The sequence below is a fragment of the Cinclus cinclus genome, chromosome 14 (genome assembly GCF_963662255.1).
Source record: "Cinclus cinclus chromosome 14, bCinCin1.1, whole genome shotgun sequence".
Classification (NCBI taxonomy): domain Eukaryota; kingdom Metazoa; phylum Chordata; class Aves; order Passeriformes; family Cinclidae; genus Cinclus; species Cinclus cinclus.
The window spans coordinates 4,817,098-4,953,666 of NC_085059.1; the positions used below are offsets into that span (position 1 = coordinate 4,817,098).

Here is a 136,569-nt window from a genome sequence, read left to right on the forward strand (position 1 = left end):
AGGGAATGCCATCTCTGCGTTGTGTGTGTCACCATGTCACAACAGTGTGAGCACCCAGGAAATGCCACCCGTGTGTTTGTGGGTGTGTGTGATCTGTGTGTGTCACCATGTCACACCGATGTGACCCAGGCAGTGCCATCCATGTGTTTGTGTTTCTGTGTGTGTGTATCACCGTGTCACACCAGCGTGACCCAGGCAGTGCCACCCCTGTGTTTGTGTGTTCTTTGTGTGTCTCCGTGTCACACTGGTGCGACCCAGACAGTGCTACCCTTGTGTGTGTGCGTGTTTTGTCATGGAATTCCTGAGATCTCCCACGAGCTGTTGCTTTAACCTTGTTTCAGAGGTGGCTGAATTCCCTCTGCAGTGATGTGAGGTTTTTTTGGCCTTCACCCCAGAAATCCGGGAATTCTGCTCCACTCCTGTCCCAGGCCAGGGCTGTGCAATGAGCAGTGATCCTGCTCCGTGCCTGACCCTGCATGGATTCCCTTCCCACCCCCACTGGGCATCAGGGCTGGCAGGAGCCTCCTGCACTCAGGGAGAGCCCTGCCCAAATCCAGAGGGTTAGGCTGGAGGGCAGAGTGAGGAAAAGCCCCTTCCAGAGGGCTGGCAAAGCCACGGCCACCTGAGGGGTGGGGATGGGTGTGGGACAGCCCCAAAAGCTGCCCCTGCCTTGCCCCATGCACCCCCAGTGTTTGTGAGGGTTCTCCATTTGTGTTTTCTGACATGAGCTGAGGGCAGGGCAGATTCCCCTGGTGTGAGGGGCATCCCTGAGGCTGCCAGGGTGGAAGACACCACGTCTCATGTTTGGAGGCAGTACCAGACCCCAGAGAAGGTGAGGAAGAAACCCCGAGGCAGGTGGGGAAGCACCTGCATCTGTCAAATCCAGCTTTGGTGCCAGTCCCAAAGGTGCAGAGCAAAGTCACAAGGAGCTGGAGCACCCCATGCCCAGGGTGTCAGGGTGTTCTTGGTAGCTCTGCAGGGCCATCGAGGCCATGAGAGAGGGGACGTTCTCACAGACAGCATCCAGGCTCACCAAAATCACCCTGGGAGACAGGAAAGTTGAAGAATTTGAGAATTTGGTTTGGTGTTGGACTTGGCAGGGCTGGGTTAGTGGCTGGGTTCGATCTTAGAGGACTTTTCCAACCTAAACCATTCCATGATTTCCCACTGTGAGGCTCCCAGTCCATCCTGCAGCCTGACACTGGGCACAGCCAGACACCAGGGACAATGCTCCCAGCACTGATCCCATGCGCAGGGGTGGGGGCAACGCTGGGGACACTCCTGGAACCTCCCTGGTACCCCAGGGACACAGGGCACAGCAAAGAGGGCAGAGAGCAGTGCCACGCTCACTGCCTGGGGCTGTCTGGGTTTCCAGCTCTGTGTCCTGCAGTGAGCTCCATTTTCCCGTTGTGTTGATCTTGCTGCAGTTATCCCGTGCTGCTGGCCCTTTCAGCTTTCAGCTCCCAGCTGATCCCTGATTCCATAGCATGAGAGCAGGGAGCCATGGATGCAGCCGGGATGCTTGTCTGTGGGTACTGGTGATGCCTTGGGTTTTATCTTTTATATTTTTCAGAATCTCTGCTGCTTAGTGTGGAAATCTGAAACTTTATATTAGGTGTTGGGGAGCTCTCTTCACAGGGGAGTCAGACAAAACAATTCCTTCCCAGCTGGAGAATCAAGGACAACTGGTACCCAAAGAGCAGAAACAACAGCGAGGGAAAGGGGGCAAGGCAGGGGGCTGAGACTTCACAGCCTGGGGCTGTGCTTGGATAATGGACCCCAATATGGAGATGAACCAAAACTTATAAAAGTGTAAAACTCGTGACCAGGATCCACCTTGGATTTGATTTGGGTGTAGCCCCGGCCGGGCTCTTGCACTGCCCAAGGTGGATCCTTTCAATAAAAACTGATTTTATTCCTTTTGCTCTGCCTGGTCTCTGTTCCAGCTCAGCCTTTCCAGGTATCACAGGCACAACACTCCAAGAATGGGAGCTGTCCCTGCTTTGCACTGTGGCATCCATGTGCCCCCCTCCCCTCCCCGGAGGGCAGCAGCAGGGTCAGTGGGCTCTGTGGGATGTGCCATGGCTTATCCCATGGGATTGGCACAGTGGCACCGAGCTCAGCGCCCCAAGGAGCTGCAGGGAGGGGGCTGGGAGCACAGCACACTTCAAAGGGGAGTGGGCTGTAAATATTTCACCAGCCCCGTGCAGAGCCACGAGGTAGCAGTGATCAGAGCCCAGAGCAGGCAGGGATTGGGATCAAAACCCCGGCAGAACCCTGGCATCACCTGGGCAGCACACCTGGCTGCTGTCCCCTGGGAGGACTGCGCTGACCTGGGCACTGCCCATGCTCTCCCATCTGTCCAGGGATGGCACTCCCTGCCCGCAGCTGGGGACACCGAGGAGCTGCAGCCCCTGTCCCCAGCCCCAAGAGTGCCCACAGGTGGGCACAGGGCTCCTGCTTGAAGCTGTGCCCTGGCATGGCCAGGGGAGAGGCCCCTCCAGCTCCTCTTCCCCCCTTGCACCCCCACATCCCATCCCACTGGGCACAGACAGAACCCATCAGGAGTTGGGGGGCACAGGGGGGCATGGAGCCTGCTGTGCCCAAAAATGCAGCAATGCCACCTGGGGCACTGCTCCTGCCTCCAAATTCAATGGAATAATGAATTATTATGTAATAATGAATTATTATGGAATAATGCCGTTGTTTTGGCTTCCAGGAGGCTCTTGCTGGAAGCCCTGTGAAACACAGCCACTCCCTGGTGCCACCCTGTCCCCTGGCACGGACATGATGGCTGGCACCAGGAGATGGGCTCTGCCTCAGGACCTCAAGGACTGTCCCCCTGTGGGGTTCAGTGAGGACGGGGACTGTCCCCCAGTGCCCCAGAGCAGGGCAGAGGGACAGGGACAGAAGCATTCTGTGTGCCAGCAGCTTGCTCTGCCCGTCCCCACGCGGGGCTGGGGGGGTGGCACCAGGCACCCAGCGCTCACATTCCAGAACTCCCAGCAACAGCACCAAGGTCTGCTGTGCTGGGGGCTTTGTTTTCGGGGTTAGAGCAGCCCCTGGTATCCTACTGCCATCTCTGAGCTACAACATCCCCCTGGTGCCTTCTCGGGGTGACGGGTGGGGCAGGGGCTGCCCCGTATCCCAGAAAATTAGACTGGTCCCTTCCCAGGGTGATTGGTGTAAGAGGGGCTCCCCCAGTTCCCAGGAAATCGGGCTGGTCCCTTCCCAGGATGATGGGTGCAGGAGGGGCTCCCCCCGCGCCCTGCCCTTAAGCACAGGGAGGGGATGGTGCCTCTGGAGAATTCTCCCGTCCCCAGGGACCCGGAGCCGCAGGCAGGTTTCCCATCACCAGCGATGGGGTCCCGCACCCTTCCCCTCGCCCCGAACAGGTTTCGCTCGCCGGCGCAGCTGCCGCGTCCAGATGTTGTCGGTATTGAAGGAGGCAGGGCTGCTCAGCCCACAGCTGCTCCCTGCTTCGCTTGCAATTGCTTTGGAAATATTGTGTGTGCTCAGCTCTTTAGAGCTAATCTCCATCCTGCAGCCGCGCCTGTCGGAGCTGCCCACGCCAGCCCGGCTGCTGGGCAAGCTGGGCAAACTGGGCAAGCTGGGGAAAAAAGGGAGAGGGTCCCTACAGCAGCCCCTGAGTGGGGCAGAACCGGGGAGGGGCGATGCTGAGGAAGGGGGTGAGGGCTGGGTACCATCCCGGCGATTCCTCCGCGCTTGATTGGGGCCATTAATCAATCGTGCGCTCTCCGGCAGCCTGACAGAGCCCGCGAGCGTGAGCGTGTGAGCGATCCTCTCGCTCGGCACCATCCATCAGGCCCCTGGCAAGCTCCGCGCGACACCCCCTCCCTGATTTATCTGAGGCCAATGGAGTCATGAAAAACAGCTGGTAAATCCTTCCCCATCAGCCGGCTGATTATTAATGCAGCCAAGTGTGGTGGCAGCCAGCGAGTCGGAGAGAACGGGGCCGGTGAGAGGCAGCGGCTGCCCCCGGGGCTGGAACTCTCCCGGAGGATGCTGCCCATTCCCTGGCACCGTGGGAGTGGAGTCCTGCCTGTCCCCGGGCACCGGGCAGCGCTGCGGTGGCCGCAGAGGTGACCTCGGGCTCCTGCCTGCAGCAGCTCCCGGCTCAGGTGGGCAGGGAAGGCTCTGCCCAGGAATCGCCAGGATGGGGAGGGTCAGGACCCCGAATCGCCAGGATGGGAGGGGTCAGAATCCCGAATTGCCGGGCTGGGGGGGGCTCAGAACCCTAAATCTTCAGGATGGAGGGGAAGGACTCAGAACCCAAAATCGCTGGGCTGGGGGGGCCTCAGAACCCCCAGTTTGGTCAGGATAGGGAAGGCCAGAACCCTGAATCACCTGGCTGGAGAGGCTCAGAACCCCGAATTCCCAGGCTAGGGAGGGGCCCAGAACCCCCAGTTTGGCCAGGATGGGGAGGACAGTTCAGAACACCTGGAATAAAAACCTGGCTCAGAACCCCTGGGATATCCTGGGACAGCAGGGGATGAGAACCATCAGGATGTCTGGGGGGGGGGGGGGGTCAAAACCCTGGGATGTCCAGGCTGGAAGGGGTCAGGAGCCCCAGGATGCACAAGCTGGGTGACCTTAGGACCCCCGGGATGCCCAGGCTGGAGGAGGTCAGGACACCTAGGAGAGCCAGGCTGGGGGGCTCAAGACCCCCAGGAAGGGCAATCGTGCTGCTCCTGCTGCCCCATGGATGGAGACAGCCGACACAGAGGGACACCAGGACTTTCCCGGAGTGAGGGCAGGCTCAGGATATGGCTCTGGTGCAGGGGTGAGGAGATTGCCCAAAGGAAGGAGGGAGAAGCCTGCACCAGCACCATGGAGCAGGGCCCCAGCCTTGTCCTGGTGACTCTGGGGAGAAGCTGGGATGTCCCCAGTCCCTGCCACCCCTGCATCCCCTATGGAGCCGGCACAGTTTGGGAGCACTGGCAATGTGGCACCTCAAGATTCAGCACCCACACATCCCTGCATGCCCCCTGCACATCCCACCTGCCCTCCCAGCCCTACAAAAAATCATCCCCCCGGGGCAGATGAGCCCCTTGCTAGCTTTCCCAGCCCAGTCTCCCCCTCACACCCCACACTGGTGCCCAGAGTGCTCCTCATGCCCTGCCAGGCTGTGCCCTCTGCACTGACATAAATGAATCAGGGTAAAAAATCCTCTGAATCGTGTGAGTGGGCTGGAAGGAAGCTGGAAGCAGCATTTTCGTGGTTGTGTGCCGAGCAGGTGCAGCTGACAATTAGCTATCTCTTCCCAGCCTCTTCATTTAGTTCCTCAAGGTTATTTTGAAAATTGAATATTCAATTAATAAAAGAGTGGCTTTTGCAAGGCTCTCAGTGCTCCCTTCCCTGGGGCGAATGCACCCTCAGAGGCAGCTCAGGAGGGGAGGGAAGGGGGAAGAAGCTCATCCTCATCCTCCTCCTCATGGGCCCTACCCTTAACCCCCCTCACAGCCACGGTTGGAGCTCCCCAAGCCCCAGATTTGCAGGGAGAAGATGAAGCAGCAGAAGTTGTCGTGGTGAAAAGTAGGTGACGTTGAGTCACGTTCGAGCCTGTCACAGAACACGTCGTCCTCCTTCCCTGGTGTCCCCCCCCTTCAAAACCCAGCCTGGCCCCCCACCAGCGTCACCCCAGCCCACCCAGTCCCCCAAAGCCATGGGGAGGTGTGGGAGCGAAAGGGGGGCCGCTCCTCCCTTCCCTCCAGCTCATCCTCATCCCACCCTCCCCTGCTTTATTTTCTTTTCTGCCACTTAAATATCACACGATGATGAGCCAGGATTGCTGGGAGTGCTGCTGCTGCTGCTGCTCTGCAGGGTCCCCTGCCGTGCCCAGAGCGATGATCTCCCACACCATCAAACTCCTTCTCAGTCCAAATCCTCCGTGGGGTCAACAGCAGCCCCCTCACCCCACCCAGATGGAGCACACGACCCCTTTCGTGCGGCTCCTCTCCCCGGGGCTGCTCCTCCTGAGCAGGATCAGGGCAGACTCTGCTCCCAGATAAAGCCTGGAATCAGACCCTGTGTCTTGCTGGGGGCTTCAACTCAGAGTTTTGAGAGCTGAAGATGCTGTAGCCATCTCTGTGCTGTGGATGTGTCACCTCTGTGTCACCGTGCTGGGACAAAGACCCTCTGGCTACCAGGCTGGGGACAAGTCAGGGCTGTCCTCCTACAACGGGACTGTTGTCCTGATCCCACGGCATTCCTGGATTCTTTGATTTTCAATGAAGAGCCCAATGAAGACAGGCAGTGCCTTCTTTCTGTCCCCTGCATTCCTGGGCTCAGAAAATCAGCTCCAAAATCCCGCTGGAGAGGGGACAGTGAGCTCTGCCCCAGCTCTGGATGGGCCAGGGAGAAAATCGAGGGAGAGGAGCTGCAGCCCAGGGGCAGGAACAGGCAGAATTCCCCCTGGGAAGCAGCCACAGCAGAGTACCAAGGTGGCCAGAGCAGGTGGGGACACCTCTGTGTGTGATGGACGAGCGCTGGCTCACACCTCTGCTTCCTCAGCTCTTCGTGGAGCAGAGATGATAGCACAGGGCTGGGAGATTTATAATGGAATATCACTCTGGGTGATAGAACTGCTGCGTGAGCCCTTTGGGAGGGGGCAGCAGCAGCCCCAGGCCCCTCTGTGCTGCCCTACAGGTGTTGTCCCCAAGGTGCCCTCCAGTGACACCTGGGGACAGCTCCATGCTGACCGAGAGCTTCATCCCAGCACACAGCCCCCCTCCTCCACTCATCCCAGCTCACCGGAGAAGGAAAATTCCATCTGGGACACAGCTGCCAGCCCTGTCCTGTGCCTGCCCTCTGTTCCACCCCAAACCCTGAAGGGCCATCTATCCCATAAAGGATATTTTTGCTTGCCAGGGGTGCGTTACCTGGATCAGGGATGACATGGGCCATGGGGATGCTTCAAGCAGTGCTGGATCAGCATCCCAGCTCAAGGTTCATCCCAGAGCTTCTCTCCTCCCTCTCTCATGTCCCCCCTCCCCATTTCCCTTTTTCCAAAGCCTCGGTTACATCTTCCTTATTATCCTCCTCCCCGCGCTATCTGGGTCACCCTCCCCTGCCATTACCCCAGATAATTGTGAGCCGAGTGGAGGCCACGAGCAGCAATCTGGCAGCAGCACCTGGGAAACCACTGCCTCCACGGACATCTCCCTGCCTTCCTCACGCCCTCCTCTTCCTCAGCTTCCCACATCCCAGCTCTGGGGAAGCTGGCAGGGCTGCAGACAGGGAACAGGGATCGCCAGGCCAAATCCCCCCAAAAGGAGTTGGGGTCACGCTGCCCTGTACAGGGAGGGGTGTTTGCATTCCCAGAATCTCGGGTGATTTTGGGAATGCTCTGCTCCCGTTTCCAGAGAGCAAATTGCTGTGCCCAAAGGCTGGAGGCTCCCCGGGCTGCTCTCCTGGGGTCCTGCTCACTCACACGGGCGCAGACAGATTCCAGCCTCACCCAGAAAAGGAATTAAATGGCACCATCTGGCACTCAGGGAGCTCTTCCCCCTCCCACTGGTGGGGAGAGGGTAATCCAGGACGGGAACCAGGCCATGTTGCTGGAACAGGCACCAGCCCTGGCACTGGCCAGGAGGGGACACCCCCACAGTGGACAAGCTGGGCCTGAGGTTCCAGCAGGTCCCAGCATATCCCGAGAGGCAGAGCTGGACACAGCCCCTCCCTGCAGGGACCAGAAGAAGCTTTTTTTATCCATAATTATATCTCCCAAAGTGGCCCAGCCTCCTCCCAGAGCTGCTTTTAGCTCAGCTAAACCCACGTGCGAATTCAAGCTGTCTGGGACCCCAAATCCTGCTCACCCCCTCCTGCCCAGTTGGGATGCCCCAAATCCTGGGCAAAGCAGGTGGAACAACCTCATCCTAACCTCTGTGAGCAAGGGACGGGGAAAGGCACCAGGATTTTGGTCCCTCCTCTGGAGATTTCAAAGGAAAGGGGTTAAATCAAGGATGAGAGGAAAAACACCGAGACCTGGCTGGACCCCAAAATCCAGGGGATGGTAAATCCTGTGGGATGGGGCTCTCATCCCCTCTCTATGCTGGTGCTGTGTCCCAGATCCTGCTGTGACCTGGAGCTGCCTGGTTCCTCCTGCCTGCATTTCCCTGCCTGCATTTCCTTCCCTGCATTTCCCCCCCTGCCTTTCCCCTGCCTCCATTTCTCCTCCCTGCATTTCCTTCTCTTCCTGCATTTCCCTGCCTACATTTCCCCTCCCATATTTCCTTCCTTGTATTTCCCTGCCTGATTTCCCCTGCCTGCATTTCCTTCCCTGCATTTTCCCTGCCTGCATCTCCCCATCAGTCACGGATTTCAGGCCCCTGCTCCCCCCGATGCCATCAGGGTGGCTGCGGCTGCAGCCTCCGCAGGAATACGAACCCATCAATTAGGGAATAAGTGCCTCGCCTGTCCTTGTTAATCCCCTCCTCTCCGGGCTGTTCTTTATTATTTACGGTGAAGGTGCCCCGGGATGCGCTGTCGGAGGGACGCCTGACAGGCTCAATCTGTACCGTACAATTACATCCTCCTCCTCCTCCTCGCCAGCTGGGGAATCCCTTTCTGCGCTCCCACCACCCCGCTCTTTTCCACATCCACCCCGGGAACAGAGCCGGCGGTACCAGCCCCCCCTGACACCCCACCCCATCCCCACGGAAGCCCTGGGACACTCAGGGTGGGAGCCAGCCTGGATTGGGGAGCGGGTGGGGGGGGGGGGGGGTGGTCCGGGCGAGGCACCGCAGAGGCATTAACTGAGCCAGGATTAACATTCACCAGCGGAAAAAAAATAACTCCATCCGAGCTGCGTCTGTTCCGGGGGCCTCGTGTGCGGCACGAATGGAAGCGCAGCATCCCCTGGGAGCCCCCGGGATGTGTGTGCTGCAGCCGCGTCAGCTCTTTGCAAGGGCTGCTGATGCCTCGGCTAACGAGCTCCCCGCTGAACGTGTCCTACGCACACCTGAGGATGCAGCCGGCTGCTTTCACCTCCTCCCCGCTCTCCTCACGCCTTCTGCCCGCGTCTGTCGCTCGGCAGTGCCGTCACCCCGGCGCGGGGGCTGTGCGGGCATCGCTCGGGGAGGTGCGTGGCAAGGGCTGGGCAGTGCCCCCGAGCGCTGTGCTGGCACTCAGGGAGGCGCTCTGTGGTCAGGAGGTTGGCAGGTTGGTGCGTAAAAGGGTCAGGTGGGGTTTCTTTGGAGTTTGGAGCATCCTGGGGAGCTGCAGTGGGGCTGGGGGGGGTTCCTTACTGGATCCCCCACGGTTCCCCCAGGGATGCCAGGACAGCTCTGGCACAGATGGCAAAGACAGGGGTGCCCTCCTGCACCTGAGAGCAGCAGGTGAGTGCCCCAGAGCACACAGGGTCCAGCACACCCCTGTGCCGAGGATCAGCTGGATTCTGCACGCACCTACGTGCAGGTGTGGCTTCCCAACACATGGCTGTGTGCTGCTGTCTCTTGAGAGACACCCCAGGGAGCTGCTGCCATCCCACAGCTGGGCAAACCCTCGGGGTGCCACTGCCCTGATCCCCAGAGGGGCCATGGGATGTTTCTGGGGAAGTGTAAGGAGGGCTGGGCTCCATAATCTCCCTCTGGAGCTGCCCAGCCTGGTGGCACTCAGGGAAGGGTGGGTTGTTCCTCCCGGAGGACACGATGCCCTGGAGCACAGGTCAAGTGTGTGGGCAAAGGCTGCGGCTCCAGCTGCAGCGGGCAGCGTAATAACAGCCTGGGGATAAGAGGGATAAAGATATCCCCTGGTGCTGCCTCCCACTCTCCGCTCTGTGGGGAAGCAGTGCCTCGTCACCCCGGCCCAGCCACTTATTTTTAGGCTGTCACCTCCTTGCTCCTCTCAAGGGTGGCTTTTAAAAATAGCCAGTGCCTCAGAGCAGCTCCAGTGCCAGGCAGGAGCTCGATGTGTCCATGCCTGGCACGGCTGAGAGAGAGACCCTGCCCAGAGGGTGCCAAACCCCTGCTTGCTACTGTCCTCTTCCTCAGGGAGTGGACAGCAGGGACAAAGACTGATCCTGGTGTCCATCCCCCCCTTCATTATTGCTCATGTTTTAAGTCCTCATCTCAAGTAAGAACATTTGGTTAAATAGAGTGAACAAAGTAGGAAATCATTAGAAAGGGGGAAAAAAACCCCTATTATTTACATTGCACCTTCTGTTCCCAAGCCTCTCAAAGCCAGTACAAACTGAAATCCTCAGTGACAGGACTAAAAGATGAGAGACATGAAATGCAGCATCTTCTGTGATTTTGGGCGCAGCTTTCAGCCTGGATACCCTCCCACCTGAGGGATCCCATGCCCCAGCTCCTGTCCCAACCCCTTCCCCAGCTCTGATCCCAATCCTCTGGGACTCCCCAGATCCCATCCCTGTGCTCCAGCTCCTCACAGCCCTTGCTCTCCTGCAGCTCTGCACGGCCTGCAGCATCCTCAGCACCCCCTGATCTTCCCCATTCTCTTCTCCCGTGCATTTTGGCAGCCAGAGCTCCCCGAGTCCCCTCCTTGCCCAGCAGCACCTCCCTGGCACGGCTTTGCCCGGTGCCAGCTCTCGGTGGCCGTGAGCGCTGCCGAGTGGCGGCCGCGGTGCCATAATTAGCCAGGTACAGCAGGAACACACTTGCAGCCTGACAGCTCTTCTGGAGCCGAATGGGAGCCAATTAATCTAATTAAAGCAGCCGCTGGCTCGTTATCCCCACACAGTCCACGAGGCAGCACAGGCAGCCTCGTCCTCGCCGTGCCCCAGCCCATGAGCTGCTCGGGTGGGTGCACAGGGGTGGGCACGAGCAGGACTCGCCCCATCCGAGGCTCCGAGGTACCCAGGGCATTGCCCGGGGGGAATAAGGGGACGCAAAATGTGAGTGGGGTGACTCTGCCCCATGCCTCGGACACCCAGAGGTGCCAACACGTGGCTGGGTGCCGGCGGTACCCACCAGAAGCGGACGCAGGGCGATGTCCCCGGGGGTGGCACGGGGTTTGAGTGCCGTGGGGAGGTGATGCCAGCCGGGCCTGGCATCGTGCCACATCCCAGTGAGGCTGAGCAGGTCCTGCCGGGCGGCACGGCAGCATCCGGCAGGGTAATTACGAGGCAGGCCGAGGAGGAGGGCTGTCTGCACAGGTGTCTGTCAGCGGGGTGCTGGCACTCACACCGCCTAATTAGACACCCTGCCAGCCCTTAACGAGAACAAATGAGAGGCCAGCCAGTGCAGGGCTGGGCTGTGGAGTCCAGACCCCGTCCCACGTGCTGGTCCTGGCACGGTGCCCTCGGAGATTGGTGGCCGCTGTCATCGGGGCATGAGGGGCTGGTTACTGCAACTCAACCCTCTGTGCCAGGCAGATCTGGCATCAGGGCAGAGTTTGCCATGCCCTCCTGCAGCAGTTCCTGTGTCCAGACCCCAAATCCAGACCCCAAATGCAGCCTCGTTCCCAACCCCTTCCTCTTTCCAAGTCCTTTTGGGAGCTGATGCTCCATGTAATGCCAGGTCCTGCCCTGCCCAGCCCTCTTCCCCCATGACCCATCCATTGCAAGAGGGACCTGTCTGCCAGCTGGATCTGCTGAGCCTCCAGTTATCCTCTGACCAGCTCGAGAGCAGCCAGGGCACCACTGGGCATCTCAGGGCATGGGGATTGCCACCTCTGTGCCCTCACCCTGGCAGCTCCCACCCAGCTGAACGATGGCACCCAAAAGCACATGCTCAGGATCCCTGTGTGGCTTTTCCAAGTCTCCCTGTAATCCAAAGGCCATCAGAGCCTTGGCAGAGCACACAGAGCCTGGCAGGAGCACATCCCTGGGCACCGGCAGGCTCCTTGTGCCCAGAGAATGGGCCGGGAGGGACAGGGTGGCCAGGACAAGTTGGGAGCACCAGGAGTGCTCCAACAACCTCAGTGAGGCTGTAGGACAAGATCACAGGACACATGTGGCTCCTCGGAGGCTGCAGCAGGGCAGATCCAGCTGGGAACACGGTGCAGGACAGGATGAGGGATGAGGATGGTGCTGCTGGGAGAAAGCACCGGAGCCATCCCTGGTACCAGATTCCCTCTGCAAGTCCATCCCCAGAAGTGTTCAAGGACAGGCTGCACAGGGCTTGCAGCAACCTGGGATGGTGGAATGTGTCTCAGCCCATGGCAGAGGTGGAAAGAGATAACTCAGCAGCGCTCACGGCCACCGAGAGCTGGCACCGGGCAAAGCCGTGCCAGGGAGGTGCTGCTGGGCAAGGAGGGGACTCGGGGAGCTCTGGCTGCCAAAATGCACGGGAGAAGAGAATGGGGAAGATCAGGGGGTGCTGAGGATGCTGCAGGCCGTGCAGAGCTGCAGGAGAGCAAGGGCTGTGAGGAGCTGGAGCACAGGGATGGGATCTGGGGAGTCCCAGAGGATTGGGATCAGAGCTGGGGAAGGGGTTGGGACAGGAGCCAGAGCATGGGGTGTCCCAGGTGGGAGGGTACTGCATCCCCCCCCCCCCCGAGCTCCCTTCCCACTGTGACCCCAGGATTCCGTGACAGTGAGCACCAGGACATCACGGCTGGTACATGCCCAGGTTGGGAAGCAGGGAAGGGAGCCCAGGAGGGCGGGGGGCTGCAGGCCCCACGCAGCAGCCGGGCTCTGCAGCAGCCCTATAAATAAACACACCCACACACCGCGACACACGCCGGGATGCTGAGGGGAGGGGGGTGGCTCTGAGCAGATCCAGCTCGGGAATAACGGGACAAGAGCAGGCATGGGGAGATGATGTGAGGTATGGGGAAAAGGCAGCCAGGTGGAGGAGGAGGAGGAGGAGGAAGAAGCTCTCTGAGGAGCTGGCAGTGCTGGGCCTCTGCAGGGCACACACAGAGCTGAGGCAGCCCTGGAGTGCTCCAGCAGGAGAGTGTCTGAGGGGACAATGTGGCATTAGGGGACATGAACCACCCTGCTTGTCACTGAGCACACACACATGTGCTCTCCATTGCTCCATCCCTGTGTGCCAGCTCTCTGAATTCACCCCACACCCCCTGGTCCCAGCATGTCCCCGAAACCATAAGGACCTGTGTTCCCCCCACACATCCCTGTCTCTCTTGCTATTTCTGCCTGAGCACCTCTCCTTCCTTCCCACCATGGAAAATCACCCTCACATTGCCAGGGGGGCTGGCAAGCCCCATCCCAAGGGTCCTGCCTCCATCCATCCATCCTGCCTCATCCATCCCTCTTGCCTCCATCCATCCCTCTTGCCTCCATCCATCCCTCCTGCCTCCATCCATCCATCCTGTCCCCATCCCTCCATCCTGATGGCTCTGTGCCTCCCCAGCCCTGCTGCTGCCTGCAGGCTGCTGTCACACCGTGGCTTGGAGAGTTGTAAGGACAGGAGGGGACGTGCCATGTCGGAGGCCAGGACTGGCCCTCGGGATTTGCTGGAACTGGGTTTTTCTGCGGGGCCGGGCTCCCGTTGTGGGGTCTGAGCTCTTGATGGGCAGCTTGGGATCGATGGCTCAGCCCCCTCTGCTCCACCGGGGCTGCTCGCCGGCCTCCCAGCTGGCCCAGCTTGTCCACAGGAGGAGGTGGATATGGAGCAATGGATTTGCAGGAGTTTGGGGTGATGACAGGCTCCATCCAAACGCAGCCCTGCTGCTCCCCCATGGCTGTGCCGGGCATCCCGCGGCACCGGCAGCAGGGGAATGGGGTGGGGGCTGCCGGAGGCTGGGGTGCTGCAGCCAGGTGGGTCCCCTCCTGCGGGACACGGAGAGCTGGCAGCGCCAGCAGGGCAGAGGCGTGGGGCAGGCGGGGGTGCCACGCCTGAGCATCCCTCCCACCAGCCCTTTTGCAGGCATGACGGGCCCTGGCCTGCGGGGATGATGGAGCAGATGATGCTCTTGGTCTGAGGCGAAAGGCAGAGAAGAGTTGCCATGGAGACCGGCTATGTCATTTTAAGGAGGCACGGAGACATCCGCACCCGTCCCTCCCGGATGAACCCCAGCAGCGGGAGGCGACAGGGGTGGGGTGGGGGTGACCTGAGTCCCCTCATGTCCCAGAGGGGTCCCTGGTCCCCAGAGGTGTCACCTCACGTGAGAGCCAGCAGGCAGGGCTGCCTGCCCAGGGCGTGTCACGGGACCAGGCTCCCTCGGGGCCAACTGGGAGCAACTGGTGGCACTGGGACAGGGCGATGGTGCTGCCAGCCGGGCCACAGCAGGGGATGGGTTCAGAGGTCAAGACGTGTCCCCCTCAACTCTTCTGAGATGGCCCCATGAGCTGGGGAAGGGCTGTGAGTGCTGACCGAGGGGCTGGGGTAGGGTTCAGAGTGAATATCCAGGATCTGGGGATAATTTAAGATTTAGTTAAAATGAAGTTTTAAGTATTAACAGCCCCCCCCCCCCCCCCTTTCCTGCGACCGGTGGGAGCGGGAGCAGCTCGGCCTCTCAGCATCTGCAGGCAGCTCTGGAGCCTCTGCTGGAATTCCCTCCGCATTCCCCCGGAGGGAGGAATTACCCCGGGTGGGGTTGGATGGAGCAGCACTTCCAACAGCGAAAACCTGTCCCAAATAAAGAGGGAAACAGTGGATGCAGAATTCCCCCCGCGCACACACACACATACACACACACTCGCTGCATCCCCCAGGAGTGCTCTGGTCCTAGAGGGCACCCCCAGGGCCAGCGCTGGCTGCTCGTGGGGTGTTTGCTGTCTGTCCCTCCCCGTGGCCAGCTGTCCCCTGGCCCTCCGGGGGTCCCCCTACGCTGTGACCCCGCGGGCCAGGCAAGGACACGGCACAGGAGGAGATCAAACCTGAGCGCAGCAAACAGAAATGGGTGCGCTGCGGGGAGGGGTCGGGGTGGCACCGCTCCGGGAGAGGTGCTGGCACCGTGACAGTGCCAGGGTCGTGCAGACGGGTTGGAGACATGCCCTAGATCAAGGGGACAGGGACCCCGGGCGCGGTGTGAGGTGTGTGTGAGCTTCACTCCTGGGAGCCTGAACTCAGCGAGACAAGCTCAGACTCCAGCAGAAAGCGACGGCACCGAGCAGGAGTCAGGAACGGGGAGCCCGGGGATCCCTGGCTGGATCCAGGCGGGTGCCAGCTGCTGGACCCATCTCCCGAAAAGCTCCCGGAGCTCTTCCCCCTCGGCAGGGTCAGCTCCCGGCTGCCAGAGCCTGGCACGCCCGGCCGGGTGGGAACAGCTCCTCCTGCCATGGCTGCCAAGACTCCCACTCCCGAGACTGTACGACAGGAGAAAAGGGAACAGAAATTCACGTTTTCACATTTAGCTTTCCTTTGTACTCAGCTAATTAGCGCCTGAGTCTGGTGATGTCATTAAAGCAGCACTAAGTCTTTATTGGGGTAATTTAATTTTCCCTTTCATATCAGGATGATTTCCTTTGTTGGGGTAGGTGCTGGAGAGGGGGAAGGGCCCGTGCAGACAATTGCTATTGTCAGGATAAATAATTCCCCAGTGGATTGACAAGGGGGGAGGTGGGCTGGGGGGCTGGGAGCTGTCACTCAGCCGGGTGGCAGCAGGAGCCGGCCAGCCCTGCGGCCACTGGGTGCCTCGGGATGCCTCTCCCTGTGCCGGGTGGGCTCCCCAGCCAGCGAGGCACCTGCCTTGGCCCCTTTCCAGCCGCTGAAACCGCGGCGGCCTCAGCGACCGGGAGGTGGGTGGGTAAAGCTGGGGGTCTCCCATACAGCTCCCACCCTTCTCCCACCCCAACACCATCCCTGGCGCTGCTGGGAGGAGGGAATGGGTTTTGTTGGGATAAAGGAGCTTTCCTGAGTCCCCAGAGCGCAGGAGAACCCCTGGGACTGAGCGCAGGGGAGCAGGGAGCTCCCGGGGCTGGCAAAGAGCAGGAGGAGCCCCCGCAGGGATCTCCCACTTTGGGGGTGTCCCAAATATTATCCCTGCACTGGGAATGGCTGGAATTGGACTCAGCAAATAGTTCCTCTCTTCCAGCCCCTCTCCAGCCTCGGAATGTGATGCGGGGGTGCTCCAGCACTCAGTGCCACATCAAGCTGGGCACAAGGAGGGGCCCAGGGTGTGACACAACCGGTCTTGGGGGTCACTCAGCATTGCACCTCCCTGGGACACCTCCAAAATAGCTCCAGCTTCTTTCCTAACCTTGCCTTCCCCTCTCCAATGCCTCTCCTCAGCCCCTTGGCTCATGCTGCCCCGGGAGGAGTCCTAAACCTGGGTGAGAGGTGAAGGGGACATCACATGGGGTCAGAGCCCCGAGGAGCTGCTCTCTCAGTCCCCAGAGAGCATCACTGCAGCGGGTCCCATCTCATCCCTGACCCACCAGCCAGCGAGAAAACAAGGTGGCACATCCCTGGGAAGCAGCTGGGAGAGGAGAGGAGAGGAGAGGAGAGGAGAGGAGAGGAGAGGAGAGGAGAGGAGAGGAGAGGAGAGGAGAGGAGAGGAGAGGAGAGGAGAGGAGAGGAGAGGAGAGGAGAGGAGAGGAGAGGAGAGGAGAGGAGAGGAGAGGAGAGGAGAGGAGAGGAGAGGAGAGGAGAGGAGAGGAGAGGAGAGGAGAGGAGAGGAGAGGAGAGGGCTGATGGTGCCACCACTCACATCACAGTGTCCTCACCGAGCCTGGGGACAGCCCATGGCATGTCCGAGGGGACAGTGGTATGGGGCAGGCTGGTCCTGGGGCACAGCTGGTGTTCACAGGGGTGTCCCGGTCCAGCAGAGCATCACCGGGATGCAAGGGGGTGACAGGAGCGATCCCAAACCTTTAACTCATAGCGTTTTACACTACAGAGAGTTCCAAAGGAATTATCCCTCGTGGAAAATGGGAAAGGAGGAGAGAGCCACTACAAGGAGCCATTTTCCAGCCAGCCCAGAGTCCATCCCTGAAGGAACCGTGTCCTTACAGCCCCTTTAGAGCCCACCCTGCAGCTCCCACCTCCCCCGGAGCCCCCCGAGCGCTGCCACCAGCCCGAGTGCGGAGCAGGAGGAGGGGGAGCGGGGCTGCAGAGGGGAACGTCACACCCGAAACACAAACACGGCTCGCTGGTAATTAGCAACCGCTTCAAGAGGAATGATGAGCCGCCAGTGACAGGCGGGCGGGTTTCTATTAAAAGCTGCCACGTGTGATCCTTCTCCAAGCCTGCCGGCCCCTCCTTACCTGGCGCTGGGGAAATGAGATGCAAACCTGACATTAATGCAATGTTCAGGGTGAGCTTTAATTGCAGCCGGAGCTGTGGAGCCGGGGGATGGCGGCAGGGCCGGGGGCAGGGGATGGGCACCCTTGTCCCCCCGCCTCCGGCACGGGGCTGCCGGGAGCCTCGGGATGCTCTCATCTCCTCCCGACCTTCCCGGCGAGGTGCTCCGGAGTGAGCCCTCGGCACCCCGCGTGTCTCCACTCGCTGAAATGTTAAGGGCTTGTTTGCATCCAGAGGAAGGGAAGCGGGAGCGGAGCCCAAATTGCTCCTCCAGTCCTTCCGGAGACAGGGAATTGTCCTCGAGTGATTCCTCCACGTGCTCAGGCCCGACATGTCACTTTTCAGCCTCACACGGTGGTTTTACCCTGGTTTAAAGACCTTCCGGAGCCTCCCAGGCGTTAGAGAAGGAGCAGGGCAGAGTTTGGGAGCTGGCCCTGGGGCTGATGCACGGTGGTGGGGTGGGTCTTGGACCAGGAGGAGCCAGGACAGGCGGCACTGGGGCAGGATTTGCTCAGGACAGCAGCACCCAAGGTGAGATGTGGTGAGTTGGGAAGGTGGGGCTGAGGGTGGATCTGCTCAGCAATCCAGCAAGTGACAGGAGCCAGGAGAGTGTCCCACGTCCCGATTCAGGAGATTGGCTCTCCCAGTCCCATTCTGTGCAATGAAAATGAGGAACTGCTGTCGGACTGGGCAGAAGGGGACAATCAGCTGGAGGGGCCAAGGCCACCAGCTCTGGGGACCATCACTCTGAGGGCTGGAGAGCAGCTCCTACCCCGGCTCGAGGTGTGAGCAGTGGTGTCCACATCCCTCGCCAGCGTCTCAAGGTGAGGGCTCCCCTGTTTCACCATTGCTCACCCTCACACCTCAATCCCAACCAGAACTGCAGCTCCTTCCCAGGGACAGCTCTGAGCTCTGCTCTGGGACAGGGACAGCACTCAGGGAACGGCTGGAGCTGGGCCAGGGGTGTTGGGATGGAGAGCAGGGAAAGGTTCTTCCCTCAGCCAGAGGGTGCTGGGCACTGCCCAGACTCCCCAGGGAATGGGCACGGCCCGAGGCTGCCAGAGCTCCAGGAGTGTTTGGACAGCGCTCCAGGGATGCACACGGGGGAGTGGGGGGGGGGATTGCTGGGGGGGGGGTGGTTTGGGCAGGGCCAGGAGCTGGATCCATGATCCTGGCGGGTCCCTTCCAGCTCAGGATATCCCACGATTCCATGAAAAATCTTTTCAAACAGTAACCAGCCCGGAGCTGGTGGAACCCCAAAGCAGAGCAGGGCTGAACACGCTCCCATTGCTGAGTGACACCGAGGCCTGGCTTTAACAAGGGCTGGCTGTGCTGAGCAGGCTTGGCTTGGCCTCCTGCTGCCCTGGCTCTACTGAAGGAGCTGGATCTGCCTCATTTCAGCTCAGCTCCCAACCTTCTGGGAGTGACTCCTCAGAGCATTCTCGGGGCGTTTCGACCAGAGGCTCTGCCTGGATCTGGCACTGGGAGCAGTGCTGCCCAAAAAAACAAGAGCTTGGATGAGAGGCCCCTTCCACACAGGGGCCTCAGTCCTGGCTCAGTGGTCCTCAGGAGCTGAGAGCTGCTGGGATGCAGCTCAGGCAGAGGCAGTGTGGGATGTGAGGGCTCTCCCTGCTCCAGCTCTGTTGGGAGCAGCGGGGTCCTTGCAGGGGAGAGCTGTCCGAGGACATTGGTGACACTTTTTATACTCAGAGGGTGGGCAGGGCTGGCACAGGGTGCCCAGAGCAGCTGTGGCTGCCCCTGGATCCCTGGCAGTGCCCAAGGCCAGGCTGGAGCAGCGTGGGACAATTGGAGGTGTCCCTGCCATGGCAGGGGGTGGCACTGAATGGGCTTTAAGGTCTCTCCCAACCCAAACCATTCCATGATTCCCTGACACTGTGGCCGTCAGGAGGGAACATCAGCTCTCCCTGTGTCAGCCTGGACCTGCCTTGGGCTTTCTTGGTGTCTTCCAGAGTTGACAGGGTGCCCCAGAGTCACCCATGGGTGGTGACGCCTTCTTCCCTTGTGTGCAGCTCCCTGCTGTCACACAACCCTTTGGATGCTCTCACACCCTCCAGGCATCCACGTGTCCTTCCCTTCCATCCTGATCTTCAAGGGCTCTTTTATTTCATGACATGGCACAAGGGGCGGGTCCTGTGCCACAGGTTTGTCCAGGCTGTCCTGTCCCCACTCCTGTCCCCGCCTGTCCCCAGCCCACACACTTGGCAGTGTCACCTGGGTCTATGCCCTGCACACCAAGCCTGGCCTGGGTGATTTGTGTCTTCCAGACACTCGAGTCACTGTTTAAGGGCTCCTCTTCAGACTGCCAAGGTCCAGGCAGCTGCCACGCTTCTCCTCTCCTTAATGCATTGTCTGGCTCGTCTGTCATCCCTCGAGGGTGACAAACCCTCAGTCCAGGCAGCATTTCCGAGCCCTCCTCCTGCCTGGAGTCACTGCTCCCATCAAACAAAGGCTTGTTTCTGCAGGATGAAACCCTCCCGCTTGTTTTTCCACCTCCACCCTTCACCCTCAGCCCGGTTTTGTCACCAATTTTTAGTCCTGACCTGCTCCTGGACCGCGGCCACCCCACCACTGTTGCAGCTCTGCTGCAGCACAGGATGGTGCCATGGGAGCTGAACCAGTCCTGGAGACACCCATGGAGAATCCAGGAAGGTTGTCCCAGCTCAGGAGGTGACACCAGCAGCGTGGGAGTGACAGGGGAGAGTGAACTGGTGCTGGTGTGTCTGGAAGAGGCAAAGGGAACCGAGGGTGGACATAGGGGGGTCCTGACATGGATAAGAGGATGAGGGAGGTGGGGAGGGGTCCCCAGAAAGGAGCAGGGCCAGACGAGGGGGGCTCCCCCCAGCTCAGCAGAGGGACCCTCGAGTGCCTGCCAGCGAGGCAAGGCAGGGAAGGAGAGGGGAGGGGAGGAGAGATCTTTTCATCTAAAAGGTTACATTTGTCCTACTTCCTCCCATCTCCAGCAATTAACTTGAAGGGAGACATCACTGCTAATTGAGCAGTGAAGATCAGGAGCAACAATTACGCCTTTTGACAAGAGACAGCACAAGAGGGACTGCTCGGAGGCTGAGAATGGTAGGGAACGGTTTCTATGGCAATATAACTTTCCTCTCTTCCTCTCCAGCCATAGAAATGATAAAAATGTAGATTTCTCCCTGATTAATGATTTAATGAAAATAAAGAAAATTCTTATTAAAAAAAAAAAAAAGAAAAGAAAAGAAAAAGGGAAAAAAGGGAAAAGGAGGGGAGGAAAAAATCGATAGGACGCAATGTTTAGCACGAGCCTGCGGCTTCGGGCAGGATCGATGTCCTTCTCCAGGCTGGACCAGGGAAATCTATTCCAGCAACGTGCCGAGGGCTCGGAGCCGCCCTGCCATGTGGTAATTAGGCAGCGAGCTCACACGGGGAAACGTGAGGGCTGCATTCAGATCTCTGATCAAAGGAGATGCCCATCAAAGCGCTCCTCGCTCCGGCTTCTCCCGCAAACCTCGGTGCTCGCTCCGTGTCGCTCCTGCCTTCCCTCCTCCTGCCCGCAGCCCTCCCCGAATCCGCGCTTTTAATTGGAATTATTCTGCCCGGTGTCTGCGCTGCCAGCCTGGCACGCTGGGGAAGGATTCACCTGCTGGGGAGGCAGCCCTGAGGCGGTGGCAGGAGGTGACACTGCTGTCCCCAGCACCTCCCCCGCTGCCAGATCCGTGCATGGGGATGAGGCTGGGAATCCTCCTGGCCTTGGGGGTGTCCTGGTGCTGCTCCCAGCTCCACGGGCAGGGCTGGGTTAGCTCCTGAAGGCACCAGGAGGTCCGTGCCCATCCTCATCCATCAGCGGCAGCTGCTGCCTGCCAGGTTGTGCCGTGCCAGGCTGTGCCGTGCCAGGCTGTGCCCTGCTGTGCCAAGCAGGGCACGGAGGAGCGAGCGAAGCCTTTCCAAAGCTCTCTCTCCCCGTTGCCTTGCCAGACATCCTCTGCTTTGCATCCTCTGTGCTTTCCCGCTGAACCACTTTGGGGTTATTTTTCCTTTTTTTTTTTTTTTTTTTTTCTTGGATTTAGGATGCGGGGAGGTGGCTGGAGTGGGACTGGGGACATCCTGGGTGCCCACCCCGTGCCAGGCTGTTCCCTGCAGCTGCCCCATTCCCATCCCACTCAAGGATCCCGGGATGCACACATCCAGCCTTGCATCCATAGGGTCAGAGCATGGGCATTCCGAGGGATTTTTTTTCCCACCTCCTCAGTTCCTATTTTATTGCCAAACTGGAGCATAAAACACACATAAACAAATCTAACAGCGAGAAATGGGTTGCTATCAAATCAACAAATTAATCTAATTATAGGGCTGATTAAATCATATCAGATAAACCAGCGACTCCTTCCCGGCGCTCAGCAGCCGTGCAGAGCCACAGCCAGCCCTGCTCGGCTTTTTTGGGGTGTGGCATGAGCAGGGTGCAGTCCCCCGGGGCTGGGACCCCCCCAAAACCCTTCTTGCCCCCCTCTCTCGGGTGCTGCTGCTGCAAATCTGAATGACAAATGCGGCTGCAAAGCTCGCGATTCCTCGGGATTAAAGATGCAGCCCCAGCCCGAGAAATGTATGCGGGAGCCAGATTGCTTAAACCTAAGCCTGCTTTAGGTATTTGAGGAACAATTTGATCAGGGCTGTTTGCAGAGCTTTGCCGGGGCCCTTCCCACCTCTCCGTGCGCCTGCACATGCCAATGCCCACGTGGAATTCCTCTCTGCCAGTTCTGCTGGGGAGAAGAAGAGCCCTGGGTGAGAGGGAAAAAGGATTTTAGCCACCCAACAACACCCAGGGTAAGGGCTGGGATTGCAGCATTCACCCCACGAGGTTCCAGGCTCTGTAGAGCCTCCCTGGAGGGAATGTGTGGGGTTGTTCTCCACATCCTGAAGGTGCTGAAACATCAGCTCCTCTTCTCACCACACTCCAGATGGGAAGGTGGCTCTTTGCTGAGGATGTGGCAGCTCTCTGCAGGCTCCCACCGTGGTGAGGTAGGAAAATCCTCTTAAAATAAGGTGTTGGCTCTGGTCTCACCCATCTCTGGAGAGTGCCAGAGGTTTCACTGCCCCTGGCAAGTGGTTTCCAAGGCATCCCTTCCTCCCAGACACTCCCAGGGTTGTGTCAGCTCTGGATTCTCCTCCCCTTGCTCTTCTCTCAGCCAGGAACAGAGAACGTTGCAGGAACAGAGGTGTGGAGTAAGAATCTGTCTCCTAATGCAGACTCCAGGGTGCTGCCAAACACTGCACAAGATGAGGAGGTCGGGACTCCCAGCATGGAGCAGAACTCTTTGGGCTCTGGGGGTCCCACTTTGACCCCCAGCTTTGCAAGGGATGCTCCACTGGGATGCTCTTCTCCCCACACCCCTGTTCTGTCCATGCTGGGTGGCATTTGAGGGCCATGGGAAATGAGCCAAGGGCACAGGGACATGGCTGGAACTGGGCACATCCTGGGCTGCATCCCAAGAGGAGCAGTGGGTCAAGGGAAGGGATTGTCCCCCCTGCTCTGCCCTCAGGTGACCCCACCTGCAGAGCTGCCTCCAGGAAAGGTGTAGAGATGTTGGTCAGCCCAGAGGAGGCCACAGAGCTGTTCCAAGGGCTGGAGAACCTCTGATCTGGAGCCAGGCTGGGAGAGCTGGGGATGTTCACCTGGAGACGAGAAAGCTCCGTGGGGACATCAGAGCCCAAAGGGGCTCCAGAAGAGCTGGAGAGGGACTGGGAACAAAGGGATGGAGGGACAGGACACAGGGAATGGCTTCCCACTAGCAGATGGCATATGGGTCAGGAAGTGTTCCCTGGCAGGGTGGGCAGGGCTGGCACAGGGTGCCCAGAGCAGCTGTGGCTGCCCCTGGATCCCTGGCAGTGCCCAAGGCCAGGCTGGAGCAGCGTGGGACAGTGGCAGGTGTCCCTGCCATGGCAGAGCTCGCACTGGATGAGCTTTAAGAACCCTTCCCACCCAAACCATGCTGGGATTCCACACCCCTGCCATCACCCTGTGGTGCCACCTCTGCTGAGCTGGAGGAGAACATCCCCAGCAGCCTGAGGGGTGGGGTTATGCCATGGGAAGAGTAAGGACGGGCCCAGCTGGGCGGATCTGCAAACCCCCCTCCCATGCCCAAGGGCACTGAGAACCTCCCCCAGCTTCACCAGGGGACGCCAGCTCGGGTGTGGGGCACAACCAGTCACCCAAAATGTGCTCCCAGTGCCCTGCAGAGTTCCCAGAGCCCACCCCCACTGCTCTGGGGGGGTTCCACGCATCCCTCCCCATGCATGGCCACGTCCATGTGTGACCCACACGTGCGGGGCCGTGTGTGCCCAGGGGTGCCCACGTGAGGCTGGGGTGCACACGGCTGTGCAGGGGTGCCCGGGGGGGCTCTGCTGAGAGGAGCCATCTCCCAGCCCGTGCTGATGCAGTTCAGCAATCAGAATAACTTCGCTGATGAATATTTAAGCCGAGCGCTGAATATTTAAAGCGTTCAATTATTTTAATGGCTTCTAAGTGTGACAGCGGGAGGGGACAGGGGGATGGCTGGCCCCCGGGTCCGGCAGGGCGGGCGGGATGCTGGGGACAGCCGCTGCTCTGGGTGGGGTGGGGACGCTCGTGGTGTCCCCAGCAGGGTGGTGGCACGTGGTTGGGAAGTCCCTGGCTGTGGTGAAAGCCCCGCGGAGCTGGGGACAGCTGTGCCCTGCCACCCTGGCAGCCCGGGCTCTGGTCCAGTGCCCTAATTCCTGCAGGAGCGGCCCCGGTGCGTGCCGGCATCTCACAGTGCCGACCCCGTCGTCTCTGCCACCAGCTGGGTCTGTCCCCGTCCCTGTGCCACCACAGCAGCTGCGTGGCCCTGTGTGGGTGTCACCACCAACACTGGGACGTGCCAGCCCTGCAGACACCCCTGGGTGACGTGAGGCCACGTGGCAGCACGATTGGGATGTCCCAACCTCTGTCACCCCACGGTCCCTGCGAAGATGAGTCAGTGGTGACCGACAGTGACCAAGGGTGGAGCGCAGAGTGCCCACCAGGCCTGTCCCCAACCCCACAGCCAGGTGCCACCCCCAGGACCTGCCCCAGCCCCACGGCAGGGAGGGTGGCCTGGAGCACGGGAGCACTTTCCCCATGCGTGCTCCCGCAGCCATAAATATTCATATTCTTATCCTAATTTTCCATGTACTTTTCTGTCACATCCAATTTTATTTTAATTTCCCTTTATAAACCTTCCCAGCTAATGCACTCCCTGCTCCCATGATTACCCCAATCAGCGGCGCTTTAAACACAATCCCTGCAGGCAGCTCTTGTTGGGAGCGCCGGGATCACTGAGCATCCACGCCCGGCTCCTGCACACTCCGGGGTTAAGCAGAGCTCCTTTGCCACCCCGTGGTGGGCACGGGCTCCCCGCGGTGACCAGTCCCGGGATTTGTCCCTTCCCAGGGGCCGTGTCCTGTGGTGTGGGTTGTGGGAAGTTGGGATTTGCAGTGGACAAGGCTGTCCTGGTCACTGGGCTGTCCCTGGGTAGGTGGGTGGCATCTTGCTGGCATCACCCTGGCTGTGGGTGAGCCCCGGGTTCTGGATTGCTGTGAGAAGGGGAGCAGAGGTTGGGCAGGATCGCTGTGCAGGGGCTTGGCCCTGCTGGTCAGAGTGCCAGGGTGAGCCACGGTCATGCCAGAACTGTGCCATGGTTATTCCAGGAATGTTTCAGAACTGTGCCATGTCTATGCCAAAACTGTAATATGGTCATGCCAGGGCTGTGCCATAACTGTGTCAGGCCTGTGCCAGAACTGTGCTATGGTTATTCCAGGAATGTGCCATGGTTATTCCAGGAATGTGCCAGAACTCTGCCATAGTCATGCCAGAACTGTGCTATGGTTATTCCAGGAATGTGCCATGGTTATTCCAGGGCTGTGGTTATTTCATCCTGTGCCACCTGTCCCTGCTCCCAGCAGGCACCAGCACTCCCAAGCAGTGCCCACAGCTGGCACTGCATGGGCACAGGGGTTGTGTGCCCCCTTTGTCCCTCACTGGGACTCTGGGCCAGCCTGGGCGACACCAGGACATGTCCCCAGTGGGTCAGGATGTGTCCCAACAGGGTCAGGATGTGTCCCCCTAGGGTAGGACTCACTCCCAGCAAGTTTCCAGTTGAGCAGAACAAATCTCCAGTGAGTCAGGACATGTCCCCAGCCGGACAGGATGTGTCCCCAGCAGAGCAGGATGTGCCCCAACGAGGTAGGACATGTCCCCAGTGGGTTGGGACAGGTCTCCAGTGTGTCAGGACATATTGCTAATGACTCAGAATGTCCCCAGTGGGTCAGGACAAGGCAGAACTTGTCTCTGGTGCCTCAGGACCTGTCCCTGGTGTGTAACAATGTGTCCCCAGTGGGTCAGGACAGGGCAGAACCTGTCCCTGGTGTGTCACAACGTGTCCCCAGTGGGTCAGGACAGGGCAGAACCCGTCCCTGGTGTGTCACAATGTGTCCCCAGTGGGTCAGGTCATGTCCCTAGCAGGACAGGACACATCCCCAGCAGCACAGGCCATGTGTCCCTGCCCAGGGACAGCCCCAGGGTGGGATCACACCGGACACGGAGCCCCGCCGGCTCCAGAGACAGAGCACAGAGAGGCATTTGTTCCTCACCATCCTCGGGGATGGGAATGGACGAGGCTGCGGGAGTCTGGCCCAGTCTCCAGCTGGGGATTCTCCCAAAATCTCCCCTCGGCAGGGCCGGGGTGGCTGCCGTGCTCCTGCCAGCCGTGGGAAGTCACTCAGGCTCCGCTCGCTCACTTCTGAAGACCTCTTGATAAACATTTATAAACATTTGTAGTATTTTAAATTTCCCCTCAATAATTTATGAATAGTTATTTTATATACTTTAAAGAGGGTAATAATGTAAAATTTATAAGGCGGGAGCACTCAGAGTGGCAGCGCGGCGTCGCGGGGCTGGGAGCGGGAGGCGCAGCCTTCCCCGCCTCTCCCAGCCGAGCCTGATTGAAACTTTAAAGGCAGCGGCAGAGGGGTAAAACGGGACACGGAGGGGACACCGAGGGGACACGGAGGGGACACGTGAGCCCTGGGACGCGGGGACGGGTGGCGACCCCGAGGGTGGACATGAGAGAGGCGGCGGATGGAGAGGGATGGGATGTGGGGATGGAGGGATGAGCGGTGGGGAGAGGAGGGAGAAGGGATGAGGAGAAGGAGGGAGGGAGGAGGGATGTGTGCGAGGGAGCGATAACCGCGGCGGGAGCGAAGGATGGAGAGAGGAGGGATGGAGGGAGCAGCAGGGAGGGGCGAGAAGCAGCTGGGAGCCAGAGATAAAGAGGGAGGAGAAGGGAGACGGCAACGAGTGCGGGAAGGTGTCAGGAGACGAGTGGATGGATGGATGGATGGATGGATGGATGGGAGATGAGCAGGGAGCAGGGAATGTGGAGAAGTGTCCACAGGGCTGTGGGGAAAAGAGCCGGTGTGCCCAGCACGGCAAGGGTGAGGGGCCAAGCAAGGTTTGGGGTTCAGGGGTGCAGGACGGGCTGAGAAGCACCTGGAGCCACAAGGATGGGAAGAAGCACATTTGGGATCATGGCAGGCAGCTCCCCAGAGCGTGGCTAGGGATGCACGTGTGCCAGGCAGGAGGGATGGCAGGGGAGATCGGGGAGCTGGGTCTGGGCACACGGGGTGTGAGAGAGCACACGGGGGGTGCCTGAGAGGGGAGGGAGTCTGGGAGGTGAGGGGTGTGCAGGGCTGAGTGAGTGTGCAAGGCACGCAGGGCCAGAGGGGAGTTCACAGTGACTGTGAGCAGGGTGGGAATATTTGTACAGGGATGAGTGTGAGCAGTGGGATTTGCTCGTGTAGAGATGAGGGTGAGAAGTTGGATTTGCTCCTGCAGGGATGAGTGTGAGCAGTGCTCGTGCAGGGAGTGAGTGTTCACATGCTGAGTGTTCAGGGTGCAAGAGCACATGCAGAGCACCAGTGCAGCTGCATCTCCAGGCAAGGAGGTGCCTGTGTGTGGCACAAAGGTGCCACCCTGTGCCCCAATGTCCCCAGGGTCCCCACACCAAGGTATCAGCCGGGCACAGCCCATCACTGGCCCCCCAAGGGGGGGAAGGGGCACAGTCCCAAGCTGAGCTCCTAAGAACTATCCTGAACCCTCCCAGCACAGGGCCTGGCTCAAGGACAGACCCCCAACACCTGCCAAAATTCCCATCTGAAATGTCCAGGTGAAATCCAGATGGAGAGAGGGATTTGTCATGGTGTGATGCCATTTCTCAGGCTATAAATAGCACAGGTAAATGTTATTTTTGGGAGCTCCAGAGAGGGTGTCAGGGAGAAAGGAACACACAGGTGGGAACCTGCAGGACCAGCAGGATGTGACAGCATCCACGGGGAGTGAGATCACGGGAGGTGTGTGGGGTGAGAGTGTGGAAGGTGGGAGTGTCCTGAGCAAGGTGTGAGGGTATCCAGAGAGGGGTGAGTGCTCGTGCAAGGCGTGCAAGACAGGACTGTGCATGCAGGTGACAAAGCCCAGGAGGGAGAAGAGAGGATCTGTCCCCAGCTGGGACAGCGATGCCACCACCCTGGGGCACAAGTGGGGGCACACAGAGCACAAAGCGTGGAGCAAGGGGAGGAGGGGAAGGGGTATCCTGTGTGACCTGACCTGGAAAGGGGAAGATGCTGCAGCCCTGTCAGCACAGGGATGATTTCCTTCTTTGGATGATAATTCCCAGCGTTTGGGGCTGTCAGGTTCCCGGTTAGCAGCTCCCCCCTCCACGGAGCTGCTCCGTGTAGTTGACACGGCAATTGTTTTCTGAAGAGAACACGCGACTCTCTTCTTATGTATTCCCTTTCCCGGTGTTTGTATTTGCTTCAAAGTCTCCTCATCACCCTGTTTGGTGACAAAAACTCATGTCTGGAGATCAGGGTAATGTGTTGCTTTTCAAAGCTCGGGGAGGAGGGGGTTGGCAGACATGGGTTTGCTGCATTATTTACTCCCCTGCAGCACCCTGCCTCCCTGGCAGCCCCCTCCTCGGGGTGCTGGGACCCCCACGGTGACAGATGGGACACTTCCAGGTGCTCGGCACCCCAGTGTGTGCTCTGGCACGGCTGGGGGCCCCCAGGCACAGCAGCAGCCAGGAGGAGGGGAGTGCTGGGAACCAGGGGATGCCAGGGTGAGGAAGCTCCCCCCAGGTAGGATTTGGAGCTCTTGCACCCTCCCAGCTTCGGTGCCATTGCGTCACGTCGCGTGGCACAGGGATGAGGTGCCTTGCCCTGCACCCATGGTCACCTTGGCTGGTGGCCTGTCCCCTCCTGTGGGGACACTGAGCACACCCAGGGGTGGGCACTGCCAGGTGTGCTGGCACAGCCCCGCCTCTTCCCTGTGTTCGGTGCCACGAGCACAGGCAGTTCTCTATCTAATTGATCAATTAATTATCTCCAGCATTCAGCTGCATATTGGTTTTAGATGAAGGGAGAGGCTAACAAGCGGATTAGGCGTGTGAGTCTTCAAGGAAGACGTGGGAGGAAGGGAGAGAGATAGGAACAGGGAAACACGGGATGAGGACTGTGACTGGTGAAAAGGATGGGGCTGGGAGCTGGATCTGGCACCGTGGGCACAGCTGAAGTGATGCAGGAACTGAGCAGAGGATGCTCCAGAAACGGTGATGCTAAGGCAGAGGATGCTCCAGAAATGCTGATGCTGACACCAGAGAATGCTCCAAAAATGCTGACATGGGATTGAAGGGGACGCTCTAGAAGGGTAGGGCTGAGGCAGGAGGGTGCTCTGAAAATGCAGAGGCAGAGGATGCTCCAGAAATTATGATACTGAGACACAGGATGATCCAGAAATGATGGTACTAATCAGAGGATGATCCAGAACTTCCACGCCAAGGCAGGAGGATGGTCCAGGAACGGTGGGACTGAGGCAAGAGGATGATGCTGTGCCCCAGAATCACTCAAGGGTGCCCAGTGCCCACCGTGACCTGCAGCCCTGGCCAGGCTCAGCCCCCAACCCCCCACCCTGCCCAGGGTGGCTGGGGACAGGCAGGGGACACTCCCGAGCCCCTGCACCTCCTGGAACCCGCAGACTGCCGGGCTCAGGCAAACCCAGGCAGCTTCCCAGTGACGTTCAGGAGAAAGGATGGCATGAGAGTCACCCCCAGCCGGCCCGGAGCTCCCCCGACCGAGCCTGGCAGTGGCGTGTCCCCAGGGATGGCCCGAGGAGGTGGCCGCCGGTGTCATCCATCGGGTCCGCCAGCGGGGCTCATTAAAGAGACAAGTTGTCGCTCAGGCTGCAGCCAGCCCCGGGGGCACTCCGAGCGCCGCGGGGACCCCTGGCACGGGAGGGCAGAGCCTTTGCACCCCCTGGGGACAGAGTGGGGACAGCGGTGGGGACAGCGGGAGCGCTGCACGGCCTCACCCCGCCACCCCCAGGCTGGGGGGACGGGGCCAGGCAGAGCAAGGGGCAAGGGGAGAGAGGTGACAGCACAATCACAGTCCCTGCCTGTCACCCCAAGACCAGCGCCTCGTTCTTGGTGTCACGAACTTACCCCACGTGTCACACGGGAGGTGATGGCCCGGTAATGACCGCAGGGAAGGGACAATAGGGTGACTTTCCCCGCAGCCCATCCTGCTGCCACCTGCTCCTTGGAGCCCTGACAGCCACGCCACAGCCTCGGGACCCTCTGCAGCACGAACACCCCACGGCTCCGTGTCACACAAGCGCTCAGTGGTCACACACGGAGCGAGGTGTGCGCGTGTACACCTGGAATTCAGCCTGGATCCTAAAATCGTGGAATCCTGGAATGCTTTGGGTTGGAAAGGACCTCAGATGATCTCATTCCACCCCCTACCATGGGTAGGACACTTTCTGCCATTCCAGGTGGCTCGGAGTTCCATTCAAGCCTTCTGTGCTCACACCCACGTGTATTCTATGGGATGGGGACACAGGGGAAACACCTCCAGGGGCTCCAACACCCCTCATCTCCCGGGAATGCTCTGCCCTGGGAGCTGCATGGAGGCACTCAGCCCACCCTCCGCGCCCCCACAGCCACCACCTCCACCCAACACAGCCTCGGGGGCAGCGAGCGCCCGCAGGCTCCTGGATGCCAACGCATCCCAGGGGTTTTGCCAGCTGGGAATTCTGGCTTGTCCCAGCTGATCTGATACTGGCACGGACGCAGCCACGTCCATGAATCCAGAGCTGGGCACCCGTCGTGCCACACCGCACGGGAAGAGCGGGAAGGAGGCGAGACGGGCTGCGCTGGCGCTGCGGGTAGCACCGCCAATAAGGAGGAGGATGAGGAAGGGGACGATGCCAGGCGAGGCTGCGGTCACTTGGCCGGCTGTGACAAGCCTCTGTGACAACGCGGCTCGTGTCGCCTGCCGGCTCCCGAGGGCAGAGCGCATCTCCCTCGTTATCCGCGCTCGCCGCTCTCGGGCCGCCTGCCCGCAGCTTTTCCTCCTCCCCGCTGCGCCCGCCGCTTGTCTCCCCGTAATTAAAGATCCAACGACCTTTGCCGACTGCCTGAGACGCTGGAACAAATGAACGGTAAGCGCCAGATTACAGCCCGGCTCAGCAACCCCGCAAATCTCTTTAATGAGACATTTAGGCAGGGCCAGCGGGGTGCCCGGCTGCCGGGGTGGGCTGGCGAGGCGAGGCGGTGACAGTACCTCGGTCAGCCTGGCCATGGCCTGGGGACAGTGGCACCGAGGTGTCCTGCCAGGCCAGGATGCCTGGGGGCATCATCCCTGCAGGAATCCTGGCACTCAGTCCTTGTTGGAGGGGGCACCGAGGCTCCAGCTTCTCCCACATCCCCTCTGGCACTCACAAGGGATGTGGGAGCAACGCTGTGCTTGGCACCAGGACAAAGCTCCTACAGGGACACCGGGTCCCAGGGAGTGGGGACAGGATTGGTGATACTGGGACCAGGCTCCTGCAGGGACACAGAATTCTAGGGAGGGGGAAGAGATGTGACACTGAGATCAGGCTCCTGCAGGGACACATAGTCCCAGGGAGTGGGGACAGTACTGGTGACACTGGGACCAGGCACCTGCAAGGACACAGAGTCCCAGGGAGTGGGGAGAAGGGAGACTCTGGGACCAGGATCCTGCAGGGGCACGTTGTGGGGACAGAGCTAGTGACACTGGGACCAGGATCCTGGAGGGACACTGGCCATGCGCCTGAGGGACACACAGCAAGCCCAGCCCAGGGCTGCAGGGAGGTTGATCCCTCCCAAGTATAAAATCAAAAAGTGGAAAGGCCCGAATGACTGATGGGGCTGTGTGGCTGTGAATCAATGGGTGACACGGCACACGGTGTCACTGCTCATATTAGTGCCAAATTAAGCTGTTTACACCAAGTTTCCCCACACAAGGAGAAGCCAGGGCTGGCACAGGGAGCAGAAGATGGATGGTGGTGCTCAAAGTCCTGGAGGGGGAATTTTTCCTGCCCTGACAGATTGTTTGGAACAACACCACCTTCCTCTCCTCACCTGCAGCTTTGGAAGGTGGAGATGTGAGGGGACTGGGAAAGTGCCAGGACTCCATCCAAGCATGCTGAGCAGGGATTGGGGCTCATCCCCTGTCCCCTCCTTCTGTGACCAAAGTGTCCCCAAGGTCCTCTCTGACAGGGTGCAGGTGGATCAGGAAACACAGCCACATGCCATCTGGACTCTCACTGAGCTGACTTATCTGCACTGTCTCAGCATGTCCCTGCTCCAGGGGTTATTTCCAGAGTCCCTGCATGCCTCTGAACAGGGGGATTTATCCCTGGTGTCCCTGGGTGAGGCCATCCAGGGCCATTTATCCCTGGAGTCCCCAGCTGTCCTCATCCCTGCTGTACCTGGGTGTCCCTGCCTTGGGACATTGATATCTGGGGCCCCTGATCTCAGGGTTACTCTCCACATTCCTGTGCCAGCTCTTTATCTCCAGTGTCCATGGAATTCAGGGATTCTCTGCCCCATCCAGCTCACCATGCCCAGCCCTGCTCCATGACTCGAGTCCCTCCCCATGGCTGTGACATCTTCCCCATTCCAGCTGGCGAGTTGTTGGCCCAAGCACCCATTCCCAGCAAAATCAGAGAGAAGAGACCTAAAGGTTCAAGGAATTCAGGTCAAGCTCAGCCAGCACAGGAAGGAAAGCAGGGATGCCACTCAGCTGAGCAGCAACATTTTCCAACCTGGTGATTCCAACGTGGCTTTTTTCGAGCTGACCTTAATCTCTGGCTAGCACAGCCAGTGCCTGGCACCTCCTGGTGTCCCCAGCCCCGGGATGCTGGCATTTGGGACACGTGTGACAGCCAGGCAGAGCTCAGAGCTGAGGGTGTCAGTGTCAGCGCTGCTCCCTCCTCCCGGAGAGGGCAGCGGGCAGAGGCGGGGGCCGGCAGCATCCACCTCATGCCTTTTAATAAAACATGAATTAGGTGCCAACGCATATTAGATTCACTTCCCCGGTGACAGAAAATCAAAGGCTTCTCCCATCTTTTCTAGAGGCGCGTTCCTGATTGATCTGGAAGAAGCAGCTCAGTGCGAGGGAAGGAGTCTATACACACCGAAACAGCTCTTTAATTTCTTAATTTAATATCTGACACGTAAAGATTCTCATTAAGCCAGTCAATGAAGCCTGGAAATACAATTTTCGTGCAAACTGTCGCTATCATAACTTACACGAAACTTCAGATGGTGCCCTGTAAGCGATGTGATTAAAATCATTCATCTTCCCTGGCAGCCACCCGCTCCCGCACCCCCGGGTCGGCCCCCTCCCCGTGCCCACCCCGGGGGTGCCACCAGGGCGATGGGCACCCCCGATGGTGGCTGGGGTAGGAAGAGGTGAGGGAAGGATCCTGGGCAGCTCGCAGCAGGCACAGCCTCCACAGCGCATCCCCAAATCTTGGAATCCCCCCCAGTCGGGGCATGCGCAGGAGGGAGAGCTTCCCAAAGACGCTAATTAGGGAAATTAATTCCTATTGAGTCGCAGCTCTTCACTGCCTTAAAAGAAGGGGGGTGGGGGGGGGGGAATAAATAAAGAAGCTACTTAGTTCAGTGCTGATTAAATCTTAAATATTGAGACGTGGATTAGAGCTGAGATTGTTCCGTGGGAGATGACCCCACACCGGAGCCAGTGCCCACCTGGCATAGAGCAAGGGGGACGTTGGCACAGGGACACGAGTCCTTGTCCTCTTGCTCATTCCTCACATCCCCTCGTGCTGCCACAGGGCGGGGCCTGTGTTTACTGAGCCCCTTCCTCCTCCGTGGGGTGAGGAAGAGGATGGTGAAGCTGTGTGGGCACAGGGCAAAGCCTCACTGAGTCTCGAGGTGCCCTCAGGAACAACCATGAGAGGGATCCGGGCAGGGTCCCACCCTCAGCAGGGCTTGAGAGGGGATTCATCATTTCCTGCCTCTCACCCTTCATCCCCCTCCTCTGAACCAGCCCTGTGGAACATCTCAGCTCCAAGGAAACTCCAGGAACCTCCCAGCAGCCAGAAATGAGTTCAGGGCACCAGGCTGTAAAGGAAAAGCCACCTCAGGGACTCTGCAGAGGTTGGTGGCTCTGTGTCACTGCAGTGGGAGCAGGGAAGCGTTGCACAGAATCCCAGAATGATTCGGTTTGGGTTGGAAGGCACCTCAAAGTTAATCTTCCACTGGGCAGGGACACCTTCCACTGTCCCAGGCTGCTCCAGCCTGGCCTTGGACACTTCCAGGGATCCAGGGACAGCCGCAGCTGCTCTGGGCACCCTGTGCCGGGGCCTCCCCAGCCTCAGGAATTGCTGTGCCAGCAGCTGGTGTCCACCAGAGAGGAGCTGGTGATGGGATTGAAGAAAGTGACTCATGGACACCACGAGCTGTCCAGCTCTTGGGTCTCTGCCACCAGCCCAGTGCACCCCACAGGGGTGAGGCCTGTGGGTGTTTGGTGTCACACGCTGTCCCCCACCCCTGCACTGCCCTCCACATCCCAGCATTCCAGGTGGATTTCCCAGGTACCCCAGCCAAGGTCCAGCTGCCACGCCTGGAAACCAAAGGATGCTCCAGTGAGGTGGAGACTGGGAAGAGCCTCGAGCACTGGGATACCCCTTGTACCCTTGCCCATGGCACAGGATGAGGTGGCACTGGGACCACCTAAAGGATGCCAGAGGTCCGTGAAGCTCCAGGGAAGAGCGAGGTGGGTGAGTGGGCACCAGCAGGGTCACCCAGCTCTGCCACTTTGAGTGACTTTGCCTCCAACCCTTCACTAGAAGCCAAACCTACCCTGCACAACCAGCACCCAACTCACCCCAGCCGTGGATCCTGCACCCGAGGGGCACCTTGTGGGTGGCCCGAGGGCTCTGGAAGACTCGATGCCTGCTCATCCTGCTGCCAGAGCCGCTTTCCTTGTCTTTCTTCCTCGCGTTATCTGGAGCCGTCGGAGCTGGCAGCTCCTGCCAGCCTGACGTCGGCGCGGCTTGAAAGTGCGCGTGGCGTGTTTGATGTCAGGATTACCGCCTGGCTGTATTGTAAATGCTAAAATGAAATAAGAAGATTAGAGAAGAAAAGCGCCGCTCCGCAGCGCGCTCCTGCCGATTGCCTCCCGCCGGAGCCGCTGCCGAGGGAGGGCGGGGGGCGCGGGGGGGACCCGCTGGCAACCAGCCCTGCCAAGGAAAGGGTTAAAAGGGGCCAAGCAGCTTCCAGAGGTGCTGCTGCTGCTGCCACAGAGCCGGGGGGGAGAGGTGGATGGAGCCCTTGCCGCTGCCTGGGGTGCTGGGATTCTCTGGCTCACGTGAGTATTGATCCTGTCACCCCCCCCCTCCAGGGTGGGTGCTGGCAGCCCCCCCAGTGCCGGGGTGACCTGGTGGGGTTACCTGGGCTTGGGTGGGTGTCTGGAGCCTCTGTGTCCCTTCCCACTCTCCTGTATCCCTTTCCTTGCCAGGAATAAGGGCACGGCTTCCCCCCAGCCTTGGGAGCTGGCGTTGGGAGGGGGAAAGGCTTGTGGTGCCTCAGAGGTGGGTGAGGACCGTGTGCAGGTCATGTAGGGGGAATCTGCGGCCTTCCAAAGGGCAGCGTGGTGCTTTCCTATCCCTCATGAGGGTGACAGGACATTCTTGAGCCCAGATCCGGCGGGAATGGGGATCAGGAATGTGAGCAGCTCCACACCCCTCCTGCACCTCCTGCTCCCCGCACAAGCCTCCATCAGGGCCTTGCAGGAGGAAGAGGGGGAAGGAGGGAGGGAAGGAGGAAGAGCTGGCACAGGGTCAGGCCCTGCTGAGCCATCACCGTGCTCCCCTCCGCCAGCATCCCCGCACCCAGATCCACGACACCAATGGACAGCAGAGCACGGGATTTCAGCAGCAGCATGATTAGTCTTTACTTTGAGCTGTGCCCTTAACCTCAGCCTAGCAGAGCTGTGAGTTGTCCTGCTGGGCCCAGCGCTGGAGGAGGAAGAAGAGGAGGAAGATGAGCTGAAAGCCACACCAGGATTTTCCCTGCGTTTTTTGTGCTGGCCCTACAGCAACATGTGGGACGCAGGCTCACACACAGTCCCACATCCCTCCTGGCAGGATAAACCCCGAGCTTGCAGTTCCTCCTGCTATGGCACAGCACCCCCTGTCCCCCCCAGCCAGGGAACAGCTCATCCGTGCAGGAATGCCATGGGAACCCTGAACCCCCGGCAGCCAGGGCTGGATCCCCCAGCCTGTGTCCGGCATCCAGGTGCAGTTCCACCCTTCACCTGCTGCTGTTCCCTGCCAGGGCAGCCCTAGAGCAGGCAGGACAGCGGGATAGGACCCTTCCCTTCCCTTCCCTTCCCTTCCCTTCCCTTCCCTTCCCTTCCCTTCCCTTCCCTTCCCTTCAGCCAGGAACAGCAGCGGGCTGGCGCCTGGCCCCGTGCCCGATCCATGCCGGTACCTTCCCTCCTGCATCTGTTCCCAATCAAAGCCTCATTTCAGCCCGCGAGAAGGTTTTTCTCCTCCTGCTAACGAACGCTATTGTTTTCCTGATGTTTTCCCGAGGTCGGGAGCAGCGTCTCGGCCCCTGCCGGTGCCAGCTCTGCTCAGACACGTGCGGAGAAAGCCTCGAGCAAGATCCTGCTGAATTCATCCCCAGGGCACAGCGCTGGGTTGGAGCGGGGAATAAAGGGCTGGTACCCCCCAGAGGAGGGGGTTCTTCACCCCTTTGCCCCTCGGTTTGGTGTTGGCAGCACTCAGTGCTCGGGGGAATGTCCCCACAGGACTGCTGAGCAGGTGACACCCACCACAGCACCCACACACATCCCCCATCATCGCCCCAGGCCAGAGTCACCCCAGGGGGGTGCACACCCCGCTCATCCCTCTGGATGCGCCAGGGATGGCCGGGGCTGACTCTGTCCCCTGCGGGACTCACCCCTCCCATATTGCCGCGGGGCTTCTGTTTCTTCTTGCGTGCAATTAATGAGCTTTAATTGCCTGTAAACACATCCCCGGCAGCGCCAGAGCTGCCGTGGGAAGACGATGGAGTCGGGGAAAGGGAATGGGAAAAGGAAATCGTAGTAACTGTTGCTACGGCTGGACCCACCGTCCCCAAAGTGGGGCCGTGGCAGTGGCCCCGCGGGGCTGCTGGCAGTGCCCAGCACCGGGCAGGGGCACGGCAAGGACAGCACGGTCCTGTGCCCACCCTCGGTGTCACCAGCTGTGAGCTGTGCCACGGTGCTGAGCCACACGGGGCTCAGACATCCCAGCGAGACCCCCGAGCTGGGATGGGGCTGCTTTTGGGGTCACACCGAGGGGCTGGGGCAGTGTGGAGGGGTCCCTGCCCTTCCCTTTTGCTGTGTTTGGGGTCCAGGGAGGGGCCGGGGCAGTGGGGTCCCTGTCCTACCCCTCTGGCCGTGTTTGGGGTCCCAGGGAGGGTCTGTAGGGTTGGGGGCAGTGGAGAGGGGTCCCTGCCCTCCCCTTCTCACTGTGTTTGGGGTCCCAGGGAAGGTCTGTAGGGTTAGGGGCAGGGTCTGTAGGGTAGGGGCAGTGGGGAGGGGTCCCTGCCCTCCCCCTCTGTATGTCCCCTCGCTGGACATGCCCGTGGCACTAAGGAAGTCTGCAAAGGCTGGGGCTGGCGGTGGCAGGAGGAGGGGGCTGGAAATGCCATTTTCTAGCTCAGTGCCCCGTGACTCTCCCTGACGCTGGGGATTGAACACCACAAACAGCGCATTTTAAACACCCTGAGCCATCCCTGCCCCCAGCACCGCTCCTGGCCCTGCCCCCTGGCACAGGCCGGGGTGGCACTGGGTGTCCAGCACTGCTCCCCGAGGTGCCACCGCGAGGCGGGCACTGATGTCACACCAGCGCAGGAGTGACACCGCCTCTGTCCTGAGTGGGCGCGGCGTGGGTGGCACCACACGGGACACATCGCTCATCCGGGGGTGGGAAGGGTCCCGAGGTGTCCCTAAGTGGCCACGGGGACCCGGACAAGCCCACGGAGTGGCCCAGGAGGTTTAACAACACCAAGCGCTGGTGCTGCTCCTGGGTTGGGGACAACCCCCGGGGGCAATCCAGGCTGGCATGAGCAGCTGGAGCAGCCCTGGCAGGAGCTGGGGGTGCTGGGGATGGGGGCTGGACCTGCCCCGACCCAAAACCACCCAGCCCTGGGCTGATCCCACAGCAGAGGAGGGGAATTCTGCCCCTGTGCTCAGGTGAGACCCCACCTGCAGAGCTGCCCCAGCACAGGGAGGAGTTGGAGCTGCTGAGGCCAGAGGAGGCTCCAGGATGAGCAGAGGATGGAGCAGCTCTGCTGGGAGGAAAGGCTGGGAGAGCTGGGGTTGTTCACCTGGACAGGAGAAGCTTTGGGGTGACCTCATTGTGGCCTTGAAGGAGCTGCAGGAGAGCTGGAGAGGGAGTTGGGACGAAGGGATGGAGGGACAGGACACAGGGAACGGCACGGTTGGATGGAATATTGGGCAGGAATTGTTCCCTGGGAGGGTGGGCAGGGCTGGCACAGGGTGCCCAGAGCAGCTGTGGCTGCCCCTGGATCCCTGGACTCCAAGGCCAGCTTGGACATGGGGGCTTGGAGCACCCTGGGACAGCGGAAGGTGTTGCTGCCATGGCAGGGGTGGGACGAGATTTTTTTTTTCTTTTTTTTTTTTTTTTTCCATCTTGTAACGCTGCCATCCAAGGAAGTTTTGCCCCGAGGGCTGGGTGTGGGAGCAGCGGCAGCAGCCGGAGATAAATTCCTGCCACAAAGTTTCTTTCCCTTCTAATTTTCTGATTAGCCGCTGTCTGATGCGACGGCAGCAGCGCTCCACGGAGCTTATTCCGAGGCGGCGTAATCTTTGTAAGCGGCAAAGAGGGGCAGGACCGGCGCTGAGCTGCCGGCAGACACAGCCCTCCGTCGGGAGGGAATAAATAACTCTTCAGGGACTGACAAGCCGCCGGGAGGGCTGTGGAAATCCTTTCTGCGGATGAGCCGAGAGGATTCTCCCGCTATCCCCCTAAAGCCTGCGTGTCACCTAGTCCAATAAAAGGCATTATCGGGAAGGTGGGATTTTGTTCTGGCGTATCTCGAGCCTCCAGCCCAGCCCTGGCTCGGTTGGTTTTGCATGAGAAGCTGGGTGCTGCCTCCAGGGATGCTGATGGGTGGGGAGCTCCAACCCATTTTCCGTGCCTGCTCTTCATCCTGCATTTTCACTGGCCCGTGGCCACCACCCTGCAGCACCCAGCCCTGCACCCAGCTCTGGGAATGGCAGCAGGAGCCAGCACTGGATCTCAGCCCAGTGGGGGGCTCAGGGAGGCTCAGAGCAGCCAGGTGGACCCAGCATTTTTAGGATGGCTCGGCTTCATCCTGCTCCATCCATCCATCACCCCAGGGCGATCCTGCACCCCGGAATCACAGCCTGGCTTTGGGGAAAGCATTCCCAAAGCTGTGAAGTGTCTAGGAGGGAGTTCTGGAGTCATCCCCCCACAGAATGACAGAGCTCAGGGTGCAGGATGTCACTCTGGGGTGGCCCTGGCTGTCACCCGGATCCCCTGAATCCTGCACCCCAGGGATGGGGCGTGAACCAGGGCGCGGCAACCAGCTGTGCCCACACCCGGAGGGGACACCAGCCCCAACTCCTGAGCTAGCAGGGGCGTCCCTGGTGCCACCCAGCCTGTCACAGCCCTGGGAGGGGGGGACCAGGCGCGTGCAGGCCTGGCAGTGGTGAGTGCACCCACGCCTGCTGCGCCCGGCTAATTTACTGTGTCGCTGTGCGCCGCGCCAGCCAATAACTTTGAAATTATGTGGAGATTTGCAGCCAAACCTTCTCATAAAGAGATTTAGGAGGGTGACAAAGATAATTAAACATCCTTCCCCGAGTATTGACTTGCAGCTGAAAGGGGAAAAAATAACTACATTTTTCACAGTCCTTTTAAATCATCCTGATGCCCGGCTGGGGCTCTGTGCAAATAAACCTTGGCCTGGTAACCGTGGGTGCCAAATTCCTGCCTGAGATTTGGAGGAGGGAGTTTGGGGAGCCAGGGGTGCTGCAGGGGTCCAGGATGGGCAGGAAGGGATGCTCCAGAAAAAAAAAAAAAAGGGGGGGGGGGACAGGACATGAGCCTGGCTGTTCCCTGAGCAGCCCTGAGGAGGAGGATTCTGCTAAAACAAGGAGCAGGGAGAGCAGGAAGGGGGGACACAGGGTCGCAGTACAGGGACAGGAGGGAATGGCATTTGTTGGACGACATGAAGGAGTGGCAGAGGGCTCGTGGGGACTCGGGAGATGAATCACAGCATGGCTCCGGTTGGAGGGACCTTAAAGCCCTTCTCATCCCAACCCTCCAATGGATGGAGTCCCATCATCCACGGGACCTTCTGAGCCACCCGCAGTGGGACCCCCACATCCCACCCCATGCACTCCCCTCCTCGAGGGCAGGGCTGAGGCCATCCCTCATGGCATGGATGAGCAGGGGAACCCCACGCCACCCTCCCATGCCCCTGCGAGCAGTGCCAGCCGCTGGGAATGTGCCTGGCAGCCGGCACCCAGCAGGGCTGGACTCCGTGGCTGGGCAGGGTGCCAGCTCCGAGGACCGTGTGGGGCACCCACACACACACACACACAGCCGCTATTCCCGATACCACAAACTCCCAAAGCGGCAACAAAAGCTCCGTGTTAGAGCTGGAGGTGCCAGCTGCAGGATGTCCCCGCTCTGGGAGGGCTCAGAGTGCCCGAGGTTGGCGAGCTGGGCTCTTCGGAGCTGCCAGGACCCGCAGGAATGCAATGGCAGCACCGGCTGCGAGCCAGGAGGAGGAGGAAAATTTCCAGGAAATTTTCATCCCATCCTCCGTTTAACGATGAAATTTACGGAGAGCGTCCCCTCTCAGCCGAGCGGGTGACATCAGCAGGATGTGGCCGCCAGCAGTGTCCCCCCGCTCCTCTCGGTCCCCCGGCCGTGTCGCTGTCGCTGTGGTCCGTGGAGCACGCGTGACACCCAGTGGGCGAGCCCCAGACTGCACGATCGAGTCCCCGGGCACCGGGCCACTGTCCTGGGGTCACCAGCCGGGTAGGGGACAGGGGAGTGGGGTGGCACTGCCCTGTAAAGGTGGTATTTGTACCACTTAATTAGTGCTTTAAATGTCGTTGGTAATATTATTATTACTATTACTATTACTATTACTATTACTATTACTATTACTATTACTATTATTATTCAGGGTCAGGATTAAAAAACACGAAAGAGAGCATTTTTTTCGTGTTTGGGCATGGTTGTTCATTAAATATTATTTAAAGTATAGAGAGTTCAGCGGTACTTTTAGCTACTAGCTAAGAGTGAGCAAAATGGAGGTGAACCTAGCTAGTTACAATGGTTTTTTAAAGCTAAATATTTCAATAGATAATTAATATTTATATTGTTTACACTTTTGACCTAATAACCAAACTCCTGTGACCTGCAGTGTAGCACTAACTGCCCAACCAGAAACTATTACTTGAAATCATGAAGGAAGAACACCAAAAGGAGACAACACTCAAAATCCTCTATTTTGTTTTGTACTTATAACTATATTATAAAAACCTCAAATTTAAAACCTTTTACCGTGTGAAATTACACCCTTTTATTTAACTACACACCCATGACTTTAACTTCATCACTTAAATTTGGAAGCCTTATCCAAGGCCTCAGGTCAAAAGCAGTGTTCTCCAGAAAGCACAGAAAGCTCAAAAATTCCAGATTTCTGGGATCCAACACTGCCTGATGGGTTTTTAAGGGGGTTTTAACTTGTTGGGTTGGGGGGGGCATAGCTGGTGGTGCCCTGCAGTTCCCCAAGGCTGTGGGGTCTCTCTGGAGTCCTGTAACGTTGGGGTTTTGGGGTCTCACTGGGGCTTTGAGGTCTCTCCAGGCACTCAGGGGTCTGCAGGCCAGAGCTTTGGGGTCTCTCCAGATATCTGGGAGTGTTTTCAGTCATCTGGGGGTCCCTGGTGCCAGAGGGCCCTGGAGTGTCCCCAAGGCACTCAGGGCTCCCTGCAGCCCAGAGCTCTGGGGTCTCTCCAGGCACACCAGGTTTGGGGCCGACCAAGGCTCTGGGGTCCCACTGGGGCTCTGGAATCTCTTAGGATCTTGTCCTTGTAATTTTGGGATCCCATTTGGGGCTCACTGCAGCCCCATGGCTCTGGTAGCACTGAGGCTCTGGAGTCTCCCTGGGATTCCCCGGGATCTCTGCAGTCCCGAGGTTTCAGGACCTCACCAGAGCCCCTATGGGGCCCTGCAGCCTTGGGACTCCAGGGTAGTTCCTGAAGTTCTGGGACTCTGAGGCCACACTCAGCTCCAGGCCTGGGGTTTTGGGATCTCCCCCTGCATTTTGGATGCCTTGCACCACTCCTGGGTTAGGATCTCACTTTTCCCTGGCTTTCTTTCCTCTACATCCCTGAAAGACCCCGATGTCTCTCAGGTATTTCCCACATTCCTGCTCCCACCCTGGGACCATCCTCACCTCCCAGCCCCATCTCCTGATACAGCTCTAACCCTTCCTGGCTGCTCCAGCTGGGTTTCTCTGGAACAAGAAACTCTTTTGTTTTTCCTCCTGACTCTCCTGTTCATTCCCTGATGGAGCAAGGATCTGATGGGAGTCAATGTTGTGGTTCACATCAAGCCAAGGCAGAACCATTTTCTGTCAGAAAAACATTTTCATTCCAGTTTGCCGAGGCTTTCAAAGGTGATTCTTGAAGGAGCAGGAGCAGTCACTGCCGAGGGGTTGGATGTTCTTCTCCAGCTCTGGAGAGGCTGGAAGCTCATCCTGCTGAGGCATCCAAGCTCTTTAAATGAGCTGTGAACACCCACATGCAATGCCCTGCAAGCCCACTCCCCAGCATGGAAATCCCACACCCCAGCTCTGCAGTCTTTTAAAGACACTTGGAGGGCTTAAAACAGACCTGGAGAATGACAAGAGGAGCAGGAGGAGGAAGGGACCAGTATGACACAGTCAGGGCAGAGCTGGGTACTCCTCACTCTTCCCCAGGCAGGGTCCTGCATGCCCTGACCCCACCCTGATCCCCACTCAGGGATCCCTGGAGCTGCTGCTGTGACAGGGACAGTGACAGGGCAGCGTGGCCAAGAGCAAGATCCTGCTGCTTGCAGCAGCCCTGGGAATGGAACTCCAGGTGCCAGGATGGGACTGTTAGACTTCAAGGGCGCATCACAAAATTGCCTCTGAGATCAAAGAATCATCGTAATCCCAGCGTGGTTTGGGGTGGAAAGGATCTTAAAGCTCATCTCATCCCACCCCCTGTCATGGCAGGGACATCTTCCACCATCCCAGGCTGCTCCAAGCCCTGTCCGGCCTGGCCTGGAACACTTCCAGGGATCCAGGGGCAGCCACAGCTGCTCTGGGCACCCTGTGCCAGGACCTGCCCACCCTCACAGTTTCCCAGTATCCCATCTAGTAGTGGGAAGCCATTCCCTGTGTCCTGTCCCTCCATCCCTTATCCCCAGTCCCTCTCCAGCTCTCCTGGAGCCCCTTCAGGCCCTGCAAGGGGCTCTGAGCTCTCCCTGGATCCTTCTCTTCTCCATGTGAACCCCCCAGCTCTCCCAGCCAGGCTCCAGAGCAGAGGGGCTCCAGCCCTGGGAGGATCCCCATGGCCTCCTCTGGACTCATCCAGCAGCTCCATGGTCACCGAAGAGAAGTTAAACAAGATGTGACAGAGACAGAATTAACGTGTGGCTCCACATGTGCTACTCTGACTTTTCCTCCTCTGACCTTTCCTCCTCCCTTGGGCAGCCCCCACACAGAGCTAAACCTTGGCTCCAGAAGAGCCAGAGATGGTGGTGAAGGGGTTGGTTGGAGCCTTGAGGGCTTCTAAATGGGACATGGAACCCAGCTCAGCCCAGGGGGACGTGATGGTGACCAGCCAGCTCCTGGGTGGCTGTGTAGCTTTCCAGCTTGAGAACTGACCCCAGGGGCTGCTGCAGAAGGAAAGAAAGAATTTTCCATTCAAGTTTCCAGCTGGAAGAGCCAGGGAGAGAAACGCTCCCGTGTCTCAGGTGCAGAGCAGGGCTGGTTCTACCTCAGTGGTGCTGTGCAAGCAGCTGCTCCTTCCCACGGAGCCTGGGGGGGCTCCTCCATCCCAGGACTGCAGTGCCCTCCCTTCTTTCACCCCATGGACACACTTTGGATCTCCAGAGTCCCCAGCCTCGGGTCCTACCCACCCCACACACCCACACAAGACTTCTCCAGGCTGTCCCCCTGCACAGGGACACACTCACACACCCCACAGCACACTGCAGCAACGGGGCCAGGCAGCTCTGGGCCATTAATCTGTCCAGCCAGACCTGCTCCCTGCTCCACAGCCCCAAGGCCACCCCAAGGTCTTTCCAACCCGGGATCTGCCCTTCCCTTCCCACTGCAGCAGCTCTTTAACCAAGCGTGGCATTTGACGACTCTAGAGCATGCCAGGCTGGGAAGCACGGTCCCATGGAGAGCCTGAGTGCCTGGAGGAGCAGCAGGGCAGCCCTCCACCCCAGCCAGGCTCTGGGAGCAGCTGCAGCTCTCCAGCTTGCTCCCTGCTCTCCTTTCTATGAGTTTTTCCCCATTTCTCAGTGCCCAGGTGATGCTGGTCCTGGGGTCAGCACCGGGGCTGTTCCCAAAGCTCATCACACTGGATGTGGAGGGAATTCCACCCTTGCCTTGCAGGCGAGGCTAATCCGAGGGGAAGAGGTGTGAGAGTGGCAGAGCCTCATTCCAGGTGGGCTTCAAGAACTCCAGAATCCAGTCAAGAGAAACCTTGTGGAGGTAACAAGACGGGCAAGATAACCCCAGGTTTCAGGCAGGCCAGGGACCAAGAGGCTGAGCAGGATCCCAGTGTAAGGAACTGGGAAATGGTCCTGGATAAGGTTCTGGACAGGAGCATGGACAAAAGAGACAGGCTGTGTCCTTAGCAGGATGTGGCCTCCGGCCTGGATCCTCTGTGCAGCACCAGGGAACCCCAAGCTCGGTGCTCAGAATGGTTCCCAGCCCTGGGAGGGACAGAGGGGCTGGAAAAGGAGCAGCAGACTCTGCTGGCAGGGAGAGGGGCGGGTTGGGATCTCCCAGCATCATGCAGGTGCCCTGGGGACAGAGCCAGTCCCTCTCGGTGGAACATGACTGGTACCAAAGGACAAGGGACATTCATTGCATCTTCAGGCTGGGCAGTAGAATTGGTATTTCTACCTGGGGAGGCAGCACAGCTGTGGGACTGAGGTGGGCAAGCCCATCCAGGTTGGGTTAGCCATGGGTGACCTTCCCTGTGCTGGTGATATCCTGCTCAAGGTGGGAAGGGGGGGACTGGACACTCCTGGGGTTGCATCACGCTGCGAGCCCAGACAGGGACAACCTCCCCCTCACCAGTCCTGTCCCTTCCCGTGCCAAAGCCCACTCCGGTGCCCTGGCCCGTGCCCCCAGCCCAGGGCCGGTTCTGACCCTCACCCCACGGCTGCTGCGGTGCCGGCAGGCCCGGCCACTGCTCCTGGCATCAGCTGATCCTTCCAGCGAGCTGCTGCTGCAAAGTCGGGCACAGAGATTGCCAGGGGCAAGGGGACAGCAGGGGTGGCAGCACGGGGGGCTCGGGGAGCCGGGGGCAGCTGTGCCCTGAAAGCCGAGCCACCTGCACGCTGCTACCTGCTGAATAATAGAGGAGCTGACAGCCAGCGGAGAGAAATGTGATGCTGCTGGGGGAAGACATCTGAGCTCCCGGCAGCTGCGATAGCAACTGCAGCCGAGCAGCCTTGCAGCCCTCTGGGCTGCCTGCGGGTCTCTGGCCATCCCGGGCTGCCCTGGAGCCCGCTCCGGGGGCACGGGCTCGGGGCTGGCAGGATGATGTGAGCTGCAGCGGGCAGGCAGCGAGGCAGAGCTCAAGGGCACAGCTGGGCTTGCCGGGAGGTGAGGCAGAGCAGAGGCAGTGCCCGCTCCCCGGGGGCAGCAGCAGCTCAGCCCCATGTCCAGAGGAGGAGAGATGGTTTATATCCCGGATGATTCCGACTTCAGCTCCTTCAGGGATCAGTGCGAGAGCCTGGAGGGCTGGCACTGTCGGTATAACAAGGCTGGCGTGACCGTGTGGAGCCAGGGCCAGGAAGAAAGCTGCACCGTGCAGAAAATCAAGGTAAGCAAATTCTCCCCTGCCCCAGCCCTGTGCCCGAGGGTCCCTGGGGACTGCCCCGTGCTGGAGATGCACACTCCGGCCTGCCGGGTTGTTCCTGCCCCGAATTCCAGGGTTAGATATTCCCCCCCCCCTCCCCCCACTCCCCCAAAGGTGGTTCCCAGCTGCTCTGCCGGCTGCTGCTGCTCGGCCCGGGGCTTTACCTGCCGGGATCCCTGCAGCCTCCTGCCCTGCGGGCTCACGTGGTGCCTGCCCCCATCCCGACACAGGCGGGAAGCCCTGGGATCGATTACAGGATGGAGATGCCTTGGCGGAGCCCCCGGACACGAGGGAGGCTCAGGGGATGTGTCCCTGGTGTCCTGTCCCCAGCTCTGCCATCCTGGGGCACATCCTCTCACATCCCGATGGGATGAGATCCTGCAGGAGCCCCGGCTGATGTTTTGGGAGGTTTGTCGCTTGCCAGGGGCTGGACCCGGGGTGCTGCGGAGGGACAGGGAGGTTCAGCCACCTCTCGGGTACCTTGTTGCTCATTTATTTACACAGCCCCAGTGGCACTGCCAGGTGACCCTGGGCACATCAGGAGTGGCTGTAGGGCACAGGGTGAGCACATCGTGGGCATCACGGGCTTTGGCTTTTCTGGTCACCAAGAATCCTGACTCCTGGGCAGGGATGGGATCTGCCAAAGTGAGGAGAGGCAGAACATCTGACCTCCAGTGTTCAATCAGGAGTATCAGGGGAGGCCTGGAGAGCAGGGAGGGCACGGGAGGTGCTGAGAAGGGAACAACACTCTGGAAGAGGTTCTCCCACCACTGTCCTGAACACAGAACACCCAGCAGCACCTCTCCTGCAGCTGAGGCATGAGGAGGAGCTGGGCACACACTGCTGCCACGGACAGAGCCCTTCAGGGCCAGGGGCAGGAGTGGCACTCTTGGCAGCTGCAATCCACATTTCCCTGCTGCCATGAGCCAGGGAAGAGTTTCTGCACCTGCATCAGGGAGCATTTAACCCAGCCGGGCATGCACAGGAGCAGGGGTTGCTGAGGGGTCAGGCCAACACCTCTTTGAAAAGCCCTGGTGACTGCAGCAGCTCCCTGGCACTGGGAAGGGGCAAACATCACATCCCTGTCCCAAAAAGAAACTCCAGGGCACTGTGGGCTGCTTTGTTACCCCCATCCCTGGCAGGACATGGAGAATGTGTTCCTGGAAGCTGTGTCCTGAAGGAGGAGGGCAGTGGTGACAGCAGCAAGGACCTGCCAAGGGTAAATTGTGCCTGATGGCCTCTGCAGGGAGAGGTTTGGCTCTGTGGGTACAGGCAGATCCGGCAGGTCCAGCCTTGGACAGAGCTTCCTGTAGTCTCTGTGTCACCACATCGGTGACATCTGGACTGGAGATGAGGATGTTGCTCAGAGCGACCAGGACAGGCTGGCAGGAACCCCTGGGGTCCAACCCTCAGCCTGGCAGGGGGGTGCAGTTATGTCCCCCAGAGTGAGGGGACCCCAGGCAGGTCCAGGGGAGTCAGGATCCATCACCCAGCCTGGTTCAGTGCAATCATGGGGTTTTTACCCAAACCCTGGGCACGGTGCAGGGTTTGTCACTGCCCAGAGCCCCTTCCCAAAATATGGGATGGAGGATCCCACCCAGCCCAAGCTCTCTTGGGGTCAGAAGAGCCCCATTCTGTTCCTTAACGGAGGGAGTTAATTATCCCAGAGATTCCCTGAGCAGCTGGAGCTTTGGATTTTTTTTCCATCTGAATTCCCTGTGGATGAGTCTGGGCTCTGGGTGCTTTCCCCATCCCAGCCACTGTGCCTGGCAGAGCTGCTCATCCCAGGCAGGAGGGGGATGGTGAACAGCCTTTGGTGGGGAATTTGGGGGTACAAGACTGCCGTGGTCCCTCTGTGGCAACCGGAGCTTCCCGGAGGCCCATGAGCTCCACCTGCAGCTGGAAAAACCCCTCATCCTGCAGCAGCAGCACCTCCAGATCCCGCTGGGAGGGTGCAGGCAGGGAAGGAGAGTGGGAGGAGGGGGCTGGATGCTCCTGGGGACCGCAGCACATCTCCGAGCCTGGCCTGGGCACGAGTCCAGCACAAACCATACCCGGGCCACCCGGGAAAGCTTTGCCCGAGATTGATGGGACCTGCCGCGCTCCGAGGGCCATCTCCGGTTACACGGCACCTCATCAAAGATGTAAGGGCTCTAACGAGGAGCAGATGACATCTCCCTTCTCCCCGGCGCTCAGAGGAGCAGGGCGGCCGCCTTCATCAATAATGTACGGCTGGCGCGGCCGGGCAGCTCCGCGGCTCCGGTTACAGCCGGGCCCGACACCCCCGGGAACGGGACTGAGACCCCCCGGGAACGGGACTGACATCCCCCGGGAACGGGACTGACATCCCCCGGGAACGGGACTGAAACCCCCCGGGAACGGGACTGACACCCCCCCGGGAACGGGACTGACATCCCCCGGGAACGGGACTGACACCCCCCCGGGAACGGGACTGACACCCCCCCGGGAACGGGACTGACACCCCCCGGGAACGGGACTGACATCCCCCGGGAACGGGACTGAGACCCCCCGGGAACGGGACTGACATCCCCCGGGAACGGGACTGACACCCCCCGGGAACGGGACTGACATCCCCGGGAACGGGACTGAGACCCCCGGGAACGGGACTGACATCCCCCGGGAACGGGACTGACACCCCCCGGGAACGGGACTGAGACCCCCCCGGGAACGGGACTGAGACCCCCCGGGAACGGGACTGAAACCCCCCGGGAACGGGACTGAGACCCCCCGGGAACGGGACTGACACCCCCCCGGGAACGGGACTGAGACCCCCCCGGGAACGGGACTGAGACCCCCCGGGAACGGGACTGACACCCCCCCGGGAACGGGACTGAGACCCCCCAGGAGTGGGACTGACACCCCCCGGGAGCGGATCCGACATCCCACAGGAGCAGATCCCACGCACCCGGGAGCAGACCCCACAAACCCCCAGGAGAGGACCCCACACCCCAGAGCACCGCGAAGGTGCACGGGTACCCCTTTGCTTGCCCTGCAAGGACATGGGACAGGGAACAGGCACAAAGCCTGGACCACCTGGACCATCCGTCTGAGGGTCATTCTAGCCCCGCTCTGGCTGCAGGAGCGGTGCCTCTGGGACTGTCCCGCATGGCGTGTGCACAGGGACACGGGACAGCCCAAAGTGCTCCTGCCCAGGTGGGCACAGCTCCGGCGCTGGGTGCTGCCCCCCGCCCCTCTCCCCACAGACCCGCATCTCCTGCAAGGATGTCCCCGCCGAGACGCTCTATGATGTGCTGCACGACACCCGCTACCGCAAGAAATGGGACTCCAACATGATCGAGACCTACGACATCGGGCGCCTCACCGTCAACGCTGATGTCGGATACTACTCCTGTGAGCAGCCCCTGAGACCCCCAGACCCCCCAGCCCCGCAGCCCCGGGCGCCATGGGGGCTGCGGGTAACAGGATATGCCCGCAGGGAAATGCCCGAGCCCCTTGAAGAACCGGGATTTCGTCACGCTGCGCTCATGGCTGCCCCTGGGCAATGACTACATGATCATCAACTACAGCGTGAAGCACCCGGTGAGCCCCCGGCTGCCCCCAGCCCTGGCAGAGCTGCCCGCGGGCACAAGCAGGGCTGGGCAGCTTGTGAAGTGCCAGCAATCTCTCCACAGAAATACCCACCCCGGAAGGATTTCGTGAGAGCCGTGTCCCTGCAGACCGGTTACCTGATCAAAGCCAACGGGGACGGTGCCTGCATCCTCTATTACCTCACCCAGGTGGATCCTCGCGGTGAGTGCCCGCAGGAGGGGAGGGGGCTCACCCCGAGTTCACCCCCTTGGCTCTCCATCACCCAGGAACCCGGGAATGGGCACAGCCCAAGGAAGGAGGGGTGCCCACCCCGGCCCTGGAGGTGCTGCAGGTTCTTGATGCCTCCCTTAGGGCTGGCCCTGCTTCTCTGAGTGACTCTGGGCTCTTGCAGGGTCTCTGCCAAAGTGGGTGGTGAACCGCGTGTCCCAGTTTGTGGCACCCAAGGTAAGGAGGGGGATGCGTGCCTGGTGGTGGGAACAGGGGTGAGATCCCCAAATTGCCCCCGGGTGGGGGCAGGATGGGTGACTCAGTGCCCACAGAACAGGTGCTGGGTTATCCAAGGCTCACAGGGTGGGTGCTGAATGACCCAGGGCTCTGAGGATGGATGCTGGGAAGACCCAGAGCCTACAGAACAGGTCCTGGGTCACCCAAGGACAGGTGCTGGGTGGTCCAGAGCTCACAGGATGGGTGCTGGGTAATCCAAGGCTCACAGGATGGGTCCTGAAGGATCCAAGGCTCACAGGATGGGTCCTGGATGACCCAAAGCTCACAGGATGGGTGTTGGATGACCTGGAGCTCACAGGATGGGTGCTGGGTGAGGCAGGGTTCCCAGGATGAGTTCTGGGTGACACCGGGCATGCACTGGGCACGTTACTGGGACAGACAGACCCCATCCCCTCCCAACACCCCAAAACCTGCAGTGGGGGAGCTGGGAGCTGTGCCCACAGCCCAGCCCCGCCGTGCCTGCAGGCGATGAAGAAGATCTACAAGGCTGGGCTCAAGTACCCGGAGTGGAAGCGCCGGCACGACCCCGAGTACAAGCCCTGGGTGTACCCCGAGCAGAACACGCTGCCCAGCGTGAGCCTGGCCGAGCTCTCCGTGCAGCACGCGGATTCCCTGGAAAACATCGACGAGACCGGGCTGCCCGAGGACCACCTGAGTACCAGTGACCACGAGGCCTGAGCCCTCTGTGCAGGGCAATCCCCTCATCACCGAGGCTTGGCACCCAGAGGGCACAGCTGGGATTTTGGCTCCCTGCTTCCCAATAGTCACATCTGCTCTCCAACTCCTTCATCATCGACCCCCTCCTCCCTACCCAGGCAGCGTGGGATCTGCGTCACAGGGGCTGGAAAGAGGGAGGATGAGCACTCCCTTTGCCCATGGAGAAGTCCCCACAGGAGATGGTGCTGGCAGTGGGTGTTCCAAGAGAGGCTGAGGTGGGCAGGAGCTTTCCCGGCACCAGGATATGGCTCTGCCACTGTAAAACCCTCAAAGGCTCAGAATTTGGGGTGTCTGTGAGGGTCGTGCCCAGGTTTTGCAGCAGCACAAGGTTTGGGTTGACACTGTCTGGCCTGAGGTCCAGCTTTGCCTACCCTGAGGCCAGGCTGGACCCACTCCAGCCTTCTGTGGCCCTCCAAGCTTAGTGTGACTCCCCCCCCATATCAGGGAGCCCTGCCAGGTCCTCTCCCGAGCACCAGGCTCACCTCTGCAGTCTGGCTCTAGCCCAGCTGGCTCAGGAAACCCTTTCCCCAGGTGGCTTGTGGGGTTTGTCCTGGCAGTGGGGTCTTGGGCCACCACCTGTGTCCCCACTCTCCCCGTGTCTGCCGCTGCTGTGGTTCCTGGCACAACAATAAAGGGGTTGGTGTGTGTGCAAGAGCTGTGCAGGCTGGCACAGGTTGGGGAGGGGGCTGGCACGGAGCCCACCCGGAGGCATCCAGGTCTGAGTGGGACAGGATGGTCCATCCATGCAGCCCCAGCACCCTGGGGTGACCCTCAGCAGGGACAGAAGTGGCCACAGCAGGACAGGACGGAGCGATGAGCGGGTGTGGGCACGGGACAGCTTCCACTGGACAACGGGGATTCACTGCCCTGGGAATTCACTGACAAACAAGGGGTTTTCCACCCACTCCTCACCCCCACCCTCCGAGACTGCTGCACTCCATCACCAGCTGGGTTTGAGCCTGATCTGATCTGTTCAACGTCAGTGCAAACAGGGATGTCACTGCAGCTTTTCGGTCCCTCTGACCCAGCTCCACATCCCTGGGACCCCCTCCAGAGCTGCCCTATGTGTGCTTCCCCCACACCTGGAGCTTTTCTCCATCCCAACATCTCAGGCATGGATCTTTGCTGTCCCCCTTTATCCACCCTGTTAGGACACAAATGTCCCCTGCGCTGCCTCGGGGGACATCACACACAGTGCTGGGAAGGGGACAGCAGGTTCTGGCTGTCCCGACAGTCGGATCCCAGGATTTGCAGCTGGGCTGGGTGCACAGAAGCCACCTCTGCAAGGAAAATGTGGAAAACAAGGACGGGGGATGTGCAGCTCAGACCTTGCCGGTGCCCCTTGACCCCACTGCCCCCAAACCACTCTGGCAGCGCTGGGAACTGTGGAAAATCACTCCTGGGTGCTGCCCTGATGGGGCAGAGCCCACTGGCAGCCCGAGCCCGCAGGGAGCTGGGGTGAAGACCCAACCTCAGCCCTGCGGGGAGCAGCCTCATCCCTTCACATTCCCCGCGTGTTTCTCCGCAGGATCCAGACTGCAGCTCTGCCGGGGTTTATTTTTAGCCAGCCCTGAGTGGGAGTGAGGAGCTGCTGCCTGAGCACCGAGAACCCGGTGGGGAGCCCCGGGGGAAGCGGGGTGACATCTCATCCCAGTCTCCCGGGATGTGGCCCGGGATCGTGGTGGCACAGGACTGTCCCTGTCACCGGTCTGCATCCAGCACTGGGATGCAGGAGAGCTCTTGGCCCCCCCTAGTATGAGCCAGGGTGAAACTGGAGAGGCAACGTGGGTGCCAGCAGCCCCAGCACAGTGATTTCTTCTGGAATTATGTGGGTTTCCTGCGGCACGTACAGGAAAGGGACCAGCTCGGCATCCCGAGCAAGGGTGCAGGGAGCTCGGAGCCTCCCCCAGGGGCCCTGCCTGGGATTTTGGGGGAGCGGGAGTGGCTCAGAGCCCGGTGGGGCAAGAGGCAGACACGCGGGGGCTGTGGCCCCGCACGAGAGCCCAGCTGGGCGCTTTTCCTGCGCAGAGATTGGAAAGGAAACGGGAAGCTGCTGCTGGATGAGAGATTAGCCCGGAGACAGTGATGTCAGCCGCTCCTGATGGATCGGGGGCAGCGGGAGCGTGGCAAGGGCCCCATCCTGGCCACACACCGTGTCAAACGTGCCCCTGCTGGGGCAGGATGTGACTCCATCCCTGCATCCCATGATTTGCGTCTCCTGAGCTCATGGATAGGTCTTGGGCAGCTTTTGGCCCCCACCACCCAGACCAGGACTCTGATTCCAGTGAGGAGCCCTCCCAGCAGCCTCCTGAACTGGCCTTGACCAGGGTTTTTGCCTGGAGAAGCCCAGCAGATTTCCAAAACTCCAGTTTCCTGCTCCCCAATCCCTCCCGGGGGCTCAGCTCTCTGCCGTGCCTTGCAGTGCCCTCCACGCTCAGTCCCAACCCCACATATCCAGCTGTCCCATGTGAAATTTCCTCTCTAGGGATGAGCCTTGAGTGTCCCTCCCCCTGTCCTGCTCCCCAGAGACGCTCACCCCACATCATCACCCCACACTTCTCCCAGCAGGAACCTGCGTGGGTGGGGCTGAAGGTAAAGCAAAAATTCTGCTCCAGGGTGCAGCAAAAGCTGATGGATGGCTGGGGAGGGATGGATCGATGGATGGATCGATGGAAGGAGAAGGGAGGAAGGGAGGAAGGGAGGAAGGGAGGAAGGGAGGGAGGGGGGGAGGGAAAAATGGATGGATGGATGGATGGATGGATGGATGGATGGATGGATGGATGGATGGATGCTCAGCCTGGAGAGGAGCCCCAAATGAGAAGGGCCTCAGCCCTGGGTGTTCCTGTGTGTCCCTGTGTGTCCCCAGGTGTCCCTGTCTGTCCCTGGGTGTCCCTGGTGTCCCTGTGTGCAGGGAGGGGCAGAGCAGTCCCAGGCTCTGCTCCAGGACCCAGCAATGGCACCAGAGGAAGGGGCAGGGGCTGAGCCCAGGAATTGTTCCTGCACAGGAGGCAGAACTGGTGCCCTGGGCAGTGCCCAGCCCCGAGCAGAGTGTGCAGAGAGGGGGGTAGAGTCTCCTCCCTGGGGATATCCCAGAGCTGTGTGGACATAATCCTGTGCCCTGAGCTCTGTCTGAGCAGGGATTTCGGACCAGAGGAGCCACTGTGGATCCTCCCAGCCTAACCCTGCCTGGGATTGTGTCTGTGGAGATGCTGCGGGGTGCCAGGCTCTGCTTCACCGCTGCGGTGTCTGCAGCACAGCAGGACAGAGATGGTGACACATGGCCTGTGCTCTGTCCTTCCCGTTCACACCACAGACCTCAGCAGCCTTCCAAAGAACAGCAGTGCCAAACAGCTTCCTCCAAGATGTGGAGGGGTGACCCTGCAGCACCCCACAGGGTCCCTGCACACCGTGGGGGTCCCCATGCACCCTGAGGGTCTCCACACCCCACCCACAAGGTGGTCCATGGAGTCACCCGTGCCATGCCCAGCCCAGGGGATGTTTCACACCCTGCTGGGGCAGCTGGTGGGGAATGGGAAGACAAAATCCTTGCCAGGCTAGTGCTGAATTCTGCTTCTGCTTTGCAGGAGCAGCCTGTGGTGAGAACCTGCCTTTCCCCACTGAACTGCACACAGGCTTTGCGCAGGGTGGGCCTCCCACACCACCCCCACAATGGATTTTTGGGGCACTGCTGGGGTGGGGAAGGACCTGCTTGAGTTGGAGCAAGCTCTGGGCCCTCAGAGGGCAGGGAGAGGTTATCAGTCACGGCATCAGGAGTGAGATATCAGCCTGTGACACCCTCAAGGTTGGGTAACAGCTGAGCTGGAGCAACCACCAGCCGTGTTGGGGCTCTTGCAAGAATTGTGTTAAAAGCACAGTCTGTGGGGAAAGCTCAGGCTGCTTGCAGGAGGGAATGCCCCTGGATGTCCCCCTTCCACCACAGCCCTTGCTGTCATCCTGGCCCCTCAGCTCACTCCACAACCCCCTACCCACAGGGCACCACAAGTGGGACGAGGTGCTGCATTCCCAGCATCCACACAACACAAAGGTTTTGATGTTCCCAAAATTTCGCCCACCCAGCCCCAGTACCTGCCCTCCCAAGTCCCCTCTCATCAGCACGAATATTTTAGCCTGTTTTCCTCAGTTTAGCCCAAAGGAAGGCAGAGCCTGGCTGAGGGACGGGTCACAGCACAGCCAGGGCAGCGTCATGCCTGGGAAGCGACAGGACAGAGGGTGGGACAGGGATGGGGACCAGAGGGTTGGCCTGGAGGAGGGACCGGCAGTGGGAGGCGCAGGCTGGGTGCTGCGGAGCCCGCAGCAGTTCCTGCACGGGACTGCCCTGGCATCACCCTGGAGCCCAGAGCAGGGTGGTCCCGGAGCCCACATGACACTGCCACCACCGGAGCTGGCCCCGGGGGGCTGCGGAGCGCCAGAGGTGAGGGACGACAGCGAGGGTGGCAGGAGATGGATGGGACAGATTTGGGGACGGTGGGGAAGGGCCAGAACTGCGACAGTCCATGCTCACTGTGCCAGATGGGTACGGGTTTGTAGGCGCAGGGATGGTGCCCACCTCCCCGTGGGCACGGCTGCACTACCCCAAAGTGCCACACCACAGCACTGTGCCCGGCACGGAGCAGAGCCCCAGGAACGGGGAGGTCCGGGAGCGGTCTTCTCACTGGAGAAGCCCCAGGCAGAGCAGAGCCGGCCGCAGACCCCTCAGGGTCATGAAAATGGGGGAAATCGCCCCATTTCGGTCCCAAAACTGCTGGGCACAAGTGGGTCCAGCCCTTCAAATACCCACCCTACATCGCTGAGTGACATCGCTGCCCTGCCCTGCCTTTTCGGTAGGTCCCACACCAGGCTGACAGCTGCCCTGCCCCCCTGTCCGGCTCCCCATGTCCCAGCCCCTGCCGTGACTGTTCTCTGATGTTCTCTCTCTCACCGATGCCGTGACAGCATCCCCCACGTGCTGGCGGGGACACCGCAGCCTCCCAGGGCACTTCCCCATGGCACCCACGCATCCCCTGCCTGGGCAGGCGGCGCCGGGCAGCGAGGATGTGCCCGTGCTGGGCACGGGGGCTCAGCCCGGCTCTCCCGGCCGGCTTTGGGACGCGGCTCCTGCGGGAGGGGGCAGGGGATGCGTGGGAGCGTGCAGGCAGCAGGAAGGAAGCCTGCTCCGAACAATAGAGGGAAATGGAGGAACTGGAAAAAGACCCAGTGGCAGCACAGTCAGCACAGATGGTTTAGTGCGAAGCTGCGTGATTCATGGGAAAAAGGCTCTCAGCAGGCTCTGTCCCTCGGCTGGGCTAGCGACTCGTCCCCGGTGGCACACACGAGCCTGCCCGTGCCTCTGCGGCCATTGCGGGTGCCGGCACTGGGGGGTCCGGCCCGGCCGGGGGTGGGGGGTGGGTGGGAGGCTGTCCCCCCTCTGTTTGCCCGTGAGTCATGCTGACCTCTCCCATGCCCTCGCCAGCAGTGAGAGAGAGAGATTATGGTCTGGCCCTTCCGGCCGCAGATCCCTCCCCGAGCTGGCCGGCACAGGAGCTCATCCCCTGGGAGGGGCCCCGCTGCTCCCCCCGGTATCTGCCGGGACACCCTCGCGGCTGCACGGCTCTGGTCCGCCCGGCCGGCTCCGCAGAGCCCGGGACGTCCCAGCCCTCGGCATCTGCTCGGCCACCCGCTCCCCCGTGAGTCCCCGCACGCTCAGTTCCTGCCCGGGCTCGGCTCAGGATCCGGCTCCGGGGAGCGGTGGAGAGGCTGGGGCTGGGGAACAACAAGATGCGGGCTCCTGGAGCTGCGAGGTGAGCGGGGTGTGGAGCAGCGAGGTGTGGAGACTTCGGGGAGCATCCTGCGCTCTCACCCTTCAGGGCAGCTGAACCCACCCCCTTTTCCCTTCCTGCTGCCTCCTCAGCCCCTCTCTCCCCTCCTTTCACAGATGATGGGCTGAGCATCCGTCCCTGAGGCACCCCAGGGCCATGAGCTCCCCGTGCGGTCCTGACTCGGATATTGCAGACTGGCTGGCCACCATCCACTTGGAGAGGTACCGGGATGTCTTCAAGCAGCACGGATACCATGTGGCCAGAGATGCCACCTGTCTGGACAGCCACCACCTGCAGCAGATCGGCATCACCGCCACCGGGCACCGCAAAAGGATCCTCACCCTGGTGCAGCAGACACGGATGCTGATTCAATCCCGGGCGAGACCTGCAGCAGGAGACATCCATTCCCGAGGCACGGAGCTCCTGGATGCCCCACAGGAGGGCAAGGATGCCATGAGAGCAGAGCCGGGAGGGATTGGTGACGCCTTTGGGACGCAGCCGCGTGTCACCGTGCCCAGCCAGGACCCTGCTCCTCCCGCCCTGAAGCCGGTTCCCAAGCCGAGGACGGTTTTCCCTCGCTCAAAGCCGGAGCAGGGATTAGTGCCCCTGCCCCCGGCACGCTCCACTGTGCCAGCACACGGCCCGGGCAGCGAGAGGGCACCAGCAGCATTTGTGGTACTGGAGGGGTTTGTGCCAGGGGAGACCTCCACGGATTTGGAGAGCGCGGAGCGCGGAGCTGATCCAGGGGCAGCTCCGGCCATGGGTGTGATAGCGTCGAGGCTGAGAGGGCGGGACAGCGCTCGGGAGGAGACACGGCCACCCACGAGTCACGGACAAACCCTGGAGACACCGGAGAGATCCCCCCCGCCCGTCCCGTGGGTCCCCCCACGGCACAGACCCCGGGGTTTGGCAGCTGAGCCCAGCGCTGGCAGTGCCCAGGAGGGTCCCCCCGCACCCAGCCCTGCCCTGCCCGCCCCAGCCAGGAGAGAACCCTCGCCGTGCCCCAGGGCAGCCTCTGCCCGGCTGGAGATGGTGTCCAATGTCATCTACGAAGGACTCGAGCGCCCGTCAGCACCCGCGGAGGAGCCGGGAGGGCGGGATGGGTCCCGGGGTGAGGGTGTCCCTCAGCCCCCGGCTCTGTCCTCGCAGGAGCAGACCCAGCCCGAGGACAAGTCTGAGTAAGCCGATGCTTTCCCTCAGCCCTGGGAGGGGAGAGGGGGCAGAGCAGGCAAAGATGAGGATCCAGAGAGCCCCCTAACCCCGGGACCCACCCCAGAGCCTGGCTCTGCTGCCTTCAGGTGCTGACAAGCCCCTTTCACCACCCTCCCCGTGCCTTCCCTGAGCTCTGGATGCGGCAGCTGGGATCCCTCCGAGATGACAGGACAGCCCTGGGCCCCTCGATGGCTCCTTCTGGATGCAGGGAGAGGCTGCTGCCCTTTCTCTGCCCCTCTGGCAGCAGGGTTGGGGGTCCCCAGCATGGTGGGGGGGAGGGGGGGTGGCTGAGTGGGGGTTCTGGGGCTGGATCCTACTGAGAACAAGGTGGGAGATGTCCCAAGGGGGAGATGCTGGAGTGGGAGATGCCCCACAACCCCAGAAAACACTGGCAGTCCCAGGGTTGGGAAGATAAGGGATCAAGGAGGGCACTGAGAGCAAGGAGGGTATGCTGCACATCCCAGGGGACAAAGCCGGGATCAGGAGCAGCGTCCAGCAGCTCCTGCCCAGCCAGGCAGGACCCCACTGATCCCAGTCCGGCCACACTAACCCCTATCCTGTTTTCCAGCAGTCCTGGCTGGCCCAGCGGGGTCCTGCCCTCCATCCCACAGAGACCCAGCAGCAAGCCAGGTAAGAGCCCCCCATGCACAGCAGGGACCCCCGGTATCCCCGAGGAAGGGGGAGAGGGGGTCACCCACACACCCTGCCCATTCCCCAGCCCTGCCCCTGCTCCAGCCTCGCTCAGGGTCTGGGGTAGAGCAGAGCAGAGCCCCTGGAAGGCTCTGCCTTCCAGACAGAGCCCCACCCCAGATGTGACACTGTGTCAGGTGCCCTGGGTGTTGGGGTGGCTGTGGTGGGCTCGGGGGGTCCCTGTCAAGGACTGGGAGTCCTGGCTGGTCTGTCCCTCACCGCAGGGACCTCTGATGCCTTTGCCTCCCCCGTCTCTGCCCACAGAGGTGAACGATCCGCCCATCAGCCCCTACAGCGAGACCGTCTTTGGCCATGTGGCCTCACCTCAGGAGCCAAAGGTGAGGGGACACTGTGGGGGTGGTGGCTGTGCCCTGCTGTCACTCTGCATCCCACCTGCTGCTGCAAAGCTGCTGTGTCACGGTGCCCGGCAGTGCCTGAGGAAGGTTCTTCCCTCAGAGGGTGCTGGGCACCCCTCAGGTTCCCCTGGGCATTCCCAGGGGATGGGCACGGCCCCGACGCTGCCCAGGAGTGTTTGGTCAGCGCTCCCAGGGGTGCACAGGGTGGGATTGTGGGGGTGCCTGGACAGAGCCTGGAGCTGGACTGGATGTGTCCTGTCTGTGAGAATCTGTGATTCTGTTTTGGGTTGAGGGTCACAGGCTGAGCCCCTGCACCGTTAGGACTGCAATGGGACAGGGGACAGGAGATGTGACCATCCTCTCTTCCCAGGGTATTGGCATCTCCTCTGAGCAGAGCTACGAGGCCGTGTCCGAGCTGGAGCTGGAGCGAGAAGGCTGCAGGTAGAGATCAACTCTGGGCTGAGCCGGGCATCAGGGGACAGGGGACATCGCTGGGGACAGCCTGAGAGGAGCTGGGGGTTTTTACCCCACAGCACAGCTGATCAGGAGTGTCTGGGATGGTGTCAACAGACTCTAGAAGAGCTGACAGGTTTGGAGAGAAGGAGCCGTGCTGGTGGGTGGCCCTTGGTGGGGACAGTGCTCAGCAAGAGATTTCTGAGAGTACAGCTGGGGCAGCATCTGTACACCCAGAGGAACCTGGATTTGGCCTCTGGGAAGAGCAAAACGCCGTGAGGAATGGGGATTACTCAGAAATTAGATGGCTCCAAGCTCCAGATGAGGGGTTGTGGGATCTCTGAAGGTTCCAGCAGCCTCAGATCAGCATATGCTGCTCAGTCACTCTGTGCTGGTAAGCAGTGAAATTGTGAGGGGCACCTTTAAAACGCTTTTGAAATGTACTTTCCATAACTCCTGATAGCATCTCAGAAAGAGGAAGGAAAGCTGCTCTTCCCATTTCAGATGGGGAGGGTTCCTTTTCCTGTGTTGCTTAGAGAGGACGAGGTGAGCTGCAGCTCTGTGGCCTTCAGCTCTGGTGTGGCCAGAGCTGTAAACAGAAATACTGAAATCTCCTGTGGAGCTTCTGAATCAGGTCAGAGAGGAGCTGGGCACTGACCTGTCTGTATCCAGTGGCTTCCAGGGAGTTGGGATCCAGAACAAGGGAATTGGCCAGCTGTGGGATTTTGCAGCTGGCCTTGCTGACAAGAGGCAGGATGTGACCATCAGGGGCAGCAGGTCACAGGTTTTTTCTCCCAGCCCAGCACCAGCATGCCTGGGGTGTGGAGAGTGGAACAGGAGACAGAAAAGCCTTTGAGAACCTTTTTTAACACTGTGCTCCCAGACTCTATTACCCAGATGCTCCAGCACTTTCCTCCCACACCCAGTCCCACCGGTCCCACCACGATTCCCTGGAGCAGAGCTGTAGGATCCTGCTCAATTGCTGAGGGGCTGCTGGCCAGCCCTGGCCCCAGCTCTACTGCCTCTCTGGGACCTCCTGATCCTAATCCTCCCCTCCATCACTGGTGGCTCTCCAGCTCAGCCAGTCCTCATCCTTGTGTCACTGGGAATTACCAGGTGTCCTCTGCAGCCACCAATCCGCTTGGCATGGGAAATATTTCCCAGTCCCAAACTTCAGAGAGGCTCTTCTGCCCCTTTTCTTACCTGTGGTAACTCCTCTTGCCCCGTTCTGGGGAAGCTGTGTCTGGCTCACGCTGCTCCCTGGCTTGGGGTGTGGGCAGTGTGAGTGTCAGGGGTGGGCAGAGCTGCCTCACCAGCAAGAAAATATCCTCAGAAAGAGGAAAAGAAATGCAAAATTCCCTGTAAATTGGGAGCTGAGTCTCTGAGTGTGAGGCAGGAATGTAGGGTGGGATTTATCTGTTCATCCACGCTGGTGATCCACGCTCAGCCCCCTGAAACACTGGTGCCCTGCTCCAGCCATCGGTGTCAGCAGGACAGAGAGGTGGCACAGCAGTGTCCGTGTCACCCCAAGGAGCTCAGGGGACTGGCTCAGACTTTGCTTGTCCATGCCAGATGTCCAGTCCCCTCCATCTCATTCCAGCTTCATTGACTCTAAGTCACAGCTCAGGAAGGGAGCTGTCATGGATTTTTTTTTCCGTTTTCCTCTTGCCCTGACCCATTCCATGGGTCTGCCTCCCACTCAAGCCTGGCACTCAAGGCTGCTGTCTGCCTGTGACTCACAGAGTCCTCCAGCCACACCATTCCCTGTCCAGTCCTTCCTGAAGCATCTGCAGGCCAGGCTGGGACTCCAGCCAGATGAGTCACCCTGACAAGGCTCCGCTGTGGTAATTAAACAGCAATTTTCCTTGTGCTCCGACCTCAAAGCCCCCCAGGGCCATTTCTTGTCTTTCCTGGAGCCAAACAGGCTGTTCTCTCTCTCCATCCTCAGCTCCATCCACTACCCCACTTCTCTGGAGTATACCCCCAGGGTCTGGGATGGCTCCAGCCCAGCATCTTCCCAGGCAGATTTAGGGCTTGCTCCTGTCCCATGTGCATAAGGAACATCTGATGGGGTGACAGAAGGTGTCTGTTCAGGGCCTGTCCTAGTGCCCAAAACCAGATGTTGGGAGAATTTATGAGGGGAGGTGTCTGGGATCCTTCTCCCGGTCCTGAAGCTTCTCATGAACTTACGCTGGAGACACTTTCTCACATTCTGTGGGTTTCTTCTCCAAAACCGTCCCCATCTCCGAGGAGGATTCCCACAGCTCACCTGTTCCTTTCCCACGTGGAGAAGGATGTCACCCAGCTCCTGTGGCTGAAGCAGTGATGGCCAAGAGAGTCCTTTCAGTTCTCCTCATGACCCTGCCCCCATCACTCACCCTGTCCCCTGGACATGCCCAGTTTACTCAGGTGCTCCTCAGATAGAAGCTTGGACAAGTCTTGGATCATCCTTGCTGGATTCCCCAGTTGAATTTGGCATGGATGCTCTCCTGTGGGTGCTGGGCTGTCCCACAACTCTCTTTGCACCCATCACCATTGCACCTGGGCAGTCCTCCCGTGAGCTCCTGGGACTGTCAGACATTTCCCAGTACATTTCCTTTCCAGGGAAAGAAAAATGCCTGGCTAAGAGAGCTGATGGGAAGGGGCAGGCTTAGAAGTTTATTTTTATAATTTCCTTTTATTGTTTTGGCTGGAGAGTCTCAGCAGGTCCGGCTGAGGGTTTAGCATGGCTTCCCAAAGGATGGAGATGGATGCAGGAGCTCTGCCAGCCCAGAATTTTGGCTGCACAGGAGCAGGCACAAAGGTGTCTTGGCAGGAGTTTCACAGTGCTGGGAATGTTGGAGGAGCAGAGGGAGGGAGCAAGGGGGGTGGGTGTGGAGCAGGATATGGGATTTGGGATCTTGGCTTCCTTTTGCTGCCTGTGAAGAGAGGAAAGAGGCGATGCCAGGGGGTTGGAGACGTGCGGTGGTGCCTGTGTGACATTCCCTAAAGCAGGGAAGCCCCAGCCTTTGTGCCATCATGTAGGGCTGGCTGAGCCTCGGGCTGGTGGTGGCCACGAGCACACACGGAGATGCAGACCCCAACATCCCTGGTGTAATGGTTTGAAAACGAAACCAGTGAGAGTCAGAAATGCAATTTAATAGGAAAAGAAAGAAAAAATAAAATATACGTGCAATAGTACAAAAGGAAAACCAGTGACAGAGTCAGAATACAACCTGACACCCGCTAGTTAGGGTGGTGATAGTCCAGATGAAGTGGTCTTGTTGAAGCGGGAAAGGTCTGGTAGCTCTTGTCCTCTGGAAACCAGTGGTAAGGGCTGCCTTGGTGCTCCAAACCTCAGTTTTTATCCAGGTAGGAAATGCTTGTCTCCTCCCCCTGGGTGGAGCATCTCCCAGTGGGATGGTGGAATTTTATCAGTCATGCAGTGGGACTCAGTGTCCCATGAACAGGAGATATCTCCTGGAGGAAGGATGGGTTGTGGGAAAGATCAAGAACACTGCCCCAGCTGGTTTAACAGCTGGCCCATGAACAGGAGATATCTCCCCTGGAGATAAGGATCACTGCCACACCTGGTTTCAGAAGATGGTGATAGAGTTCATACTTTTGGCACATCTTTGCATTGTAACCTAGGACACCTGGGTGCCCCAAGCAGGACAGGATGAGGCCAGGAGCAGTGCCAGGACCCTGCTGTGCTGCCCAGCTCCCTCACATCCCCTTTACCCACAGGACGAGCAGCGAGTGCAGCAGCGAGGGCCGGAGCGAGGATGAGGAGAGCCGGAGCCGCCTCATCGAGCGCATCGCCCACAACGACACCGAGGGATATTCCACCGTGGAGGCCCCGCATGCTGAGGGTGCCCCGTTCAGCCTGCCAGCACACCTGTACCCCGACGAGGTCCTGGATGACCTCACCATCTCCCCCTACGCCAGCTTCACGTCGCTGTGTGAGCCCCGGCCCACCATGCTCGGTGGTTGGCTGGACAAGCTGTCCCCACAAGGGTACGTGGGTGTGGAATCACAGCAGGCTTTGGGCTGGGAGAGACCTTAGGATCATCATTCCACACCCTGACATGGACAGGGACAGTGACAGGCCCCCCCACACCCTATTCATGTAGTGCTTTTGGTTTAGTAATTTGAAATTTTCCGGCTGTGAGATAGGATTCAGAGGAAGGCAAAACAGTCTTAACTTTAAATGGTACAAAGAGAAACTTTATTACTAGAAACTATAAGAAAAAACCCTCAGAATAAAACTTTAGACTACTTTCCTTCGCCCCACACACCTTCCACTACTCCAGCTTGCTCCAAGCCCTGTCCAGCTGGCCTGGAGCCCTTCCAGGGAGGGGGCAGCCCCGATAGATAAACCCCCTTGGGCAAGGCGAGGTGGCTGCACTGGTCACCGTGCTCCTCTTGGGTACTCCAGCTGTTCTGTGGGGGAGGAAGGATCTGTGAGGGGGAATCACCCCCTTCCCAACAGTTTTTCTGCCATCCCAACAGGAACTATGTCTTCCAGAGGCGCTACGTCCGTTTCGATGGCAAGAACCTGATGTACTTCAGCAGTGAGAAGGTACCAAAGGACAGGGTGGGGCAGGGTGGGGATGCTGAACCGCGACACCACCTGGGGAGCTGCCACATCCCCTTTGCCTCCCCTTGTCCTTCTGGAAGGAGTCAGCAGTGCTCTGCCATCACCAGGGTGGAGCCTGGAAGGCTCCCAGCACAGGCTCAGCCATAGGGAGTCCAGGATAGCAAGGGTCCCTCTGCCAACAGGGAGCAGGAAAGGGGAGATCCTGATGGAATAGGGTCCCAGCCATGGATCCACCCTTTCCTGAACCCCCAGCACCCACCTGGCTGCTGGTGCCTGCTGGCTGCGCTGTGAGGAAGCTCCAGCAGAGCAGATGCTGTGCAGCATCAGCTCTGAGGAGTTGAGTCCGGTTGATGTTGCCCAGAACAGGGCAAAAGGTGTTACCACAGGTAGGAAAAGGGGCAGAAGGGCCTCTCTGAGGTTTGGGACTGGGAAATATTTCCCATGCCAAGTGGATTGTTGGCTGCAGAGGACATCTGGTCATTCCCAGGGGATGTGGAGGAGGAGCCAGGTTATGCCTGGGGCTCCTGGGTGGGATGTGGAGGATGTGCCAGGTCATGGGTGTGCCCTGTGGGGAGGGCAAAGGAGGTAACCCCACCTGGGGCTCATTCCAGGAGCCCTATCCCAAAGGAGTGATCCCACTGCCTGTGATTGAAATGGCTCGTTCCACCAAGGACAACAAGTTCCAGGTCATCACCAGCCACAGGATCTTTGTCTTCCGTGCTGAGAACGAGAGTGAGTGAAAACCTGGGCCAGGGCCCACCAGCCCTAAAGAACCATCCCTGCCTCCCTTCTCCAGCCAGAGCATCCTGCAGGCATCCTAAACCATCCCCTGCCTGCCTTCTGGGTGCTCTGCTCCATGCCAGGGCTGTTGGGAAGGGCTCAGCCCCGCTCCCTCCTGCCTGGTCCCCAGCCCAGAGGAATGAGTGGTGCTCCACGCTGCAGAAGAAGGTGATGGAGCAGCGCCTGGTGGGGTCCCGGCCCCGCCCTGCCAACACTGCCCACTGCCAGAAGTCGGGAACCCTGGAGCTGAAGGGCCAGAAGTCCAAGGTTTTTGCAGCCCTGAGCCTGCCTGAGATGTGGCTATACAAGAGCGAGCAGGTTTGTGGCCAGAGCAGACCCCTAAAGGGATGAGAGGGACAGAGGGAGCTGAGCCAAGGCTGGTGCCAAAGGGAGAGCAGAGGGGAGACGAGTGGGCAGGAAAAAGGCAATGGTGGAGCAGGAAGCTGGAGATCCTGCCCAGGGCAGTGATGGGTACCAGGAGTGGAGCCTCACCAGATTATCATCATCACTAGCAGGCATTTTGGTCTTGTTCACACCAAGCATCCCAGTCTATCCCAGGAGAGCTGGATCGATGGCCACAGAATCAGCAGCACACATACCTGCTGCAGGGGGGACTCGCAGGGACAGCTGGTCCCTGTCACCTCCCACACTGATGCTGCTGCCTGCAGAACGCCTCACTTCCTTCCTGCTGAATTTTCTCAGCACCTCTGGTTTTATTCTCATCACCTCCCTTCCAGCTTGCCTGCTGTGCACTAAGCAGCATCAGCTCTGAGGAGTTGGCTCAGGGTAATATTTGTTTTATGAGCATCCCTGACTCGAATCCCCCAAAAGAAAGGGACCTGCATAGCCACATTTCAGGGGTTTTGGGCAGAACCTGCCTTTGTCTGAAGGCATCATATATTTCCAGGGGGCTTTATTTCAGATGACAGGTGGCTCAGAGAGTGGCAGGGGGAGCAGGGATGGGATGCAGGGGGTGCCAAGCTGCAGCCCCCTCACCACAGGGTGGTGAGTTCAGACCAGCAGAACCAACAGCGCTGTCACTCTGCCCTGCAGTTCTTCAAAATGGGCATTGCCGTGTGCTTCATCGAGATGCGCGGCTCCACTATCCGCGAGGCCAAGAGCCGCAGCTTCGAGCTCATCACTCCCTCCAAAACATTCAGGTATCCTGGCATGCTGCGGGGATGAGGAGGGAGGAGCAGATGAGGAGGGAGGAGCAGATGAGGAGGGAGCTGGGCCCATGTGCTGCTTGCTACAGTCCCCTCCTGAAGAGGAAAAAAAAAAGAAGAAGAAAAAAAAGGGAAAAATACCTATTCTGATTGCATTTTAGTTGTAATTACTGTGTATTAAGATAAAGCAGTCAGTAAGCATATTGTTTAAATTCATAATGTCTCTCAAGGCAAAAGCCTTCATATGTCTCTAATCCCTGAGCTTTTTTAAAGTTTTAATACCTTTCTAGTCCCTAAACTAATTTTCTTATCCAAAAATAATTTCGGTAGTATCCCTACAGTAAAAGAACACAAATTAAAATAACTATTGTACTGAGCTCAGTAATAATGATTTATAAAAAGTTTATATAAGTACCAAAGTTTGTTCCAAGTATGTATCATTTAGAGTTTCTTCATCCTACCCTGTGTCCCCATTCTAATAACATGTTTTAGAAGTTTATTAGTAATTGCACCCAGTTTATTAAAGGAGTAGCAGGGGATAAGGCTTTCCTTTCCTTTCCTTTCCTTTCCTTTCCTTTCCTTTCCTTTCCTTTCCTTTCCTTTCCTTTCCTTTCCTTTCCTTTCCTTTCCTTTCCTTTCCTTTCCTTTCCTTTCCTTTCCTTTCCTTTCCTTTCCTTTCCTTTCCTTTCCTTTCCTTTCCTTTCCTTTCCTTTCCTTTCCTTTCCTTTCCTTTCCTTTCCATCCGTTTCCTAAAACAAAACTCATTCAAAAGTTTCCTCCCAAATTTACCCTAAACCAAAACAAATAAATATTGGTGCACTGCTGCTCCCAGCTTTGTGGCGGAGTCGGAGCGGGACAAGCGGGAATGGATGGAGGCGTTGCAGGAGGCCATTGCTGAAATGCTCTACGACTACGAGGTGGCAGAGAAGATCTGGTCCAACAAAGCCAACAAATACTGCGCTGATTGCTGGGCTCAGAGTCCTGACTGGGCATCCATCAACCTGTGCGTGGTGATCTGCAAGCAATGTGCAGGTGGGACAGCTCCCGGTGGGCACAGGGGAATCCTGGGGGAGTGGGCTGGGCTGGTGTCACAATCTGCTAATATAGGTGGGAGTCGTGATGGTTTGTTTGATCTCGGAGTGCAAAAGACACACAGCAAAGGGACTTCAGTTTACTCGCAGCAGTGCATTTTTATTTTGTGCTGCAACACAATTATGCCACAGAGGGGAGAGATAAAGGAAACGAAGTAAAGAGAGAGAGGGAAAGAGGGGGTGAGGAATAGCTACCAACAGACGGGACAACGTCCTTGTGGTCTTCTGCCAATAGACATGTCTTCCTTCCATGGGGAGATCTCAAAGTTTTCTCCAGAAAGTCACTTTTTATAGTCTTTTCCCAAAGGGAGTGGCATCTGGCCAAGAGGTGGGGAGATTTATGGACTGTTGTGCGCTCAGAGAAGCAGGTGCAAACGTATTGAACATGTTGATCCCAGCTAGTGCCTGCTCGAGAGCAGTGTGCCATGGCGGCACAGCACTCACTGCACACCTGCAAAAAGTTACTTGGCAAGACCAGGCCAGAACTGTCTGAAACCAGTGGGGTCCTCGGGGTCTCAGTCTCTGTTCTTGTGACGGTCGTGAGGCAAATGAAGGAAATTTTGGACCATCTCTTACAGCTGGCAGGAAGGGAGCTGACTGGGGTGTGGGCTTAACTTGGGGCTCAGTTCTCTGGCAGGATCAAGGGGTCCTGATTCTCCTTCTCCCTGCAGGGCAGCATCGCAGCCTGGGCTCCAACATTTCCAAGGTGCAAAGCCTGAAGCTGGACACCAGCGTCTGGTCCAATGAAATTGTGCAGGTGAGACACTGAGGGGTACAGTGAAATTGTGAAGATGAGACACTCAGGGGTGCAATGGAATTGTGGAAGTCAGGCATTGAGGAGTACAGTGAAATTGTGCAGGTGAGACAGGGGTGCAGTGAAATTGTGCAGGTGAGAAACTCGTGTAATGAAATACAGGTGAGACAGGGGTGCAATGAAATCGTGGAAGTGAGGCATTGAGGGGTGCAGTGAAATACAGGTGAGACACTCAGGGCTGTAATGAAATCAAGCAGGTGAGGCACTCAAGGCAGGGCATGGTGTGCTCGGGGGCCAGGCTGCTCCTCGGGCAGGGCAGCAACCCCTCCGTCTCCCTAGGGATGCAGGGACTGTGGGAATCCTTCTCCTCCCGCTGGCCCTGGGGCTCACCATGACTATGGGACTCTCCCACAGCTCTTCATCGTGCTGGGAAATGATCGAGCCAACCGGTTCTGGGCCGCTCGCCTCCCCACCACCGAGGCCATCACCCCGGACAGCGGCGCCGAACAGAGACGGGATTTCATCACCCGCAAGTACCGGGAGGGACGGTACCGACTGCCCCACCCCCACTACGCCACTCAAGAGGAGGTGCTCCAGGTAGGGGACACCTCGAGGTGCTGGGAGCCACCCCAGAGCTCCTGGTCTGAGGTGCCAGCACCTCCTGCCTGGCTGCGCGTGCTCACTGCCTCATGCCAGCCAGATTTTGGGAGGTTGTGCCCTGGTTTGGTTGCCTTGGAGCAGCCCTGGTGGGGAGCTGGGGTCTCCATGAGCCAGGACATGGTCCCTAAATGTGCCTGTTCCACCCTAGGCGCTGTGCACTGCAGTGGCAGGACCAGCCCTGCTCAAGACCATCCTGCAGTTCTTCTCATCCTCAGAGGCTGCCCTGGCCTCTGATCCTGCTGCCAGCGAGGTGGCCCCAGGGGCCGACCTTTGGTGGGGACCAGAGAGCAAAAGGCCCAGGAACCTTTCGGGTAAGGAGAACCCTCGAGCCCCAGCTGGCTGAGGTGGAGGAAATTCCTCTTTGCTGCCACTCCTAGCATGGCCCAAGGCTGGGGACACCCAGGCTGTCAGGTGTCCTGGCTCCCTGGGGTTAAGGCTTCCTCTGGAATCTCTGATTAGTGGGCTCCTCTGGAGTCCCTGCTCAGGGAACCCCGTCCCTGCACCTGCAGGAGTGGCATCTCCCTCTGGTACCCACAATTTGGTGTTCCCTGCTCCCACCCCACTCTCAGCACTGTGTCCCACAGGGAGCCCCCGCATGCAGGACCCAGGTCCCGAGGGTGTCTACAACGAGATCACCCAGCCAGTGACACACAGTGGGTACCTGTACCGGGCCACAGCCCCCCCGAAGCTCCCAGGGGCCAGGAAGAGCAAAGAGGGTGAGTGTGGGCAGTGTGGGAGGGCAGCCAGAGGGTGCCCACCCCAGTGCCACTGATCCCCCCCTTGTTCCTGCAGACTTCCAGCGCACGTGGTGCTCCCTGGAGAGAACCCTGCTCTTCTTCGAGACTGAGAAATGCACCGAGCCCCTGGGCCACATTGACAGCGGGGATCTCATCTCCCTGGGGGTCAACAGAGCCCACCAGGCAGTCACCAGTCCCGGCCCCACTGAGAGGTACCCCCAGCCACGTCCCCAGTCATGCCCAGAAAGCTTGGGGCACACAGGCAGCAGGACCGGGCTCCCTGCTTGGTGCAGTTGTGGCTCTGGCTCTGGGGGCAGGGATGGGGCTGCCCTCATGAGCTGCTTCATCCTCTGCAGGTTTCGCTTCACCCTTGAGCTCTTCCTCACTGGGGAAAAGGTGCAGCAGCTGGGAACCGATGGGCCCGAAACGCTGCAAGCCTGGGCCAGTGCCATCGGCAAGGTGAGCCAGCCCCAAAGTGTCCCCAGAGTCTGTCCCTGCTTCCCTCTGTGAGAAGCACTCTCCTCCCTTTCCAGGGGCTCCCACCCTCCCTGGTGACCTGCCCCCATTCTCATGGGGGGCAGAACCCTGTCTTGACCCTGCTCATGTCCTGTTCCATCCCACAGTGGTTCACCCCCATGAGCTGCCACTGCCTGCTGGGCTACGAGTTCCAGCGTGTGGGCCAGCTGCGCTACAAGTGCATGCTGAACCCCGAGCGCTGGCAGAGAGCCTTCTTCATCCTGCAGAAAGGTCACCTCTTCATCTGCCCCGCCGAGGAGGACGGGGCTGAGGACAGCATCAACCTGCGGCGGCTGCAGGAGCTCAGTGAGTGCCTTGTCACAGCCCGGGACTGGCACCGCGCGGTGGCCGCACGTGGCTCTGACTCCTCAGCTTCTCGCCCCAACACAGGTCTGGTTCCCCCCACGGACACCCCGGAAAAGAAGGAGCTGCTGGTCCTGGTGGAGATGGGGAGGTGAGTCCTGGCCGTGGGGATGATGGGGAATGAGCCAAGCAACCTCAGCATGCTGCCCAGGGCAAAGGCACTTCTGGATGGGCCAATGCTGATCCCAAATCCCTGGTGGGGAAGTTGCTGGGACAGCAGGGCTGTGACCGAGGGGCTTGCAGGGGTGTTCTGGTGGGGTAGGGTGTCCCTCGGCTCAGCCTGGCTGGCCCTCGCTCCCTGTCACAGGCAGGAGGGGACAACCTGCCTTTGTGACAACCCTCATTCCCTCTTTTCTGCCCTTGTTGTTCTCAGGACATTTTACCTGCAGGGCTTGTCACGGGCAGACTCTGCCGCGTGGTACGGTGACATCCAGGCGTCAGCAGGGGGCCGGGGCAACGCTCTGAGGGACCAGCAGCTGAGCCGAGGGGACATCCCCATCATCGTGGACTCCTGCATCGCCTTCATCACCCAGTACGGTGAGCCCAGCACGACCCGGCACCCTCCGACACCTCGGGATGGCCGATGGGTCTGGGCAGGAGGCACCGCTCCGGTGGGAGCACCAGCTCCATGAGGGATCCTCCGAACAGGATCCGGCCCCTGTGACCCCATGTCCCTGTCCCAGGGCTGCGGCACGAGGGGATTTACCGCAAGAACGGAGCCAAGTCCCGGATCAAGGTACTGATGGAAGAGTTCCGGCGGGATGCCCGCAACGTCAAGTTGCGCATCAGCGACAACTTCATCGAGGATGTCACTGACGTGCTGAAGAGGTTCTTCCGGGAGCTGGAAGATCCCATCTTCACCCTGGAACTGCACCCGCAGTGGAAGGAGGCTGCAGGTACCTCCTTCAGCTGCTCCACTCTGGGTTCTCTGGATGGGTCCTGGTGCCAGCCTTGGTGCCGTGTCACCTGTGGATCTGCTGGCTTCAGCCAGGGTCTGGTTTTCCTGCCTCCAGAAATCTCCTCAAAGCCGCAGCGCTTGGAGCGGTACAAGGAGCTCATCCATCGCCTGCCTCGCCTCAACCACAAGACCCTGGCTGCGCTAATCGGGCACCTCTACCGGTCAGTGGAACCCTCCCCTCAGGGTGCCCTGGTCCAGCCAGCACTGTGGGGTCTCCCTGCTGCCCAGGGAATGCTGGCTCCTCTCCCTAAGAGACAGGGAGGGATCCATGCCCTGCTCTACCCACACAGATGGTGCTGGAACATGTCTGGGACACCCTGAATATTCCCAAAATCATCCTGCAGCAAGGGGGAGTAACAGGAGGTTTGGGATTGGGGACGCCACCCTGTAGGATGTAGATATCATCTGGTGCCCCAAAAAGACAGAAAACACTCAACTGCCATCCCTGAGTCAGAGTTTGAGGTAGCAGAGGTTTGATGGCAGAGGGAAGTTCTCCAAACAGGAACTGCCCAGTTTGAAGTTCCCATTGCTGAGGGGCTGGGGACATCCAGGCTGTTTGTATGAGGCAGAGGAGGGTGGCTGAGGCTGAAACCCCACCCTGAGCGAGACCATCCCCTCACCTCTGTGCTCCTTGTGCCAGGGTGCAGAAATGTGCAGACCTCAACCAGATGAGCACCAAGAACCTGTCACTGCTCTTCGCACCCAGCCTCTTCCAGACTGATGGCAAAGGGGAGCACGAGGTCAAGGTGATGGAAGATCTCATTGACAACTATGTCAGCATCTTCAATGTAAGCAGGGGCCTGCAGTCCCCTCCATGCTGGGTGTGATCCAGACCCCCTTGGATCCCCCCATAACAGCCACCTCTGCCTCCCCCTGCCTCCCTCCACCCTGACTCTGTGTCCTCAAGCCAGGCCCCACTCCACACTGACCCTGTGCACCTTTCCTCTGGCAGATTGATGAGGATCAGGTATCCCAGATGGATCTGGAGAACAGCCTGATCACCACCTGGAAGGATACCCAGGTACTGGGAATGTGCTTGTTGGCCCCCACCACATCAGGAACCCCTGGGCTGGTGGGACTGACTGGAGGATGGGGACACTCCCAGCTGCCCACCCTGGGTCCCCACTGTCCCATATCCATATTTGGGAAAGGACATTATCTCCGCTGTGCCTATCACCTTGAGGCTCCTGCCCAGGGGAGAAGCAGCCCCAGCTTCCCAGGACAACACCTGCACCCCTGGGAAGGTGGGATGTGCTCAGCACCCACACCAGCATCACACAAATGCTCTCCCCACAGCTCTCCCAGGCAGGGGACCTCATCATCGAGGTTTACCTGGAGCAGAAGGTGCCTGACTGCTGCATCACCCTCAAGGTGAGTCCCACAGCAGGCCTGTGCCAGAGCAAGTGAGGAGGGTGCTATTAGTGGTTACTTTCTTTTTTCTTTTGCCCTTAGTCAGAGTTGGGATTGAAGCATGAGAGATGGGACTCAGTTGTTTATTAATTTTTTTCTATAGTACAGTGAACTCTATAGCACTTTTAGCTAACAAGCTAAAAATTACAAAATGGATCTGTTACAAGGGATTTTAAAGCCTAATTATTAAATTAAAAACTAACATCTATATTATTTATGCTTTGGACCCAATGACCAAACACCTGCGACCCGCAGTGTGGTACTTAATATCCAACCAAAAACTACTGCTTAAAACCAAGAAGAAGAAGAGGGAACAAGAAGGAAGAAAAAGCCAACTCCCCAAAACATCCATCTTGTCCCATACCTATCACTACATTCCAAAATCCCAAATTCCAAACCTTTCCCCATGTGATATTACACACTCCTATCCAAACTACACACCAGTGATTTTAACTCCATCACTCAAATTTTGGAAGCCTTCTCCAAGGCCTCAAGTCAAAAGCAGTATTCTTTTGGGGGTCAGAGCTACAAAGCACAGAAAGTTCAAAAATCCCAGGCTTCAGGGTTCCAATGGGCTCCCTGGGACCCATCCTGCAGCCCCCACCGCAGCTCCCCGTGTCCCTGGCCCCAGGTGTCCCCCACGATGACAGCAGAGGAGCTGACCAACCAGGTGCTGGAGATGCGCAATGTGGCCGCCAGCCTGGACATCTGGCTGACCTTCGAGGCGCTGGAGAACGGGGAGCTGGGTGAGCACGGAGCGGATGGCACAGGGGGAGGTTCCTGGCATGGGCAGGAGGAGGTGTGACATGAGCCAGCAGTGTGCTCTGGTGGCCGAGAAGGCCAACGGCATCCTGGCCTGGGTCAGGAATGGTGGGGCCGGCAGGAGCAGGGAGGTCATTCTTCCCCTGGTGACACTGGTGAGGCCACACCTTGAGTGCTGAGCCCCCCAATTTAGGAAGGACATGATGATACTTGAGAACATCCAGAGGAGGCAACGAGGCTGGTGAGGGACTTGGAACAAAAGTGAGGAACAGCTGAGGGAACTGGGGTTGTTTAGCCCGGAGAAAAGGAGACTCAGGGGTGATCTTATCACTCTCTACAACTTCCTGAAAGATGGATGTGGTCAGGTGGGGTTGGTCTCTTTCTCCAGGCAGCACTGACAGAATGAGAGGACAGAGTCTCAAGCTGCACCAAGGGAAAGTTAGGTTGGATATTAGGAAAAAATTTTTCAGGGAAAGAGTGATAAAGTACTGGAATGATCTGCCCGAGGAGGTGGTGGAGTCACCATCCCTGGATGTGTTAAAAAGAGACTGGATGTAGCACTCAGTGCCACGGTCTAGTTGAGGTGTTAGAGCATGGGTTGGACTCAATGATCTTGAAGGTCTCTCCCAACCTGGTGATTCTGTGAATTCTGTGTGGGGTACAGGTGGTGGCAGAGGGGACAGGAAGGGACACAGGCAGGCAGGCAGGCTCAGGGAAGGGGATACAGTGGTGAGAGCATCCCTGTGTCCCCAGAGCGGCCCCTGCACCCCAAGGAGAAGGTGCTGGAGCAGGCCTTGCAGTGGTGCAAGCTCCCGGAGCCCAGCACTGCGTACCTGCTGGTGAGGAAGGTGCCCATCGGCGAGGGCAGCTGTCTCTTCACAGGTAAGGCGAGCACAAAGGGACCCAGCCCCTCAGGGTGTCCCCAGGGGGGGACAGCCCAGCCTGAGCTTCCCCTTGCCCTGATCCCACCATGGGATACCCCCACAGTCCCACCCTGCCAGCCCCCCTGACCCTCATGTCCCCGCACTGGGCAGGTGCCAAGCGTGAGACCCCCAAGTGTGGGCTGCTGAAATGCCGTGAGGAGCCCCCCAAGCTGCTGGGGAACAAATTTCAGGAGCGTTACTTCGTCATCCGTGACAGGAGGCTGCTGCTGCTCAAGGAGAAGAGGGTACGGGTGGGATGCTGTGGGATGGACCTGAACACCCGGGGTGGGAGAAGAGGCAGGGAGGAGGAGCCTGGGGACAACAGCGGTACAGTGGTGGTCGTCCTCCTGGCAGGCTGGGTGGGCTGACCCAGTGGATGTCCTTTCCCAGAGTGCCAAGCCAGAGCGTGAGTGGCCCCTGGACGCAGCCAAGGTTTACATGGGCATTAGGAAGAAGCTGAAGCCACCAGCTCAGTAAGTGGGACCTTCCCAGCCAGATACCCATCCCTCAGTCCCTGCTCCTAGCACCCAAACCCAGCTGCTGGAGTACACCAGGTTTCACCTGGACCCAAAGCCTGTGCCCATGGGGCAAGCTCAGCCCCCTGGCCCATTGCCCACAAACCCCAGGCTGTGTCTGAACTTGGCAGTGCTGCCCTACAGCCTTGTGTTCCTTTCCAGGTGGGGTTTCACACTGACCCTGGACAAGCAGCAGCTGTGAGTACCTTCCCCTGCCATCTTGGGGCTGGGGGAAGTCGAGATGTGTCCCCAGTTTTAGTGGGAGTGGGACAGCCGGGGGCCCTGAGGTCAGGACAGAGCTGGGGCACTTAAGAGGCAAAGTGGTGGGGCCACACTGTCCCTGGCACAGGGTGGGAGTGTCCCATCGCCACCCACATCCCTGCCGCACAGCCTTCCTGCCTCCCCACCCACACCAGCATCCCAGGTGCCCAAAAAGCTCTCACCTTACCCTAAAGAAGCAATTTGGGCATGCAGAGATTTTCAGAGATTTAGACCATGGGCTGTAGGTGAACCTGAGAGACCCAGGCTCACAGATAGGTGACAAGGGGACAAGGGGACATTGGCTCCATTGTCCCCACTCCCTGGCAGCTTCTCCACTATTTGTTCTGCAGGTACCTGGTGTGCTCAGGGCAGGCTGAGCTCTGGGACTGGACTACTAGCATCCTCAAGGCTCAGGTGGGTGCAGGCTGGTTGTGCCACCCAGCTGGGCAGGGCCGGGACGGGGCTGGCAGGGCATGACCCGTGTCCCCACCCTGTCCCTGTGCGCAGCACGATGACCTGCGCCCCGTGGTCCTGCGCCGTCGCTCCTCCTCCGACCTCGCCAAGCAGAAATTCGGGACGATGCCGCTGGTGCCCCTGCATGGGGACAGCACTGATGCCACCATGCTCTCTGCCAACCAGACCCTGGTAAAGCGCTCGCAACTCCCCCCCCCCCCCCCCCCCACAGGTGCTCCCGCACCCATCCTGGTCATTGTACCCATCCCATACCCTGTGCCCACCCTGGAGAGGCTGGTGCACCCATGGGTGCTGTGTGTGCTGAATGCCATGCTCGTGTCCGTGCCCGTGTCCGTGGCAGCTCTCCGTGCCTGCAGGCTCCTGCACCCTCTGCCCCTCCCCTACCTGCCCGGGCACCCGTGGCCCCGCTCCTCACTCTCCGTGCTCACCCCTGTCCGTCTCCTCTGTTTCTAGCGCCGCCTGCACACGCGAAGGACTTTGTCCATGTTCTTTGTAAGTACCTGCACGCGTGGAGCATCCACTGCTGGCTTTGCACTGTGCCAGGGCTCACCTGCAGCATCCTATGTGCCCACCTGGTGTGGCACCCACTGCTCTGCGTGTTCCTTACCTGGGGATATGGGTCCCTGCATGCTCCCAATGTGGGCAAGCAAGACCAGTCCAGTTCAGTTCCCAGAGCCTCTCCTGTTGGGCACAAGTTGCCCACAGGGTATCAGTGGAAAAAAATGTGAGGGAAAAGGTTTAGGTGTGCCTTGTCATCAGGTTGTTTCCAAAAAGGCCACAGGGCTGAACCTCATCTCACCTGGCTTTGTGCTCTGCATGGCATCCAGCTCCCCGCCCCAGAACCCTCTGCTAAAGGGTGCTGGGCCAGTGGCACAGACCATGCCCAGGCACCAAAACTTCCCTTTCCTCAGCCATGGGGAACAAAGGGCAGCAGAGCCTGAGCCAAGGGACCTGCTGGAGGTATCGGGCCCATGCCGAGGGACAAGGATCCCCAAGGAGGGCAGGGTGAGGGGGGACAGTGGGGTACAGCTGAGCCATAGGAGCAGTGCCCCTCACCCTGCCCCCTGCCCTCCCCAGCCCATGAAGATCCACCAGGACTCCCTGGAGGAGCAGCAGGAGAAGGAGGCAGACATTGATCCTGTCTACGAGGAAGTGGGGAACTTCCCCGAGCTGGCGGCGCTGGACCTGGGGCAGGGGCTGCTGGCAGAGCTGGTGGCCGTGCCCCCCGTGGACAGGTCCAAGAAGCCATTCCCATTCCCCGAGCAGCCCCCGGCCACTGCCCTGCGCTCCTCGCTGCCCGCCAGCCCAGCCCACAGGGTGACAGATCCCTCTGTCACCAAAGCTGTGTCCCTCGAAAGGGGCTTGAACCTGGAGAGCAGCAAAGCTCCAACGCCGGGGTTCACACCCACCAAAACTTCCTCTCTGGAGAGGAACGTGGAGCCTTCCGTGGCGCTGGGCAGGGACTGGGAGCAGGGATCCACACCGGGGAGCAGCCCCACGGCAGAAAGCTCCCTGGAGCTGCCGAGGAAGAGGAGCTTGCAGGCTCCCTCACCCATCAGTGACAAACTGATCCAGGAGCTCAGCAGCGTCATCCTCAGGAAGAGCGATGGCCAACACCCAGGGCCGGGCCAGCCGGTGACGTGACCCGCTGTGCCAAAGGGGTGGCCACCGACCTGGGGGTCAAGTCGTGCCCGGTGGCAGCGATGATGGGTACTCCAGTAGGCAGAGATGATGGGTACCCCGCACTTCCACATCGTGGAACCCCCACTCTCCTCCTCCTCCTCATCCCGGAGCCAGGCTGGGATCGGGAACCAAAGGGACAAGTGGCGACCAGGATGTTGGGCCGTGGTAGCCTCTCGTGGGAGGGCTGGGACTGCTGCCACCTGTGCTCTTGCTTGTGGGTGGCACGTCTGTCATCGAGCCCAGCACCGAGGGAAGCAAGGAAAGGGGAAACAAAAGCAGGAACACGGTGCCCGCATGTTTTGGCAGCACGGCACTGTGCCAGGCAGGGGGCACGGGGTGCCAGCGTGTCCCCTCTCCAGCACTGGGCCTGCAGGGCAGGGCCAGGACACCCAAGCCATCCCCCCTTCCTTTCTGGCATCCACTGTGGCATATTTTGGGGGGAAAGGGGGAACAGCAGGAGCAGGGCTGGCCGTGTGTGCCTGGAGTGTAGTCCTGGCGATGGAGGGCAGCCCTTCCTCAGCAAGGGTGTTTTTACCTGTTCCTGCCACCAGCAGGGAGAAATAAAGGTTTATTTGTACTCTGGAGGGTTTGGTCATTGCAGGAGGAGCGGTGAGGGATGCCAGGGTCTGGCGGGGGGGGGACAGCAGGGTGCCAGGCACCCACCTGGGGGTCCTATGGGATTGGGCAGTGCCAGTGTCATCTGGGAAGCAAAAGTGAGGCAAAATCCTCACGAACCTCAGATCCAGGATTTTTTGCCCAAGTCCATTACCAGTCCTTCGTGGTGGGCACACTTCAGGCTCCCCCATCCCCGGGACAGGGAGACACACCTTGGCAGCCCTGGCTCTGCTCGCTGGACCTCAGGGGCAGGGCTGTCTTCTCCGTGGACCTCCCCGACGAGGCCTCGAGCCCCCGCAAGCAGCGGCCTCCTGCATCCCGGACCCAGCCCCGAAAATCCTGGGAGACGTAGAAGTAGATGAAGGGATCGAAGCAGTTGTTGCAGGCGCTGAGCACCAGGGCCAGGGCGTAGGAGACGTAGGTGCTGTTGTTGCACCCCGTGGGCTCCAGCAGGTAGTGGATGAAGAGCAGCACGTTGCTGGGCGTGAAGCAGAGGATGAAGACCAGGAAGACCAGGGCCAGGACACGCACCACGTGCCCGTAGCTCCCTCCCTTGGCCAGCAGCCGTGCCAGGATGCAGCTGTAGGAGATGGTCATGAGCACAAAGGGCAGGCCAAAGCCCAGCCCCACCAGGCACAGGAAATAGTAGCCAAAGAACTTTTGGGTCTCCTTTTCTAGCACATCGTGGCACGTGGTGATGTTCAGGCTGGAGATATCGTGTGTGTGGGAGCGCAAAAGCAGAGGGCTCATGCCCAGCCCCACCACCAGCCAGATGCCCACACAGATGCCCACCTTGCCCCTCGCCCAGTTGGAGCCCTTCCACAGGAACGGGTGTGCCACCGAGATGTAGCGCTCCAGGCCGATGCAGGTGAGGAAGAGGATGGAGCTGTACATGTTCCCGTAGAAGAAGGCCACCATGGCACGGCACAGGTAGTCCCCAAAGAGCCAGTGGTTGCCCAGGAGGTGGTAGGAGATCTTGAAGGGCAGGAGGAGGACAAAGAGCAGGTCAGCCATGGCCAGGTTGAGCAGGAAGATGGTGCTGGAGCATCTCCTGAAGTTGATGGCCAGGACCCAGCAGGCCAGAGCGTTGGCTGGCAGCCCCACCAGCAGGACCACGGAGTAGAGGGCAGGCAGGAGGTGGGTGCTGAGGGTGCTGTTGAGAAAATCCTCCTCAGAGGCCTCAGAGCAAACGCTCTTCTCCTGGGGAGTGAGGCGGATCAGGGATCGCCCTCTGCCCAACCCTGCAGGGACACAAGACATGGCAGGAGCTGTCACCCCTCCCTGCAGAACCACCACTGAACACAGGAGGTGGCATCTCCCTGTCCCCTCCCTTTCCAGCACCCTACAACTTCTCAAAAAGTGGTTGTAGCCAGGTGGAGGTCAGTCTCTCCAGGCAGCACTGACAGAACCAGAGGACACAGACTTCAGCTGCACCAAGGGAAATATAGGTTGGATATTAGGAAAAAGATCTTTTTACATAAAGGATGATAAAGTATTGGAATGGTTTGCCCAAGGAGGTGGTGGAGTCACCATCCCTGGACGTGTTTAAAAAAGGCTGGATGTGGCACTCAGTGCCATGGTGTAGTTGAGGTGCTGGGCTGGGTTGGACTCGATGATCTCAGAGGTCTCTTCCAACCTGGTGATTCTGTGATCCTGCTGCCCTCACCCTGCAGAGCTGTGCCATCCCCTGTGCCAGCCACCAGCTCAGCAGTGCCAGCCCTGCTGGGTGCCCTGCTCTGAGCCCAGACAGGCTCTGCTCCCACATCCCTGGTGCTGCTGGTGGATGTCTCTTGTTCTACCCAGCCCAGCACGAGGGGCTCAGGGGGGGCAGATGGGAAACCCACAGCAGCACAGGGTTGGGATAGTGCTGGCCATGTCCTCAGCTCAGCTCCCCACCACAGCCACAGACATCTCCTCATCCTCCTGCAGCTGGGGATTTTTCACTGCGTGTGAGGAAGAAAAGTGACAAACAGAACAGGAAAGCCCCTGAGAGGAACAACTCAGGATCAAATCCCTTTTCTGGCTTGCTCAAAAAAAAACAAAACAGAAAAAAAAAAAAAAAACAGGCAGGCTCTGCAAGTCACCCCCAGCTCCAGAATTTCTATCCTGATGGTCTCCAGAACACCCTGCCCTGAGGGCTTTGGTCGCATCCCACAGGTCTCCCACAACCTCTGCCCCCTCTCCACATCCAGGGGATGGAAAATTCAGGTTACGAGAGCAGTAATCTGAATTTTGCTGCAAAAAGGGGAAATGCTGGCTGGATTTCAGGTCTTCATTCAGATTCTCAACATAGACACTGAGGTAAGGCAGCAGAGCAGGGCCCCAAACTCTCCCCATGACACCCAGCCACTGCGTCCAAGAGTCATGGGATGTGATATTGGGGTGTCCCAGCGAGGTGTCCCTGCCCTACCCCATCACCCCAGACCCACCAAGGCACTTACCTGAAGAGGGCTGGGCAGCAGAGCCAAGCCAGGCACAGCCGAGCAGGAGGGTGACACGGGCAGCAGCAGAACCAGGTGACAGCACCAGCCAGGACATCTCTGCAGGGTGGCCGCTGTGCCAGCCGGGTCCACACAAATATCACAGAGCTGGTGAGACGACAGGACTGTCACCAGCCCCTTTCCCTGCAGGTGACCTCCCTTTGTTTCCACCACGTCACGCCAGCATCCTGCCCACAGTCCTGCGGTGTGCACAGCCACACTGAAGTGTGAGGTGACAGCCAGTTGTCACGATCGACGAGCGTCTGGGACACACCAGCAAGGGGGCAGAGATTTTCAGCTGCTGTCACAAAACCACACGCCTGGGAGGAGGAAGCGAGCGAGAGGCAGCTGGAGAACCACAGCGAGAGGATGGAGCTGCTCGTGCTTCGTCTGTGGGACAGGAAGGTGGCAGCTGGTTCCCAGCCTGGTGACGTGTGGCACTGCAGGGCACTGGGCATCCCTCCTGCCCAGCCCTACCAGGACCAGACAGCCCCAGGATGCATCTCTGGGGTCAGGTTGACAAGCTGACATGACAATGTCATGATGTACGTGGGGCCACCCGGCATTGTCCCCTTCTTGTCTCCAGAGTGGGCAGCTGGGTGGTCTCTGCCGATTTTCACAGCTAAGAAGGGGAATAACAGAGCCAGTGTCACACCCCCAGCCCAGCCTTGTGGATTGTCACACAGCAGGGGGACCAGGACATGTGCAGCCAACCCCACAATTGTCATGGGAGGAGAAAGAAGGGGATGAATGGGACAGTGGGGAAAGCCACAAGCTGTGCAGGACACACAGAGAAAAACACGGACATAAAGAAAAGCGAGAGATGAAGGGGATGGGAGAGGTTTGGGAGGGGGACAGAGGGACAGGAGGGACAGGCAGGGACTGGTTGGGGCCCCCTCATGATTCCAGGTGGCCCCTACTGAATGCCACTGCTCAGCTCTGTGCCCGTGTCCCCATGGCAGGGTCCTGCCAAGCCAGCGGCTCTGTGTCCTCCATGTAATGTGGGATCCCACACGTCTCTGTGCTGGGGGGTGTCCCCTCAGTGTCCCACATGTCCCTTCATACCAGGACCAGTACCCCAGCATCCCATGTGTCACCACATGCTGGGACCAGTGTCCTGTGCATCCTCATGCACAAAGACTTGGGCCCCAGTGATCCCGGTTCTGTGTGCCCCAGTACTCCCCATGTCCCCATGTCCCCCGCCCAAGGGCAGTGCTCCCCATCACCCCACGTCCCTGTGTCCCATATCCCTGGGTCCCACATTCCTGTCTCCCCATTGCCATGTCCCCATGTCCCTATGTCACATATCCCTGTCGCACGTCCCTGTCTTCCCACATCCCCATGTCCCCGTGTCCTTCCCTCTCATATCCCTGTCTCCCCTTGTCCCTGTATTCCTGTCCCTGTTCCCCAGTCCCCATGCCACCCTGTCCCCCGTACTCCCGTGTCACGCTGTCCCCCCATGCCCCCATGTCCCCCGCCCCATGTCCCCCATCCCCCTGTCCTCTGTCCCCCTGTCCCCCTATCCCCCTATCCCACTCTCCCCTTATCCCCTATCCCCCTATCCACCCATCCCCCGTCCCCTATCCCTCTGTCCCCCTATCCCTCTCTCCCCCATCACCCTCTCCCCTTATCCCCCTGTCCCCCTGTCCCCACCCCTGTCCCCCGTCCCCCATCCCCCTATCCCCCATACCCCTATCTCACTACTCCCCTATCCTGCTATCCCCCTCTCCCCCTATCCCCCTATCCACTCATCCCTCTGTCCCCCTGTCCCCTATCCCCCTCTCTCCCTATACCACTCTCCCGATGTCCCCCTGTCCCCTGTCCTCCTGTCCCCTGTCCCCCTGTCCCCTATCCCCTATCCCCTGTCCCCTGTCCCCCTCTCCCCCTATCCCCCTATCCACTCATCCCCCTGTCCCCCTGTCCCCTATCCCCCTCTCTCCCTATACCACTCTCCCGATGTCCCCCTGTCCCCTGTCCTCCTGTCCCCTGTCCCCCTGTCCCCTATCCTCTATCCCCCTATCCCCCTGTACCCTATCCCCCTGTCCCCTATCCCCTATCCCCTATCCCCTGTCCCCCTGTCCCCCTGTCCCCTATCCCCTATCCCCTGTCCCCCTGTCCCCCTGTCCCCCTGTCCCCTATCCCCTATCCCCTGTCCCCCTGTCCCCTATCCCCTATCCCCTATTCCCTATCCCCTGTCCCCCTGTCCCCCTGTCCCCCTGTCCCCTGTCCCCCTGTACCCTATCCCCCTGTCCCCTATCCCCTATCCCCTATCCCCTATCCCCTGTCCCCCTGTTGTCCCCCTGTCCCCCTGTCCCCCTGTCCCCTATCCCTCCTCCCACATGTGCAGCATCGACCACCAGGCGGCGCTGCAGCCCCGAGGGGCGGGGCTTTGCCTGGTGCAGTGGGCGTGGTTTCCTACCGACTTGTCAAAGGGGCGGGGTTATCGTGGGGGCGTGGTCTGGGGCGCGTCCGCCTGTGCGTTGTGGGCGGGGCCTGGCGGGGCAGGGCTCGCCTTTGGGGCGTGGTTTGACCGTGGGGGCGTGGTCTGTGGGGGCGGGGCGAGCCCGGCCCGGCAGTTCCGGGCTCCCCACACGCGGGTCGGGGCGGCGGCGATCGGGGACCGGCACAGGGATCGGGACCGGCACAGGGATCGGGACCAGCACAGGGATCGGGATCGGCACCGGCACCGGCACCGGCACCGGCACCGGCACCGGGGCAGCGCAGCGATGCAGCCGCCGCCGCGCAAGGTGAGCGCGGGTTCGGGCCGGGCCACGGGGCGGGTCACCAGGACCGGGTCCTCCCTCCTGCTGCCGCGACCGACACTCGACCCCGGTGGAGCCTCATGGGGCTGGGGAAGCGAGGCCGCGTTTGGGTGGCACTCAGGAGTGGGGGTACCCGGCCGGGGGGGCAGCGCATCCCCGCAGCGCATCCCCGCCGGTACCCGGGGCTGAGCGGGACCATCCCGCAGGTGAAGCTCACCCAGGAGCTGCGGGTCCATCTCCTGGAGCAGCTGTCGGGCCTGCAGAGCAAACAGCAGCGGGACGCCGAGCTGCTGGAGGACATCAGGTAGGGACAACACGTGTGACACCCGGGTCGAGCTCGTCCCATGTGTGTGCGTCCCCGAGCTGAGATGAAACAGCTCATCCCATATGTGTGTGTGTGTCCCCAGAGTGGGACCAGGCAGCTCGATGCACTGGCCAGGGGCCAGGGACGGCTCACCTTGAGCCTGTCACCTCGAGGTCATGGGCTCCATCAGTCACTGGGATGGCCTGATGGGGACAGGATGGTGGCAGGGGTTGATGGTAAGGGGGTGATGGCAGGGGGATGGCTCATCCCTGCCCCTCTCTGTGTGTCCTCTCTGTGTCCCCTCTCCCCCCAGGTCCTACAGCAAGCAGAGGGCCACCATTGACAGGGAGTATGGGCAGGTAAGGAGATGCCACGGGATTCAGGATCAGTGTCCCGGGCAGACCGAGGCCCCGCCCTGCCTGCCTGGGGCAGGAACTGGGTACGGCCCCACACAGGCAATGGGCAGCTCGGAAATTACCCAAGCGTGGCTGCTCCGTGCTGGCCCTGGAGGGTGGTGGCAGATGGTTCATCCTGCCAGGAGGACTCTGACCATTCCAGCACCCGCTGGGGGCTCTGCTGAGCACAGCATGGCCCAAACCTTGGGTGTTTTGAGAGCCTGGAGGGAAAACCTTTTTGGGGGAGGAAACCACTAGGCTCTGCTGTCTGCTGGGTCATCACAGGGCGCTGCTCTGAAATGTCAGTTTGGTTTTGATGTGAGATGGCCCTGCAGCATCCGTTGGGGACATACTGCAGCAGAATTGTGTCCCCCCTTCCTGCAGCTGGCCATGGTGTCATTCCCCTCCCTCACTGGGAGTCCCCTCCCCTCCCAGGCTGGGGGTCACCATCACCTCAGGGTTGGGGTCTTGCTATGCTTGGCTTTGCTGGGGCTCCTCTTCTCTGTAGCCAGTGTCTGTCACTGATGTCCCCTTGCAGGTCCTCTGTCCCTAAAGCCACAGCAGGAGGGTCCTTTCATTGTGGTGGCCGCCCCCCAAAGAGGTTTTCTCATAGGGAGCATGATGGGATTCCTGCTGACACTGAGCCACGGGGATGTGTGTGTGTCTCTGCTCTGGGGGGACACGTGTGTCCCCAGGTCCATGGGGTGGGCAGCCGGGGTGGGAGAGCCCAGATTTGGGGGTGTGGTGGGTTCTGGAGTGCTCGGCAGGGTCGGGGAGTGATGCCAGGTCCGTCCGCAGGCTCTGCAGAGGCTGGCGAGCCAGTTTGTGAAGAGAGACTGGCAGCGAGGACGTGGCGAGGCCGGTGACTCCAGGTGGGCTGGGGGCAGGGACAGGGCTGGGGACGAGCAGCTGGGGCTGGCTATTCCCACCCATGGCCCTCCCAGCTTGAAGAGCTGCTTAATGCCAACCAGGATTTAGGTGTCACCAGGATTTAGGGGAGGGTGAGATGTTCCAAACTCCAGCGCCCTGACAGTCCTGCTGAGCATCGCCAAAAGCTGTCGAGGGGCAGGGAGTACCCAGCCCTGCATTACCCCTGTGCCCACAGGAGCGTGGCTGCTGTGTGGAAAGGTGTCATCGAGGGGACAGCACTCGCCGGGCAGGTCCGTGTCACCTCCTCCGAGAGCTACCGCGCCCTGGCCACTGAGGCCACCCGCAGCGCCCGCCTTGCCAAGGAGAGGACACTCAAGAAGGTACCGGGGCAAGGACATGTCCCCTGTGCCCGGACAGTGGGGACAGCTGTCCCCCCCCAGCTGACGCTCCCTACAGGGCATCGAGCGGCTGCAGAAAGCGCAGGCGGAGCTGCTGGAGACGGTGAAGGAGCTGGACAAGGCGAAAAAGAAGTTCAGCCACCTCCAGCGCAGCAGTGAGGTGGCCAAGGACAAGGCGGCTGACGTGGAGGCACGGTGAGTGGGGCAGACGGGGCTGGGGGCTGCTGTAGCCGAGGGGTGGTCTCACACCCCCCTCCCATCCTCCCCAGCCTGCGGAAGAGCGACCGGCGGATATTTCACACCAAGGCCAGTCTGCAAAAGCTCAGCGCCAAGGTGAGTGGCGCGGGGGTTGGCAGGGTACCCGAGCGGGTGGAGGCGTGGAGATACGGGGCACCATCACCGAGCCTTACTGCCCACGTCCCCACAGTTCTCAGCGCGACTGGCCGAGCACTCGAGGCAGCTGGCAGGGGTGCAGAACGAGTACAGCTTCGCCCTGGTGTCTGCCTCTGCCCACCTGGAGCATTACCAGCGTGTGGAGCTGCCCGCGGCCATGCAGGTAGGAGATGCCCAGACCCATCCCCAGGGTCAGGGCTGGCTGCCCTGGGGAGGTCAGGGATGCTCCAGTGGGGGGATGTGGCAGTGCTGGGGGGGTTCCCACGCGCCTTCCCCCAGGCACTGGACGGGGACCTCTACGAGCGGCTCCGGGAGCATTTGTCGGCCGCCAGCCGGACGGAGGTGGAGACGTGCCGGGCCACCCGGGACTGGTTCCAGGGCGTTGTGGAGGCATCTGCACGGGTAACAGCACCTTCCCGTGAGCTGGGTGGGACAGGAGGGCACAGGAGAGCCCCCGGCCCCACGCCGCTCCGCTGCTGCAGGTGTGCTGGGAGCAGGACCTCCTCCTCTTCCTGCAGGACCACCCTGCCTTCTCCCTGGCACCCAAGCAGCGCTTCCAGCTTGCCGGGGTGGAGGAGGTGAGTGAAGGGGCTCGTACAGCAAGGTGGGGTCTGCCCAGCCACCCCCTTGTCACCCCATGTCCTTGCCCAGGTGTGCCTGCTGCCACCAGCAGACGACGGGGCCAGCCTGGAGAAGGAGGCGCGGCGCTGGGCCACGCGGGTGGCCCGGGACCACAAGAACAGGGCACACAGCGAGGAGGTGGGGGTTGTCCTGACTCACAGAGCACCAGAGGAGTTCAGGGAGGGGCTTTTCCAGCCCCTCACCGGCTGCCAGCACCCTCTGAGCTGTGGGTGCCCATCCAGGTGCTGCAGCGGCTGGAGGCCAGGAGGCAGCAGGGGCTGGAGGCAGAAGCAGCGGCCGTGGAGCGGCAGATGGAAGAAGCGAGGGAGAACATCCGGAAAGCGGAGGTGGGTGCTCCAGTCAGGAAGCTTGGGGTGGCTTCGAGGTCTGTCACCCCCAGGGTGAGCGATGTAGGGACAGGGAGGGGATGCTGCACTCGGGGTGTGGTGCTGGGGATGCCCCCGCGCCTGGCGCACCAGCAGAGGTGACAATGACTGTGACAATGGGTGGTGTCCCCAGGTGAGCCGAGTGAAGGCCGAGGCACGGCTGGCACTGCTGCGGGCAGCAGGGCTGGATGTGGACGCCTGGCTGGCCGGGGCCATGGTGGGGACAGGTGAGGAGGCTCCCACGGGGCTGGACCCTGCCGAGTTCGATGACTATGAGGACAGTGACGAGCCGGATGAGGATGATGAGCCTGGGCCTGCTGCTCGCACCTACCCTTACACCTGCCGGGTGATCTTTGGCTACCAGGTACTGCCCTGCCTGCCTGGCCCTCACCCTGCCTGCCCAGGGATGGCACCTCAGCCTCTCTGCAGCTTTGTCCCCATCTCCTGCAGGGCTGCCAGGCGGATGAGCTGTCCATCAGCCAGGGCGAGGAGCTGGAGATCATCGAGGATGGGGACGCAGAGGAGTGGGTGAAGGTGGGAGCAGGCTGAGCCCCCCCCCTCCATACTGGAGGACACATTTTGGAGGTCCCCAGGCTGGCCCCACTCTGGAGCCTGGGACGTTCACGTGGTTTTTGCCTCCTCAGGCTCGGAACAAGGCTGGGCAGGTTGGCTACGTCCCCGAAAAGTACCTGCTGTCCCTGGGGTGTGACTCGGGGGCTGGGCTTGGCCCCCCAGGACCCTCTGCCTTGCACCGCCAGCTCTCCAGCATCATGGCTGCTGAACTGGTGCTGGAGCCTGGAGGTGGGTGCTGGGCATCACCCCCACCCCGGGGAGGGAGACGGGATCCAGAGGGTGCTGAGCCCCCTCCCCATCCTCCCCACAGCCTGGCTGGTGCGAGCCCTGTACGACTACGAGGGGCAGAGCCCAGAGGAGCTGAGTTTCCCTGAGGGGGCCATCATCCGGGTGCTGCCCCGTGCCGCCGGTGAGGTGGACGATGGCTTCTGGACCGGAGACTTCGATGGCCGCGTCGGCGTCTTCCCCTCCTTGGTGGTGGAGGAGCTCACCGGGGCTCGCGAGGCAGCCGGGCAGGTTGGTGGCAGGAGGGTCCTTGGGTCACCCTGGCACGGGCAGCCCCCCATGGTCCATGACAAGGTGAAGACTCCCCACCATTCCCCCTTCCCACCATTCCCATCTTTCTTGGCTGTGTCTTCCCAGGAGCTGCCATCACCATCCCCTCCGCCCTTCTCCCCTCCTGGCCTCGCACCCGGGGCCAGCCTGGTCCCCAGCCCTGCTCCTGAGACAGCGCTGGGAGGTGAGTGCTGGGGGAAGCTGGGAAGGGGCTGGGGGAGCCCCAAGAGCCAGGCTGAGCTGCTGGGTCCTCCCAGGTTGCCGTCAGGATGGCACGAGCAGCGGGCAGAGCTCTCCAGACCTGGCAGCCACGCGTTTACGGCCGGTAAGTCCCTTCTCGGAGATGCTGCGACCCCAAAACCTGCCCCAGCCCTCCTGTAATGGAGCCACCCGTTTTGGGTGTTTTGAGGTGTCTGAAGAGGGATGAGTGGCTTCAGCGTGTTGGCCACTTCTCTCCCTTTCCCTCTCCTATCCTTTTCTGCAGCTCCGTGCGCCACCCCCACCGCCCGGCAGAGCCCCCGAGCCTGACCCCGAGCTTCACTTCAGCTGACCCTGTGGGCCACCCAAGCCCCCACAAAGCATTGTCCAAGCAAACCATCACAACCTGCTGTCCCAGCAGCAGGGGCTGGTGCTGCCCTATGCCTCGAGCTGGTCTCTGCAGGGGCCACATCCTGCCCAGTGCTGCTTGCAGAGTGGTCCTGCATCCCAGCACAGCAGCCAGAACCCCTTTTTTGGGGTGCCCAATGCCACAACCAGGCCCCATCTCACCCCACTCTTGCCTCTACCCTTCCTGCCTGGCATTGCCCATGCATTCCCAGCACAGCCCTGGTTCCTGGGGAACTCATCTCTGCATCCCAACAGCCCCCACAGGCAGGAGTGGGCATGGGGGGGGGGGGGGACTGTTCCAAATAAATCCGCTGGCCCTGGCGAGGGGTTCAGCAGCTTTAATGGTTGTAGCTCGTCTATGTACAGGGCGTTACACACCGAAGCTCCCGGGGCTGGCCTGGCCGGGGGCAATCCCGCCCCCAGGGCCGGGCTCCGGCCCCTCCTGTGCCTGTGGGATGGGGCTGGGAGCTTCTCTCTCCGCCTGCATCTCCCAGGGACCTGCCGGTGCAGGATTTGTGCCTGTGCCCACTCTGCGTGGCAGGGGTGCCCGGCTGGGGTGGGGTGTGGGGGGGAGCTGTGCTCTGTGCTGAACGTGCCGGGTGGGTCTGGGGGTGCTCCCCACCGCCCCGGGGTGGGAGAGGGGGGCTCAAATCGCTCCCTCCATCCCTGCCCCTCGCCATGGCCCCCTCGCATCCTTGCCCCGGAGCTGGGGGGCCGCGGGGGCAGCGGGCTCTGGATGCTGCCCTGCCCCTGCCACGCCCGAAGGTCCCTCGGGGGGGTGTCCGGTGACCTCGGGGAGGGTGCGCTGGGTGGGACTCGGGTACCTATTGCCAATGGGATGAAGGCTGGCGCCGAGCGCGGTTGTCGGTGCCGCTGGCGCGTCGCTCCGGCCATGCCAAGCGCGTAGCTGCCCACCCGGGGCCGGGCACGGCTGCCCCACGGCAGAGCCCCCCCAGCCCCGAGGGTTCCGGGGGCTGCGCGCCTCCCGTCCACGCTCCGGCCGGGAGCGGAGAGGAGCTGTGGGGAGAGAGGCAGGACATTGTCTCCGCAGCGGTGGCACCTCCCCACCGCCCGCAGGTGGCATTTCCCGGAGTCACTGCCTGTGCACTTCCCGACCCCCTGGAGAAAGGCTTCATCCTCTCTCCATCTCCAAGCTAAGAGCCACCAAGGCAGGGACACTGATGGTGCCCTGCCACCCCTCCCACCCCAGACATTGTCTCAGGGGACAAGGGGACAAGCACTCACGTCACACACGATCCTGCTCCGTGGCACTGGGCTCCTGTGGGATGGAGGAGGGATGTCAGCACTCCCCTGGGAAAGGGGTGCTGGGCTAGGGGTCCCCCACGGAGTCTCCAGGAGTGACTACAGCCCAGGCACCATCTCTGCCCTCCCCATCACCTGCAGGATGTGATGAGCAGCAGCCAACACCCCTCGTGGTGGCTCTGACTGTGACTAAGGGGATGGGGGAGGGTACAAATGGCACCAGGGTTTGGTGACAAACATCCCAACACCATTCTCCTGGGACCCCAAGTCCTGGAGCACCCCAACACCACATGCAGCATCCAGGGCAGAAGCCTGGCACTATGCAGGGGACAGACATCACCATGTGCCTCGGCTTGGCCTGCACGTCACTGCTTCCCCAGGGATCACAGGGGATCACCCAAGGTTCACTGGGTCACAGCAGGACCTGTCACCACTTCCCCAGGTCTCTGGGGAAGGGCTGCAGCCCATCAGCTCCATCCTGCTTCTCCATAAAGCAGCTCAAACCTTCCAGCCTGGTCACCAAAGAGGGAAACAGTGGGATCCTGCTTTGTCCTTATCCAGCATCTAACCAGGCACCTCTCCCAGGCCTCTCCCGTGCTGACCTAGTCCTGCCCCATGCCACCCCCTGCCAGGAGCTGCTGGCATGTGCATGGGCCATGCCCAGCCCGTGGAGCTCCTGCACAACCAGCCCCAGGGGCTCTCCTGGCTTTGAAGCATGCCAGGAATTTTACCCAGGCATTTGGCTTCCTTTTTCTTCCAGTCCTGCCCTGTTGCTGGTTTTGTGAGGCAAGTCAAGGCCAGCTCTTGAGGCTCTTGGCATTACACATGGGGTGTCTTCCAGCCCCCTTCCATAAAAATCACCTTTTCCAGCTGCAGAACCATGCATGAGTGTGTGACCCTGTGAGTAAAATGCTGAGTGTCTGAACCATCACTACCAGCCTCGTTTGCTCTCAGGTAACAGCACTGAGGCAATTCCAGGGAGAAAATCCCCTGGAGCTTTCTAACCCCTCCAGCAAGGTGGTTGGGTGGGATATTGGGAGATACCATGTTGCTGGGAGCTCCAGGCAGGATGGACTTTCCTCCTCTCCCAGCACAGCTCCTCAAGACTGGGAAAAACAGCCAAGAAATGACCACTTAGCTTCCCCATTTCCTGGCCTTCAGGGCAAGAAAGGCTCCTGGAGAAATCTGCCCCTGCCTGTTCCCTACTGGCCACATTGGACCTCACTGCGGTGACGGTTTGGGAGACACCACGTGCAGCAGTGGAGCTCTCCAGGTCAAAATCCCAATGGATGTTCCCAAAGAGCTTCTCCACAAAGGAAAAGGAGCAACCAGCAGCAGGTCTGAAGCAGGGTGGAACCTGTCCCAGTCACTCCACCACCTCAGACCCTGGAAAATGGGTAGGAAATCCAGCCCAGGGGGCCACACGGGGACGAGGAAGAGGAGGAACATACCTGCTGCCTCCCGTCCTCCCCTCCAGACTGTTTCCTGCTGCTGTCGTCTCTTCCCAGCTCATCAGCCTGCTCCTGCAGACTCAGGCTCCCGTGAATATCCGACACTTCATCTGCCGACTCCAGTCCGATCTCCTCCAGGCAGATACCGGCTCCTTCCCTCGCCAGCTCTCCTGGGATGTTGGGACTCGACGCTCCCAGCGCTGGCATGCTCATGAGCCTCCGCTGGCGGCCCGAGCTGCCGGGAGCAGAGCCAGCATCCTGCAGGGACCCCGCCGGACCGGACCCCCCGCCCGCCCGCCGGCTGTCACGGGTGCCGGAGCTGGCCGGTGTGTTCACAGCCGGGATGGCAGACAGGCTTTGCTCGATGCTTCTGCTACTCTGGGTGCCCGTCTGGATGGCTCCGTTCTGCAGGCCGCCCATGGGGACAGTCCCGTTGAGAGCCCGTTCCCGCTGGAGCCTCTCGCTGCTGCGCTCCAGCTCCTCCGTGCTCGGCTGCCGGCTGCCGCCGGGCAGGGCTCCGTCCTGCTGCTCCTGCACGGGTGGCTTCTTCCCGATGTGTGTGACGCGGAACCTGGAATGGGGACAGGACAGAGCGGTCTTTTCCGCGCTGTCTTTCCCCTGCAGGAGTCCCTGTACCTCCAGCCCTGGATCTCCTCTCTTTGCTGTGATCTCTAACCTTTCAGACCCATTCAAGCCATGCCCCCAAACTCAATATTCCCTTCGCTTTGAGCAGAACAAAGAGAAAGAGAAGGATGGAAAGCTCAATCCAGAGCTTGTCCTCCCAGCAGCAAGATAGATCTCAGCTCTTGGAAATGCTCTGAGACAACCTGGATGACAGCGTGCCCTAAGGGAAGGCAGGGACAGGTTTTTTCAGTGATTTGGATACGGGGATCAAAGGCTGAAGGAGTTAAAATCTGCTAAAATCTGCCCGAGTACGTTTTGCACCATCCCCTGGAGGGCTGGAGGGTACATGAGTGGTTCACCAAGGTTCCACCATGACAAGGTAACAGCTCAGAGCTCCTGGGTGGGCATGAGAAAAGAAATGCAGAAATGGCTCTGACACCCTCAAAGGGTGGGTTAATAATCAGGGATGATGCAACATTGCACGTGGGGAGAAGAGGGGAGTTAGGGATCACAGACTCATGGAATGACTTGGGTTGGAAGGAAGTCCTAAAAGATCATCCAGTCCCACCTCCTGCCACGGGTAGGGACAACTTCCCCTCAACCTGGCTGCTCCAAGCCCTGTTCAGACTGGCCTTGGACACTTCCAGGGATCCAGGGGCAGACACAGCTTCTCTGGGCACCCTGTGCCAGGGCCTCACCACCAATGTCTTTCCAATGTCCTTTCTAACCCTGCCTGCTGGCAGCAGGGTGCCATTCCCCCTTGCCCTTGTCCCAAGTCCCTCTCCAGCTCTCTTGGAGCCCCTCTAGGCACTAGAAGGGGCTCTAAAGTCTCCTTGGAGCTTTCTCCTCTCCCAGTTCCCTCAGCCTGGGTGAGGTGTCAGCAAAGCCTGAAAGTCTGAATTGCGATTGAGCTGATGGTGGCACATTGTGACTCCTCCTCAGCAGTGCTGCAAGCTGCTGCTGGACCAGCAGACAGGAAATCTCCTCCATGGTGAGCTGTGTCCACCGGCCAGAGACCTCATGCAGCCCATGCTCAGCCACATGGATTGCACACGGAAAAGCCAAAGGCCTGGCTCTGCTGAGGTTCAGCTGCAAGTCAGCGGCAGGGCAAAGCACAATTTCAGAAAGTTCAAGTACTGCTGGTGGGGGAAGGAGAGCAAGACCCAAAGGTCAAGCATGTGGCAGCGCTGCTGTTCCAAAGGAAAAAGCAGAGAGTCCAGAAGATAAGAACAGATGCCAGGTGAGTTGGCAGAGATGAAAGAACCCAGGCTGTGGACAGCACCAAGCCCTCAGCAGGGTCAGAAAGCTGCTCAGGATTGGCAAGGTCGAGATGAGAAATGCTCCAGCTCCGGAGAAGGTTCCCACAGGACTGCTCAGGTCAGGCCAAGCAGCAGCAAATGTGACCTTTCAGGTCTGTCCAGATATTTGGAGATAAGACACCAGCACTGCAATTTGGGGAGGCCAAAGGATGTTCTGGTCCTGAAGAGGGACAGGAAGGAGACACAAGTGACAGGATCATTTCTTGGTAATGCCATTGAGCAATGTCATGGAAGGGTCAGGAGTGGATTGAGAGAGCAGGAAGGGATTGGACTGGAGAGGGCACAAGAGGTAATGTAGCCAGATTCTGGCTGGTGAGGGAAACTCAGGCAGAGGAGCCCTGGCTGCCTCATCAGCATCCCTGGGGATTTTGTATTCAGTGGGACGTGGCACACTCTGGCTGATGGGGCTGAGGACAGGGGTCAGACACAGATGTTTTATGGACAAACTCTGCCACTGACTATGACTGGTCGAGGGAAAGCGCTGAGCTAAGTGGTAAATCATCCTATACCACACATAACCCTGATTGCTGCAGAGGTTTGCAACAATTTAGGTGCACAAAGCCCTCAGGAGGTCTCCAGTCAAGACCATATCTTCAGTCCTGCTCATGTCTGGGCCCCCTCCCACCCCCAAGCACTTTGCCCAGAGCCCTGTCCAGTCAGATTTGGGAAATCTTCAGGGATGGAGATTCTTGCACTCTTCGGGGCCCTGTTGAGGGCTGCACCATTCTCATGGCAGAACAGTTTTTCCTCGCATCTTTTCTGGATTTCTCTTGTAACTCGTGGCCACTGCCTCTTGCCCTTCCCAGTGCATCTCTAAGGAGAATCGTGTTCCATCTTCATTTAAATTCCATCCACCCTTTGGGAAGTGTTAGAGGGCAATTGGATCATCCTTTTCTAATTCTCCAGGCTTAAAAAGCCTTCTCAGATGCCCCAAACTCCATCCTGGATCTCGTGGACCTCCACAGCTCCCCTCCTTTCCACTCCTCAGGGTAGAGCCTGTGCCTATCAGAACCAGGGCTCATTCCATGTAGGAGCGTGCTGGACTCTCAACCACTGCATTCAAGGCAAAAACAATACCAAAAATAAAGGAGAACAAGACCTGAGGGTGTGTCCTTAACTCTAGAGGAGGGTTAAAGAAGCCCTGTTTTGTAGGGTCAGTGTTGAGTCAAAGAATTTCGAGATATTTGTCATAAATAAGACACAGGAAGGGCAATCCTAGAAAAGTCCTCCAGGATCTGGAGAAGAAAAGGGGTCAGCCTGGAAATAAGAAGCAGAATTTGGAGGTGGGATTGTACCTCATGTGCACATAGGTCCGTTAGCAGTCGGACCTGGTACCAAAGAGATTCAGGATTGAAAATAAGCCTTGGAGAAATGGGATGGCTGTCCTGTGGTGTGGGATATTAAGAGGGTTAAAGAGTAAAAAAACAGGAATTGAGGGAAGGTGCCTTTGGGAAAGGAGACCATCCTGTCCAGCACTCCGAGTGCTGAGAGGAGACTGGGAAGAGCACGGACAAAGGATGGGGAGGAGTGGATGGAGTTGGGCTCCAGCCAGGGAATGAATTAGTGGTGAGGACATAACTGTGCAGAGCCCTGGCTTGCTGGGCACCACCTCCAAGGACAGCAATGGGCATGGGGGCAGCCAGGAGCTGGCAGTGGCCACAAGATATGATCCCAGCTGCAATTCGGCCTGGGGAGGTCCAGCAGGTCTCTCTGCTTCTCCAGCTCCCCTGAAAGCCCCAGCTCACCTCCCTGCTGAGGCTCCTGCCCGTGATGGTGGAAAAATCTACAGGATAGGACAGAAAGAATGGCTTCCCACTGCCAGAGGGCAGGGATGGATGGGATATTGAGGAGGAATTGTTCCCTGGGAGGGCACTGAGGCCCTGGCACAGGTTGCCCAGAGAAGCTGTAGCTGCCCCTGGATCCCTGGAAGTGTCCAAGGCCAGCTTGGAGAACTCTGGGATGGCGGGAGATGTCCCTGCCATGGCAGAGAGGGGAATGAGATGAACTTTGAGGTCCTTTCCAACCCATGATTCCAATGCCACTGTGGCTCAGCAGTCCCATGAAAGGACTGTCTCTCTGGACCACAACATGCAGTTTCCTCAAGGCTCAAGCCCTGAACGAAGACCTTGTGCACAGCTTGAGCATGACAGAGCTTTGTGTCTCACCACGATGGCCATGCAGGGACCAGAGGTTCCTTGTCACCCTGCCCCAGGTGTCACCACAGCCAGTGGGAGCCAAGCCCAGCAAGACTTTGCCAACCCTTTCTGCTGGGGAATGGGGCAGCCCGGGTGAGCCCACAGACTGTTCTACAGGTTAGTGACTACACAGAGACCACAGGAAGCTCCGGAAGTCCCCTGAGGTGAAACCAGGTGGGGACTGGAAAGCGTTTATGGGAAGTATCAGGAACACTCCCCTCTTCTTACATCGCTGCTGTGTCATCTAATTACAGACATCGTCAGAGGCAGCGACCTGGAGCAGCACAGCCCCTTTCATTCTGAGTAGGTGCTGGCTTGTACAGAGGCTGGCTGTCCCCTCTGTCCCCCCTAATGAGGTCCCTAAAGCCCCCCAGTTGGGCAGCAAGGGCCCAGCTTGCACCGAGCTGGGACAGTGGGCTCTGAAAGGACACGGACATGGGGCTGTGCCCAGCACTGACTCAGCAGGAAAACCCAGCTTGAGTCACCTTCCCGGGGAAGGAGGGAAGCCACCGGTGCATCACAGCCTGCCACATACCACAGGCATTTCCAGGTGCAGGACCCACCTGGGTCCTCAGGAGCTCTAGCTGCAGAGCTGCTGCTTAATGCAGAGCAGCAAGAGGGAACCTCGGGCAAGCAGGGAAGGGGGAAGGAACAGGAGGGCTGAGGAGAGCCCATGGTGCTCATTCCAGCAGGGAAATGTCTGGAAAAGCTCCTTTGGGTACCTGCCCACTGAGAAGACAGTGGTCTCTCCAGGAAGCATCCTGCTTTTGCCCTCCTTGGACCGGCCCTGGCGCTGCAGCGGGTGCCTCTTCCTCCTGCTGCAGTGGATGCAGGGGGCCTGCGTGGAGCCCAGGTGCACCGTGTGGTGGTGAGGGGGGCCCCCGTCCTGGCTGCTGCTGTGGGGACAAAGGCTGCAACAGAAGGACATGACAGGTTGTGTCACATCAGAGAGACGTCCCCACCCTGGTGCAGCCCCACTGCAGCAAGCCCTGGCTCTGAGGGGGACCTCTGCTAGGGACAGGAATGAGGAAGAGCAGGAAGAGCTGTTCTACTTGGCAGTGAGGTGAAGCACTCCTCAAAACCCTCAGGAGAGCAGGACTCCCCCGTTAAGAAGATGCTTTGTGGGAGCTGGAAAGGGGCTGCTTGTCCCTCACCCCGCAGCAGCCACAAGCTGCTATGAGCTTCCCTTACCTGGGCACTGGCACTGGCACTGGTATGTCCCCTTCATTTTCCCCCAACATCTCCTTGAGGGCCTCCACGTTTGCTGAAGAGAGAAGGAAAAATGGGAATGCGTCAGCCAAAGTGGTCTGCACGGCTCTGGGCTGGCCCACAGAAACACTCACCTTGGTTTTGGATGATGCACCTCACAATCTTCTCCACAGTGTCGTCATTCTTCTCGTCCTCTTCATCTGAAAAGAGACAACATGGCACTGAGGGATTTGGGGACTCTGCTCACTCATCCCTTCCCAGGAGCAGCTCCATCAGCAGAGTAGGAGTTGGAGAAGCCTCGTGTCCCCTGCCACACCAGGAAGCCACTGGGGAACACCAGATACCTCATCCTGGAAAGGAAAGGGCTGAGCCAGCAGCTGTGTGTGCAGGGAGAGGGGGTTGTGGTGCTCCTTCAGAAAAGGGGAGCATCTGGAGAAAAATTTCCAAAAACTCAAAGAGGAGGGTCCTTGTCCAGCCCTGGAGGCCCTGGCTGCAGGGTGCTGCAAGTGCTCAAGGCTCCAAGGGTAAACAGGACACGTGCACAGAAAATAAACCCTCTGGGACCCACTAAACACAGAAATGGGGAACACACAATGACACAGAGAGCCCCAGAGCTGCCCACTATTAAAAGCTGAAAGACTCTTTCTGAGGAATCTTGATGGGTGCCTGCTCTGCTGTGGAATTCATCCACAGCATTCACCTCAACCTGCTTCCAGCCACTGTTGGAGGCAGGAGGCCTGGATGGATGGACCTCCAGCCTGGTCAGCAGTGGGAGTTGTTCCTGGAAGCAGGCTGGAGTTGTGGTCCGGCAGGTAGCTGCCTCAAAGACTCAAGGGCTGCTACCATGGTCTTGGAAGCCCATGGAGATGCTTCCCTGGGCTGTGGCGTCTCCAGAAGTCAAAGCCCATCCAGGAAGGTTCTGACACTGTCTCCATATCATGTACAGCCAAGACATTAAAACCAGAGAAGCACATCCATGGATACGTGGAAGCTCTGGCTGCATCCGTGGCTGAGCCGGAGGAGCCGCGTTTCCCTCCTGAGCACAGGCAGCGGCAGCAGGAGGTGCTGATCCTCCCCAGCACTGCCGATGGGAGCTGAAGGAGTTCTGGAGCACCATGTGGCTGTTCCCAGCCTGGGAAGCAGCTGAAGGAACGTGTGTTCCCCACTTCAGCAGAGACTCGGGAAACCACCGAATGACAGAGCTCGCTTGGGCCAGGCACCCACGCTTGATGCGGCAGCGACTTCCCAATCCAACCACCCCAGAACAACTTGCAGCGATGTAAAAAATTCCCTACAGGTCCCTTCCCCTTCTAGCAACACCCCTGTTTCTCTGGTCTGCATGAACACAGCAGGGACTAGAAGAAGACATGGCCAATAGCCAACACCAGCTGGCTCCCTGCTAGACATCTTAATGCCCAAGGGGCAGAGGGACAGCTCATGCTCCAGCTGGGAGAGGTTTTCCTTCAGGGAACAGGGATTGTGATTGAGATGCTGGGGATTCAGCAAGTCCTGGATGTTCATCAGAATTACCTTTTGGTGATAACACTGCTTTGGGAAGGGCCAGGCACTGGTTCCCACCTCCCTGTCACCTCCAGATGTTGTCAGCTCGTGGATCAGAGGGATCCCTGGCCTTCACATTCCTGATCCCCAGGGAACATGGTGCTGCTCCCACCTCCCCAGCCCTTTTTCCCAACCCAGCCACACATGACAGGTAACCCTCCCAGCCCCATGTCACATCCCAGAAGGGTGGATGAGGAGCACCAGCCCACACCAGGCAAAAAGCCAAGCCCCCACCCAGCCCCCATCCCCCAGCACTCACCATCCTGGAGCTCCTCCACCCCATCTTTGTCATCTGGGTCAAGCTCGTCCCGGAACGTCCGGCAGCGATAACCCTTCTTCTTCAGGACATGGCAGATCAGGAACCCCACCAGCCCCATGATGAAGAACACAAGGACGAGGAGGAAGACCACAGTAATGCCGTGCTGGGAATCTGACTCCCCATCGCTGGGATGGTGATGGTCTGACATGCGGATCTAGGAGAAGGGGGAAGGCAGAAGGTCAGAGCCCCGGCGCTCGCCCCCACCCCGTGCCCATCCTCCCCTTCCCCCTGCGGGGCAAAGGGCAGCTCCCAGCCGGGAGGATCCGGCAGGATCTCCGCAGGATTCGGCGCGGTGCGGAGGACAGGAGCGGCCGGAGGTGGCTGCTCGCTGTCTCCCAAGGACACTGCTGCCCCGCACGCCCCCGGCAAGAGGCATCCCAAGGGCAGCGGTGGCGACAGCGTCCCCGCAAGGCCCGCCGGCCCCGGGCTGCGGCGCTGCCCTGTCCCTTCCCGGCGTCTTCCCAAGGGCACCGGTGTCCCGGCCTGCCCGGGGCTCTGCGGCGGGCAGCATCCCCCGGCTCGCCCTTGTCGAAGGATGGCTGAGCATCCTCCAGCGCCGCGCCGCCCCTCCGCAGCCTTCGGTACTCACGGCCGAGGCCCGGCACCGGCACCGGCACCGGCACCGGCCGGCAGGGAGCCGCGGCAGCGGGGCTGGCGGAGGGCCGAGCCGCCGGCTGCTCCCGCATCGTTCTCCCAGCACAGCCGAGGCGGCTCCCTCCGCCCCGGCTCCCCTGGGCGCTCCCGGCTCCCTTCCCAAGGGTTCAGCGCTCGCTTTCCCACTCGCCGGCTCCGCTTCCCGGCACGGAGAAGATTCCCCCCCCTCCTGTCCCCCGGCCACGCTGCGGCGGTACCTGGGCCTGCGGTCCTCCGCAGCGCTCTCCTCTTCACCTTCACCTTCACCTTCACCTTCACCTTCACCTTCACCTGCCTCCTAGCAACCCCGCATCCCCGCGGCTGGGGACGGCGGCGAGCATCCTCCGGCCCCCGGGCCCCGGCTCCCCGCCTGCCTTCCCCGGGAAGGAGCCAGCTGCTTCTGCCTGCCGCTCTCTGCCGCTCTCTGCCACAAGAGCGGCTGCCTGTCCCGATCCCAGAAAAAAAAAAAAATCTCTCCGGAGCTGTTTCGGCGGAGGAAGGTGCGGAGAGGAGCTCGGGGAGATGCCGGAGGCTGCAGCAGGACACGCAGGAGCGCTGCTCAGGGAAGCTGCCAGCCTGCCGCCCGCCCCGGGGTGAATAACCTCACCCGCACGCGTGCCAGCCCCGAGCTCCCCTGGCACCCTCCTTTCCTTGATTTTTAGGGCACTGAGCCCTGGCGATGGGAGGGAGAAGGGTGGAAGTGAGGGCTCAGTGAGAGCAGGACTGATCACACACCAGTGTGGGGGAGGCAGAGGGGTGCAGACACCCACGCAGGGATCCCAGCACTGAGGAAATGGTGGGAAATGAGCCCCGGGAGACTCCTGTGTCTCTCTCCTTCCCAAAAAAAAAAAAAAAAAAAAAAAAAAAAAAAAGAGTGGCTACACCATTTGAAAGCTCAAGCTGTGGTGGTCCCACAACCACCTTCTCCTCTCCACCACATTATCCTCACTCTGGGAGGCTTCACCCTCCACTCCTTTGCTAAGGGAAATTAGACCTGCTCCTCTCCATCCTTCAGCCACCTGCCAGTTCTCTACCCAAACCTTGAGGAGCACAACCCTTGAAATCCCTCCCACTCCATCTCCACTGAACCAAGCACTGATCCATGCACACATTCCTCCCTGGGAATTATCCCTCTGGACTCCGTCTTGCTGTGAGATGACCTGTGACTCCTCCAGGCTCTCAGCCTGAGGGCTCCAGGTCACCACATCACAGGTGATACCCATCTGTCCTCTGTCCTGGCAGGGACACAGGCCCTAGGATGGAACATCTGTGGCAAGAACAAGACTTTTCCTCCTGCCATGGATTGCTGGGCCACAGAAGAACAAAGATCTCCAAACCCTGGACCAACAAGTTGCTACATCAGGCAATTTTCTGCTGAGGAACACCTCACAAAGCAAAACCTCAAAGGCAGTTTGCTCCTTGCCCTTGTTTGTGAGCAGAGGGGGAACTGGCAGCTCTGGGTTTCTGCAGGGCCCTGAGGGGATGCAGTCATAGTGAGCGAATTCCCGTTTTCCTCGTGCCCACGCACGCTGTCCTGCACAATAAAATCGCTTTTTCTCCTCCTGGGCGTTCCCGCCCACCCAGCGCATTGCTGCACCCTGCCCCATTCCAGCTCCCCACCCCCTTTCCCGAGTCCGGCCATGCCAGGCTGAGCAGGACTCCCCACTTGGAGGGGAGATTCCCATTTTCCCACAGCCTCTGGTGTCAAGGCATTTCCACACCCTGGGGGACACAGGGTGGCCCTGCCTGAGGACAAACCCTGGCTTTTTTGGGGTGAACCAGGATGAGGAGGGGGTTCTGTTGCTGTTAAGCTGCTCGCTCCTGGCTCTGCAGCTGGATTATCCCAGCTGTTCCTGTGCTTCTGTTCCTGATTCTTCCAAGCAGGGATCGCCTGCTCCCAGTCTCCACCCTGCTGCCACCACCTCACCTTCAGCGTCCCTGCAGGGGCTCAGTCCTTGTCCCACTGCAGGACCCCGTTAGAATTTTAATGGGCCCGCACATCACCTTGCAGGTGACCCAAGAACAACACCCTGGCTCCTGACTGCCCCAAAAGCAGCCAGCATTTGAGGTATGAATCCACACAACGGAACTCTCCCTTCCGAGCAGGCTGGCTGTGTCCATCCTGACCGGTGGGGACAGAACCCACGTGGGCTAAAGCACCACACCAAGGATTGGCTGCAGGCTGGATGCTCGTGGCATGTCCACAGTCTGGGCTCTGCATCCTTTGCTCCTCCTGACCCCATCCCAGTTCCTGTCCCGTCCTGTGCGACCGCACCAGCCAAGGCAGTGGAATCTGAGACACAGGACAATCCAGCTGGAGCTCTGGGGGAGGCAGCTGCCTTCTTTCTGCCTGCTCACCTCATCCAGCACCACCATTCCCTGCCAGTCCCTGCATCATTCCCTGCCCTTCCTTCTTTCCCAGGCCACGCTCTTGGGGCATCCCTGAATCCTGGAGGTCCTTGGAGGCTTCAGTCCCCCTCCAGGCATTGCCTGGAAACACTGACACGTTAAAAGGTGGTTTGGGAGGGAGGGGACAGAGAGGCCAAGCAGAGGCTGGTGGGACAGTGCTGTCACCTGTCACCCTGTCCCTTGGCTGGCTCTGATCCCAGCAAAATTCCACGTTACCTCTTGTCCGCATTTTTTCTGCACCTCTCCCGCAGCCATTGGAGCAAACATCACCCCACAAACGATGTGAACGTGTCCTTTTGAGGGATCAGCCACCCTGACCCCATGTGGCAGCTAAACAGGCTGGGCTGCCCAGATCCAGTCTCCTCTTGGGATCTTCGCTTCAACACTCAGGCCATAAATTGCTGTCGTGTCTGCAAAGCTGCTCTATTCCATCGTGTCAAACTGAATCCTCAGCCCTTCTTCAGCTTTTCAAACATGCCCAGCAGCTAATGGCCCTTCAGCCACAGCCTGGTTTTGCTCTCTGAGCACAAAGAGCATCTAAAAATATCCCTCCCCAACGCTTCTCTTGCTCTGCTCCAACACCCCTGAAGATGCCCGGAGCAGTTACCAGCTTCTAGAAAACACAGCTCAGCCAGCAAAGCGATCCCAGCTGGAAGCAGGGATGTGTTTCTCTCTCCTCTCCTCTCCTCTCCTCTCCTCTCCTCTCCTCTCCTCTCCTCTCCTCTCCTCTCCTCTCCTCTCCTCTCCTCTCCTCTCCTCTCCTCTCCTCTCCTCTCCTCTCCTCTCCTCTCCTCACCCCATTCGCCCAGCAGGGCACTGGGACGTGCTGCCAGAGTGGCTCCATGTCCCCAGCCAGGCGTTATCTGTTGACAGCAGCTGGTGGAGCAGGGACAGGACAATCGTCATGAGGGAGCAGCCACCCCGAGACGTCACTACTTCATGAGTTCCCAGGACAGCCGTGTTGCTCAGCACGTTTAAATCCCAGTTATTTCCCACCGTGGGTGATGGGCTAGGTGCCAGGTGACCTCTCTGAGTGTCCCCAGACACAGCTGTGCCCTGTGGGGTCACAGTGAGAGGGTCCTGGGTCTCCTTTGAAAGTGTCCCTGCCCAATCCTATCCCCTAAACCGTTGCTCCACACTGGACCTGGGATTCTACAAGGAAAGCCACCCAAGGAGCAGTGTGGAGAGGGCAGTGTCCTCGCAGGGACAGCCAGAAATGTCATTTAATACCCCCATGATTTCATCACACCTTGACATGCTGTCTCTTCCACCTGCAGCCAGCACAGCACCCAGAATTCCCTGCCATCCTATTCCTCATCCCATACAGGAGGGAAGCTCCTCTTGCTGCTTCCAAGGGGTTTCCATCCCCTGGAAATCCCAGCCTGGCATCCACTGAGATGTCAGGGAACATCCCAGTGCCCGTCTGCCCTGGTGCCCATCCTCAGCCCCTCTCTGAGACCCTGCTGGGTTGAGCAGGCTGTCTCCAGCACAGCTTCATCCCAAACTCCTGGGAAGTTCGGGAATGTTCCCTGTCTGTGGGAAGCCATCAAGCAGGAGACTGGCAGCACCAAGCATTGATTTTGGCTTGTTTCTCCAAACCTTTGGACAAGGCTTCCTGCTCTGTCCATCCTTCCTTCCCTCCAGCCCACAAGGAGCAGATTTTTGCTGCTCCCCAGCCAGCACTGCTCACAACACGATTCTGTTTCCATCTCGTCAGCTCCAGGATTTCCCCCATTTTGCTGTTTCCTCACACCCAGCAATTTCGCACCTAAATTATGTCCTCTTCCTGCCTGACGCTGCCTCCAAAGGGTCCTTCCCAAAGATCTGGAGGATCTGCACCCTCCCAGGGTGGGACCTGGGCAGGTGACAGCTGATGGTGGCAGGTCCCCACCCCTCAAGCATTGGAGTGGTCTCCCCCAGAATGGAATGAGTCCCATCCAGATGTAGGTGTCCCATGGAAACCTCACTGGGGAGGCTGAGAGTCACTGGGAGACAAATGGGAGTAACTGGGGAGCAGCTGTGGGTCTAGAGAAGAGAATCCAGTGGCCGACTGGGCTCACTGGGAGTAACTGGAGCAGTTGGGAGTAGGTGGGGGGGGGGACAAGTGACTTGGTGACAGCCAAGGGAGCAGGTGTGGAATTACAGGAGAGAATCCAGCAGGCATCTGGAATGAACTGGGAATGGCTGGGAGGCAGCTGCAGGCCTACAGAAGACAATCCAGTGGGAACTGGGATCTGCTGGGGATAACTGGGAGCACCTGGTGGTAACTGGGATCTGCTGGGTGGAACTGGGAGCACCTGGAAGCAACTGGCATCTGCTGGGAGTAACTGGGAGTAGGTGAGGGGCAGTAAAGGGTAACTGGGGGAACTGAGGATGACTGGGGAGATGACAAAAGGCTATGAGTGAGAGTCCAGCCGGCAACTAGGAGTAAGTGGCTTCAGCTGGGGGCAGGTACAGGGCAGGCAGGTGAGACTTTGGCACAACTCGATGTGACTTTGGCTAACTCTGGGCAGCTGGGGTGAGGGGGGGATGGGGTGTGGGCACCAAAGAGTGAGCCTGGGCGCAGCCCTGGAGGCAACTGGGACCAGCCTGGAGAAACTGGGAAGCGGGGGGTGGAGAACACCGAGTCGTAAAACTGGGAATAACCACGCCCCCTGTGTAAACCACGCCCCTTAAAGGGACCACTCCCTTCCTGATGGCCACGCCCCTGTCCTAAGCCACGCCTCGCAGAATGGCTACACCCCCTGCAGAAGCCACGCCCTTCACAGTGGCCATGCTCCCTCACGGTGGCCGTGCCCCTCACAACGGCCGTGCCCCTCACGGTGACCATTCCCCCTCACAATGGCCGTGCCCCCTCACAACGGCCGTGCCCCTCACGGTGACCATTCCCCCTCACAACGGCCGTGCCCCTCACGGTGACCATTCCCCCTCACAATGGCCGTGCCCCCTCACAACGGCCGTGCCCCTCACGGTGACCATTCCCCCTCACAACGGCCGTGCCCCTCACGGTGACCATTCCCCCTCACAATGGCCGTGCCCCCTCACAACGGCCGTGCCCCTCACGGTGACCATTCCCCCTCACAATGGCCGTGCCCCCTCACAACGGCCGTGCCCCTCACGGTGACCATTCCCCCTCACAACGGCCGTGCCCCTCACAATGGCCACGCCCCCTCGCCGGGCGGGTGTCGCAGTGTGATGACGTAAGCAGGAGCGCGGCCTGTCCGCCATGGCGAAAACCGTGGCCTATTTCTACGACCCGGACGTGGGCAACTTCCATTACGGTACGAGCGCGGCCGGGGCAGTGCCGGGGCTGGGGCGGCGGAGCGGCCGCCATGAGGCTGGGGCCGGCTCTACTCAAGCCGTGGTTATGACCCAACTTCTCCTCCCTTTTCCCCATTCCACTCTCTCTCTCCGTTCCTTCCCTTCTTCCTCCCCGTTCCGTTTCCCTCCTCACCGCCTGCCTCGGGCTGTCGTGCTGCGGAGCGCGGTGCCCGGCGGGCGGCGGGAGCGGCCGCTGTGTCCCCGCTGAGCCCCGTTAATCCCCGTGCGGTTCCGTTCCAGGCGCGGGGCACCCCATGAAGCCGCATCGCCTGGCGCTCACGCACAGCCTGGTGCTGCACTACGGCCTCTACAAGAAAATGATCGTAAGTCACTCGTGTCCCCGGCCGGGTGGGGACAGGAGGGCACCGCACAGAGCTCAGAGGGTGTGACACGTTCCAAGCTGAGCCCCCAGAGCTGGTTTGAGGGGCTGCGTTAGTGGGTGGCAGCGTTCAGGAATTCTTGTAGAGCTCAGTCCTGGGGTGATGGTGCTGCTGGAAAGGATTGTAAGGAGCTGGTGAGGTCGGGCAAGTGTAGAGATGCAGTTTATGAAAGTAATTTTTGATGTTTAGACATGAGAAAAGTTTCCTTCATTAGTATAATTGCCGAATAAAACCACACCCAGTGCAGTGACTGGGTGGAAATGAAGTGCTTGGGGGGATCAGGGGAGTCTCTGCTAAGTTTGTCTTCCAGATTTTTACTGGCATTGTGTATGACACTGTGTATGTGTAGATTTCCACTTCTGGCTTCCCTGGATTGGGCTTTTCCTTGCAGGAACAACCAGAAAACATGTTCTGACCTAACATATAACAAATCCCTGCCTAAAGGAGGCAGTGGGCAGAGCTCCACGTTTTAAGTCTTGAAATTCTTTCTTTTTTGGGGGGTTTATATTTTCCCAAGATGCCACTGGGAAGCTGAAAACCTCAGAGACAGCTTCATGCCCAAACAATCGGGGGCTGGCAAAGTTAGGAGCAAATAAAATCGGGGAATTGAATCAGCTGGGACTGTACAAAGCCCTGCTGATTTTCCCTTGTGTTTGCATTGTTTCTGCCTCCTCAAAATAAAAGGCTGTGATCCTGTCCAGTTGGGTTTACCTCTTCCCACCTTTCCCAGCTCAGGAACGTGGGTGGGATTGCTGGGAAGGGTGGAAGGAGCCAGGTTTGTTCTGCAAGCAGCTGAGTGAAGATTGCAGTCTGTTTTTTCCCTCCTTTCCTGTTCCATTCCCACATCCCTGCTTTGAGAGCCTTGGGCTGTCCAGTGAGAGCCATTTCTTCTCTCTTTGCCATCAGTTTTAGTCTGGTTTGGTTTCATGAACCATCAGGATTCCTGGGGGATCCCTGGGAATAACTCCTGCCTTCCCCCTCAGCAGCTGCTCTAAGGAGTTGCCTCATCCCTGTTTGAGTTGTCAGAGGCAGCAGCAAGCACCAAATTCCACAAATCCACGGGGAAAGCACCAGGAGAGGAGGAGATGGGCTTGTTTTGGTTTATTGTGGCTCTGAAAATGAACAGATTTCCTGCTCAGCACAGAAAACAGGACCATGGTGCAGTTGTCCTGAGGAATTTCCCTTTGTAGACCAGCCTGGGCATCTTCCTGTTACGTTCATGTTCCACTTTCTCTATCAAGTGGTTGCTTTAAATAAGACGAAGTGGGAATCCCAGGAAACATCTCTTCTCAGTTGAATTTCCTCTCCCAGTGGTGTTAATTTTTAACTTTCCCTCTACTGAGGTATGTGCCCTACGTGCCAAACTGGCAAACATTTGTTGTCACAAGATCCTGGGTTTGACCATTCCACCTCCCTGACCATTCCCCCCCATTTTCCTTTCCAGAGGAAGCAAAACTTTTGCAACTCTTCCATCTGTCTGGGCGGTTTCCCCAGATAATTTGGAACCTGTCAGTAAATCTTACAGAGGGATCAGAACCACCCATAGATCAAAGGTTTTTAAAATATTAGAGGGATCAGAACCACCCCTAGATCAAATTTTGGAAATTTTGTGACTGAGGAAGGAATGATCCCCCCAGTGAAGGAAGTTTTGTTCTGCTGCCCAAGTGGGGGAATGTGCCATGGGATGGGGAGAAATTTTATGGCAAGAACTGCAGTCAGGAGAGGCAGGAGGTGGATTTATGAAAGGGAAAACTGAAAGCAAAGTAGGTTTCATGGAGCAGCTGTTGAATTTAAGTGAACACAAATACCTGTGTTTGTACATTTTGTATGTACCTCATGCAGGCAATTTATTGGTTAGCTTGAAATTCCTTCCAGCCCAAGAAAATGGAGTTTGGGTGGGAAATAACTCCTGCTTTTGTCTCTGGAAGGTGTTCAAGCCCTACCAGGCATCCCAGCACGACATGTGTCGTTTCCACTCTGAGGATTACATCGATTTCCTGCAGAGGGTGAGCCCCAACAACATGCAGGGCTTCACCAAAAGCCTCAATGCCTTCAATGTGGGTGATGACTGGTGAGTCCCTCCTGTGTGGATAAGGGGGTGGAGCTATTAGGGATTTATTTTTAATTTTCTTTTTCAGTTAGAGTTGGGATTTAAAAGCATGAGAGACTGAGTTTTGTGGCTATTAATTCTTGTCTATAGCACAGTGACTGCCACAGCAGTTTTAGGTAACAAGCTAAAAACAGAAAAATGGAGATCTGTCTTGCTCATTACAAGGTCTTTTAAAGCTAAACAGTTCAGTTAAAAGCTTACACCTGGATTATTTTTACTTTTGACTCAATAACTAAACACTCGTGACCCACAGTGTGGCATTTTCTATCTAATTAAAAAATCCTACTTAAGAAGAACAAAAATAAAAACTGCTGGTTTAAAACTTCTATGTTGTCTACATTTTAATAGACAATTAATAGAATAGAATATTTACTGTATTCTAAAACCCTGAATTCCAAGTTTTTCACCATGTGATAGTACACATTTCTGTTCAAACTCCACACCAGTGATTCTAACTCTGTTACTCAATTTTGGAAGCCTTCTCCAAGATTTCAAGTCCATAGTAGTGCTCCTCTGGGGATCAGTGCCTGACAGCACAGGAAGTTCCAAAATCTCAGTTTTCAGGGTTCCAACATGGAGCCTGCTGGATTCCTTTCCCTTCTCAGATGTTGCAGTGCTCCTTTTTGGGTTTAGGTTTGGGTTTGTTGGTTTGCAGGCCCTGCTTGTTCTGGAAGAGTTTCCAGTTCTTGTGGAATGTGGCAGCCGTCTTTGTTAAGAATTCTAGTGCTGCATCCAGCTCTGGGGGACAAAGAACGTGGTGGAGCAAATGCAGGGGAGGCACCAGGATGATCAGAGGGATGGAGCAGCTCTGCTGGGAGAGCTGGGATTGTTCAACTGGAGAAGGGAAGGGGTGATCTCATTGTGGCATTCCAATATGTGAAGGAGCTCCAGGAGAGCTGGAGAGGGACTGGGGACAAGGGATGGAGGGACAGCACACAAGGAATGGCACAGTTGGATGGGATATTGGGAAGGAATTGTTCCCTGGGAGGGTGGGCAGGCCCTGGATTCCTGGCAGTGTCCAAGGCCAGGTTGGACATGTGGACTTGGAGTACCCTGTGATGGTGGAAGGTGTCCCTGCCGTGGCAGGGGGTGGAACTGGATGGTCTTTTAAGTTCCTTTCCAACCCAAACTATTCTGGGACTGGGAGCTTTGACAGTCTTCCCTTCTCCTGAGGCAGGGTGTCATCATGTCCCAGCTGTGGGCACATCCCAGCAGAGCTGCAGGACACACTGACGTGCTTTGGGAAAGGTGAAGCCTTTTCAAGGCTGGTTTGGAAGCTTTGGGAATCGTTATCAAATTCCCTTTGTTTCCCACTGAGTTTGCAGCCAGCTCACTGGGGCTCAGTGAGTTACAGGCAGGCTCAGAGTGATCCTGATCCCAAATTAACTCTTGTATAGAGAACTGAGCTTTATTCTTGCTCAGGTGTTACCCCTGGGCAGTTTGATTCCTGGCTGTGCTCCGGAGAAAGGGGAGGGGTGAGATGTTCTGGGTTTGAATATGGTTTCTTTTTCAGCCCAGTGTTTCCAGGCCTCTTTGAATTCTGCTCTCGTTACACTGGGGCCTCCCTGCAGGGAGCAACACAGCTGAACAACAAGGTAAAGGGGCTGAGGTGCTGATCTTTTGGAACCTAGCTGGAGCTTTGCAGCTCCAGGAGGGTGTTGTGGGCCCCTGGGATGGGCAGGTGGAAGTGGGAAGGAGGACTCAGGGTTGTTGTCACCATATTGTCACTTTAAACTCACTTCTCTTTCATCTTCCAGATCTGTGACATTGCCATAAACTGGGCAGGGGGCCTCCATCATGCCAAAAAGTTTGAGGTAATGAGGCCGATCTATGGATTCCTCTGTCTTTGGGGCCTGGCCTCTGTGTTGATCTCATTCTAAAGCTGTTGGGGTTTCTCTCTCTTCCAGGCTTCGGGTTTTTGTTACGTCAATGACATCGTGATTGGCATCCTGGAGCTGCTCAAGTAAGGACAGGGGAAGGGCTGAGCTCTGCTGGCTGCTTTGGGTTTTCCCTCTGCTTTTTTTCTGTTTCCCTGCCTCATTTGCCTTTCTGGAATCCAGGAAGCCCAAAAACTTCATTTTTGTCCTGGCCTTGTCTTTAAGGATTTGAGGGTTTGGAACATCTGACTGCAGTTTTGTTGCAGGGAGCTTGAGGGATACAGAAGAGTTCTTCAGTCCCATTTCAGGGGCTCCTGAGTCCCAGCCTTATTGCCACAGTGAGCCCTTTGTAGGTAAATGCAAGTTTTGGTTCACTGGAGACACAAAAATGACTCAAATCTTTCTGGAGTTGTTTGAGCACCTTAAGAACAGGACTTAGGCTGCACATGAGTGATCAAAGGATGCTTGGTCTCCATAAAAAGTCATTTTCTATTTCCATTTTATAAAATGGAAAATAAATTCAGAATGAGAGCAAAAGTTACAGAAATACCTTTAGTTCCTTGAATGGATCTGATTTTTTTTTTTTTCTTTCAAAGTGCCTTCCTTGTCACTGAACCTCAGACAAGTTGTCATGGAGTTAAAAAGGATTTGGAGTTGATCAAACAATGGTTTCATGACTGCTGGCAAGTTTACTTGCTCTCAAAGTCAGATTTATGGGATGTACTGGGATTTCTTGTTCTGTTTGGAAGCCCAGGATTTCCCTGGCTATCCCTCCACTCCCATTTCCCAATCCCATCCACCAGAGGCCTCAAATACAGCCCAGTTACCCCTCATGGGATATGATTTATGTCCCTATTCTTTTGTTGCCTGTTTCCAGGATCCTTTTCTGCAGCAGGTGACTACATTTGGAGTTTGCTTCTGTCTCTGTGTCTCTGGCTGCTTCTCCAGTAAATTCAGCCCAGCCTGGAATTTTTGGTGCTCACCAGCTGGGACACAGTGCTCCAGTTCCTACCTCCTCCATGCCAGCCTGCCTTTCATTTCATCATATGATTTAAACCACTGGAGCTCTTAAAGATTAACTATGAGCACATTGGAAACAAGAATCTACAATTTTTGAGCAGCCAGTTTTGAAAACTTTTTGTTTAAGCACCCATGCTTAAACGAGTTCTTTTTCAAGACATTTCCGGCCCCGTGTAAAAACCTTTTTGTTCTAATATCCATTTCCAACCACCTCAGAAGAAAATGTTCTAAATATCAATTTCCAAGCACATGAGAAAATGTTTGGGTGTGTACAAATGCCTGGAATCCAAACATGGATGTGTTCCCCAGGTATCACCCTCGTGTGCTGTACATCGACATCGATATCCATCACGGGGACGGGGTGCAGGAGGCTTTCTACCTGACAGATCGTGTCATGACAGTGTCATTTCACAAATATGGCAACTATTTCTTCCCTGGCACGGGTAGGTGTTTGATTTCTAGTGGGAACCTGCTTCAGAATTGCTTGGAAGCTCTGCTGGAGGAGAAAAGAGCAAATCATAAAATTGGAGCTGCGGGGGGGAATGGTGGGAAAAAGTGATGAGAGTAGAATAGAACTGAAGTTGCATGTAAGGAAGGAGTCCTGATGAGATGGAAAGACTCAGGCCAGCTCACATCTGGCCTTTGCACAGCTCTGAAGTCTCAGGGCTGTTGTGGCTGTCCTGTTTTGCAGGTGACATGTATGAGGTTGGTGCAGAGAGTGGTCGGTACTATTGTCTCAACGTGCCCCTCCGAGATGGCATCGATGACCAAAGTAGGTGTTCCCTGTCCTTCCCCCTTGGCCCCAGGGCTTTCCTGGTGCTCCTGCTCCAGAGCCATGACAAATCCACCTCTCTCTCCAAAGGTTATAAGCACCTCTTCCAGCCAGTCATTAACCAGGTGGTAGATTACTATCAGCCCACCTGCATAGTCCTGCAGGTAAGGAAGCAAACCTCTGTGCACACATCCATGCCTTCAGGGAGCTCAGAGGGCTATATCTGAGTTCCCTTCTGTCCCCTGGTGTGGATCTGGAAAGCAATGCCAACATTGCCTTGTTTTTCTGTTCCTCAGTGTGGTGCTGATTCTCTGGGTTGTGACCGATTGGGATGTTTTAACCTCAGTATAAGAGGCCATGGGTAAGTACAGCAGGGCTGGGCACAGAAAAAAAACCTGAAGAGTTCTGAGGAGTCTCTGCTGTGAGGTTGGAGCTTTGGCTTTAGCCTGCTGAAAGATTTTGGGGTTTTTTTAAACACTAGTGTGACTGGAGGGGGTCTGAGAATGAGGCTTTATATGAGGTGGTGAAGGAGGAGGAGACCATGGAGGTGCTGGGAGAGCTGGGGGTGTTCACCTGGACAAGAGAAAGTTCCAGAGAGACCTCAGAGCCTAAAGGGGCTCCAGGAGAGCTAGGGAGGGACTTGGAACAAGGGATGAAGCGTCAGGACCCAGGGAATGGCACGGTTGGATGGGATATTGAGCAGGAACTGTTTCCTGGCAGGATGGGCAGGGCTGGCACAGGGTGCCCAGAGCAGCTGTGGCTGCCCCTGGATCCCTGGCAGTGCCCAAAGCCAGCTTGGACACTGGGGCTTGGAGCAGCCTGGGATGCTCTAAGATGTCCCTACCATGGGCAGAGGGTTGGATTGAGATAAACCTTAAGGTCCTTCCCACCCCAACCCTTGTGATGGTGATTCCTGCATGGAAGCTCCGGGTGGTGGTGTTGGAGCTCAGGGGGACATTTCTGATGCCTGAACCTGTGCTGCAGTTTGCAGCTGTATCATTTTCTTATTTGGGGCTTTTGTAGGGAGTGTGTGGAGTATGTGAAGAGCTTCAACATCCCCTTGCTGGTGCTGGGAGGAGGAGGTTACACAGTGCGGAACGTGGCACGCTGCTGGTGAGTCCCCTGTGCCTGCAGGGGCAGCTCTGTGGGATTTGTCCCTGCATTTCCCATGTCCCTTTCCACAAACTGAGCTCCTTTTTTTCCACGTTTTCAGGACTTATGAAACGTCCTTGCTCGTAGATGAGCCAATTAGTGATGAGCTGCCATACAGCGGTAAGTTGGAGTTGCCTTTTTTCCTCGTGAGCTCAGCTGAAATTTTTGGGATGTTCTATTCTGCATTGGCAAAGTGTCAGCACTTTCTGACTTTGGAGATGGCCTCAGCCATGCCTGGAAGTGTCCAAGGCCAGGTTGGATGGGGTTTGGTCTAATGGGAGGTTTCCCTGTGGTGATCTCTGTGGCTGGACAGACACAGCCGTGTATGTCCACTGTGATTTTGTTTGCACCATTTCCTGTTTGCTCTGTTTGTTTTGTCTAATCCCTCACACTCAGAGTTGAGTATCTCTGTGCTTTTTAAGCTCTGCTTTCTGCCAGGAAGGTGGGAGGGTGAGCTCTGCTCTCTGCACAGCTTCTGGCCCTCTGTGCTCTAACTCTGCCTTCTCCATCTCAGAGTACTTCGAATATTTCGCTCCAGACTTCACCCTTCACCCTGATGTCAGCACGAGGATTGAGAATCAGAACTCCAGGCAGGTGAGTGCTTGCAGCCATGCTGCAGTATCAGCTTTGAATTTCCAAAACCCTTGGTTGATGCTCTGTCCTGTGTGTCAAGAAAATTAAGCCACCAACACCAGAGGTTTATATCCAATAAAAAGAGACAGAGGGGTCCTTTTAGTTTATTCAAATAAAGGGAGAGGCCATGGGGCATTCCCCTGGGGTCTCTCAAATTTTTAGAGGATGCAGCCTCCTTTTTATCCTAATTTCCCTCTCTTTCCCCAATGGCCGAGGTACTTGAAAAGGACAGACTTCCCAAAACACCTGATACCTGAGATTCCCCTCTAATGTACAACCCTCCCTTTTAATTTTTAATTCTTACGGAATTTGTTCTTGGGGTTCTTGTTTTTTTCCCATTGCTTCTTTCATCTTCCAATAACCAATTTCATTTATCAGCAAACCTACAGTTTGCTTGTTCACTGTGAAACCAGCTGGAGCCCCCAGGACAAAAAACAGCAATGAAAAACAGCAGCTGGGTTGTCTCAGTGTTTCCTGTGTGCTTGAGTGTCAATAACTGAATTCACTCCCCAACCCCCTATGCTGACAAGTGACTTCTTGCACGAATTTGTTGCTCTTGGCCAGCACAGAGGTGATGCAGGCAGGTGACAGAGCTGTGACACGTCCCAGTGTGGAGATCCATGTGTTTTATCCCTGCAGTACCTGGATCAGATCAGGCAGACCATCTTTGAGAACCTGAAGATGCTGAACCACGCTCCCAGCGTGCAGATCCACGACGTCCCCTCGGACCTGCTCAGCTACGACCGCACGGACGAGCCCGATCCTGAGGAGAGGGGCTCTGAGGAAAACTACAGCAGGTACCAGAGCTTCTTCAGGAGCAATGGGGCTTCCTTTTCTGTCTCTGGGAGGAGATACAGAGGAATCCATCTCAGTTCTAGAATCCCAGAATTCAGGGTTGGAAGGGACCTTAAAGCTCATCTCGTTCTCATGGGCAGGGGAATCACTTCTGAGTCTCTGGTTTTACCTGAGGAGCTGCTGTGGTCTCCCAGTATGCCATTCCCTCAGTTCCCAAGGGTTCCAGGTCTCTGTCTCCTCCCTGACAGGAATTACTCTTCCCCCAGACCTGAAGCTCCCAACGAGTTCTACGACGGTGACCACGACAACGACAAAGAGAGCGACGTGGAGATCTGAGGGCTCTGCCCTGGGCTCTGCACTGTCCTCCAGATGCTTGGAGCACATAACCGGGCCCACAGGAGCCAGTTTAGCCCTCTCTTCATCTTAGACTGCACGTGGTGGCAGCAGAGACAGCCCCACTGCAGGCTCCTGCCACCTGGAGAGGCACAGAGGGGACGCGTGTTCCTTCCTTGTCACCGCGTCACGGTTCTGGCTGTCAACACCGTGGGAATGGAACCATGCTGAGTCCTGGCTGGTAGCTTTGTGACTGCTCTCAGAGCCTGAGCCACGCTCCATGACTCCCATGCAGGCTCCTGCCAGCCAGGTAGGAGCTGGAGCAGCTGTGCCTACGATCTCTGCCTCTCTGCAGCAGCTTGGGATCCATCCTGTCCCTCACCTCCACTCAGGTACCACCCCAGTGTCCTCTGCAGCCTGCACTCAGAGCTGCTCCTCATGGCCCTGCTAAGCAGCTGATGCTCCACAGCTCCAGGAATTACTGGAGAAGGCAGACCAGTTGTGGGGTAGGGGTCAGGATGGAGCAGGGAGCAGCTGGATGGAAGGATGTGTGCAGAGCACGGGCTCGTTCCTTCCCCCCACAGCCAGATCTGCATTCACAAACGAGTTCTGCAGTGCTTTGCTGAGTTGGACACAGCCTCCCTGCTGTGGTTATTCCTTGGGAGGTTTAAATCCCTGTGGAACAGAGGTTTGGCTGCCCAGGTCAGTACTTCGTGTGTCCTGCACCTCTAAGGTGCTTCCAGCTGTGTTTCCCAAGTTCACACATGGTCCCCCTGTGTGGCAGCAAGAGATCTGGGCTGTTTGCTCTGAGAGGAAACAGAATCTGTACCCAGCAGTTATTTCTCTGCTGTTGGGTGAGGGAAGCTGCTTCCTCCAAGTGTTCTGTTCCTGCCCTCACCCAGCAGAGATTTCTCTTGGCCATCCCTGCAATCCCAGCTTTGGCTGCTCCTTCTCCCAAGTCCTCACCTGGTACCTGTGGTGGTTTGAGGAGGTGGGGGGGGTTCAGCCTCTGTCTGTACGGTTCTGTTTGTTTACTGATGTCTTTGAACATTAAACAAGAGGCAGTATTTTTCTTACCTGACCTGTTGTTCATCTGTTTAATCCCCACACCTTTTTTGGCTGCTCTTCTCCCGAGGGTGGAGCATGGCCCTGGCCAGGGTAGTGTCATCCACTGTCTGAAGCAATGGAGGGAATTCTTCTCCTCAGGGTAAATGTTGGTGAGTTTTTGGCACCACTGCACACAAGGGGAGCACCCTGACCTCCCTTTCAAGAGGCCAAGTGGGCTGGGACACTCCTCTCAGTCCAGCAAATCTTTGCAGGAAGCTGCAGAGATGATGAAGGATTTTTTTTTTCCTGCAGTTACTTTAAATGCCATGATTTCTGTGAGTTTATAACAGCCTGTGCACTTGGCACTCTCACTGCCCCAAAGCCCTTTTGGGGGGACTGTTTTGTTACTTTTTGTGATAGCATGAAGCAGGCTGGAAGTCAGAATGGGTGCCCAGAGAAATCCCTCAGGAGTAAGTTGTGATAGAATTAGACTGGGGGTGGAGAGGGATGAACAGAGGTCTAACACAGCTCCTGTGTGAGGAAGGATTTGGTGGATCAGCATCCTTCAGCTGAGAAGGGAGAACTGAGCTGGGAAAGACATCATCATGTCATAACTATGGGTGTCAGGGCTTCTCCAGGTACCAGAATACAAAAGCAGGGACTTTACCAGGAGTGCCAGGGCACAGGGAATGGCTTCCCACTGCCAGAGGGTGGGGATGGATGGGATCTTGGGAAAGAATTCCTCCCTGTGAGGGTGGGGAGGCCCTGGCACAGGGTGTCCAGAGCAGCTGTGGCTGCCCCAACCCTGGAAATATCCCTGAGGGAAGGATATTTCCCCCTGGAGCAGGCTGAATTCTGTTTCAGGGCCCTGTGCAGAGCTGTGTTTGGACACCAGGTGGCAGCTGGATCTCTGGAATTCTATGGAGGCTCCAGAGCCCTGCTGCACCTCTGTGTGCAGAAACTGCACGGTGTGGGTTTTGGGGTGGGAGCAGAGTCCTGGCTGTGTTCTCAGGAGGGCTGGGGGGGTTCTGGGGCACTGCCAGAGGGCACAGGAGCAGGGTTTGCTCCTGCTGCACCTCTGTGATTTCCCTGTGTGAGCTTCCACACCACCCCAGCAAATCCCTTGGCACCAGGAACGTGGCCAGGCTGGCACTGCCCTTTCTCCACAGAATCTCCCAGGGATTCCCTCCTGGGCAGCAATGAATGTTCTGTCTTCATTTCACATAAAGAATCACATTAAATACCTTTTTTTTTTTTTTTCCTTTCATGCTTTAGCTGACTCTGTCCTGGCTGGCTTGGTCCCACAGCCCCAAAATGCAGCAACCCCAACTTAAGGAACTCCCTGAAACATCTTCTGGAGCTCAGGGTGTTCCACAAGCGTGGATTCTGCACCCCTGTGCCTCGGTAGGAAATTGGGATGAGAACATCCTTGTTGCTCTGGGTGCTCTCCCAGTGCCTGCTTTCCCTGTGGAAGACACCCAGCACACACTGGCACTGCCAGGAGCTGATTTTGGGATATGCTGCCCAGCCAGGTGTGGTTTTCACCCCCCTAATCAGTGTTCCTCACCTCCCTCATCCCAGGAGCCCAAGGAATCCAGAGGATTCCCTGCAGGCACTGCCACAGCCCAGGATGGTGTCCCATTCCCAGGATAAGGTGCAGCACAGCCATGGGGGTGTCATCTCTTCCCCTTCTCTGATCTTTTAGGGACTGAGAGTTTGGGGATACAAAAGTGCTTTGGAGTCATCTCCCTCTGTGCTGAACAAAGGGGGAGCTTGGCAGCCACTGACCCACATGAGGGTCCTGATTTTATTTTCTGTTGACCAAATTCCATAGGTGGACACATCTATGGAACTTGGGAGTGTGGATTTGATTCCTCCTGGGGCAGAATTAACCTGCAGGAAGGAAAACCTGAGGTGTCTCCTGAAGGTCTGCTGAGCTCAGTGGGACAGCTTGGTGACAATTCAGGTCCTGCAGCAGGGCAGGGGGGCTTGCCTGGGGGTACCAGGGCTCTGCAGAGCCCAGCAGGGACAGCTTGGTGGCCTGGCTGTCACCAGCAGCAGAGTTTGCTCCTGCTGCACAGCTGTGCCTTCAGCATCTGGCCTAACAAATCCTCTGCCACTGCTCCCAACTCAGTTTCAATCCCTTACTCCTTGTCCTGTCACCACAGGCTCTGCTTCAGAACCTCTCTCCACCTTCCCTGAAGCTCTGCCTCAGCTCCATCAGTGCTAGGACCTGTTAAAATCTCCCTCCCAAGCAGAGCCTCAATTTAATTACTCTCAGAATTACCCCACCACCCTCACTGTGCATTTCCTTTGCCTTCTTCCAGTGTAAAACCCTTCTTCCTCCTCCTGTCATGGCAGGCCCTGATAAAAAAAGTATCTCTCCACCTCTTATCAGCCCTTTTAAATGTGGGAAGTCCCACAGAGGTGTCCCCACACAGTCCCCCCAGTCTCATGTCACTGGGGGAGATATTAAATACTGGAAGTCCCAGTATGGACCCACATGTTACTGGTTCCCATTTAAACCTGGGGCTATTGTCTGGGAGTGCATTTTCCCCCAGGAATTTCTTCTTCCACAATCCAGAGCATTTCTGGAAGTCAGTGACCCCTTGGATCCACAAAGTCAGATCCAGAATGGATTTAACTCCTGACCCTATTGTTCTTTTTTTGTTTGTTTGTTTGTTTTGGGTTGGGTTTTTTTTTTGTTGTTTGTTTGTTTTTGGGTTTTTCTTTGTTTTTTTTGTTTTGCTAGGGTTGGGGTTAAAAGCACTAAAAGTGTAAAAATGGTATTTTTTGTTTGGACTCAGATGTTTATTAATTCTTATTTATGTTACAACGAGTTCTACAGCACTTTTAGTCAACAAGCTAAAACTAGAGACCTATATATCTTTTTCTACAAGGCCTTTTAAGGCCAAACTGTCCAATTAAGAACAGACACTTAAATTATTTTTACTTTCAACCCAATAACCAATCACCCTGGCCTGCAATGTGGATTTTTCTACCCAATCACACAGTATCACCCAAACCCATGAAGAAGAAGGACAAAATCTCCACCCTAAAAACTCCATTTTGCTTTTTATATATTGCTGTCTTCTAAAACCTGAAATTCTAAGTTTTTCACCATGTGATATTACACACTTCTATTCAAACTACACACCCATGATCCCAGTTCTGTCACTCAATTTTGGAAGGTTTCTCCACAGCCTCAGCTCAAATGCAGTGTTCTCCTGGGGGTCAGTGCCTGTCTGCACAGAAAGTTTAAAATTCCCAATTTCCAGGGTTCCAACACCTGACACGTGGGTCTGCAGGTGCCCTTAATGGACAGAGGGATTTTGTTCACCCAGCTGGGAATCAGGGCCCTGAGCATCTCATGTGGACCCAAATCAAAAAAAATTGAGACTGAAGTTTTGGGGTTTCCTGCCGGTGCTGGGGACCAATCCCAAAATTCCTGTTTTTTTCCAGCACCCCTGAGTGCTCTTCCTGTGCCCTCAGATTCCCAGGATACTCTGATATTCCTCTCTCTTGCTCACAGATGTCTGGTTGAGGCATCAGGACCTTCTCTAGCCAAAACCTCCCTCCCTTTCCTTGTCCCTTCCAGAGTCCCCAGCTCTGTCACCCCAGGGGCCTTTGGGATTCTGCAGTGGTGGCTCCTCTCTTTCTCCATCTATTCCTGATGTCCCAGCGTTGGCTGAGCAAACAGGGGCAGAAACTTCTCTCTCCCTCTGGAATATTCTCAGGAAAAATGGAGAAATCTGTCCATAAGCCAGGAGCTGGTGAATCCAAAAGTTTCTGCTGAGGAGAATGAGCAGGGGGAGCCCACCAGGGTCCTTCCAGCATCACAGAATGATTTTGATTCCAAGAGTCCTCTGGAGGGCTCATTCCTCCTGCCCCAGGTAAGGCAAAATCCCAAAAGTTAGGGATTGTTCAGGGCGTTTTGCGTTCAAGTTGGAGTCCTGCAAGGCCAGACATGGTCCCAGCTCCTCTCTCAACACAGCTGAGCTCCCTCTCTGGTGTTTAACCAGCCTTGTGAAAATATTCTCTTTAAATAAATCAGGAATTAGCTGATAGGAGCTGGTTGCTCTCATCCCTTCAACTTCTCCCTGCTCTTGCCTCCTCATTTTTCCTGGAGTGGTGCTGGGGGACACACACTGACAGCACCAGGGTTCTCTGGGAGCAGAACTGCTGGGAAATGAACATTTCTTGCTTTTTTTGTGTGGGGGTTTTTTGGTTGGTTTTTTTTTTTTTTTTTTTTTTGCCTGTTTGGAGAACTTTCTTCCCGGACTTTGTGAGTGAGAATGATTTCCCCAGGATATGTGGGTTCCCTGTGAGCCCTGAGAGAGGGATTTGATGCTGTTCCCTGGAATTCCTGGAAACTGAACTCATTCCTAACCTCACACACACAGTCTGTAAGTACAGATAAGGTGCTGGCTGCTCTGGGAAGTGTTTGTACATCCCCTGATTCCCACCTGTGCTTCTCAGAGCCCGGAGGGACCTTCCCACCTCACAAACTTTCTGTAGCACAGCTGAGATTTTCCACAGAGGGTTTACACCTCATGCCAGGCAGCGTGAGGTGGACTTGGACTGACTTCTCCTAATATTTTAGGGCCAGCAGCTCTTTTCCTGCCATTTCAGCCCCATCCCTGTGGTACCTGTGCTCCAGCCCCAGCAGCCATCCCGCTCCAGGTGTTTTCCTGCGTGGAAGTGGCACTTTAAGCAGAGGATGTGTGGAAAAGTGAGTCGGGAGCGAGCTCAGGCTGTGTCCCAGGGATGAATTTTTGGGAGTGAGGAGCTGCTGCCGCTGTCCCCATCACTGCTGCCACTGCAGTGGCTTTGCCAGGTGACAGTCCCCTGCCAGCTCTCACTTTTGGGGGAGCTGCAGGTGGCACCTGCACCCAGCCCTGGGCTGCAGCTCCTGCCTGTCCCAGGCTGCTGCCACTGCCAGGGGCACACGGGGTGTTACTGGTGTGCTACCAGAGAGTTACTGGGAGGCACTGGGAGGCACTGGGAGCCAGGCCATACCTGCAGCACCCACCCCGCTCCCCCAAAGTGCTCCCATTGGAGCATCACCACTCAGGTGTGATTTTTTAGGGCAATTTAAACTTTGAGAAGTCCCTTCCTGAACCCCGAGCTAGGCTAAGGAGTTCTGGAAAGGATTTCTTCCTTTCTGCGGGTGTAGGGGGGGTTCCACCCGTGGAACCGGGGGGTTTCCCCGCTGTCCCCTGCGCTGTCCCCGTGTCCCTGCAGTGTCGCTTTCACCCGCCAGGTGTGCGCAGTTGAGCCGCGCTGGCGCCGCTCCCGGGATGAGCTCAGCGCTCCGGGATTGGGAGCTGGGATCAGCTGCTCTCCTGACGTGGGAGCTGACGCGGTCCCGCATCCCCCCCTGCATCCCCCCCGCATCCCCCGGCTCCCCCCGCGACCTCCTTTTGCACACAAAGACGGGAAGTGCTGGCTGCGTGCGCATCCCTCCCCTCCATCCCCCCCTTCTTCTTCTTCTTCTTCTTCTTCCTCCTCCTCCCCCCTCCCTCCATCCCCCGCTCTGAACCTGGAAAAAACAGCTCAGCTCCTATTTCAAGGAGCTTTTGTCCTCCCAAAGCGCTTTCTTTGGGATATTTGTCTTTCTTTCTTCTGCCTGTGACGGGAACATAATTGGGGAGTGGGTTTCCATCTGCTGCTGGGGGGAAAAGGGGGAGAAATTCCCTGGCCTGGCACGCAAAAGCAGCATCCCCAGCTTTTAGGATTTTTCGTTTTAGGAGCAGGGATTTGCGGGTTTTGTGCTGTGAAACGAATCATCAGGGATTCCCTCTATTGCGGGGCTCCCCCTTTTCTCCAGTGCCCCCCACACCGGGGTGCAGCAGTGCCGGGTTATCCCAAATCCTGCATTCCCGCAGTTTTCCCTGTGTCCTGCCCAGCCCGGGGGCCACCCTGTGTGTCACTTGTGCTTTCCCAGCCCTGCCAGGCTGACTCACGGGGGTGTGCTGGGAATACAGCGGGGCCTGGAGCCCCACAGCCAGGTTTTGTAAACTTTTCAGTCCCCCCATTGCTCATGGGATGAGCTGTCCTGGCACCTCCTCAAGTCCCACTTCCCTGTCCTAGTGCCACCCTATTATTTCGATTTCCAATTCTATTTCCATTTCTAATTTATATATATATATATATATATTCTAGGTGTCCTCCACTCCCTTCACTCCCAGGCATCACTTCAGAGCTCCAGTTGTGCTTCAGCCTCACCCTGATCCCACAAAAAGCTCCGCTCTCTCTCAGAAAAGGCCCCTGGAGGTATTTTTGCAGTTATATAAATTATAGAAGTTATATAAGGCTTTTCCCTGTGCAGCTTTGCAGGGGGGTGAGAGCTGGTACCAAAAAAAAAAAAAAAAAAAAAAAAGAGATCCTGGATTTTTTTTCGTGTTTTTTTCACCTCCTTATTGAGTGATGCCTTATGGCTCTTTTTGAACTGATCTTGGGAAATTTTTTTACAAGATTTCCTTGGAAATTTCAGCCTCAGAACCAGCAGGATTTGGTCCTGCCCTGGCACACTCCTACCTTGAAATACTCAGGGAGCAGCTTGCAGTGATTTCCGTGTAGCCTTTCATCCCTACAACTTTCCTGGGGACCACACCTGGGTACCCCATTTCACTTCTCCCTTTATATCCATCTTCAACCCTTTTCCCCACCCCACAAAAGAAAACAGCAAGTTTTGGGTGCTCGTCCTAACACAGAACTTAAAAAATTACATTTCTCACACATGGAAAATTACATCACTGTGTAGGGCAGTGGCATTAATTTTTAGGAGTTGTGTGTGTATTTAATAAAAAATGCTCTCTTTTTTATTTTTTTTTCTGAGGGTTTTGAATGTTAATAGAGCAAGGAAAATAAAAGTGTAAAAGAGGAGGGAGAGGCAGCCAGGGGAGCTCAGGGGATGACAAGGCCACTGAAAAAAATTAAGCAAAATAATTTCATCCTCAAATCCAGCAGCATTTGGCAGTAAATGGGGTCACCTCATTTCAGGTGGGGGATGATTCTCCCCTCATATCCACCTGCAACTTTTTTTCCCATCCCACAAGAAAAAACACCAAGCTTTGGGTGCTCATCCTAACGTAGAACTTCTTTAAAAAATGAAATTTAAAGGGTTTTTTTTTTTTCAAAACTGGAAAATTATACAATTGTGTGGAGCACTGGTATTAAATTTTAGGAGTTTTGTGTGTGGATTTAATACAAAATACTCTCTTTTTCCTGAGGATTTTGAATGTTAATACAGCAAGGAAAATAAAAGTGTTAAAGAGGAGGGAGAGGCAGTCAGGGGAGCTCAGGGGATGACAAGGCCACTGAAAATTTTTAATTCTTTAAAAATAATTTCATCTTCAGATCCAGCAGGATTTGGCCCTGTGCTGACACAGTCCTGGGTTAAAAGTTGGATACCTGGGGAGCAGCTTACAGGATTTTCCATGTGCCCTTTCATTCCTAAACCTTTCCTGGGGAGCACACCTGGCCACCCCATTTCAGGTGAGTGCTGGTCCTTCCTTCATATCCATCTTTAACCCTTTTCACCATCCCACAAGAGAAAACACCAAGTTTTGGGTGCTCATCCTAATGTGGAACTTCAAAAAAATTAAATTTAATGGGTTTTTTCAAACCTGGAAAATTCTATAATTGTATGTGGCACTAGAAATAATTTTTAGGAGCCGTGTGCATGAAATATTTCGGGTTTAATACAAAATACTGTTCTTTTTTTGACAATTTTGAGTGTAACACAGCAAGGAAAATAGAACTGTAAAATAAGAGGCAGGCAGAGGCAACCAGGAGAGCTCAGCGGGTCACGAGGATGCTGAATATTTTAAATCAAATATTTTGGCTATCACAAGAATTTTAATCACCCAGTTAGGGAAAATTGGGGGTTTTTTGCTGCTTGGAGCCTGTGGGGCTGGAGCAGGGCTGGTGATCTCCTCGTCCCCCCCCAGTCTCATCCAGCAGCAGAGGGTGCTCATGCACTGCTGTGTAAATTCTCCTCCCTCAGCCATCTTAGGGAAATGTTTCCCTTCCCTGCAGGCTCCATTTTATGCTCCTGACGCAGAAAATAAAAAGGTCAGCACTGGGGGGGGGAGGATGGGCTGGGGGGAGGATGCGGGATGTGCTGAGGCAGAGCTTGGCTGTGTTTTTGGGGGTGCCAGGGCGGGATGTGGGGATGGAGAGGGGGGCACTGGTACCCAGGGGGATGCAGGGGAGGGAGGGAGGGCAGGACTGGCGTGGGGAGAGGTGGAACTGCAGCTGAAATTCTGCCTGGAGCCCCCCTGGCAGCCCCCAGGGCAGGGTGGTGCCCCCCTCCCTCCATGGCTGCATCCCTGCATCCCTCCCTGGACGCACTGGTACCCAGGGGGATGCAGAGAGAGGGGCTGCAGGGGAGGGAGGGCAGGACTGGCATGGGGGGAGTTGGAATTGCATCCTGGAACCCCCCTGGAAGCCCCCAGGGCAGGGTGGTGCCTCCCTCCCTCCATGGCTGCACTGGTACCCAGGGGGATGCAGAGAGAGGGAGGGAGGGCAGGACTGGCATGGGGGAGTTGGAATTGCATCCTGGAGCCCCTTGGAAGCCCCCAGGGCAGGGTGGTGCCCCCCTCCCTCCATCCCTGCATCCCTCCCTGCCACAGGATGCTGCCCTGGTACCCAGGGGGATGCAGGGGAGGGAGGGAGGGCAGAACTGGCATGGGGGGAGGTGGAATTGCAGCCGAAATTCTGCCTGGTGCCCCCCTCCCTCCATCCCTGCATCCCTCCCTGCCACAGGATGCTGCAGCTGCGCCGTTGCTTTTTTTTAACCCCTGTCTCCACAGGAGTTTGAGCAGTTCCCCCCGGCTGCCTGGAAGCAGGATGGAGCTCAGGACGGAGCTCAGCTTTCAGCCCTTGCCAGCCTCCCCAGCCCGGAGGGACTTTCCTGTTTTCATTGTTCAGGACACCGAGATCTGTCCTTGTTCTTTTTTTCCTTCCTGCCTTTGCACGTTCAGGAGGTCCCAAATCCGTGACCAACAGCTCCTGGCGGCAGCAGCACCTTTCCCAGCTGTGTGGAGAGTCCCACAATTATTGCCACCATCCCTATTAGCGGGAGCCTTTTTTGTTGTTGTTACTCATCGCTGCCTCCTGTAATGTGCAGTGCTGAGGGGTGAGCAGACACTCCCCGGTCCCGGATATGAAGCAGCTCAGGGATCCAAACTTCTCCCGTCTGATCACCTCATGTCAGGTGGAAGCTGCTTCTCCCTTTAAATCCATCCTCAAGCCTTTCTCCAGCTTCACTCAGCCCAAGGATGCTCAGAGGTGGATTCGGGTGGTTTTGGTGCCCTGTGATGAGCACAGCACATCTTTCCCTTCCATGGGGGGTCTGTGAAATTCCGAAGGCTCCCCGGGAGTGTCTGTGTGGTTTCCAGGCTAAGGAGTACAGTTCAAGGGTTTGGGGAGGGTTTGGGTTTTTCTGTGTTTTTTTTTTTTTTTTTTCTGTGGTATCTCGTACCAGAGACCCAAAGTGCCGGGCGCTCACCTTTACAGGAATGCGCACAGAGATAATCACTGGTGTCAGTGCACGCAAAAAGCTTCCAGCCAGCCCGAGCTGCCAGCTCCAAAACCTGTCCCAGGTGTGCATTAAATAGTTCCGAATTTGGGCCAAGTCCATCAGCAAAATTGAACAAAACGTCCCTGGGAGAGCGGACTTGCGTGGAGGGGGAGAAATCCCTGTAGGACCATCCCTTCCACATCCTGCTTGTCCTTGTGCCTATCCTACACCCAATTTATCCCCAAACTCTTTCGTTCCTTCCCTAAAAAAAAAAAAAGGGGGGGATTTTGCAGCTCAGTGGAGCTTTTCGATCGGTTTAACCCCATCCCCTTCCCGCAGCCACGCACGAGGATGCTCCTGGTGGGAGAGCAACCAAACATCGCAAGAGCTTCTGTGGTTTCTGTGCGCACTCAGATCAGTCAGAGCCACTTTTCCTTTAAGCATCCCGAGCTAAAGCTCCCTTTGTCTGTGATCTTGCGCCTGCCTGGATGAAAATAGGTCAGTGATTCCGTGCCGGGCTAGAGGAGCCGCAGGCGCCAGGAGGGCTGAGAGGGAGGCACGGAGAGGCAGCACAGCCATAGGCCAGCTCCGAGGGAGGGATGCTCGCCCTCCGCTGCCTTGTTACTGGGCAGGAGCAGCATCCCCGTGCCCACTTCTCACCCAGTACGGTTGAATTTCCAGGATTTTTTTATTATTATTTTTTTATTTTTTCCCGGGATGTGTTTTTGGGGTTGCCCAAAAAAAAAAATTAAAAAAAAATAATAATGAAATAAAAAGAGGTCGGATAAATTTAAGGAAATAAAAAGCAGGGTACGTTATGGGTGCGCTGAGCTCCTCCCCAGGGACTGCATCCAAAAATGGATGACGGGTCTCAGGTTTTCACACTTTTATAAATTTGGTTCATTTGCATATTGGGGGTTAATCTTCCAATTACAGCTTCAGGTAATGAAGTCATTTATCCCAAGTTTCCTCCTCCCGAGTCACTTTTATTTACGTTTCTTGTGATGCCGTGCAGGCTCCCTGGAACAGAGGCTGGGCGGAGTTAAAGGAGTAAAGTAGGGATTTATTAAAAGGATTTCAGAGGATTCACCCTGTGCAAGAGCCCGGCTGTGGCTACAGCCAAGATGGACCCAGAGTCACAAGTTTTCAAGCTTTTATGAGTTTTGGTCCATTTCCATGTTGGGGTTAATTGTCCAACTCCAGCTCCAGGTTCTGCGGTCCCATCCTCCCAGATTCTCTCCTCAGTTCTCTGCTGTTTGCAGTTATTTGGGCTGAAGCTGCAGCAGTGTCCTCGGTTGTGGGGCTGGAAAAGGATTGTTTTGTGTGACTGTGCTGTGAGGAGAACTTGTGACACTTTGTATGAAGTTCAGAGTTCTATCCTAATTCAGTACAGGATCTGGGAAATATGAAAGCTGAAACTTAAAGCACCTGTGCCTGAGGCAGTGAGGCGTCCTTGATTCCCAAACCTAGACAGGAATTGTTGTGTCTGACCAAAATGGGAAAGCAGCAGCTCGCACTCGGGATGGAATTTACAGTTAGGCACTAGAGAATTGCAGGGTTACAAATAAATGAAAAATACAAAAGCTGAACTCCTAAGGCACCGCCCGTGCTCAGGGTGCAGGTTTTGGTGTTGGTGGCACCCCAGGATGGGCACAGCCCCCATTTCTGCTTGCTCCAGCCCAGGGTGAGGCACCGGCATTTTAGGGGGTGCTCCAATCAATCCCCCCTCCCGTGGTGTGGAGTGAAGGAGCTGCAGGAAGGGTGGGAATCCTTTTCTTTTTTTTTTTTTTTTTTTTTTTTTTTCTTTTCCATGCGAGATTCCCAGGAATGCTGGTGGGACCGTCCCTGCTCCCAGTCTGTGCCAGCCTGACCCCTCTGCCACCCAGACGAGGACTGGGAAAATTTTGGAGCTGTGGTGAGATTGGGCATCTCTCGGTTGCTCTTCAGCACCAAACCTGCAAATGCTCCCCCCCCGTGCCATCCCATAAATCCCTTGCTTTTCAGTGCCTCACATTGAAATTTTGGGCATTTTGTGGATGTGTCAGGGTGGATATCACCTGTGCACTGATTTAAGAAGAGCTCTTTTTTCTAACCTGGAAAATTCTATAACTGTATGTGGCACTGGCAATAATTTTTAGGAGCTGTGTGCGTGAAATATTTTGGTTTTAATATGAAATACTGTTCTTTCCAGGGGGGTTTTGAATGTACCACAGCAAGGAAAATAGAAGTGTAAAATAGGTGGCAGGGAGAGGCAACCAGGAGAACTCAGTGCGTTTGTAGCTTTTGGTTTTATTATTTTTTAAAATCAGTTTTAATTTGGTCAGTGGTTTTTAATTTTTACAGATGGTTGGTGCTGGTAATTGGTATTTCAGTAGTAAATGTCTTCACTGGGTGTTATTTAACCAAGCAGGTGGTTCACTTATTATAAACACACTTTATTAGCTTTTTATCACTAATTATCCTTCCTTTGGTAAGTTAAAAAAATACTCATGTTTCAGTTATTTATTTCAGTTTATGTTATTCCTAAAGAAAACTATATCTGAAAAACCATTTCAACACCACACACACAGTATTTACCCTAATACTGTGAAAATCCAATACCATAATATGGATTTATAACAATAACCTTTTGCTTTATTGTTAGTCCCTTATTATCTTTTATTAAGCCTTCTAAAATCTACCAAAAAACTAAACCTCCTTTTTCACACCAACATTAATTCATCCTCAGAATGAATTGTGGTAAACATCAACGACAGCAGGGGGGAAAAAAATCATTTTTTAGATGTGGCGAGGAGGGATAGAAACTAGAAAAGAGGAAAACAAAAAAAAGAGAAAGGAAAAACTCCCCAGTGACCACCTGGGATGAGGAACAGGAGCGCCCCTCAAGAATTCCTTTCTCCAGAAGTCCCCTGGGCTCTTCTCCTCCTCTTGGAATTTTCCCCTGCTCTACCCCGAGGCTGGAAATGTTGATTGGAGCAAGCTTTGATTAGGAGCAGGTGCTAATTCCCCGTTAATGTCAGCGCTGGGTGATGTTTAGAGCTCGTTTTAACGCCCCTTGTCCCCTCTTGTCCCCTGGGCTGAGGTCAGAGCTCAAAGAAAGGGCAGGAAAAGGGAGAGGAGCTTTCCCAGCATCTGTAATTAACTCAATTAATTCTTCTAATCGCTTCCCAGCGCCACCCACAGCACAGCGCTGGGCTGATTTGAACATAAGGTTTAGAGAGCTGCGGTTTAGGGCACTGTGTCGCCTCAGGCTTAGTCTTAGGTCTGGATTTGGCAGCTTTTCCAAGGAAAATAAAAACCGCTTGAAAATCTCTTCTGCCTGCCCCACACCCTGTCTGGCAGCAGGGCCTTTATTTCCAAAGTCTCCTTTTCTTCCCCATCCTGTTTCCTGGGAATGGTTTTTAGTATGAACAGCCAGAGGTGAATTTAAATTCTATTAAAAATATAAAAATAATGCTATCAGTGACTTTCACCTCCTTGGACAGCAATTATTCCCTTTGAGCTGCTGAATCCCAGCTTTATTTCCTAAATTTCCAGATAAACTGACTCTATTCCTGTAGGGAATGCAGCTTTATCCTCACTTTTTGATGTGGGGAGCGCTTAGATGAGGGGAATTTTGGATTTGATGGATTTTGAAGGTGCGAGCAATATTTTTATTTATATATACGTTGTGGAAAATCTGTGTTCGCTTGTTCTCATTCAGAAATGTGGTTGCTTGGCTTCACACCCCCATCCTGCTTTTTTTAAAGGCAGGGAAAAAAAAAAAAAAAAAAAGAAAAGTTAAGAGCTCCCTATTTATCTTCCCAAAATATCCGGAGAGGGTCTCGGTTGTCCTGGCTTTTTAATGGAGATCTTGGGTTGTCCACATTGGAGAAACCTGGTGTTTGAAATGGGAAAACTCCGGTGGAAAAAAAGGTCATTTTCTCTGAACACATTTAATTCCAAAAACAAACAAACAAACAAAAAAAGTTGTGCAATGTCAGTAGGAAAATCTCATTGTGGTTTTTTTTTTGTTGTTGTTGTTGTTTGTTTGGGGTTTTTTTTGTTGTTGCTGCTGTTTCTTTGGGGGGTTTTTGTGTTTGTTTGTTTTGTTTTTTTTTCTTTTTCCCCTTGTGTTGTGCAAGAAGTCAAATATAAAATGTCCGAACTAAACCAAAAAAAAGAAGCCTCCTGCAGGAGAATTTCAGTTTTCCCAGTCCTGTTTAACCTTGCTGGGGGATAATGGGAGCCAAGAGAGTGAGGTGGGAATGCGGAGAGCAGCACCCAGGGATGGGGTTCCATAAAACCAAGACCTCAAAGGAGAAACGGGGGAATAGAAAATAAACCAAATACTGTTCCTAACACAAGGTTAGGAAGGCTGGGTTAGATTTTTAGGAAGGTTAGGTTAGATTTAAGTAGGTTAGGTGAGATTTTAGGAATGTAAGTTTAGATTTTAGGAAGGATAGCTTAGATTTTGGGAAGGTTGGATTAGATTTTAGGTAGGTTAGATTAGATTTTAGGTAGGTTAGGTTAGGTTTTAAGAGGTTAGATTAGATATTAGGAAGGCCAGGTTAGATTTAAGTCGGTTAGGTAGATTTTAGGAATTTAAAATTAGATTTTAGATAGGTTAGATAAGATTTTAGGAAGGTTAGGTTAGATTACATTTTAGGAAGGTTAAATTAGATTTTAGGTAGGTTAGGTTAGATTTTAGGAATGCAAGATTAGATTTTAGGAAAAAATTCCTCCGTGTGAGGGTGGGCAGGGCTGGCACAGGGTGCCCAGAGCAGCTGTGGCTGCCCCTGGATCCCTGGCAGTGCCCAAGGCCAGGCTGGACACTGGGGCTGGGAGCAGCCTGGGATGGTTGGAAGTGTCCCTGCCATGGCAGGGGTGGGGTGGGATGAGCTTTAAGGTCCTTCCAACCCAAAAGCTGATCCAGGGATGGGGTCTGAGCACAAGAGTGCTCTGGGCACAGAATCTGCCCATTTAGAAAATGTCACTGTTGCTGTAACAAGCTGGGAAGCAGCACGAGAGCAGCTCCTTCTCATGAAGTGCCTGTTTCCAGTCCTGTGGGACCCCAAAATGCAGAAGGGCTCCCCATGAGCTGCCAGGACCTGGGGCACAGCCGTGCTCAGCGAGGCTCAGCTCGGGAAGCATCACTTGATGTTTAAACACATTTTTCTGCCTCGTCCTCCTGCTGATTTCCGTTCTTGTCACCGCCCTGGGCTCTGCCTGGGGTCAGCAGGAGGCAAATGTCTCGTTGCTCTGCAGCCTGTGGGACTGCAGGAGTCACGTAAAGCTTTCTGCATCTGATCCTGCTGGAGGGAGCTGAGCAGGGCAAGGAAATGTTCCCGCTTGTCCCGGCACAGCCCCTGCACCTGAGAGAGGGGACAGAAGGGTTCGGGCTGGAGGGGACCTTTAAAGGCCACGGCAGGGACACCTCTCACTGTCCCACGCTGCTCCAGCCTGGCCTTGGGCACTGCCAGGGATCCAGGGGCAGCCACAGCTGCTCTGGGCACCCTGTGCCAGCCCTGCCCATCCTGCCAGGGGGGAATTGCTTCTTAAAATCTAACCCAACTTGCCTAAATTCTAACCTAACCTACCAAAAATCTAACCTAACCTTCCTTAAATCTAACCTAACCTACCTAAAATCTAATTTTACAGTCCGAAAATCTACCTAACCTACTTAAATCTAACCTAGCCTTCCTACACTCTAATCTAGCCTACCCTAAAATCTAATTTTACATTCCTAAAATCTACTTAACTTACTTAAATCTAACCTAGTCTTCCTAAAATCTAATCTAAGCTACTTAAATCTAACCCAACCTTCCTAAAATCTAACCTAACCTATCTAAAATCTAACCTAGCCTACCTGAAATCTAACCTAGCCTTCCTAAAATCTAATGTATCCTACTTAAATCTAACCTAACCTCCTAAAATCTAATCTAACCTTCCTAAAATCTAATCTAACCTTCCTAAAATTTAACCCAACCTTCCTAAAATCTAACCCAACCTTCCTAAAATCTAATCTAACCTTCCTAAAATTTAACCCAACCTTCCTAAAATCTAATCTAATTTACCTAATATCTAATTTTTACATTCCTAAAATCTACCTAACCTACTTAAATCTAACCTACCCAACCTAAAAATCTAACCCAACTTTCCTAAAATCGAATCTAACCTTTTAAAATCTAATCTAACCTTTTAAAATCTAATCTAACCTTCTAAACTCTAATCTAATCTATCTAAAATCTGACACAGCCTTCCTAAAATCTGACACAGCCTTCCTAAAATCTAACCTGTGCACGCTGTGCCAGGGTCTCAGCACCTCACAGGAAAGAATTCCTTCCCAATATCCCATCCATCCTTGCTCTCTGGCAGTGGAAGCCATTCCCTGTGTCCTGTCCCTCCATCCCTTGTCCCCAGTCCCTCTCCAGCTCTCCTGGAGCCCCTTTAGGTCCTGGAAAGGACTCTGAGCTCTCCCTGGATCCTTCTCTTCTCCATGTGAACCCCCCAGCTCTCCCAGCCAGGCTCCAGAGCAGAGGGGCTCCAGCCCTGGAGCATCCCCATGGTCTCCTCTGGACTCATCCAGCAGCTCCAGGTCCTTCCTGTGCTGTGGCCCCCAAGGATGCTCCAGGTGGGGTCCCAGGAAGAAGATCCAGAGGATTTCCAGCTCCTGCAAACCCCTGCTGCTGGTAACGCTCCCAATACCTCCTGCACCGTCCTGTTTTCCTGACCACATTTTTTTTTTCCTGGCCACATTTCCTCACATCCATATTAAAAAAAAAAAAAAAAAAAAAAAAAAAACAAAAAACACCACAGTCCTGGCATCAGAGGTGATCCCAGGGAAGGCAAAGTGATTGCTGGGGATGGGGAGCAGGGAGCTGGATCTTGGCAGCTCCGAGTAAAGATAATTTTAGCTCCTTGCTGAGTCTGCAAAGCCCGAGGTGTTTTATTTGAGTGGCTGCAGTGGAAACCTTTTTTTTCTCTGAAAGTGGTGGCTGTGCTGGGCTGCACAAGGAGGGAATTAATTGATGGAATAAGCGGATGTGATGGCTGGGAGGAAGGATACCTATTGTTCTGGCCGGGATGAAAAGCTGCTGCTGCTGAGTCAGTGCAGGGAGGAAGGAAAGCAGGAGCAGGATACGAGTGCAGATGCATCCGTCCCCGAGGGGCCGAAAACTCTGCTGAACCCCTGCCTGTGCCCCCAGTGCTCTGCTCCGATATCGACATTCAGCTCCAAACCTTCTCGTAACCCCTCAGTAAATCCCAGCCCCTCCCGTGTCCCAGGTTTCACTGGAGCTGGGCGCTCACTCCCCAGAACCATTTTACTGTTCGAGCTCTCAGTCTTGAACAACTTCAAGCAAATACAAATGAATCCCCTTTTTTTTTTCTTTTTTTTTTTTTTTTCTCACCCTGGGAACTGGTAAAACATTCAGATCTTCCCCGGTGTGTGTATCCCAGACCAAAACACTGTAAAAGAAGCGTGGGGAGAGCCTCGGTGCTGCCTTGGTGTGCATGGATGCTGCAGAAATCTGCCTGGAAAATGCACAGGAACATCGCTGTGATGAGCTTTGCCCGTGCTCTGAGCACACTCCCGACATCCAGGGGCAGGCAGGGACCTTTCCCTTTTCACATTTCCCGGAGATGTGCTGCTGAGAAGTTGCCTGAAGCAGTAAATTATCTTTTTGGAGGGGTTGTTTGCCTGGATCTGAAGGGGTTGGGGGATGAGCCCCAATCCTGGCAGAGAGGTCAGAGGGGTTCTCAGAGTCCTGATGACTCCAGGATAGAAACGGCTCCTGCTTCGGGCAAATATTTTAGCAATGTCCTCTATTTTTATGTCCTTTTTTTTTTTTTTTTTGGTCTGCTAAGAACTTGAAGAAAAGCTTAAACAGGACAAAGAGGATGGATTTTGACTGCGCCGTGGGATATTCTGAACTTCCCAGCTGACACAGATAAGAGTGACAAATCTGTGGGGGAAAATTGACAATATCCTTTTGCTTTTAGGGAGAAAAACGTTTCAAAGAGGATGTGAGCTATGAAAAAATGAAGCCATTTCCCCTTGTCCACCCTTCCCACAGGAGGTGCAAACGTCACCCCAGCACTGAGCAGATTCTGGGCTCATCTTTGAGTGCCCTTGAGCTTCTCTGGGCAGCTGTGCCAGGGCCTCACCGCCCTCCCAAGGAAGAATTTCTTCCCAAAATCCACTTCCAGCTGCCCTGTCATGACCAGGGACATCTTGAGCAGATTTCTCAGAGCCCCATTGCTCAGCTCTGCCACGCTCCTCACTCTCCCTTCCAAAGAGGATTTAACCTCTTTTGTGTGGTTTTCCCCTCCCACCCATGGCAGCAGCTGTTTCTCCCATCCTGAAGGAGCTGGAACCACGATCTGTGCAAAGCTGGGGAGGGAGGAGGCAGAGGAGAAGCAGCAGGGTGGACGTGGATGGGGGCATGGGGCAGCAGGACTGGATGCAAGGAGAGCTACAGTGAGAGATGCTCTGGAGCTGGATTGCCAAGGATGGAGACTTGGGGCAGCACAAGGGGAATTTTACTGAGAGGAGAAGTCCTGAGAGCAGCAATTTTGGGTTTGCCTGCAGAGTTCCACCTTTACCTGAGAGAAGCTCCCACGGGCCGGGATGTGCAAAACCCTCTGAGCTCCAGAGATGCCGAAACCCTGAAGAGTCTGGAACTTTCTGTGTTTTCTGACACTGACCCCCAAAAGAACACTGCTTTTGAGTTGAGGCCTTGGAGAAGGCTTCCAAATTTGAGTGATGGAGTTAAAATCACTGGTGTGTAGTTTGGATAGGAGTGTGTAATATCACGTGGTGAAAGGTTTGGAATTTGGGGTTTTAGAATACAGTGATAGATATGGGACAAGATGGAGGTTTTTAGGTGTTGCCTTTTTCTTCCTTCTCGTTCCTTCTTAGCTTTTAGCAGTAGTTTTTAGTTGGATAGAAAGTATAAATAACATAGATATTAATTTCTAATTGGACAGTTTCCCCTAAAAAAAACCCAAACTTGTAACTAGCTAGTTCTACCAACACTTTACTCGTTTTTATCTAGAAGTGCTGCAGAACTCTGTGTACTATAGACAAAAATCAATAAACAACTGAGTCCCAGTGTGAAAATCCATCTCTCATTCTTCAATCCTGACTTTAAGTGGAGGCAAAAGAAAGAAAAAGAACATATTATGTGGAGCCACTAATACAGAGAACCTCCTCAAAGCCCAGAGGATTTTTGGCTGTACAAAACACAGCAACTTGCATCCCACCCCAAAGCCAGTGCAGCCCTTCAATGCTGCATTCCTGCCTTCCATCTCCTCCTGGATTTCCTGGGAAGCTCAGTGGGTGTCAGCACCAGAACTCTTTTCCCTCTTCCCAAGCCGTGATGCTGTGCCAGAATCCTCTGTTCCAACCACGCACGTCTCAAATTTCTTTCAAATGTGGTTTAAAAGGGAGGAGGGGGAGAGGCCATAAATATTTTTTTTCCCAGCTCTGTTGCCTTTGCTTGGGAATACCTAAAGGAGTGGGATGGCCTCTGTGGGACAGAAACCAGAAATCAGAAATGTGCAGCCCCAGGTGACTCTTTCATCACCCCCAAATGTGTCCGTACCTCTGCGTGAATAAATCCTCCCCTGGCAGGCAAAATTTTGGGGAGCAGAGAGGACCTGGCCTCGCTCCTGGCACTGCCCGTATTTTCACATTTCCACTTTCCTCCCTGGTTCCATGCACACTCAGGGACAGGGGTTAGAACAAATGCTGTCGTTTTGTTATAAAGCAGCCATTTCCTTCACCTTTTTGCAACATTACCCGTGAAATTCAGATGTTAGCGAGTGTAAGTTTGGAAACCTCCTGATCCTGCTGTCAGGAAAATTAATCCACAAACACCAGAGGTTTATGTCCAAAAAGGAGACAGAGGAGTCCTTTTACTTGAATTGAATAAAGGATTCCAGCATTCTCCTGGATCCTCTCAACTCTGGAGGATGCAGCCTCCTTTTTATCCCAATTTCCCTCTCTCTTTTCCCGTTGGCTGAGATACTTGAGAGGCACAGACTACCCAGAACATCTGATACCTGAGATTCCCCTCTAATGTACAACCTTCCCTTTTAATTTTTAATTCTTATGGGATTCATGGGTTTCCCTCATTGTTCTTTTATCTTTCAATATCCAGTTCCATTTATCAGCAAACCTACAGTTTGTTTGTAAATGTAAATATCAATCAGGGGAATCCTTGCCATTGTTTCTTTTATCTCTCAGCGCTGGTTTTATCTACCAGCAGACCCACAGCTCGTTTGTAAAGACAAAATCCCTCATTCTTCTCCCTGCAGCCACTCCAGGCACAGCCCTGCCACAGCAGTGACCTCTCTGAGCAGTTGTGGTCGGTCTGAATCCAACTTTCTGCTTGTCCCAGTTGTTAATGTCACTCTGCCTGTCCCCTGCTGTCCCCACGGTGTAGGTCTTCTCCCCAGGCCTGCTCCCTGCTACCAGATGCATTCTTTGCTTCCAACATATGGCCTCGATTACTGTCCCTCTGCCTTGATTTCCTGCCTCTCTGGCTTTCCTGAAACTCATCCCCTCCTCCTGGCAGCTTGAACTCCTACAGCGAGATGTTTTGTGAGCTCTCACATTACTCCCTCCCTCCCTCCTGCTGCTTTGCTGCCTCCAGCGAGGGGGTTCTGATCCAGAGTGGGCACAGATGAGGCTCAGACCCCCCCCCCAAAGTGCTGTCACTGAGCCCAGGAGCCCCAAAATCCTGGCTGGCCACAGCCAAACTGCCCAGCCCAGCACCCAGAGGTCCCCATCCTCCCCCCGCATCCATCCCACATCACCCTGCAGTTTTCAGCTAACTGCTCCGTTTGCAAGGCTCAGGCTTCTTTTTTATTGCCATCCCCTCCTGATTCTGGGGGCTTTCCAAGTCTCTGTCCTTTGAAAGGAGCATCAAACCTCTCTGGGTTTCCCCTGGGTGCTGTTTGGCCTCTTTACCAGACATTTACCCCTGCAGAAAAGCCATGTGCCCGTGGCTTCTGCCTCTCAAAGCTTTGGAGGAGGGGAGAGGGCTCTGTCCGTGGCTCTTCAGCCCCTTCCTGCTGCCGGAGGGAGCCCCAGACTTCAAATCCTAAGGAATCCGAGTTTATTCGGGGCGCAGGGAGGCGTGGAAAGGGTTAAATCCCACAAACGAACCAGTTAACGATTCCCATCCCCTCGCTGGCATGTTTCAGGTTTTGGAAAGGGGGTCTGGTCAGCAGCTGTGCCAGCAATTGTAGCTCCAAAAGAGCATTTTTTTTCTGTGTCAGCCTTCATCCGTGGCCCCTCTGGATTCCCCGGGTGCCTGCAGATGCCAAAGTTTCCAAGTCTCCTGCTGCTACAGTTCCCTGTGACTTTTCCCTCCCATCCCAGCGATGTGTGATGGGGAGAAGGGGGTGAAGAAGGCACTGCTGCCTCCGTGTTTCTTCCTGTCCCATCCTTCCCTAAGCGTAGGAGAGCTGGTTTTTTGTTTGCTTTTTTTTTTTCCCCCAGGATAAAAACGACTCGGCAGCATTTGGGAACGGCAGAAAAAGCTGGAAAGCTGCATCTCTGGAAGCAGGAGTGCAGGGGAGCAGTTGGGGAAAGCAGGATGCACAGCTGAGCAGCCACAGCAATGTTCAGCTGCAGCAGCCCTATTATGTAATAAGGTTTATATATCGTATATATGTGATTTTTTTTTAATGTATTGTGTAATAAACTGTATTATAATAAGCCTGGACACCGTTTTCTGATTTTCCTACCCACAACAGGAGCATCCACATTTCCATTCATTTCCAACCCACGCTGTTTGAGCCATGCCAGCAGGAGCATCACGGATGGAGTTCCCACCATCCCTGGAAGCGCTCCAGAAGTGTGGATGTAGGACGTGGTTTAGAGGTTTCCACAGTGGTGCTGTGAATTGGGTGATATTAAAGGTATTTCCCAACCTTAACGCCTCTGTGATCCCCTGAAATGTGTGGCACCCCCCCCTAAATTCCTCCTCACCTTCTCCTGTTGCAAGCAGCGGTGGAAGGAAAAGTCAAAATTTCTGAAATCAAATATAAAAGGTTTTTTTAAAATCCTGGAGTGCACAAAAAGCTGGAGGGGAGCGGATGAAGCACACAGGTGAGGATCCAGGTCACAGCCTCCTTCCTCAGCCTTCCAAACCCCTTGAGTGGTTTGGAACGGCCTCATCCCGAAGTTCCCATAGGGCCACCATCCTCAGAGACCCTTCACAGCTCCCCAAACCCCTCAAAAACCCCACTGGGTGCCAGTCACTCAAACCTGCCCTCAGAACTTCGATCCCCACCCCTGGGGCTGAATTTGGGCTGATTTTCTGCCAGAGGAGCATCCCTGCCAGCCCAAACCCCCAAACCCCCAAACCCTGAGGGTTGGCTCCTTCCCAGGACACCCCAAAGCTTCGGGGGGCTCGGGGCTGTGCACCGGCACCCTCAGCCTCCCCGCAGTAGCCCCAAAGCCGGCTCCGGTAGCCAACCCCCGTGCTGGTGCTAACCCTGAGCTGTGTTTTTTGGGGTTTTTGCTGGGGCCGCGCCGGGGGTACCGGCAGGTGGCAGCCTGGGCAGGCGGCACGGGCAGCGTCTCGCAGATGTTTAATGGGATTTCAGAGCTCTGGGATTCATCGGGAGCTGTTGTCACGGAAACGGAGATCTGCGAGAGCCCGGTGTTAACCCCCTCGGTGCCGGGGAGGATGAGCCGGAGAGGAGCGGTGCGTGCCCGGAGCTCCCAAACCCCGCCTGGCTTTGTCGGGTCAGATGTTTTATTTAGGATTTGGGTTCTAATTGCCTTTGAAAATCTGCCTCGGTGCTGCTGGAGCCCCGGTGCTCCAGTAGGGATGTCCAGAGCGTCCTGGCTCTCTCCTCTTCAAGTCTGGGAGGTTCCCACACATTAAAACTGGACCAGTAGGTGAGGTTGGCTGCCGGTCCCCCATCTTTCGGGCGGGAAATATCCTACTAATTCCTGCTCCCAGCACATCCCACCCTACTCGGCAACTCCTCTGGGGCCGGGGCTGGACAGGAG

At 57.2% G+C, this 136,569-nt stretch overlaps 6 protein-coding genes across 8 annotated transcripts; 4 read left to right on the plus strand and 2 right to left on the minus strand.

Moving 5' to 3' along the window:
- The first annotated feature begins 45,494 nt into the window (after positions 1 to 45,494).
- On the plus strand, positions 45,495 to 50,447 carry LOC134049641 (START domain-containing protein 10-like). Its single transcript, XM_062502209.1, has 6 exons — positions 45,495 to 45,659; positions 48,920 to 49,067; positions 49,153 to 49,256; positions 49,349 to 49,466; positions 49,657 to 49,709; positions 50,235 to 50,447. The coding sequence occupies exons 1-6, from the start codon at positions 45,495 to 45,497 to the stop codon at positions 50,445 to 50,447; spliced, it is 801 nt and encodes a 266-aa protein (XP_062358193.1).
- Positions 50,448 to 56,458: 6,011 nt separating this feature from the next.
- On the plus strand, positions 56,459 to 76,606 carry ARAP3 (ArfGAP with RhoGAP domain, ankyrin repeat and PH domain 3). The gene is made up of 33 exons (XM_062502180.1): positions 56,459 to 57,480; positions 58,083 to 58,144; positions 58,469 to 58,542; positions 58,931 to 59,001; positions 62,740 to 63,009; positions 63,505 to 63,574; positions 64,204 to 64,324; positions 64,503 to 64,690; positions 65,426 to 65,532; positions 66,371 to 66,570; positions 67,301 to 67,386; positions 67,798 to 67,980; positions 68,192 to 68,354; positions 68,628 to 68,759; positions 68,836 to 68,992; positions 69,137 to 69,239; positions 69,404 to 69,602; positions 69,687 to 69,750; positions 70,033 to 70,196; positions 70,343 to 70,555; positions 70,673 to 70,778; positions 71,258 to 71,405; positions 71,570 to 71,638; positions 71,914 to 71,988; positions 72,659 to 72,773; positions 73,543 to 73,671; positions 73,824 to 73,957; positions 74,103 to 74,185; positions 74,390 to 74,425; positions 74,839 to 74,902; positions 74,996 to 75,133; positions 75,416 to 75,454; positions 76,040 to 76,606. The coding sequence occupies exons 1-33, from the start codon at positions 56,459 to 56,461 to the stop codon at positions 76,604 to 76,606; spliced, it is 5,352 nt and encodes a 1,783-aa protein (XP_062358164.1).
- A 602-nt stretch (positions 76,607 to 77,208) lies between these two features.
- LOC134049670 (proteinase-activated receptor 3-like) lies at positions 77,209 to 79,889 on the minus strand. Its single transcript, XM_062502253.1, has 2 exons — positions 79,702 to 79,889; positions 77,209 to 78,501 (listed from the first exon to the last, which is right to left on the minus strand). The coding sequence occupies exons 1-2, from the start codon at positions 79,796 to 79,798 to the stop codon at positions 77,438 to 77,440; spliced, it is 1,161 nt and encodes a 386-aa protein (XP_062358237.1). The 5' UTR covers positions 79,799 to 79,889; the 3' UTR covers positions 77,209 to 77,437.
- Positions 79,890 to 82,324: 2,435 nt separating this feature from the next.
- On the plus strand, positions 82,325 to 87,621 carry FCHSD1 (FCH and double SH3 domains 1). Its single transcript, XM_062502156.1, is given in 20 exon segments — positions 82,325 to 82,487; positions 82,709 to 82,806; positions 83,120 to 83,165; positions 84,000 to 84,073; positions 84,307 to 84,451; positions 84,528 to 84,664; positions 84,739 to 84,802; positions 84,897 to 85,025; positions 85,142 to 85,264; positions 85,345 to 85,453; positions 85,456 to 85,497; positions 85,500 to 85,621; positions 85,726 to 85,830; positions 86,003 to 86,233; positions 86,320 to 86,403; positions 86,514 to 86,670; positions 86,753 to 86,958; positions 87,085 to 87,181; positions 87,255 to 87,322; positions 87,482 to 87,621. Coding segments are annotated over 20 exon segments (2,124 nt in total). The 5' UTR covers positions 82,325 to 82,466; the 3' UTR covers positions 87,548 to 87,621.
- Positions 87,622 to 87,926: 305 nt separating this feature from the next.
- On the minus strand, positions 87,927 to 101,316 carry RELL2 (RELT like 2). Of its 2 annotated transcripts, none has more exons than XM_062502160.1 (8): positions 100,802 to 101,316; positions 97,484 to 97,697; positions 95,799 to 95,858; positions 95,647 to 95,719; positions 95,178 to 95,366; positions 90,318 to 90,888; positions 88,849 to 88,882; positions 87,927 to 88,620 (listed from the first exon to the last, which is right to left on the minus strand). In XM_062502160.1, the coding sequence occupies exons 1-7, from the start codon at positions 100,850 to 100,852 to the stop codon at positions 88,850 to 88,852; spliced, it is 1,191 nt and encodes a 396-aa protein (XP_062358144.1). In that variant the 5' UTR covers positions 100,853 to 101,316; the 3' UTR covers positions 87,927 to 88,620; position 88,849. The 2 variants fall into 2 exon arrangements, with proteins under 2 accessions (XP_062358144.1, XP_062358143.1); XM_062502159.1 differs by having other exon boundaries at positions 95,799 to 95,864.
- Positions 101,317 to 103,787: 2,471 nt separating this feature from the next.
- On the plus strand, positions 103,788 to 114,059 carry HDAC3 (histone deacetylase 3). 2 transcript variants are annotated; one of them, XM_062502157.1, is made up of 15 exons: positions 103,788 to 103,866; positions 104,147 to 104,229; positions 106,215 to 106,357; positions 107,910 to 107,991; positions 108,154 to 108,210; positions 108,304 to 108,359; positions 109,603 to 109,736; positions 109,985 to 110,065; positions 110,156 to 110,229; positions 110,362 to 110,426; positions 111,089 to 111,178; positions 111,279 to 111,337; positions 111,732 to 111,811; positions 112,490 to 112,647; positions 112,894 to 114,059. In XM_062502157.1, exons 1-15 carry the CDS (start codon positions 103,812 to 103,814, stop codon positions 112,979 to 112,981), a joined length of 1,305 nt encoding a protein of 434 aa, XP_062358141.1. In that variant the 5' UTR covers positions 103,788 to 103,811; the 3' UTR covers positions 112,982 to 114,059. The 2 variants fall into 2 exon arrangements, with proteins under 2 accessions (XP_062358141.1, XP_062358142.1); XM_062502158.1 differs by having other exon boundaries at positions 112,912 to 114,059.
- The last annotated feature ends 22,510 nt before the right edge of the window (positions 114,060 to 136,569 follow it).

What these genes read in the sequence shown, in the direction of transcription:
- RELL2 (XM_062502159.1), bottom strand. Translation starts at nt 100,852, where the DNA reads ATGTTTGCTCCAATGGCTGCGGGAGAGGTGCAGAAAAAATGCGGACAA. An exon ending in ACTGTCTTCTCAGTGGGCAG is followed by an intron (nt 90,889 to 95,177) that starts GTACCCAAAGGA and finishes TCCCCATTCCAG; the next exon opens with GTTCCGCGTCACACACATCG. An exon ending in GGGAGGACGGGAGGCAGCAG is followed by an intron (nt 88,883 to 90,317) that starts GTATGTTCCTCC and finishes TCCATCCCACAG; the next exon opens with GAGCCCAGTGCCACGGAGCA.
- HDAC3 (XM_062502157.1), top strand. Translation starts at nt 103,812, where the DNA reads ATGGCGAAAACCGTGGCCTATTTCTACGACCCGGACGTGGGCAACTTC. An exon ending in CGTGGGCAACTTCCATTACG is followed by an intron (nt 103,867 to 104,146) that starts GTACGAGCGCGG and finishes GTTCCGTTCCAG; the next exon opens with GCGCGGGGCACCCCATGAAG. An exon ending in CTATTTCTTCCCTGGCACGG is followed by an intron (nt 109,737 to 109,984) that starts GTAGGTGTTTGA and finishes CCTGTTTTGCAG; the next exon opens with GTGACATGTATGAGGTTGGT.
- ARAP3 (XM_062502180.1), top strand. Translation starts at nt 56,459, where the DNA reads ATGAGCTCCCCGTGCGGTCCTGACTCGGATATTGCAGACTGGCTGGCC. An exon ending in TGCTGCTCAAGGAGAAGAGG is followed by an intron (nt 73,958 to 74,102) that starts GTACGGGTGGGA and finishes GTCCTTTCCCAG; the next exon opens with AGTGCCAAGCCAGAGCGTGA. An exon ending in ACCCTGGACAAGCAGCAGCT is followed by an intron (nt 74,426 to 74,838) that starts GTGAGTACCTTC and finishes TTTGTTCTGCAG; the next exon opens with GTACCTGGTGTGCTCAGGGC.
- LOC134049670 (XM_062502253.1), bottom strand. Translation starts at nt 79,798, where the DNA reads ATGTCCTGGCTGGTGCTGTCACCTGGTTCTGCTGCTGCCCGTGTCACC. An exon ending in TGCTGCCCAGCCCTCTTCAG is followed by an intron (nt 78,502 to 79,701) that starts GTAAGTGCCTTG and finishes GTGTCCCTGCAG; the next exon opens with GGTTGGGCAGAGGGCGATCC.
- LOC134049641 (XM_062502209.1), top strand. Translation starts at nt 45,495, where the DNA reads ATGTCCAGAGGAGGAGAGATGGTTTATATCCCGGATGATTCCGACTTC. An exon ending in GCACCGTGCAGAAAATCAAG is followed by an intron (nt 45,660 to 48,919) that starts GTAAGCAAATTC and finishes CTCTCCCCACAG; the next exon opens with ACCCGCATCTCCTGCAAGGA. An exon ending in CCCAGTTTGTGGCACCCAAG is followed by an intron (nt 49,710 to 50,234) that starts GTAAGGAGGGGG and finishes CCGTGCCTGCAG; the next exon opens with GCGATGAAGAAGATCTACAA.